This window comes from Gorilla gorilla, chromosome 1 (assembly GCF_029281585.2).
Source record: "Gorilla gorilla gorilla isolate KB3781 chromosome 1, NHGRI_mGorGor1-v2.1_pri, whole genome shotgun sequence".
In the NCBI taxonomy this organism is placed as follows: domain Eukaryota; kingdom Metazoa; phylum Chordata; class Mammalia; order Primates; family Hominidae; genus Gorilla; species Gorilla gorilla.
Genome location: NC_073224.2, coordinates 128647679 through 128789367, shown reverse-complemented (window position 1 = coordinate 128789367; position 141689 = coordinate 128647679). Strand labels below are relative to the sequence as shown.

The 141689-nt window shown below is 50.4% G+C and overlaps 3 protein-coding genes across 8 annotated transcripts; all 3 read left to right on the top strand.

Moving 5' to 3' along the window:
* Window positions 1-46441: 46441 nt before the first annotated feature.
* On the top strand, window positions 46442-81699 carry SLC6A17 (solute carrier family 6 member 17). Its single transcript, XM_019014470.4, has 11 exons — window positions 46442-46727; window positions 51572-51729; window positions 53470-53596; window positions 54276-54457; window positions 56121-56231; window positions 71478-71719; window positions 72012-72204; window positions 74087-74279; window positions 75094-75253; window positions 76941-77103; window positions 77580-81699. The coding sequence occupies exons 1-11, from the start codon at window positions 46442-46444 to the stop codon at window positions 77946-77948; spliced, it is 2184 nt and encodes a 727-aa protein (XP_018870015.3). The 3' UTR covers window positions 77949-81699.
* LOC134756837 (uncharacterized) lies at window positions 79348-80075 on the top strand. The gene has a single exon (XM_063696175.1). The coding sequence runs from the start codon at window positions 79348-79350 to the stop codon at window positions 80038-80040; it is 693 nt and encodes a 230-aa protein (XP_063552245.1). The 3' UTR covers window positions 80041-80075.
* A 9211-nt stretch (window positions 81700-90910) lies between the features above and the next one.
* On the top strand, window positions 90911-128345 carry KCNC4 (potassium voltage-gated channel subfamily C member 4). Of its 6 annotated transcripts, none has more exons than XM_004026300.5 (4): window positions 90911-91606; window positions 102357-103293; window positions 105647-105850; window positions 112570-128344. In XM_004026300.5, exons 1-4 carry the CDS (start codon window positions 90929-90931, stop codon window positions 112629-112631), a joined length of 1881 nt encoding a protein of 626 aa, XP_004026349.2. In that variant the 5' UTR covers window positions 90911-90928; the 3' UTR covers window positions 112632-128344. The 6 variants fall into 6 exon arrangements, with proteins under 6 accessions (XP_004026349.2, XP_004026350.2, XP_004026348.3 ...); XM_004026301.5 differs by having other exon boundaries at window positions 112508-128344; XM_004026299.5 differs by having other exon boundaries at window positions 111880-128344.
* Window positions 128346-141689: the final 13344 nt, after the last annotated feature.

Here is a 141689-nt window from a genome sequence, read left to right as displayed (position 1 = left end):
ACCACCATCACCACCAGCATCACCATCACCATCACCAGCACCACCATCACCATCACTGTCGCCACCAACACCATCGCCACCAACACCATCACCATTGCCATCACCACCACCACCATTACCATCAGCATCAGCAGCAGCAGCAGCAGCAACAGCAGCTCTTCTCCTTGTCCTCCTGTGTGTCCTCTTTCTTTTATTTTCCCAGACTCACACAGTGAGCAGGCATGTGCAGGGACTCAGAACCCACTACCTTTGAGTATGTGCCTGACCCCTCAACCCCTGCTCACTTACAGTACCAGTTCATAAGTACCCATAGCCAGCCCAGTGCTCCAGTACAATAAGAAATGGTCTTATTGATTGTATGCATGCACGTATTTGCTGATGTATACCCCTGAACAGAAGTGACACATACCCAGAGAAGGGGCACAGACACCTGCACACTCAGGGCCACACCTGCACTAGGGACATCTGACCAGGCAATCTTCCCACAGCCACAGCGGCCAGCAGGCTGGGTGCTGGGTTCCTGCACTTCCTCCCATGGCTCTGCCCCTGCCAGCCCAGCCCTCATTCTCCTGCAGTTCCTCCTGGCTCCTCCACAGGGGTGCTGTGTGGCCCCGCTGGGCTCCAGGGCTGTAAATCCCCTCTGGAAGGGACTGTAACCTGAGAAGCCAGAAGGAAGCCTGAGTCCCCCGGATGGCTCCTACCTACCCCTCTGCTCCCTCCGACAGCATTTCCCATCACTGTGATTTAAGGGCTCCCTGGCAGCCTTTAGCAGTTCCCACTGCCCTTGTAGAAGGGTGATAAATCTGAGGTAACTACTGTCGGTGGCTGGTCATAAACCCGTCACGGCCTGCTGCAGTGGGGCCAGGCCTGCCTGCTGCGGCCCGGCGGAGACTGCCTTGTCAGCCAGCCGCCCTTGGATGAGTCCCAGGGCACCCGTGCCTGGGACATTATTTATGAGCCTTAGACCCCAGGATCAAAGCTACTGTCCATCAGAGAGGACAGGGCAGAGGCCCTTGGAGCCGTCCTGCTGGTCCCTCCTCTCACCCAGACAACCTCAGGCTGCTGCTGCTACTTAACCTTGAACGGTAACACGTTAGACAAAGCCTCAGTACTCCTGGCTTCCCCTGAACCCCCTTCCCAACCATCTCCAAATGCACCCCACCTTCCGCACCCATCAGGACAGGGAGTCTGGGGGAGCTTTGGTGACAGAGTTGGGGCCAGGGCTTCAGCTGGAGAGGGGCCTTTCCTGACCCACTGCGGCCCCTCCCTGCAGCCCCTCCCTGCAGCCCCTCCCTGCAGCCCAGCCTGGCTAGAAGGAGGGAAGCATCGGGCCTCCAAGCCCCAGGATTTTGTCTAAGCAGCCCTGTGGCTGACCTCACTGGGCAGGGAAGTTTGAGGAGGAGGCACTCATCCTAAACAAAGAGAGGGGTGTTTCTCCAGACTCTAAGTCTCTGGGCCGCCTGATTTCCTGGGGCCGTTGTAGCTCCAGACCCTTCCTCATTTGAGCTGGGAAGATGGCAGTCCACAAGGAGACGGGGGCAAGGTGGTGACAGAGACAGTGTTAGACCTGGAATCTGAAGACTTAGGAGTCAGTCTTGAGATACTTCCTAACTGTGCAACTTTGGGTGGGTCACTTGGTCTCTCTAACCCTCAGGGGCCTCATCTGTACAGTGGGGATAATAGGGCCCTCCTTGAGGGGTAGTTAAGAGCACCCAGTGATGAGGTATGGGAAATTGTTTTGTAAACCCTACAGAGCTATGCAGAATTTAGCCTTATTTGTATCCCCCTCTTTCTCTACAGAAATCTCTACTGCGATCAACAGAATACCAGTTTATACATAGAATAATTTATTGCAGAGGTGGGTGGTTTACTGGGAGGGCCAAGGAACCAGACTTGGACACTTAGCCAGAGCACTGCAACCAAGAGGAATGCCTGACACACGGTGACCACCTTGCCTGCTGCTTGGCCCTGCGGTTCCAGGGGTGAGAGCCCAAAGCCCCCAGCACGGATTCTTAGGGGACCCCAGTGCCCCCACCAGCACCCTGAAGAGCCGTCTCTCACCTGACTTTCTTCCACCCAGAGGTCACATACAGCGTCTGACTGGGAGCAGCCAGATTGCAACGAACCCTAGCTGAAAGGGAGTCCTGGAAATGTAACTTCTAACTTTCCAACAAGCTGGAAAGGGGGTTGGGCTGTGGGAAATTTCGCCTGTGGAACAAATGACTCAGTTTCTTCATCAAATCAATTGCTATAGGGAGAAAAAGAGAGAGAGAGAGACAGAGAGACAGAGAGGGAGAGGATTCTATAGACTAAAAGAAATTGAACAGACATAACAACTAATTGCAATGTGTGGAGTTATCTTCATTCTGATTTGAACAACCTGTTTAAAAAAAAGCAAGACAGGGAAATCTGAACATCAATTTGATATTTGATGCTAGTAAATGTTAGTATGCATTTTTTAAATGTGTGATGATAGTATTGTCGTTATGGTTTTAAAAAGTCATCTTTTAGAAATGCACAGTGAAATATTTTTGGATGAAATGGTGCATAAGATTTGCTTCAGAATAATCTGGTGAAGTGGGACAGAGGCAGTTTCTGGAGCCATGGAGTGACCTTAGAAGCTGGGTACAAGGTGTATAGGGTTGTTCATACTACTCTATTTTTGTGTGTGTTTGAAATGTTTGATAACACAAGATTCTGACAAGCTTTACCTCAGTGCTGCTCAGTTTGCTGAAGCCTTGCCTCTGACAGCTGCCATGCTGCACAGCCTCAGGCCTGTCAGTAACTGTTTCATCACAGTGAGCCACCCACCACCAGCAGCCTGTCCTCTGATGCCGACCAGCTCCCTGTTGCCTCAAAATGCAACGTGTTCAGAAAACCAGTCCCAGATTCTCATTTCCTTGAGGGTTTCTTGCTTAGAATCTCTTCTGGTATGAGTTACTGTTCTAAATTGGGGACAACAGATTTCACTCTGGCTGATTTAAGCAGAAAGGAATTTATTAGAGGATATTACATAGAATCTTGGAGAGGCCCAAGACACTACATGGCCCAGAAGAGCACAGTCAGGAGAAATACCTGAGCATCTCACAGGACAGATCTGGTGGAAATACCGCTCTGCTGTCCACTCCTCAGGGGAGACATGCTAGAAACCCCTGCAGCTGGCCCAGGGGACTTAATCCCCTTGGCCTACCACTGCTTTCCTTTTTTTTTTTTTTTAACTCTATAGCTCCGCTCTCCATCCCCTCCCCAGGTTCATGTGGGGATTCTCTTGGTGGAACTGGGTCTCACATGAACCCTAGCTGCAAAGGAGTCTGGCAAATGTGGTTACACACTTTCCAGTCTCTTTAGTGCAGGAAACAAACTCTGTCTTTGTCTTTAAGATAGCTTTTTCCTTGGTTCTCCAGCCCCCAGCAGAGGGACCTGCCCTCGCCACTGGGCATTCTTTTGTTGTTGACTGCCAAAGTGGAGGTTATTAAACCCAGGCGTTGTCGAGGCAGATGTTCTGCTCAATGTCCTTAACATGTAATATCTTCACAGGTGTAGAGGATATGAAGAGCTCTCACATACTTTTTCTCTTTTAGTCCTCTCAATAAGCTTGAAAAGTTGTCATTATCATCCCCATTTTATATTAGAGGAGATTGAAACTCAGGTTAAGTGAGTTCCCAAGGTCATAGAGCTGGTACATAGCAGATCCAGTATCCGAATCCTTTACTACCATTCCCTACTCCCCACCCACATAGGTGGAACAATTTATTGCAACTTTAGTTTGTGGCTTGATCTCACTTTTATAACTAATCATCTCTTCCCCACCTCAGGGCTACAACCAGTCCTTTGTGCAGCCTTGCCTTATACCAGATTTTGGTGAGAGATGGCACAGAGTAGCAGTTAGGGCATAGGTCCTTGAGTTAGAATGCTGGGAGCCACTTGTGAGCTGGGCTGACATTGGGCATGTTACCCTAACCAAAGTAGCTAATCATAGTGGTGCTATGGTCTGGATATTTGACCCCACCAAATTTCAAACCTCACGTTGAAATTTGATCCCCAGTGTTGGAGGGGGGGCCTAATGGGAGGTGTTTGGGTCATTGGGATGGATCCTGCACGAATGGCTTGATGCCATCCTCATGGTAATGAGTGAGTTCTCGCTCTATTAGTTCCATGAGAGCTGGTTGTTTAAAAGAGCCTGGCACCTTCCTCATTTCTTTTGTGATTTTGCTGTCTTGCTGTGTGATCCCTGCACGCTCCAGGCAGGGATCCCAACATGAGTGGAAGTTGCTTGAGGCCCACACCAGATGTAAATGCCAGCACCATGCTTCTTGTACAGCTTGCAGAACCATGAGCCAAATAAACCCTATTTTTTTATAAATTACCCAGCCTCAGGCATTCCTTGTATAGCAACACAGACTGAGACAACTCATGATACCCTATCTTGTTATCATCCAGACTGACATAAGTAGCATCTATTACCTTAGTGACTTATAGACAGGATTAAATGAATGATCACAAATGAAGAGCTTAGAACATAGTAAAAGTACAGTAAATTTTACTGTTGCTACTGTTTGGGGTGGTAGAGCCAAAAGCATCAATTGTTAATCACTCAGAAGACTATTCTCACACATTGTTGGCTTTTGTTTTGTCAAATTCTAGGTTCATTGATGAGATTGTGTTGGATTATCTTGGAGAAGGGGGCAGTGGGAGGAAAGTTGGAAGGAAAGCAGACTAAAGAGATGTGTTGGGGGTGGGGGGTCCACGATAGATGAGACTGGAGCCATCCTTCCCTATGGGACCCCAGGGAGGTGACAGGGCCTTAGGACAATGGCTGCAGGGTACCCTGAGAAGGTGACTCTAAGCAGAGACCCTTCCCCAAATTGGCCTAGAAGCAGGGACCCATCACCCTTCCTGAATCATGAGAATTGGTCAATGAGCATACCTGTGTAGACAGAATGTGTGAAGACCAGCAGACTCTCCTCTAAATGTTCTGCAATGTGGGAGACCCCAGAGTCTTTGCTTGCCTCTGATGGTGCGTGGGCAAGGAAGCTTTAATATGGCAAATTGAATTTCCCTCTGGGCTGGTAGGATGGAGTTTTGGAGCAGATTACATTTAATCTGGACAAAGAAATGAGACATTTTAAACACCATATGTTGGAGAGCAAAATATCTTACTCATGATACCCTATCTTGTTATCATCCAGAACGAAGTCCCAGCAAAACCAAAATTTAGGTCTTGGAAACCTAGGTCTCTATTCCTCTGGCCTTTTCTGGAGTACAGCCAGAAACCAAAGCTCTTTTCTCTTCCCTCTCATTATCAGACTCACACCCCAGTGAGGACCTGAATGAGTCAGGTAAACACAGATTCAGATCCCAGCTCTGCCACTTAGCAGCTGTGTGTGAGGTTAAGTCACCAGTAAAATGAAATAATTAAATTCCCTTCAAAGATATGTCATGAGGATGGTGCAAGACAATGTAAGCTATGCCTGTAGGTTGACGTGCAGTGTGGCTACTATGCTCTTGTGCAGATTTAAGCCAGTGAAGTATGTGAAGGCTTCGCAGTGTGTTAGCTTGGCCAGGCAAAATTACATTATCCAGAATTCATTCTCCAGTGTGCTTCCAGATAGGGTGGGCCACAGGCAACAGTCTCTCATGAAAGTTGGAGGACAGAAGGAGGCAGGGCCATTTTGTCACATATACTCCCCTTCTTTCTCTTATTCAGTCAAACACTAATCTAGGTGCTGCTGTAAAGGGATTTTGCACATGTAATTACAGTCCCTAATCAGTTGACTTTAAATTAGGGAGATTATCCTGGGTGGGCCTGACTCAATCAGTTGGAAGCCCTTTAAGGCTTAGCCCTTCCCTGAGAGGGACTCATGCCTGTGGGATTCAGCCTGCCATGACTTTCCCTTCCTGACCATCTGTGTAGCCAGCTCCTCACTTGCATAAGCCAATTTCCTGCAACAAATCCATATACATCTCCTACTGGCTCTGCTTCTCTGTGGACCTCTGACAGATACAGGGTGCCTCTCCTGGGACACAGAGTGGTAGGAGGCATTGGGGAACAAGGAATCAGGTGTGCCTGGTGGAGGAACCCCTGTGGAAGCCCCTGCAGTGGTGCCAGAGAGATGCACAGGCTATGGCAGGGCAAGCCCTGCCTCTGCCCACATGTCTACAGTGTTTGTGGAGCCCTTGCTGTCTGTCTGCTGGCCTGGCACAAACACAGGGCCACATTATGGCATTTAAACACTGAGTGAGACAGGCATCATTATCTCTGCTTTTCAGATAAAGAATCAGAGACTCAGAACTGAGTGACTGGCCTGAAATCACTTGGCTAATAGGTGGTGGAAGTGAGTCCTGGCTTACCCAAGGGGCCCTCACAGCCACCCAGCAGCACTACTTGTCTTGTTAGCTGCTTTATAAGTGCTCTGCCCCTGAGTGTCAAGTGTCTCTCATGCATGGGCCAGGCCCGAGCTGGAGATGGAGCCTTAATAATGTCGGCCAGACCGTTTCCCTGCCCTCCTGGGGCATCTAGTCCAGGGATGCTTCTCTGGGGGATGTGTGGCTGCTTCAGGGCTAACACTGGACCTGCAGGAAGCTGCTGAGCTGGCCTTCCTAGCTGGTCCTGGTTGCCCTGAGCAATACTCAGGCTTACTCCCTTCAGGTGAAGCCTCTGCGAAGGTAGGTGCTCTGGGCCTGCAGGAAGAATGGAGCCTCCTGGCACCAGCAGGAAGTGGATGGCAGTCCCCCAGGGTCCCCTGGGCCTTGTTAGAGGCACTGATAATGACTCTGGAAAGTGCCCTCGTGAGGGAGCCTTGAGGAAGAGGTGTGCAGGACCCAAGGGATTACCTTCCACCTTTCCCTGCACGCTGCATCCAGCTAAGCCCTCTTGCCCATCCAGCCCTGAGGGGGCCCTCCACAGATGTGGGGAAACTGAGGCAGGTAGCTCTTCAGCATCGGCCAGAGTGATGTGTCTCAACACACATCACAGCAAAACTGACAGGAGAGTATTTCCTGATCTGGGTGGTAAATTGCTTAGTTTTAAAACATTAAAAGTCAGTTTATCTATTCTGGCTATCTGTATAGATCAAAGACGAGCTCCTGGCTTCTCCCTACTTACTATGATATGTGTAGACCAGCTTCTTCCTCACTGACTCAGTAAATGTTATTTGAGGGTCCATCATGTGCATGCACCACCCACCCAGGCAAGGCGCTTGACCAGCTGAGGTGCTCGCTGAGGGCAAAGTGAGCATGAACTGGCCAGTGGAAGAGGTGGTCATAAGCCCCTGCTAGGGCCACATGGCCAGTTGTAGAAACAAGGACTGTATTTCCTTATGAATATGTTTTTACATGCATTTCCAGTAAGCACTTTTGTTTTCTTTCCCTCCCTCATTTCCTACCGTTTAACATAAGATGCCTTGATAATAGTTAACTTTTTATCTCAGAACTTAAGTCACAGGATATTAAAAGGGGCAGTGTGAATCAATCAGGAGAAGAATGAATGTCAAACAGTTAAAAGTTCCTACTCTGATTCAGCTTACATTCTAGTCAGGAAAAGAAATAAAGAAACAAATAAATAAAATATATAAGTATCAGTGATAAATGATAAAAAATAAAACAGGGAAGAGGGACAAGGAGCATGCGTGTGCACATGTGCATGCATGTGTGTGTGTGTGCAAGTGCAGGTGTGTACATGTACGTGTGTGTGTGTGTAATTTTGAACAGGGTGGGTGGGGAGAGAAGACCTTTCTAGAGGTGACATTTGAGCAATGGGAGAGAGCAGGTGCCAAGGTCCTGGGGGAGTGGCATTAGAGGAGGCCTGCTGTGGCTAGAACAGGAAGAAGGAGGCAGAGCACAGCCTGGTATCAGTTGAGGGGTCATGGGGGCTGGATCACACAGGGCTCATGCTGAGGACTTTGGTTTTTACCCCAGGTGAAATGAGGAGCAGGACAAAACTTTGAGCTGAGGAGTGGCATGCTCTGACTGACTTAGGTTTTCATTCTAATGTCTTAGCTGCCCTGAAGCCTGACCCTGCACATGGCCATCTAGATAAGGAGGACTGTCCCCCTGGACAGTCACATGGTACTGGCTGCCTCCTGCTTCCCACCCAGACCTATTGTAGGAGTGTCAGAAGCCTGAGGTCCATGACTTTGTGGACAGGTGGCCAGAGAAGGGGAGCGTGGGGGTGCCTCTGCCTCCTAGCCCAGGGCTCCAGCCCTTTGTTGGCTTTGTAAGGTTTTTGAAATGCTGATGTGCAAATGAACCTTGTTTGATTTGATTCCATGAACATGAGCCAGGGCCTTCTTCTGGGGCAGGGCTGAGCTGAACTCTGAGGTTGCAGAGATGCCCAAGGTGCCTCTCTACAAATAGGAGCCTTGTAGAAGGAGACAGACCTGTCTGTGACACACTCACATGTAGTGTGAAGGGGCTCTTCACATCAGAGGAGGGAGCAACTGTGGTGCTGGGGGTGGGGAGTGAGTGGGGGATTTAGACAGTGGACCACACTGGAGCTGGAGTGTTAAAGGTTGACCAGAAGGAGGAAACACCACGAACAAGACCCAGACATGAACGTGTGTGGAAGAGTCTCAACCTCAAAATAGATGCGATGTCAATCAAATGTTCTTTATTTTCTAAAACAGCTTAAATTCTTTCTGTCTCTCCCTCTCTCTCTCTCTTTTTTTTTTTTTTTTTTTTTTTTTTTTTTTTTTTTGAGACAGAGTCTCACTCTGTCACCCAGGCTGGAGTGCAGTGGTCCAATCTCAGCTCACCACAACCTCCACCTCCCGGGTTCAAGCGATTCTCTTCCCTCAGCCTCCGGAGTAGCTGAGATTATAGGCAAGTGCCACCACACCTGGCTAATTTTTGTATTTTAGTAGAGACGGGGTTTCCATGTTGGCCAGGCTGGTCTGTAGCTCCTGGCCTCAAGTAATCCTCCCGCCTCGGCCTCCCAAAGTGCTGGGATTACAGGTGTGAGCCACCACGCCCAGCCTAAATTCTTTTGACTTTGTTGCTGCAGGGGAGTGAAAACTTAACCTTGGTAATTTTGGGTGGGGACATTTGCCTTTGCCATTGTCTGGTCCTGAAGGTCTGTTCCGGTTGTCTCGGAAAGCCCTAATCCGTGACTAGCCCTTGCAGCCTGTGGCTCCTCTGATCCTTTGACCCCAGTCCGAGGGGGATGCTGGGGCATCTGAGAGCAAGCCGGAGGGAAGTCTGGTCTCTGAGAACCACATGCTGCAGAGGATTCAGGGGCCCTCCGTGACATCCACCACCCGTGACTCTTTGGGCCTTTGGGGTATGGTTTGGGAAATCCTGTCCCCAGCACACTGTGTCCTAGCCAGATGCTCTGGGCAGGGGTGGGAGTGGGGAAGGGAGCACCGGACCAGCTGTGAGAAATTTCCCCACGTCCCCTCTTGGTGTCCCTTCCTTCTCTAGGTGCTGGCCACTCTCAGGAGTGTGTGCATGGTGGGAGCATATGGGGAAGGTGGCGGGGGGCGGTGTTTGCAGATGTTCTGGCCAAGGGAGCCTCTGAATGGGGCACTGGGGACCCCGAGACCTCTCAGCAGGCATTCTAGAGGCTCGTCGGCTGCCCTGCTGTTTGGATACTCTACAGAGCCGGGATTTATGTCCCTTCCCGGCTCCCACGCCTCTTGCTGGGGAGGGTGGCTCATTTTTCACGGGTGCCGCGTGACTTTCCAGACTGTATTTTCAGCCTCGGTTTGACGTCAGGCTCTCACGGTCCCAAAGGATGGGCTTTGTACATTTCCAGGCCGCAGACCGGAGCCTCCCATCCCTTTGGGCCTCTTGGGCGGTCCCTACGGCCACCTCCCGCAGCTCCCTGGGGGCGGGGGGCCGCTGGATGAGGGAGGAGGGGAAGTACTGGGGGGAAAGGGCGGTTGGCGGGAAGGAAGTCCAGGTGAGACAGGCCCGCGTTGGGACTATCGTGCGCGGTATGTCGGCCGGCAGATGGGGCTGGTCCGGGCGCAGGAGGCGGCAGAGCAGGAGCAGTAGGGGGAGCCAGGCTGGCTGAGCTGGGGGGTGAGCACGTTTGTCTCAGGCAGCTCATCGCCTGACACCCCCGGGAACGGGCTCTGCCCCAAGGCCTAAAATGAAGGAAGATGAGGAAATGGGGGTGGGGACGATGGAGAGGATGGAAGGGGCGGCGGGGGGGTGCGGTGGTCTGCGCGGTACAGCAGCGTCCCTGCGGGTTCCCCTCATTTAGTCCTCAAAACAACCTTGCCGCTGGTTGTGGTTGTCTCTTTTCACAGACGGAGAAAAATTGCTGCGGGGAGACTGCTCTTGGCCTCCCCTCAGCTTTTGTTCAGCATTGAAGGGGCAACATCTGTTCTCAGAGTTGGGCGCCCAGGTGTGCCTGAATTTCATCACAGCGGCCCAGAAGTGCTGACCATAGCTGTGTCTGGGTGTCTCCATCCTCATCCCGTCTGTGAACTAGGGCTCCACCTGGGTCAGGTACCCCAAATACTGTCAGGAGACTTCAGTTCCAGTTTCTGCCCTAACACTTTCTGTGTGACTCCAGGACAGTCATTTAACTCTCTGGGCCTCAACAGCCCCATTGCTTTGTGCTTGATTAGGTAAGCATGTCCTGGGCTGAGGAAATTTTCTCTGCAGCCTAGGCCCCATGCTGCTCCTCATCCCACACCTGCTCTCTGGTTAATGTCATCCTTGGCCCTTGGCAGTCCCCGAGCAGGACCGCTGGAGTGGTCCTTCAGCCCTCCGTTGCCCTTACCCAATCCAGGCAGCTGCCAGGTGCTGCTGAGTGTGCCCCTTAAATACCCTGCATTCAGGGTCCTGAATGCTGCCCTCAGCTCTGGCACTCACGGCAGCCATCTGACTGGCCTCTCGCTTCACCCCCCTGCCCCCGAACCACCACCCGCAGCTCATCCTCCGGCTTGAAAAAATCTCCTATTCACTCATGGAGTAAATTCATTACCTACCTCAGCAGGCAGTGGAGGGGATTAGGCGGGATGATGGACAGAAAGTACTGCACACCAGGCCTGGTGTTTGGTAGATGCCTTTCTTCAAGGCTAGTTTTTTTTTCTTACCAGTCCCTCTTTCTGCTATGAAAAGGATCAAGTGATCTGAAAATGTGAGTGTCAGCCAGGCGCAGTGGCTCCACGCCTTTAATCCCAGCACTTCGGGAGGCCAAGGCGGGTGGATCACCTGAGGTCAGGAGTTTGAGACCAGCCTGACCAGTATGGTGAAACCCCATCTCTACCAAAAATACAAAAATTAGCCAGGTGGGGTGGTGTGAGCCTGTAATCCCAACTACTCAGGAGGCTGAGACAGGAGAATTGCTTGAACCAGGGAGGCGGAGGTTGCAGTGAGCAGAGATGACGCCGCTGTACTCCAGCCTGGGCAACAGAGTGAGACTCCGTCTAAACAAAAAAAAAAAAAAAAGAAAGAAAGAGAAAAAAAGAAAATGTGAGTGTCACTGTGACACAGCCGGATTCCTGAGCCTCCCTTCTCACCTGTCTACCTGTCATGGTACCCCAATCCCCACCCCAGAGGCTGGGGCTTTAAAACAATCTATCACCCAGTTCCCATCACATGGCCTGGGGCCAGGCTCTCGTGGCCCCCTGGGTGGTAGTATGCCAAAGTGGTTAAGCACAGAGGCTTTGGACTCCAACCCCAGTTCTGCCACTAACTAGCTGTGTGACCTGGGCCAAGTTGCTTAATCTCTGTGTGCTTCAGCCTCTTTACCTGTAAAATGGGGGTGATATTAGATACTACACTTCATAGGCTTGTTATGAGAATTACATTAATTTACATATGTAAAGCAGTTAGAACAGTGCCTGGCAAAAAAAAAAAAAAAAAAAAAAGCAACCCACAAAGAAGCATTCAACAAATATTAGTTAGCTTTTGTAATTATTGCCTAGAGTATAATAATAACCTCCCAAATGGTGTCTTCCTGCTTCCAGTTTTGTTCCCTCCAATACATTCTCCACTCACTGCCCAGAGAACTTTCTCTGTTGGTCCCATGCAGGATTCCCAGATAAAAGACAGGATGGTCAGTTCCATTCAAATTTAACTGGATGTCTGGTATTCTTATTTGCTAAATTTGGTAATTCTACACCCATGCTTAAAATTTTCCCCTGGTTCTCCATTACCTTTAAAATAAAATCTAAGCTTTGTAGCATAACATTCAAGCTCTCCATGCTTCAAGCCCCTGCCTTCACCATTTAATCTTGTCTCTTTATTTCTTATCACCCACAGCCCCCTCATCTTCTGCTCCAGCCACTTCCAGCTGCCTTCCTGGAATCCCAGAGACTGAATCAGAGCATTTTGGAGCTAGGCAGACCACCTGCCACATTTTCAGCTGAGGCAGTTGGGGCCCAGAGAAGTTAAGGGCCTGCCCAATGCCACACAGCCAGTGGGTAAGGCCTACAGTGCTCTTACCAGGACCTCAAACCTTCATTCTGAAACACCAAAAGCCGCCGTCAGACCAGAGAAGGACCCTCTGGAAATAAACATATTAGCTTTGAAATCCCTGGCCTCAGGAGGACCAGCCATGTGCTTCTCATTTGCAGAGTAGAGGGGAGGCTGGATCTGCTGGTCTGGAGCAGTTCCTAGGGACTGGCCTGGCAGGCTGGAATGCCCAAGAGGTTTTGAGGGGGCAGGAGAGATGACCTGGAAATGTTTTGGACACCTAGTGTATAGAAGAGTGCTTCTGGGACTTGAGGCTGCAAAAGCAAGGCCCTGTTTGCAGACCTGTACTTGGGGGTTCAGCCTCGAATGGAAACTTATTTCCTTGACTCCAGGCAGCTGAGAGTGAGGACACATTAGGCTGGGGATTCTGAAATGGGCAGAATAATCCTCGGGGGCAAACACTGAGTGGAAGTCATCTTGATGGGAGGGGATGCCTTTCCCACTGGGCACTTGGGCAGGTCTCACCATTCTGCAGTCACCCCCAGCAAAAAATATGAAGTGGAACAGCTTCCCTGCCAGATCCCTGGGAGGCTCTGGCTCCGTTACAGCGACTCGATGAAAATATCTCTGCTCAGTGCTGAGAACTTGGTCTTAGTAATTGACTTGTATAATGTCCAAAGACTATGCATGTAACTGGCCCAAAGTGATGCATCATCTTTCGCAAAAAGATTCATCATGGAATCTGCAGCAGCCTCCCATTTGTCTGGAGCAGAAATAGGAACAACTCCCCTTGCCAGGAGTCATCCTTTGTCTTCAAAGCAAATTCCTCCATGGTTGGAAGCTTCCTGGGCCCAGGCTGAGGCCTATGGCCAACTTCCTGGCCAAGGTCCCAGAGTCCCAGCATATCTATCTCAGGAATCTCAGCCACAGGCAGCAGCTCACAGAACGTGGAGCACTGGGTTTAGGAGTCCTGAGTTCTAGGACTGACTCTGCCATCAGCTGGCTTGTGACCTTGGACAAGTCACTGAATACCCCCGGGCTTTTCCTTCTCCATCTGTAAGATGGAATTTGTGATTTCTGCTTGAACTATCTCACAGGAGAAATGGATGAGGAATTACCCATCACCCACTGTGTAGAGGGGCCCCATAGTATCATGGTTTAGAGCATGGGCTTTGGGATCCGAAGGATCTAGGGTCAAATCCCAGCTCTGTTGTTTGGTTATGTCACATTGGACGAGTTTCTTAACCTGTTGAGAAAGTGGGGACACTAACAGTATCTACTTTGTAACGTTGTAAGGAATAAAATGAACAGATGCACAAGGAGCGCTTAGATTATGCACTCAGGTATTAGCTGGAGCTTTCATTGTGTACCCAGCTGCCTGGGAGCAAACAGGAAGCGTGAGTGCAAATGTTTGTTGTTATAAAACAGCTCCATCACTACATGTCATATCATTTAAACGAACCCTTCAGTAACTCAAGATGACGAAACTGAGATTGGAGAAGGTAACGACTCACACAAGGTCACCCACCCAGTCAGTGGCAAAGGCAAGCTTTCAACCCATTTCGAACTGACTCCAGGGCTTGTGTTTTTCCTGACACACACTGGCTTATAATGTAGTTGGAGTAGTTGGAGAGAGTCAAGATGTTCAAGTGAGTAACAGTAAGGATGCAGAGCAGCGATGTGCAGCATGTGTAAGCATGGGACTGTAGGGGCTTGGGCTTATTTTCCACTTTTGCCACCTTTTAGCTGTGTGATCATGGACAAGTCACTTACCCTCTCCAAGTCTCATATATGTCAGATTCTTGGTACAGTAAATGGTGTTCCATGAGATACTTCTCACTGTTGCTGTTAAAGGCAGGGTGTGCTATGTGCTGAAGGATGGTGCTGTGGCCACGCATAAGTGCTGGAAGAGTTGGCCTGTGGAACATCACTCTGGATTGGAGGTAATCAGGCAAGATAGGTGGGAATGACATTTAAATGGGACTTTGAAGGACAGAGAGGCTTTGGATGAGTGGAGCCAAGTGGGAGGACCTCCTGGGCAGAAGGGATGATGCACAGAAAGGAGCTAGGTATGAAGTCTCAGGAAAATTCGAGGTGAGGTGGAAGCTGGAAACCCACGAGGAAATGCTCCCATTCATCCGCCTACTGTAATAGAAGCGACTACCTTCAAAATCACTTTCTATGTGCCACTTTGTAATCATCGCGTCTACTGTTCACAGCCATTCATCAGGGCAGGTGACATTATCCCCTTTTGCAAGATAAGCAGTTGAGGCTCAGATAGACTAAAGAAGGTCCCCAAGGCCACGAAAGTAAGTGACACAGCCAGGACTGAGATTCAGGTCTGTCTCCAAGGTGTGCCCTGTCTGTACCGGCATACTAAATACCAACCCCTCCCGGGCCCACCCAGATGACTTTGTGCTTCCATTCAATGCCCCTTGTTATAAGCCAGGGGAGGGGTTTATAGAATTAGGTTGGGCATTGTCTCAGGACTCCAGCAGCTTGCAGTTCTGGTAAACACACACAGCATGGGTGCTCAGCTGGTTGAGAAGCACAGAGGAAGTGTGGCATTCACACGGGCTGGCACAGCCTCGCTTATCAGACTACGTGCTCCCACCCTTCCAGGTGGGAGGAGGCTGTGATGGTCAGTCTACTCTGCCGGCAAACAGATGTTGGGGTGGGGGCAGGTGAGGTGCTCTGCCCTCTGCTTCACCCCTGCCTTCTGCCCTTACCCCTAAGATCCACCAGGATGGCATAAGTGAAGAAGGAGAGAGGAAGAGCCTCAGGCTGGGACACTCTGGCTGCTACCAGGCTCCAGCATGGGGAATTTTAACCTCCGTGAAGCCTGCTGGACTGCTGTCTCAAGACCAGGTGGTGACAAAGCTCACAACGGCTGCTGACGGTCTTCCGGCCCTGTGATGATGTCTGCTTTGTTCTTGGTCTCTTTCAGGAATATTTCAATGCAAGTATTTTTTTGTCTTCTCTGAATCCATCTCTTCCTGGACCCTCACTGACAGCTGCTTGCGCCCACGTGATTGAACCATATGAATCAGCTATGCGGTTGGCAGCCGACCTATCTGAAGGCTTGGCCACCTCAGTCAAATATACTCTCCCCTACCCCGCCCACTTAATTCCTGCTCCACTATCTGATGCCCCTGAGAATGCTCCTTCTCATCTGCCTGCCAGGCCACCTCCTTCTCCTCACCTCCTCCTGGAAGCCTTCCCCAACTCCAGTGGCCTGTCCTATTTCTAGACCTGAGAACTCCCTAGAGCACAGCTTGTTGGGTAACAAGATTCTCTTCTACTTACTTATCCATACGTACGTAAGCATGGGAGGTCTGTGAAGGCAGGAAGCGTTCTTTTCCTGCCTCTTCATCTTATCCCCAACACCCAGCAAGGAAGGGTACAGGACTTGGTGATGTTTGACGGATTCAGCAGTGGAGGCAGATCTGAGACATTCTGATCAAAAAGAGATTTCCATAGATTACCAAGGATGACGTCTAGCTTTGCTCAATAATGCAAGACCTCTCACGATTTATTAGCCACTGTCTCCCATATTTATTGGCCAAGGGGCCAGGACTGAGCCTTGGCACAGATGAAATGATCTGTTTTTACCTCCTTTGGAGGACCTATGACTCCAGCTGTGTTGAATCACCTGGGTGCAAAGGTACCTAAAGTTCCACTCATCAGAGTCACACTTAAATCTGTGGCCCACCACAGACCCCAGCCCAGAGGCCCCAGTTAGATGGAGAGGAATCTAACAATGACAAATAGCCTGGTTCTTGCCCCAATTTTGCAACTGACTTGCTGTGTGACCTTGGAAGAATTAGTCCACCTTTCTGAGTCTTCTTGTTTTCATCTGTATAATCAAGGGTAGTGGCCTAGAGGATTGTTACGATGCTTTCCAGCTCTAAACCTTTGAGTCTCTGACTCAAAGGCAAGGCTTCTTGAATAAATATATTCCTCTCCTGACAGCCAGCCTGGGGAAATAGATAATTCTGTCAGAGCATCCTTGCACTAAACCTAGAGCTCTGCAGTCTCCCCCAAGGCTGGAAACTTTATCTTTATTCATTGTTCATCCTCGTTCTCCCTCTCCTTGGCCCTCCCTCCAGCCGTGTTTCGCTACCCCACCCCCAATCCAGGACACTGCAACCTGTCATGAATGAAGAGTGGCTGGTCACATGGCCCGGTCACCATGGCGACGGATCCCCGCAGACGAGGTAGGCATCAAAGTCACATGAGAACCCCGGAAAACTGGCTGAGGTATTTATAGAAGCAGTGGCTGGTGCCTTTATGGAAATGGGTCTATATTTGACTCTGGTACTGAAACCTCCATGCTGTCCCTGGGGCAAGGCAGGTTTTGCATCTGATTCTCTCTCCTCATGCCTGGTGGGGCAAACATTCCCCTCCCCTTCTTGTTGTCTCCTGGCAGAACCCCCCACCCCTACTCCCAGCTGATGCCGGTCCTGCCAGAGCTGACTTCCCTATTCTGTTTACATTGAACGATGCTTCCTTCCAGGCTGGTGTTTGGGGCCCCAGGATGCTGGGTGTGTTGGGAATTTGGGACCCCTTCTTCACCCTTTTCCCCATGTACAAACTGGAGGAATGTCCTTGCTGCTCTCTAAATATTAGAGGGATACTGCTTTCCTCAAAGACTTTGCCACTTGTTTCTTCCTTAAGAGTTTGGAGGTTGCTGGTAAAGGGAGGGAGGATATTTCTGAGTCCAAGCCACAGAAAGGTTCAGCCACCTCTGCCCTTCATGGGTATGATAGTCGTGTTCCAGAAAAGTGAGCCAGCAGGAACTGTTGTTTTTGAGCACTCACTTTATAAGTTATTTCATGTAATTCGCACCACATCCTATAACATACTGCTTTTATCCCCATTTTACAGATGAGGAAGAGGATGCTCAGAGTCGGTGTGAGAACCTGGATCATCCAATTCTAAAGTCCATGCTCTTCCCACGGTGCCCTGCCATGGAGTGTGGCAGATAGTGTGCTCAAAAGGAGGAGGCAGGAGGGTAGGCTGGTGCTGAGGACAGAGCCGAAGAAAGGGCAGTCTAGAGGAGCAGGGAGAAATGCATTTTGTTATTTTAATGAACAGGTAACACATGCACATAGTCAAGAAAAAGAAATCAAACAAAATTAAAATAAGTCCAATACTAAGTTTCCCTTCTCAGGGTCGTCTAGTGTCCGGTCCGCCTCTGCAGAGGAAGTCACTGTGGCTGGTTTCAGATATTCTCCTTCTAGAGATCTCATGTGCATATAGGAGCAGACATGGATGTACTGAATATATATGGTACAGACATATGGCATGAAATTCAAAAGGTGGATGATGAAAAGTAAATCTTTCTCCCATGCCTGCCCCCACTCGCGCAGTTCTTCACCCTAGAGGCAAGCGCTATTATGTTTCTTATGTATTGTTCCAGAAGTATTCAATGCCTCTGTAAGTACATGTATCACATACAAATGGCCATACCCGCTCTACACTATTCTGCCTTTTTTTTTTTTTTCCACTTAACAATGTGTCTTGGAGATGTTTCCAGATCAGAACCTATAGGGCAGACCTGTTCACTTTAATGGTTGCAAAGACTTTCATTGCTGGAGGTATCATAAATTATTTAAATGGTTTCTTGTTGATAGACATCTAATTGTTTCCTTTTTTTTATTACAAACACTGCTACAAGGGGTATCTTTAAACAAATGTCTTTAAACAAACACATGTGCAAAATGAGTATGTGACTTCATAATCTTGATAGATATGGCCAAATTGTCAATGGGTATGTGCCTTTATAATTTTAATAAATATGGCCTAATTATCTTCCACAGAGATTGTATAATTTAACTCTTCTCTCATTAGGAACATGTGTGTTATTAACTTTTTGTCATTTGTTTTAGTTATTTGCCAATATAATAGGTAAAATGGAATCTCATTATTTTTCAATTTGCATTTCTCTGATTATGAATGAAATTGAACATCTTTTTACATGTGCAACGGCCTTTATATTTCATTTTCTATGAGATTTCTATTCATATCCTTTTCTATCTCTTTCTTACTGATTTTCAGGAGGTTTTTGCTCATTAAAGAAACCTGTCCCCCTTCTTTAACAATCACTCAATGAATATTTCTGAACACCTACTATGTGTCAGGACTGTTCTAGGCGCTGGTGATACGGCTTTCATCTAGTTTGCTTTCATCTTCAAACAAATGAACAGGAAAGTGAGTGGAATGCCAGATGGTGATACGTGATTTCAAGAGCAATAAAGCAGGATGAGGCAAAGGGAAAACCAGTGATGATGTCATATTTAGAGAGGTCTCACCACCCATTTCACCCAACATGATAACAATTTTTGCTGTTTTCTTTTTCCATAGTATTTTTATGATTTTTAAAAGAATAATTGGACTTTGCAAAAAACAAACTTTTTTGACACAATTGTACATATTTATGAGGTACATAGTGATGTTGTAATACATATAATGTATAGTGATCAGATCAGAGTAATTAGCATATCCATGATCTCAAACACTTATTATTTCTTTGTATTGGGAACATTCAATATCTTTCTTCTAGCTATTTGAAATCATATAATATATTATTGTTAACTGTAGCTGTAACTGTAGTGCTATAGACACTAGAGCTTATTTCTCCTATCTAGCTCCTATCCCTCCCTTCTCTCTACCCTTCCCAGCCTCTGGTATCCCCTTTTGCAAAGAACAAACTTCTGACTTTGGTAATCCTTTCTATTGTATGTTTGCTTTCCTATTTGAATAATTTCTACATTCCCTCCTTCTATTTCCTTTGGGTCTATTTTGTAGTTCTTTCCCTGCATTTTTGAGATGGTTGCTTGGTTCATTGATTTCAACATTTCTTCTTTTCTATCTATTTAAAGCTATAAATATCCCTCTATATACTGCTTTTGATGCATCCCTGTGGCTTAATTTTTTTCTTTTATCAATATTGATACATCTACAATTTATTTGGGTATGAAGAGTAAGGTAAGGAGTCAAACTTAGTTTTTTCAAATGACCAAATCAATATCATTGATTAAAAATCCATCTTTCTTCTGCTCATTTAAAATATAACCTTTATCATGTTCTAAATGACTGTGTCTGAGTTTACTTCTGGACTGTGTGTTCTGCCTCATGTATTTCTCATAACTAAGTCCACACTAATTTATTTTTATTTACTTATTTATTTATTTCTGAGACGGGGTCTCACTCTGTCACCCAGGTTGGAGTGCAGTGGTGCCATCTCTGAGTCCACACTAATTTAAACTTGTAGCTTTGTAATGTGTTTCACCCTCTGGTAGGCTAATTCCTCACCTGACACCCACTAATTCTCCCTTTCCTAATTCCACTGCTTTTTCTTTGTTTCTTTTTCTATATGAGTGTTAGTTTAACTAGCTTGTTTAGTTAAAAAGAAGAAAAGCTTTTGTTATTTTCACTGGGGTCATTTTAGAATTATGGATTAATTCAGAGAGAATTAACATGTTTCTTCTGTTTTGTCTCCCACTCTGAGGACATATAATTTCTTTTCATATGTTCACACCTTCTTTTGGATCTCTGAGTAGCATTCGGAAGCTTTCTTCACATAGACTTTCTAGAAACCTTTTAAAGTTTATTCCTAAGTATTTTTCTTTTTTGTTGTTGTTGCTATTGTAACTGAACCATTTTTTATATCTTCTTACTACTGGCTGTTGTATATCTGAAGGTGTAGATATTTAATAGGTTAATTTTGTATCCAACCATGTTACTGAATTATCTTGTATAAGTTTTTTAGTTGTAAATTATTTTTTATTTTTATTTTTATTTTTTGAGACGGAGCCTTACTCTAGCCCAGGCTGGAGTGCAGTGGCGTGATCTTGGCTCACTGCAGCTCTACCTCTCGGGTTCAAGCGATTCTCATGCCTCAGCCTCCCGAGTAGCTGGGATTACAGACCGCACCACCACACCTGGCTAATTTTTGTATTTTTAGTAGAAACGGGGATTCACCATGTTGGCCAGATTGATCTTGAACTCCTGACCTCAGGTGATACGCCCACCTTGGCCTCCCAAAGTGCTGGGATTATAGGTGTTAGCCATCGCGCCCAGCCAGTTGTAAATTATTTTTTAAATGAGGCTTTCAGCCTTTAAGGGAAGAATGCACATTATATTTAAAACCTCCAGGGTAAATGGCTATTTAAGGATTCGATGAGCTAATAAATGTAAGTTGCTTAGAGTAGTGCCTGGCACATCTTCTGAGCTATCGCTAATAGCAACAGTGATAATATTGCCTTGACTTTACAGAGTTTCATCTCATTTAATCTTTACAATGACCCCCATGAGGTTAGAGGACAGATTTTACTTCCATTTTCCAAATAAAGATTCTGAAGGTCACATTCTTTTGACATAGTGATATGTCAAAAGTCACCTGTTAGGCCAGACATGGAGTGGCTTACGCCTGTAATCCCAGCACTTTAGGAGGCCAAGGTAGACGGATTGCTTGATTCCAGGTGTTTGAGACCAGCCTGGGCAACATAGCAAAACCCCATCTCTACAAAAAACACAAAAAAATCAGCTGGATGTGGTGGTGTGCACCTGTGGTTCCAGCTTCTTGGGAGGCTGAGGTGGGAGGATTGTTTGAATGTGGGAAGTAGAGGTTGCAGTGAGCTGAGATTGCGCCCCTGCACTGCCTGGACGCAGAGTGAGACTCTGTCTCAAGAAAAAAAAAAAAAAAGTCATCTGTCAAGGTAGTGCTTGGGTCAGAACTTGAGTTTTTCTGACTATATACATCACATTGTCTCGAGGAAAAGAAAGAGAGGGGAATCTTTTTGTAAAGTGAAGGGTCCTTTAGAATCACTCGTTCCAAAGGTGTGCTTTGATTTTCACTCTGGATGTTCACACATAGGTATGTTTAGCTGGGGGCACGCCTGCCCTGCTCGATAAGGATTCTATAGAGTCAGATTCTCCAGGGGCAATATGCTGTGCCTCTGAGCTCCAACAAGCCAAAGAGGCACGGCTGCCTTTGGAGTTTGGGCAAGGGGGTCTGACCTCCACTTGCGTGTGCCTCTTGGTCCTGTGAAGAGTTGTCCAGATGTCCCCTTCATCATGGGGCATGGTGGTTCTGAGGCTCCTCTGAGTCATGATGGAGGAAGGTGAGGTGGTGGGCATGGGAAAGGATTTGGAGGCACTTCCTCTTGGCCTCCAGGGCCTCTGACCCCTCTCTGCCCCTCTCTCTCCTCACATTCTGCCCCATTTCTCCTCCACCTCCCCCAACCCTGCTCACCACTGGGGTTTGTTAGTGTCAGGAATCCTCCTCAGGCCCTGCAGGGAGGCTTCCATTTTACAGTCTCAATGAAGAACTTTCTAGAAGTTCCTGTGAGGTGGAACCTGGGAATAGAAATTGAGGTCTCCTCTGAGGGAGTAGGGATGCTTCAGAAGGGTTCTGAAGTTTCTACTTCCCATTTAAGCCTAGATAGAAAGTCATCCCCACAATGTCACTATCATGCTCTAAAGCTTTCAATGGCTCCTTATTATCCTCTGACGTAAGTAGAGGCTTTCCACCATGACATGTCAGGCCTCCACATTAGAGAATCAAGATCACCTTCCAGCTTTAGTTTCCACTAGTTCCCTAAGCCCACAGCTTCTAAATGGCACACCTGGATCCAGACCCAGGTCTGTGAGATCGGGGACATGCTGATCTTCATGAGCTAATCCCTGCTTGTTCTCTGTTTCTTTACAGTGGTTTCCTAGCTCCGATAGGAAGCTAGATGGACTTGTTTAATCATTTTTGTCTGAAAAATGTAATTCTATTAATGCATCTCAAATTTAAGTTTACTGTCTTAGTGGCTGTTTTACATTGTTGCCTCATTTTTCTTTAGCTTGGAATAAACTAAAACTCTAGGTAGTTTTCATATAAACTCTGATGGAATTGAGAGATGTATATGGAGAGAAAGAGAGCGTATCAATTTTATTTCTTTCTTCAAAGCAACATAACAAAGTCCCTTTGTCACTGCTTTAGGAAACATCAGGAAACATCTCTTATATCTGAATGAAGTTTGTCACTGTCTCCTTTCCTCTGGGGCTGCTTTGGGGCTCTTACTAGGCCCTGGTCCCTACAGAGGAAAGTTGTTTAGCTCCTTGACATCTTCCAAGTTGTCCTTGGCTGACTGTAAAACCTTTCCTCTGGATTCTGCCAGGGGCTGGCTGAACTTAGCACAGTACCTGACGGACAGTAGATTTCCCCCAAATATGACTTGCTGGACTTGAAACCCAGACCACTGCCTGCAGACAGGAGCAGGTGGGCATGGAGATGTGGGAAGGGCTGCCACATCCAAGCTTGGCACCAGGTGGGCCAGGGGAGAAGGGGCAGCTGCCCACTCTCTCCTGAGTCTGCCCGAGGAAGTCCCTGTCCCCTTTCAGATTTTCACTGCTCCCCGCTCAACACATGGCTCATGTTGGGACAGGTGACCTTCTGGACAGCCTGGCTTGCAATGCAGAGCTCCCTCTGTGGGATCAAAGTTCTGTTCCATCCACACAGGATCCCTGGATGAAGAGCTGTGACCTGAAGCATCCCTCCCCGCCACCCCCCGCCTTCCAAGCTCCTGATCCCGCCCCTCACTATGTTGTCATCTTCATCTTCATCATCATCATCACAGCAGCAGCAGTTAACATATATTGAGTCCTCGCAGTGTGCCAGGCTGCTGTTATAAACGTGTTGCTTGGAAAAATCTCATTTATTACTCAACACCCTGTGAGGGAGGGAACTGTTATTATCTGCATTCCACAGGTGAGGATATGCAGGCCCTGAGACATCCCAAGCTGGTAATAATGGGGTGAGACGATGAACCTTGGCACCTCCACTCCTGGGCCGAGTTTTTAACCACACCCTCAGTGTGCTGTCTTACTATGCTGCCCCCTTGTCCCTGCCTCTGAGAGCTGAAGCTTCATGTCTCCTCATTTTCCAACCCAGGATGGCAAATGTGCTTCATTTCTTCTGCTGACTCCAACTGATTGGTGATGTAATGAGGCCAAGTAGGGTCTCAATGGGAAATCAAACCAAAATGTATTAGGGATGGTGGCCATGGGCAAGGAAAGGGAATGAAGGAAACTGAAGTGTCATGGATGTGGGTTAGCCCTGTAGAAGCATGGAGCTCATGTTCCAGGTCCCAGTTTCTACTTCCCCCAGGGAATGACACTGGCATTTGCCTCTTCCTTCAGGTGGAATGCCACCTACCCACACGGATCAGCTTTCTTCTCAGAGGCCACAAGAGGATAACCATATCTCAAGGCACCACACAGCCGAGCATTCATTCTACAGATACATTTATACAGTAACGATGGTGGCTGGGGACTTTCTTATCAGCTGTGTTTGAGATTTTGAATGCTAATTTGGTGAGGTTTACTCATCCTCTTTGCTGATCTAACACAATCTAGGAGGATGGGGTTCCTATGATGGCTATGGGAAGAGGCCCCACTTACTGCTTACTGGGTGAGGGAAATCTCAAAGGTGTGGAGGAGCAGGTGGATAAGTGGTCCCCGGTCATCTTGCTACTTCCACACTTATTCAATGATTACATGGCTGTTCTGGTTATTTATTGCTGCATAACAAATTGTCCTACAGTGTAGTGGCTTAAAACAACAGTCATTTTTTCTCCCTTGTGGTTTCTGTGGGTCAGGCGTTTGGGAAGGACTGAGGGGCAGTGGTTCTGCTTCATGCAGTGTCAGCTGTGAGGCTTGGCTGGAGGCTGGAGGAGCTGCTTCCAAGATAACTCACTCACATGGCTGGCAGGTTGGGGATGGTTGTAGGTCAGGAGCTCAGCCAGGGCTGTGGGCTGAGGGCCTCAGTTTCTCTCCCATGGGCCTCTCCATAGGCTGCTTGGGCTTCCTCACAGAATGGTAGGTAGATTCCAAGAGCAAGCATACCAAGACAGAGATAATGGAAGCTACTGTGTTCTTATGGTCTGTGTCCAGAAATAAACATGATATTAATTATCTTGTTTACATAGTCTCAGAGCATAGATTTAAAGGGAGGGAATATAGACTTCACTTCTTGAAGACAGCATTGTCAAAGAATTTTGAGGCCATGTTTTAAAACATACACAGTGAGGAAACTCTAATAATTGTGCCACCAAGAACAAAGGAGAGGGCGTATCTCAGCAGCTGTATGTTTAAGACACTCAGAAACACAAACACGACTTAGGTGAATTGCAATTTGGGTTGTTTCCATGTCCTGGGAAAAGGCCAATATGTCCTCCTACATCTTCCTACTTAACATATTTGGGAATAGTATCTTTGAGGCTATGTAGAAGGAGATGAACATTAGGAACATCACTTCAATGCCTTTCTTTTCAGGAAAGCAGGCTTGAGTGGATGGGGGATAGCTGGGAAGGAAAGGTTAGCCAGTACACGTGTCTCCTCTTTCAAGGAGGACTAGTGCTGGGATGAGTGGATTAGGTCATCGTGTTGGATCCACCATGTTTGACAGGGCTGCCCAGTGTGTAAGCTTTGACTGAGCACCTACTGTATGTAAGTCACTGTGCTGGGGCTGTATGGCATGAAGCTGTGAAGAAGAAAAGATCCCTCCCCTGTAAGGAATCACACTCTAATTTGAGAGGAAGGCATAGACACGTGAAGGCAGACTTATGTTATAAAGCCCTAAAGGTCGGAATTGAGAACAAGGACTTTAGACCCAGGACGCATCTCACTGTATGACTTGGACAGATTATTTAACCACACTAAGCCTTGATTTTCCCTTTAGTGAAATGGGAATTTGAATAATACTGACCTTATAATATTACACTGTATAAGTTTATGTATTTCCATATGCCATAGGAAAGGAAGAATTTGTTTTCTAGATGCTCAGAGGAGAGTTGGCCACTGACAGCTGGAGTGTTCAGGAAGATTTCATGGTGGAGGCCTTTCTTCCCATTTCCATCTCAGCCCCTTCCTGTGGCTTCAGGCCCACCTCCCCATGAGTGCTATCATCGAGGACACCTCTCGGCCTTCATCTTTTTAACTTTGCTGCAGATTTCAACACTGTGAACTACCTTTCCTTCTTACAATTCTCTTTCTTTTGTGATACATGTCATCTTCTCAGCTCTTGACTCTTCTCTGTCTTCTTTCCTGCCCCTCCTGCTCCTCAGAAATAAGCATGTCCTGCCAAGCCTCTATCCTCATGACCATCTTCTGTGTGCTTCCTCCAGAGAGTCTCGCCTTCCCCCAAACCCTTTATGGTTATGACTTCCAAGTGTGTGTCTCCTGCCCTCTTTCCTGGACTTTCTACTCATATTTCTAACCACACCTTAGGTATTCTTTCATCAACTATTTCTTTTCACATTGTTTTTCTTTTTATTTAAACAAGGTTGAACTTACAAATCAAAGCAATATGGGAGTGATTTTAGACTAGCAATATTATTTTTAGTTATTCAGATTTCATCAACTATTTATGGACAGTCTACTGTGTGTTAAAGTTGGGCATGGCCTCTGTCCTGTGGAGCTTCCACATCAACCAAGGAGACTGTCCCTAAGCAACCAGTCATGCCCTCAGTACTTAATTACAATTGTGACAAGGGCTAAAAAGGAGGAGAAAAGTCCAGCTGGGAGGTTGACCCAGTTCTTCTCCATGGTCAGGAGAGGGTCCAGTTCATGGTGAACTCTGTTGGACGAGTGGGCAGGCAGTGAGGGAAGAGAACAAGGGGGACTGAGCAGATCCCTGTCAGAGAGGGCTTATGGGCTAAAGTCTGAGTCAGGAAGGAGTGGGGGGGTAGGAAGAGCTGAAAGAAGGGTGGTGTATTAGTGGGCTACAGGGAAGGCCATGGGGGGAAGGGTGTGAGATGAGGCTGGAGACAGGGAAGGTCCCTGAAAGACATGCTAAAGATGTGGGTGCAACTCTGCAAGCTTAAAAAGGTTGTGATTATATTTGTACTTCTAAAAGATCACTCTTGCTGCTATGTGGAGAGAAGGGAGTAAGACTGGAGTTAGTGTCAAGAGGGGACTGTGAGTCCAGGTGAGTGATTATTATAGTTTGGAATAGGCAGTTGGGGGCGGGAGGTGGTGGCAGCAGAATTAAAGAGAAATGACCAGATCCCAGAGGTATGTAGCAAGTAAGATCTCCAGGATTTACTGATAGATTTTATGAAAGGGGAAGTCTCAAGGGTGATTATTGGGGTTTTGGCTGGCTCAACTATTCACAGAGCCAGGGAGCACAGGAGGAGAAGCAAGAAGCCAACTGCTGAATGTTCTGCAGGGTAGATCTTTGAATGTTGAGTTCATTTCTTCAACATGTGTAGCTCTGTGGAGCCAAGTGGAAAGGTGGAGTTGGAGGGTGAATATGTGGAGCTCAGAAGACTGTCTGGAATGGAGACAGACATGCAGAAGTCATCAGTATAGGAGATGGTCTAGGAAGGGTACGGAGTGAGAAGAGGGTTTGGCTGGGAGACGTCCAACACTTAAAGATCAGCAACGGAAACTGAGGGGTGAGCAGAAGGCTAGGAGGAAAACCTGGGAGTGCAGAGTTCCAGAAGGGGAGGGAAGAGAGTGTCAGAAGGAAGGAGAGGGCACCCACAATAAGCATTACAGAAAGGTCAGTAAGATGAGGACTGGAAGATGTCCTGTGGATTTAGTGACACAGAAGTCACTGGTGACCTTAGTGAGACCCTTCTTGGCAGCATGATGGGGCAGAAGTGTGTTAAGGAGTGTGTAGGGGTGAGGAAATGGAGGCAGAAAATGAAGAAGAAATGAGGGATGAGAGCCTAGTGACATTTTTTTTTTGAGATGGACTCTAGTGACATTTTAAAGGAAGATATTTGCATATGCTCACGAGCTGCTAACAAGCATCCAGAGAAAGGGAAAGTTAATGACACAGACAGGAGAGACTGGATTAACTAATGGGTAGCTGAGGTTCTCAAGAAGGTGTGGGGCCATGGGACCCAGGGGACAGGTGGGGGCTGGTCTACAGAGGAGAGACTCTCCCTACCATATCCAGGGAAGAGGGAGAAGAGGGTATGTGCAGATGGAAACGGTTTAATTCTCGTTGGAAAACCGAGAGGGCTTCCAAATGAAGTAAGGCAGTTCCTGAGACAGCAGGGAAGTATGACGTGGGGGGAAAGTAGGATGAGTGTTTGGGGAGAGTTCTGGTTGGAATGGCCTTGATCAGAGTGGGGAAGTAAGTTGACCAGAGAATTACAGGGAAGTCCTTAGGAAGTGTGAGGAGCCCACTTGAAGTTGGTGGCCATGAAGGCAGACAGAGACTGGTCTGTGGTGTGTTTCTGTCTAGAGAACTTGGCACAAAGAAACCAGGTATTAAGTTCATTCAAGGTTGGGGTTTCACTGGGTAGATGTGATAAAAGGCAGTGAGGCAAGGGCATCTTCTAGTTGTCACCTTGATATCCCACAGACATGTCATTTTCAATATGTCCCAAATCCATTATCTCTTTACCTTCTTCCCCAAATCTGCTCCTCTTTCTAAATTCCCCATCTTGGTTAATAACAATACAATCATCTAGTAATACCCCTAATAATAGTTATTTATTAAGAACATGTTATCAGATATGATAACAGATATTTTACTATTTTTTTTTTTAGAGAAGAGCACTTGCTATGTTGCCCACGCTGGGCTTAAGCAATCCTCCCAACTTGGCCTCCCAAAGTGCTGGGATTGCAGCTGTGAGCCACCGTGCCTGGCCAATAACAGATATTTTAGAACAATCATCTCATGATCATCATAACAACCTTATGGGGTATGTACCATTCATTTTACAGACACGGAAACAGAAGTTCAGAGAGGTTATGTCACTAGCTCAAGGTCTCTAGTAAATGGCAGTTAGGATGAAAACTTAGATCTATGAGGCTCCAAAGTCCTTCCCCTTTCCATGACCACACCACCTGTAAGTTCTCTTGCCTTAATACTGCCTATCTCTGATAGGTTCCTTCCTCCCACCTCCCACACCACGTCAGTTGTCACATTCTATTTGTTCATCTCTGTCCTGTCTCTTGCTACTTCCTGCCATGCCACTCCACCCCATCTGCTTCCCTGGTTGCTTCCACCAGAATGTAAACCCTATAAGGGCAGAGATTATTATCTGTCTCATTTTTTGCTGTCTCCTTATGGCCTGGAACAGTGTAAAGTAACCATTAGGCTCACTAAATAGTTGTTGAAAGAATTTTTCTATCAGGAGATAATTCTCTATGGGTTTATTGTGTTCCCACAAGTCTTGTGGGCAGAGGCACTGATGGCTTTTTTGTTCCCATTATCTTTTGGAGGATGGTTGCATAGCAAACAGCCTCCAACGATAGCGTCTCCCTCTAGCGGAGAGCAGTTCTGTTTGCTGTCCAGTATAATAAAGATATGTCTAAGGCAAATGTCGGGCAAGTTTGCTTGCAGCGCATTATAAAAGATTGGGGTTTCCTAAACTTGGAGTTTCTCAGTGTGTGTGGTCCAGTCTCATGTCCCTCCCATAGGACTTCAGAGTTAAGGGAAGGTGATCTGAATGTGAAGCTCTTGCAGCCTGCTGTGCCATGAGTAATTAAAGTCCTTTGTGTCTGGCCCAGAGCTTCCTGTCTTCTGCTGGCATCCATGAAACTGGCAGGGTAACTTAGATTGTAAGTGTAAAATCTCAGACCCTTCAGAGTTCTTGACAATGGCCCTTACCACCTTTCACTAAGACAACTGAGACAACCTCCATCTCCCATTCCTCCCAAACACCTCCCTTGGATGCCAAAGGCCCCCTTAGTGTTCCCTGGAGGAGAGATAATTCATCCAGACTCTCATAACAGCCCCCCAAGGCCCTGGCAGGATGGCTCCTGCCTCCCTGTCTAACTTCACCTCTCATCATCCCCACCCCTGCTCCAGCTCAGGCAACCACCACCCCACCCCACACATACGTTTCTACTCTCTTGCATCTATGCCCTTGCCATGCTGTCCACTCCACAGGGGTCATCCTTCTCCCCTTCTGACTGTCCATCCTTTAGGCCAGGATCTTCCAAGAGGCCTACTCAGAGACCAGTCAGAATTTCCCTGTAACTGTCTCCCCACTTTACTCATCTTGTACGGTTCTCCAATCCTTTCGCTTTGTACTGTAAAGACCTGGGTCAACCCACACTGCCTGTCCAGGAGGTTCCATTCCCTCACGTCTGTGATCCTTTCAGCCTCTGCAGCCCCTGGCATACAGTAGGTGCTCAACAGATGAGTGATGTCCTGAAGAGTTGACCTGCACAGGGAACGGCCTTGCAGAATGGTAGGATGGAAGGACGGAGGAGTGGAAGGACATCTCGAGGAAAGGGAACAGAAGCACGGCGGTGGAAATGTCTAGGGCAGGGGAAATAACCACATGAATTGAGATTGAGTTCATTAAAGAAGGCCAAAAGAGGTGAGTCTGAAAAGAAGAAAGTGAGGCCCAGGGTCCAGGAGGGCTTTAACCATTGGGGCCCCATTCCTCTCCGAGGGCAGAAGCCCTGGCGAGGGCTCCAGGGTCTGCATCCCCTGACCAGGGGCCTCAAGAAGCTAAGCCCCCTTGCAACTCCCTCTCCCGCCCCACGCCCACCCTCTCCGCCTACGTCGGCCATCAGAGCCTCGCTCGCTGCCCGAGAGCCTCGCATTGACGCTGGCCCGCGCGTGAGTCAAGCCTGCGTCACGGCGCCCCGCCGCCAGGGTGGCCTTTCGGAAAGCGAGGGAACAGTGCGCGCAGCGCTCCGCCCAGCTCCGTTCCGCTCCGCAGAGCCGGCGCTGCCAGGGCGCAGGGAGGGCGGCACTCGGCCCCAGTCTTCGCAATCCCGCGCGCTCTCTTCGCTGTGGGACCTGGGTCCCCGCGCCGCTCCCCTGAGCCCCGAGCGCGCGGCGGGCGGGAGCCAGGTTGGGACTGGTGGTGAGGCGGGGAGTGAGGAGCGAGCGGAGTAGCGTGCGCCGGCGCGCAGCTCCGGGTCGCCCCAGTCCCAGCCGGGGGCCTGTGGCCCGGGGGAGGAGCTGTGCGTCCGCGACCCGTCGGGGACCGCAGCTGCTCGGCTGGAGTGCACGGGCCGAGTCTGCGCGACTACCCACGCGTGACAGGTGAGTCGCTGGCCGCGCCCCGCCTGGCTTTACCGGGCCGGCCACTGCAACTTTCCCTGTTCTGGCCCCGCCCCAGCCAGGGAGGGCTGAGGACCAAGGTGTGAGGCGGCGCTGCCCCCGCATCCGCCCGACCCTGCGCTGGTCCCGGGCTCCTCTCGCCGCTCCAGCCGCCGTTGCCTGGCGACGGAGACCCGGGGCCCGCTCTCCTTCGCGCATCGGGGTGCCCAGCGGCGTACGCACGGGTTGGACACCGGGCTTCAGCTTCTGGTGCTCAGAAGGGCCCAAGAACTCCGGAGGAAATTGGGCTGAGCTGCGGAGGCAAGCGCCCGCGGAGAACCGGAGGGGGCCTGTCCGGCCCATCCGCGGCTTGAAACTGCGCGCCCAGGGCGCAGTTCCACTGGGAGCCTCCTACGCAGCTGGAGACCCCAGCCCCAGCCGCTCGGCCTCAGGCCTGTGACCTTGACAGTAACATTGGCAAGCGAAGCAGAACTCTCACGCCCGAGATGAATATTTAATTCTCAGTCCTGGGGCTGGTCCTCGCTGGATTCGGAGCTAGCAGAGAGCCCTTCCTCCCTCGTGGGAAGCGCATCTGGGGAACGGAATGGCTGAGACAGGGGACGTACGCGTGGTGCCCATCTGGAAGGGGCGCCGTCCTGGCCGGGCGAGAGGCCTCTGCTACATTTATGCCTGTGTGCGCCGTGCTCTGAAGCGATGCTGGATGCTCGCAGTACTATGGGTGGGCCGCTCCCCTAGGGGCGCGGCTGCCTTGGAAAGAAGCGTGATGTTTCCTTTTAAAGCCCAGACAGCCCTGTCAGAAATCAAATTCAGAAATCCCAAGGCCATTCACCTTACAGGACCTAGACCCTGTCAAGTTGGCTTTAGAAAATATTTTTTGATCCCATTCCTCTTTCCTTTTTTTTTTTTTTTTTAAGAAATACTTTAATAGGCCTTTTGGATTACGAGATTTCTAACCAGAGCTACCTTTGGGCAATTCAGCTGTGAACTTGAGGCAGATGGGGGTGGGTTGGGGAGACAGGGAAGTGGTAATGAGGAGGAAGATTCTTTTCCGGGCATTGTCCTTGTTAACAGGAACTTCAGGAACAAAGACAATCCTGTAATGGCTCCAAAAAAATTCAGCCAAAACTTTAGTTAGCGCCTAACTGTTAAGGCCTTGCTGGACACGCTCACTGATGTCTGGAGAACAAGGTCAGAGTGTGTTGAGGTTAACAGTGGGGAGTTCTTGTGTCTCGTTCTGTGCTTACATTATCCCATGGCTCTGTGAGGCGGACCCATCACCTGGGCAGGAAGAGCTTTGAGGTCACACCTCATTGTCCTTGGCCATGGCTCATCCACGAGGACCGTCAGAGGCTTTAGCTCCGCTGCCGGATTTTTCTCCAATGGAACATCTGTGGCTAAGTAGGTGGTTGAGTTTCAGCGAATCCCTGCAGCTCAGCCTGGAGGGTGACTCAGTGCAGGAGGCAAATGGTGCCCACCAGCTCTGATTGGAGTGAGTTTGTTTGGCCTGAGTCACACACAGAGTCGTGTGTCAGCTGTTTGTGAGTTGATTGGAGTTCTTTAGCAGGACTCGTGAGCAGGAATGGCCTGAGCCCAAGTGTTTTGGGCAGAGGTGGGCAAGTCCACTGAAGGAGCTAAGCAGAGCTCTGGCTGCTGAGCAAGGGTCCTGGAGCTCTGACTCCTTGGGAAGGTGAGCAGGGCCAGGCTGGGCTGGGCAGGGAGATGGGGAGAGGTGAAGGGGAGGGTAAGGAAAGGCTCTGTGATTGTGGTCAGAACTGGGCCCAGTGTTCTGCCATGTGCCAGTGGGGTGACCTTGGGCAAGTCACTTCACCTCGGGAGTCTCAGAGTTTCCTCAGTTGTAAAACAGGGATGCCTATGATATTATTTCTGCAGGCTTATTTTGAGCCAGGTGCTAGACACAGCAGGTGCTCATTAGATGTTAGTTCCCCATCCCTTCCCTTATGGGCCTTAACCAGAGGCAATTCTTTCTCTCATTGCTTCTGCTCCATCATGAAAGGGGTTGTGGGGACACATGAAGGTTTGGTGCTTCCCATGTGATTAAGAAGGACCTGTAACTCAGCTTCACATAGACCTGTTTCCAACCCTCAAGTCTCCCCGTGAGACCCTAAATTGGGAAGCCTGCTTAAGAGCAGGATTAGTGTTGGGGTAGGGGTGGGGTTCAGCTGTGCTGGGTCTGCTGGCTGCCCTTGGCCACCTGCAACAGCTCTGGGGTGACTCCAGCACCACAGACCTTGACTCCTTGGGGTTGTTTCTGACTGTAGCCTGGTCCCAAGCTGCAGCACGTGCTGGGTGGACTTCAGGGGTCATTTCTCTTTGTTCAGGTCTTACCATCCTCCTCCCCACCCATTCTATCCATAATAGAATTGAAAGTTACAAGAGAACTGTTCAGGAGAGCTGAGACTGGCCTCTCCTGGAAAGGAAAGTGAGGTGTGTGATTCCTGTTTTCCTGAAGGACCCTGGGCCCCTAGTTTTCTCCGTCTATAAAATGTCCAGATTTGGTGCTGAGCTAAGATGTGTGTGCCTTAAGAGTGAAGGAAATAAGGGGATTCCCAGTGCAGCAAGAAAGAAGCCATGCTGGCTCCGGGGACTCCAATCTGCTACTGGAAATGTGTGTGTGTGTGTGTGTGTGTGTGTGTGTGTGTGTGTGTGTGCGCATTGCATTCACCATTCATTCTGTAGCCAATGCCCTCCCCATTGGATCCAGGAGCAAATTCCAAGGATGGCAGAAACAGAGATGAGAAGATTCCAGAGAAACAGGTTCCTTCTGCCTGTGTACCCTCCCTTCCTTTATACTCCTTTTCTGTCCAGGTTTGCTGCAGCAGGACAATTCATCATTAATCCCTTTAAAGCTGCTAAGATAAGCAGCAGAATAGTTTAAAGGGAAGATGGATTTAAGCTTTTTTGCTAGAGCTAGCTCTGAGTTATCACTTGCTCCCAGGCTGAGCTACAAGAAGTCCTCACAGCCAAACATCTGGAGTACCAGGATGGGGGAAAAAAAAAAACCTGTCACCTCAGCCCCTGTGTTTCCCTCCCCTGAATGATGTTGCTGGCTACCAGAGGTCAGAAGCACAGTGCCATAGGTAGATCTGATTGCTAGAGCAGTATCCCAAACTCAAGTGGGGCAGTGATCTGTGAGGAAATGCCTACTTTGCATGCTTTTAGGAGGGGTGAGTGCTGTTCTGGATTCCAGTGGCTCACACTGTGCTTGGCACAAATTGATAATATCCAGTTGCTTATTGAGGCTTCTGTGCTGTGCTAAGTGCTTTATTCCCAGACCATCTCATTTAATCTTCACCACAATCCCAGGAGACAGATATTGCTATCTCCAGTTTACAGATTGTAAAATTTAAGGTTCAGAGAGGTTAAATAATTTGTTCAAGGTCACACAGGTAGTGAGTGGCAACTAGAGAATTGGAACTCTGTCAGTCCAAATTTCATGTTCCTAACCTCTATGTGATACTTTTCCGCAATACATTCTTAATAAATGCTGACAACCTAGGCATTTACCCAAACGAGATTGTCTAGAGCTGTGGGTCCAGTTTTTTTAAGTTAGTGCCCCGGGAAAAGGGGAAATGGGCCTGTACTAATTGGAAATTGGTGGAAAACAAACATAACCAAACGTCCAAGGTTTGGGGAACATGGTATTTGGCTCCAGGTGGGTTGAAATACAGAAAAAGATCCCAGGCTCCATCTTGGTGCTTTCTTGTCCTTTCCCTGCCCTTCTCTTCCTGACCTCTACTGCCCTTGACCTCATTCCCTTAAAATCTGTCCAAGCTAGGGGTTCGTGTGTAGAGCAGTGAGAGGAGTCAGAGCCGGTGGATGTTGCCCTGAGAATTTCTGCATATGCAGAATCAAGGACAGCCACTTGCTGATGGGAGCTTGGTGGGTCAGATTTCTCTGCTGAAGAGTGTATGCCAGGGATTTGTAGCAGTTTCTGGTGAGGCCCCAGACCCCAGAGAAAGCTACTAACACTTCAAGGTTATTTACAGCAGCTGCTGGCAGGGCTGCTTGGGGAGATTCCACTTGCTTCTTCCTGGTCTTTTCCCACGGAGAGCCCACTTTCTCCTCACTCCAAAACTCTGCCACACGTGTCTGTGGCCGTTCTGGGAAACATGGCACCTGATTCCTCCAGCTTCTCTGTCTCTTCTCTTTCTCTGAAAAATCACCATCCCCAGAACAGGCCCATGCTGTCCTAGCCTGCCCATCATCTCCAAACCACCTGAGATCTCAGTGGGGAAGTTCCTGAAGGTGGATAACTGAATGTAAGTATTAATGCTCCTCACTGGCAGTGGACGAAAAGAACTTCCCAGAAACCCTTGCTTCATAGGCAGCCATTTTGTGGAGATAAGTCCTTTGATAATTCTCTTTCTCTTCCTTCTCCTCCTCCCATGAGTGATTCTTAAAACATTGCTCATTTATGGGCAAATCCAGGTTTTTTTTTAAATACATAGTTAGACATTCAATATGTACAGAAAATTCACATGTAAGAACATAAGCTCAGATGCAATATGAATTACTGTATACACTTATTCTCATGTTCAGAACCAGGTGTGTTTTGTTAGAGAATAATTCTGGGTCAGGTGAGTTCTAGGCTGCCTGAGTCCCCAACTAGGGAGTTGAGGCACAAAGCCCTGTCCAGTCTATATCCCCTTGTGGAGTGGGAGTGAGGCACATATAGAGCAGAGGAGTGAGTACCCCAGCTCACAGGCCCTGGGGTCACCTCATTAGCTGCAGTTGTCCCACTGAGCTGCCACTCTGCCTTCCCGAGCCTACCTAGCAGTTTATTTGAAGATAACAAGTTGCCTGTCACTGTACGCCATCATTTCTAATTAGTGGTTTAATTAGAATTTCTGCAGGATTCTGCATACCACCAATTTACCACCTTCTATTTTGCTTGCAAGTGGAATTCACTGGTCCACACCCCAAAATTCTGCCAGTTACATTTTTCTTTAATTATAAGACTGCTGGGTTCCTGAGGCTTTAAATCCCACACCAGCTCTAAATGGAGCAGAAGCAATGTTTGCTAAAACTACCTTGCAAGAGGAATGAATAGTCACTCGATAGGGTGGTTCCAGAATGTACTGCCAAGTGAGTATTCATTGAGGACATGGGTCTCCCTTCCTTTGCCCAGGTCTAAAGGAAGGAGAGCAGATGTTCTGTACTGCGCAACCTGGGGCTGGCTCGCAGAATAGCCCGGTGGGTGCTGTCCATGGTCCTGCCACACCACTGGGGCCATCTGCCTGCTAGTAATTTGGGACTCCACATAACAGCTGAAAGGAATCTCCTTGACCAGTTCCCCAAATTGCTTTATATTGTGAGTTTTGGAAGAGAACTTGGTCAAGTGAGGAAGATCCTGCTCTCTGGGAGAAATGGTGGTAGATGGGCTCAGTCCACTGTTGACTTCCTGAATGTATCATTTTGCAAGGCTGCATGGTGCACTGCAGAACTTCCCAACCAGTGCCACAGATGGGTAGCATGTGGCCCAGAAATAATGATGCCCTCATCCCTTGGAGTAGCCTGGGATGGCCTAGCATGGTGGTGCCTCCTCCGTGTACCCCAGTGTGCCATGCTAGTGTTATTTTCTGTGTCATGACATGCAAAAGATTGGAACATACCAGTATGTCAAAAAGAATATAGCTACAGTTTGGTAGAAGACAGTCTGAATCCCCGCTCTTCCATTTTATGGCTGGGTAATCTTGTACATGATAGAGGCTTCTTTGTCTTGAAGATAAGAATTGTATTTTATCGTAAGTTGTTGAGAGGATAAATAACACATGTAAGCACAGTGGGTCACCTGTGGCTTGTCCCAATAGGATGCTTTTCTGCCCAGCCCTCTACAAAGCTGCACTGGAGGCTGATGAGAAAAGAGACACAAACCCTTCTCATTTTCAGGAAAGAGACATCATGTTGGGACTGTAATTAAGGGTTTCTGATCACTATTCCTTCAAGAGCTCTTCAGCAGTCCGTTTGGTAACTCAGGTAATTGAACACCCTTGGTTCCCTCTGTCTCTTTCTAAGACAACAGAAAATAGTGGTTTTAAGAAAATCCAGGTCAGATTATTTTGGCAGATGCTGTGAGGACTCATCTGTCCCCATGGTGGTCCCCCCATGAATGAGCAAAGAAGGGAATGAGGCTTTCACTAGTTGTTCCTGGACTTTTATTTGCACATCTGGTTTTTAAAATTTTTCTTTTTCCAAATTGGTATACTCTCACAGGTCCTTTATCTGTCTGAGACCTGGTGTGCCCTTCAGCACCTCACGTCATTTCCCTTTCTCTTCAGATCTCAAGTCTCATCCAACAGCCTGATCCATATCACCATCATCGCTTACCTACCCTCCCTGTTTCTTCACTTGTCCTACCAGCAGCCATTGATCCCTATAAAAATAGGTCAGGCCGGGTGTGGTGGCTGACACCTGTAATCCCAGCACTTTGGGAGGCCGAGGGAGGTAAATCACGAGGTCAGGAGATCCAGACCATCCTTGCCAACATGGTGAAACCCCGTCTCTACTAAAAATACAAAAATTAGCCGGGTGTGCTGGCATGCGCCTGTACTCCCAGCTACTCAGGAGGCTGAGGCAGGAGAATCACTTGAACCCGGGAGGTGGAGGTTGCAGTGAGCCGAGATTGCGCCACTGCACTCCAGCCTGGGCGACAAAGCAAGACTCCATCTCAAAAAAATAAATAAATAAAAATAAAATAAAATAAAATAAAAATAAAAATAGTCAGGTCACATTACTCCTCTGCTTGAAAACCTCCAACAGCTTCCCATTAGCCTTGAAAGAAAACCCCAACTCCTTTCCATGCTCCTTGCGTCCTGCCTGTTCTGGACACTCACTGTCTTCCTAGCCCAGCACCTCCCACTCTTCCATTGTTCAGGGTGCTCTAGGCACGTGGCCATCTGTCTGTTCCTTGTACTCACCAGGCATGCAGGTCCTGCCTCAGGACATTTGCACTTTCTGTTCCCTCTGCTCTGAATGCTTTCCCAGGACATCCACATGGCCCACTCTCTCACTCCATTCAAGTCTTTATGTCACCTTATCGGAGCATACTTCCTTACCCCCATCTCTGTTGTAGCATCCCTGCTGTGCTCCACCCCCTCATACTGTATATTGTATATGTTTATTTGATATATATACTATCAGATATAGTGTATGTTTATATGTACACTATAAATTATATATTTATCTGATTTCTATTTGTCCCTCTGCACTAGAATATAAATCCAATGGAGCAGGGACATTATTTGCTCTGTTCTCTGTTGTACTAGAACAGGGCCTAGAACATAATGTTCAGCAAATATTTGTTGAAAGAAGTAAAGGAAAAGAAGGAGGGAAAGAGATTTAAAAATATTTTAAATCCCATATTTTAAAATCCCATATTTCAGCAGTACCTCTAGTTCATAGGAGTCGCTGGGCTCTATTCTCCTTCCAGGCCAAAAGGGGAGTAGAAGTCGGAGAACTGAGCCCCAGTATCCCCTGTCAGCCCACTGTGTCCTTGGGCTTGCACGTGCATGTCCCACCCAGCTCCAGGGCGTTGTGGGATGTGGGTGAGTACGCCTTGATTCCTGGCTAAGCCCATTTCCCACATGTTCTCACATGAAGGTGGTAGCTGGCACTGGTTGATGGCATGCCCCTGAGGGCCTGGCCTGAGTTGAGCATAACTCTTTTGTTACCTCATTTTATACTCATGACAACCCTATGAGGTGTAGCATCCTTCATCCCTATCTTTTCAGGTCTACAAGGTAAAACCAAGAGGGGTTATGTACTTTCCCAAAGACCAACATCTCATAAATGGCAGAGCAGGACTTTAGGTTTTACTGGCTCTAAAACCTATGATAGCATTGAGGTTAAGAGTCAGGCTCCAGGGTCAGTCTGTCAGTGCAGATCCAGGGGCTTTGGATGACTTGCCTTATTTCATCAATTCCAAAATGCGTATTTTTGCACATTGCCACATCTTAAAATCAGGACATGACATGCAATCAATAGCTGTTTCAAAATGGCTGTGGGTCTATGGCAGCCCACCCTAGTTGGGTGGGAAACTTTGATGGACCCTTTCTGGTAAGTTCAAGAAAGTGCCAGCATCAAAGGACCCTAGATTCAATGAAATATAGGTAATTATCCCTCTCAGCTTCCATGTCTTCATTTGTAAAATGGGAGTAACAGTGGTATCTACCTGATATAATTACTGGCGGGATTAAAGGAGCTAATATCTGTTTGGTGCTCAGCATGGTGGTTGCCACAGAGATGGGACTCAAGAATTATGGCCTATGTGCTGTGTTATTGTTATTATTACTACACCCCACTCTGCCTTCAGAAGTTCCCCCAGTGGATCCCTCAGCACCTGAATTCTAGTAAAGAGAGAATGCATGGGTTGGGGGGGTGCTTTCTGGGGCTGCCCTTGTTTACATGCACACAGAGCATGCGTTCTCCCACGTGAGATGGTAAAATGGAACCACAAGATCTGTTTGCACTGGCCACACCCACATTTTTCAGTTCCAGTTCCTCCCCCTCTGGACCATCTGCCCCCTTTCCTGCTTCCCTTCCTTCTTGACTAAGAAAACAAGATATTGACTCAAGAGAACAGACTCGGCAAATGCAACAGGAAAGTAAGAAAGGGCTGCAGAAGGTGCCACTGGCTCCTCAGCTGGATTTCTTGTTTGGAATGGTCCCACAAGTCCCAAGCTATGCTGTGTGTCAGGACTGTGCCCACCGAAAGATGATTTCCCTGAGGTGAGGATGGATTCTGTCTACAAAGTAGGGAAGGTACAGCACAAATACTGGCTCTTTTGAAAGTGGCCAAAAGTCACAAAGGGATGGCCAGGCTTCTTAGTGTATCCTGGCTTTCAGACTGTCACTTGGGGCATCCTTGGGGCATGATATGGTCTTGGCATCAGAAAATGGAAAAAACTAGAAGCTGGAAAAACACATCGGACTCCAGAAACTTTGGGGTGTTCAAAAATGGATCAATTCATTTATGCACTTATTCAATTCCATCATATCATATTTATCATGCTCATATTATGATAAGATACCAGGATTTGGCCTTGCAGAAGCAAAGATGGTGTCAATTGAGGTATGAAATGGAAGACCAAAACACAAACTCGACAAATCTGTGAAATGGAATAAACAGAAATCACCACTCTGTTCATTTGATTTTTCAATAAGCTTTTCTTTCTCTTTCTCCTTCCATCCATGTGGTAACCAGATGCAGCTGGTAGGTAAGCAGGCAAGTACTGCTCCTCATTTTACAGATGAATAAGAAACAAACTGGCTTCCAAGTCTTGGGGCTCTCCCCATGTGTGCTGCAGGGCTGCACTGGATTAGAGTCCCCCTGGCTGGGACATGCAGACTTCCGGTAGGTTCAAATGTCTCTCTAGTCACTGCTGTTAGTGTTTTACCCCGCCTCTTTGTTTCAAATGTGAGGCAGTAGTAAGATTTCAACATGACAAGCAGGTTGTTCTCAGAGGGTTGGAAGGCAGGGACCCTAGAACACCTGTAAATACCATGTTCTGCCCACAGAAATGTGTAGGATAATCTGTGTGTGTGAAGCACTGGTTGGGTAGGAAGCAGTGAAGGGTGGGCACAAAGCTGAATGCACCTTCGCTCCTGCCTCAAGGAGCTTGCTGTTCAGAAAAGGGATCAGGCGTAATGACAACTAGTTGTACCAGACAGCCAAATAGTAAAATAGTGTAAAAGGGTGTTACAAGGAGTGTGCTGAGAAGGGCAGAGCGTTAATGCTCACTCACAGACTCACAGGAGTTGTCATAGAGGCGAGGCAGGGGACCTAGAAGGCTTCAGCTGTCAGGGGATGGGAAGTGGTTAGTCTAGAGTGAGTGGTGAGTGGGCTGGGAGGAAGTGGAAGCCGAGGCCTGGGAGACAGAGGGGGCCCAAATGCCCGGGAAAGGGCCTTGGGCTCCCTTCAGTAGGCAGTGGGAGTGGGGCAGCGTGGCATTTCTAGAAGATGCCACTGAAGGCAATGTGTAGGATGCCAGCGGGGAAAGTGAGCTGGGAGCCTGCTGTAGGCATCTAGCCAGAGAGCAGGCTTGAACTAGAGCAGAGGGGTGGGAAGAGGACAGAGCTGAGCACACCTATAGGACTTGCAACACCTGGTGGGGGTGGAGGAAAGAGAGGTCAAGAAGGGTGTGGGGTCCCTGCCTGTGTCCTGGGCCAGCAGCATCCAGGGGCAGCAGCCTCCAAGTCAAGGCCAGGCCCTGTCAGGAGCAGTTTGCCCCAGGTGACTGTCAGAGGTTTTAATAAAACAATTAAAAATAATTTGTGTCTCTGATAACAGTCCGGCCTGTTTTGGGCTCAGTAAAAGCTCAGGGGCTCTGAGGTAATTAGGAGAACAGTTTGGGCCACAACTGCCTGTCATGAAGAAATCAGGAAGCTGCCAAGCATCCTCTGACATGGTTCCTACTCACCACCAATTATACCTGAGTTAGATGTTGGCTTTGAGGTCCTGAGTGGGGACCACTTCCACTGATTTCCTCTTCTTGGGGGCTCTTCAGGGTGCCTGCTGGAACACCCTGAAGAGGTGCTTTTTAAGGATGTGCTTGGCCACAGCCACTCTTTCCAGAGCCACAAGACCCAAGGGTAGCAGGATCAGGAGCACAGGGAGGGGCGGGGCGGGGCAGGGTAGGCACTGTGGTGTCTGTGGTTGTTGTAATTAGGTGACTGCCTGCTTCCCCAAAGATGGTGGCTCCTCCACTCACCTCCCCTGGGGAGTCTAACTTGGAAAATAAATGATTCTCTTTGTCCCTTGAGTTACCTGAACCTTCCCCAGCAAGAAACACCCCAGGCGCAGGAGGTGGGTGCTCAGGGAGCTGCCTTCATCATTACAAAAGGGCCCCTCTTCCCTTCTCCTCCTCCCCGGCTGCTGTGGGGTGGAGGGGCTCCAGGCTTTGTCCTGGTGCCAGGGTGAGAGCAGCCATCCCCCACCACCTTGAGCTAATTGCCGGATGCTGTGCTTGAAAAATTTTCGTGGAGCCCTCACCCCTCTGGCAGGAGATATTTTTACCTGTCTGCCTCCCAGTCACACTATTTTTTCTCCTTTCAAGAAGATTCGCAGTTCACTTGCTCCGACCTGCTTCTCTCACAGGAGCTATTCTGAGCTGCAAGCCACCTCTGTTGCTAAGTGACAAGCTGGCACCAAGGGCCTTCTCGGCACTCGTGCCCCTCTGCGCTGTGCTTTCAGGGATGGAGGCACTCCTTTCAGAGAGTACCTTGCAGCTTCATCATCTGACGTGTTGCTCGTGAAAGCCACTTCACAACCCACCCCAGCTACTACGGGGGGGATAATTAGAATACGGCTGGGCTGGCTGTCACCACATCTCTACCGTGCTCCAGTGGGCTCTCAGCTGATGGAGGGTGGCAGGGCAGACAGAACTTACCTTTCGCATCCATTGTTACAGGTGCCTGGGGCAGGTGGCTTCTTGCTCACACCCACAAGCAGGAGGGACTCTCAATAGATACATGCTAGAGCTGAAGGGGGTCTTGAGGCCATCCATGCCAACCCATTTTACACACAGGAAAACTGAGATCCGGAGAAGTTAGGGCAATAGTACCAGTTTGCACAGTAGGTTGGTCAGGCCCAGCACCTAGCTGGCCTGCTGATGCCTGGATTGTGGCTGGTTCCATGAGATACATGGGTATGGGAAGAGAGGAATCGCCCCTCTCAGGGTCCTTCTCTGATCCTGATGCTTCTCCCAGACAAGGCTTTGGGGTCATTGGCTGGGTACACGTTGGATTCCCAGACCCTGCCTGCTCTAAAAGCTCACCTTTCACCAGCGCATGGCTTCAGGGAACTGGGGGTGGAGCAGGGAGGGTTATTCCAAGTCACTATTTCCACTGGGGTATGAATTGAATGAGAGCTGAAGAAGAGGTACCATTCATGAGCACTTCTTGGGTGCCGGCATGGTTCTAAGACCAGTACAATGTATCCTCCTCACAGTATGGTGAGGTGGGCACCGCTGGCACCCTCCCTTGACACATGAGGAAACTGAAGCTCAGAGAGGCTAGAAAAGTTGCCCAGGCCAGGTGGCTGGCAAGCAGTGAGCTGGGGTTGGAACCCAGGCCATCTTACTCCTGAGCAGGATCACCAACCCATGTTGGTAAAAAAAAAAAAAAATGGTTTTAAGTGGTCTCAAGCTATTCCAAACATGAGGTACATTTTAATAACAATAACGCTAAACTTTTAATACAGGCCGTGTTTTTATTAATAATAATATTGCTGGTCTTTTGGATCCAAGCTGGTAGCTGTGGGACCTTTGCCTGGCTTCCTTTGACACTGGGGTGTGGTGCATGGTAGGACTTTCTAGGGGGTGCCCTAGGTGGACACCAGTTCTGGAGAAGAAAGTGGGCATTGCTGAGTTGGTGCAGGGTGCTTCTCTCCACCCACCTCCACTCCCCTGGTCAGCTCTCCTTGGCCTTTCTTGAGAAGAAATGGGATTGATGGGACCAAATATCAATATGGGACTTACATATTTTTTTAAATATATAAAGGTAAACAACGCAAGGCTTCCAGGCAGTGGCTGCTACCATTTGGGTCCTTTCTGTGTGCCAAGCTGTATGCCAGGCACTCTGTGTGCGGCCGCTCATTGGACCCTCACAGCAGCCCTCCCTGGGAGATGGGAGCCATCATTAAATGCAACCTTTTCACCCATGAGGAGACAGACGCTCACATAATTAAAGTGCCTTGTCCAAGAGCACACAGCTAGTGTGTGGCCAAGGCCCCAGGGCTGCCCACCTCCCTCAGAGCACCTGCCCCAGTCCTCACACACAGCACAGCCGTGCTCCTCCCTCCCCAGCACACCTCTCCCTGTCTCCGCTTCTCATTCTGCCCCGGGGCTCTGGCCACCTTGCTCTTCCTGGAATTCCCAGGGCTGCTTCCTTTTTGGGAGCTTTGTGTCTGCTGTTCGCTCTGCCAATGCTCTTTCCTGTCATTCACGCCTCTGCTCAAATGTCACTTCCTCAGAGATGCCCTTCCTGACTGCCCCCCAACCCCTGCATCCAGCATAAAAGAGCCACCTGCCAGCTTGCTCCACCCCTCCGGTGTGACTCCCCTGGAGTCACATGGAGATACATGGAGTCACCCCATGTATCACCCGTGGCCATTATATTATCCATCGATTTCTTTAGTATCCAGCCCTTCCACATGAAATGCAAACTCCACAAGAGGAGACACTTCGCCTGTTTTGTTTGCTACTGTATCCCTCACACCTAGAACAGAGGCTGGCGTATAGGAGGCACTCAGGAAATGTATGTCAGGTGAGTGAGTGAGTCAATGAATTAAGTGAGAACTCTCAACTCCAGGCCTGTCTGGCTTCACAGCTCATGCCTCCCACTCCCACACCCAATGATCTTCTCCCTGTGTCCCCCACCTCTACTGAGTCTGACTCTGTCCCAGACAAGGCTCTGTTCAGGGTGTTAGGAGAACCTGAGTAGCTTTGGGCAATTCAGTTCCTCTCTCTGGGCCTCAGTTTGCTCAGAGATAAAATGGGAATGTTGAGTCGGACAATTGCTAGGGTCCCTCAAGCTTTAATTTCTGAGTCTGACCCTGTTGTCACCTGGGCATATTCACTGGACACAGAGGGTTCCAGTCATGACTGCAGCCCAGCCCAGTGCCTCAGCCTGGAGGTTTGTACAAGCCCTTTGCATCCTGCAGACCTAATGGCACAGGAGTCCTTGGGCCCCCATCCCTCAGTGCGGGATGCGCATGGCGTCAGTGACATCTTGGGAAGAAGGAGGAAGCTCGTATTAGCTGATGCCCTGTGGTTGCTGGATGCTGCTGTAGGTATCCTCCTTCTGCTTTACCAGAATGTCCTTGAGTCCTCTTCTTTTAAAATGATGCTTTTTTCCTCCCAACCCTTTCTCATCTTGGTGACCGAAGCTGCCACTCACTAGGCTATTTATGGAGAAACATGTGCTCCAATTGGTCAGCAGCAAGATAAATTCTGCAGACTTGCAGGAAACTCCCTTGGTTTTCTCTAGTTGTGGCTTGATGATCAGTAAATCATACCTAATGCACTGCTTTGATCAAACCCTGCTGCAGGCAGAGTGGCTGGAGACAGGCTCTGAGCCAAGGAACTCTAGTGATTGCAGGCTCCAGAGGGACCCCCACCCTTCTTCCCAGATCTCATCTTTAGTAACAGCTCTGTATGTAAGCTGTAGGGGACGGGGAGATGCCTTGACAGGCAGCCATTTCTCTGTTTGCATGCCCTGCAGACAGGGACCTGCTGAGTGAGGAGAGGAGCTCGCCCTGGCAGCCCAGGCAAGGACACAGGCCTCTCCATTGCGTAACTCCTAGGGCCACACTTCACTTGTGTAGCACAGGCAACATGGCAGCCCTGGGGGGAGGCCCAGGGCTGAAAGTTCCACAGATGCACAAGTGCCACCCGTGGGGCACCTTTTAGGATGCAATGGGGTGTTCAACTGACCCACTGGGAAGTGAGTCCCAGCAGAGAGCTTCTTATAGGGAATTCTGTGGTCCTCTAACCAGGCTGGCCCTGTCATAGTTACCCCAAAGCCTAACCCTGTCTATGCTTGAGGTGTGAGGGGGCAGTCACTAAAGACTCACTGTTCCCTTGGAAGAGGAGGGCAGCAGGTGTCACCTGCTAACGTGGTCAAAGACCTGACCTACGGAGGGCTAGGCAACCCCATAAACCTCCAAGTTTCATTACATGTGTAACAGGGCCTGGCTGGCAGGTCTCCTTGATGGTCAGGCCTTGGCTGGGGTCAGCCAGGAGGTCTGGGTCAAGGCTGGCAGGAAGGACGGGCCTGGCCCTTGTACTGCACAGCAACCTTGCCTGTGCCATTCAGGTGGCACGTACCTACGAGGAGAACAAACAGGGAGCCCAGCTTCCAGAGACAGCTCTTTCCCTTAATAAAGTAATTACAGAGCTGGGTAAGTTACATCCCTAGAAAGATGCAGGGCAACCGCAGGCTGGGGTGTGTGTGTTTAATTTTAAATCCTCCAACCTTCCCTTAATGAGGGGGTGCCTTGAAATATAACGGAATGGTGGAATTCTTCAAAGGCTTCACTTTCTTGGTGCTTTATTTCTTTAAGGGAAAGCATGAAAGACAAATGAGGACTGGCAGGAGCAGGGGAGGGTTTTGCCTCCCCCGCCCATGTTGTGCAGACATTATCTGCTGTAAAACTGTTGCTGAAGGATGGAGAACCAGCTCTTGGCTGCAGAAGTCCTCAGATAATGTCAGTGCTGAGCAATGACCCAAGATTCGTTGGCACTGAGCAAACAGCTCTTGGCTTCTGGTGCCAGAATCTTTAGCTGAGCCTGGTCAACCAGTCCAGCTAGGGGAATGGAGATGCCATAGGCACTGGTGTGCAGGGGCCCCCTGGTGATGGCTCAAGAGCCTTTTTTTTTTTTTTTAAATCACCTGGGGATCCTGTAAAAAGGCAGAGATTGATTCAGGAGGTCTGGTGCAAGCCTAAGATGCCCCTTTCTAACCAGTTCCTGGTGTAATCCCTGCATTTTGAATGAAAAGGCCCTAAGGAAGGAAGGCGCTGGCTTCCGTGGCTTCCGCCAGGTGGTTTTGGCTAAGCAGAACACCTGGAAGGGGAAGGCTGTATGGGCCTCCAAAGGGGCTTGAGCACTCTAAGCTCTGCAGTATGGAAGAGAGAAATGTCTTCACGGATAACGCTCTACTTGGGTTTGGAGTATGGCTTTGCCTATTTTGCCCCTTTAGGTTTACTTTTCAAATAATGCTCGGGTCAAGCCTCTGGAGAAACTGAGTCTGTAGGCCTTGAGCTCCTCACTGGGCAGCCCCTGATGGGGAGGGAGGGCAAGCTGAATATATGAGGCCCTTGACCTGCCTCAGAGTGTGATGGGGAGTTAATTTGGGTTGTGTCCACGTTGGGCTCCTCACCTTCCTGCTGTGGTCAGATAATCCTTTACTGCTCACCTGGTTTCCTAGGTCCCTGGATGAGAAGGAGCTGACAGCAGCTGAATTCCATCTTCTCTGTGTGCTGGGGAGCAGGGCTACACGGCCCAGGTGGCATCAATGCCGAAGAACAGCAAAGTGACCCAGCGTGAGCACAGCAGTGAGCATGTCACTGAGTCCGTGGCTGACCTGCTGGCCCTCGAGGAGCCTGTGGACTATAAGCAGAGTGTACTGAATGTGGCTGGTGAGGCAGGCGGCAAGCAGAAGGCGGTGGAGGAGGAGCTGGACGCAGAGGATCGGCCGGCCTGGAACAGTAAGCTGCAGTACATCCTGGCCCAGATTGGCTTCTCTGTGGGCCTCGGCAACATCTGGAGGTTCCCCTACCTGTGCCAGAAAAATGGAGGAGGTAAGAGACAGCTCTGCCTGCATCAGGGGTCCCCTGCAAATAGGCCAGGCTGAGGGGTAAAAAAGAACACCCCTTTGCTGAGGCAGAACTGGAGCCCTTGTAGGTTGGAGCTCAGGATTCCAGAGTAAGACAGCCCAGGAATAGCTATAATGATGGTTAGTAGCTACCAAGAGACTACAGGACATGATAAGAAAGTGGGCTCTGGCCCCAGACTGCCTGGGTTCAGATTCCAGCCCTGCCAATCAACTTTGGGACCTACTACAAATTGCTTAACCTCTCTGTGCCTCATCTGTAAAATGAGAATAATAGTAGCTCCTGCCTCATAGGATAGTTGGGAAGATTAAATGAGCTTTACATGCAGAATGGGCAACACGCTACCTGACACGGTAAGGAGCACCTGTTGGCCATTATTACTAAATGCTTATGAGGTACTAGGCACTGTTCTAAGGGCTTAATGGATATTAGGGCTAAGTGCCTGAAACTGCTGATATTTGAGCATCTTAGAACAACCAAAGCACCAATTTTATGTGATGCAACCATCGAATCCTCCCAACAGCCTTATATGAAGGAGTTGTTATCATCCTTATTTTACAGACTACAATACTGAGGCACAAATTGGTTAGATAACTTGTTCAAGGTTGTGGGTGATCAAGGTTACAGCTAGTGATAAAGTCAGGATTCACACCTGGACAGGCTTGCCCAGAGCCTGGGCACTTAGCCTCCACACCTACTGCCTCCGGGTAGGAGGAGCCTTCACACTGACCCCTAGGCTTGAATCCCTCTTGAGGACGTTGCCCCTGGTATCAAACCACTACCACCACTTCCAGCCCCCAGGAATTGTCCAAAGGCAGCTTTCCCTGAAACCAGAGATCAACTAACTAAAAATAAAGAAAACCCCAATAGGCTGGAAACAAAGAGATTTGCAAGCCCAGACCTCTGGTCCTGGGAAAGTCAACTAGCAAGAGCTCTTGAGCTCCTGAGTCCCTGTGCATGGCATGGCATGCTCCAGCCTGTTGGGTGGTGCCAGCTGGGCAGGCATTTTACCCCAGTCCTTCCTTCCTTGCTTGTGGAACTCTTGCCATGTAACCTTTTCCAAAGACGCAATCCCCTCTCCAGGATGCATCTTTCCCTAGTTTAGAAGGCCACATTTGGCTGGGAGGCTTCTCCTTTCCAGTTTCTTTTGAAGGGCAGGGAGTGAGAATGCCCACCTGAACTCTTGTGATTGAATTAGGCCAAAGGCTTCCATCTTTCCCCCATAGCATGTTATATAAGCTGCATGGTCTCCTTGCTTGAAAGATCTTTTTCACTTTTTAATAAGTAACTGTCAATCAGAGCTTGTGGCCTGCATGGCATGGTAACTGAGTTGATGTAAGACTAGCCCAAAGCAAAGATGTACAAGTATATGGTTTCTTTATGCCCTGTGAGATGTTGAGAAGAGCTCCAAGGCAACCAAAATGACTTCAAAGGACATGTGGCATTGGAGGACTTAGCTGGGAACTTCTAACCTTGTTCTTTCTAGCTTAGATGATCAGTTCTGCCTGGGCACTTGGTGATGAATTACAGAATCCCTTTCTATGCCACACACAAGCACTCACACCCAGGGCAGTGTTCTTGCCACAGTCTGATTGTTCACAATGACACCGATCACCATGGCACCAGACATAAAGAACTACCCTAGAGGAAAAGCATTGTCAACTCTCAGAATTCTGAGCTTTCCATTCCACATTCCTGCCTTCCTTTTTCTATCTTCTCTGATTCCTGCAATCCCTTTTTATCTCTACCTTTAACTGCCCGGTATTTTTACAGGTTTTTCTTTGTTTGTTTTTTGAGACAGACCCTATATCAAGTTGTCTTAAATATTTTTTAGGAGGAGGCAAATTATCACAGGAAGGAGACAGCTGTTTGGTCTGAGAGTTGAGTCTGTGCTTTTGAGCCGTAGTCGATGTAATCAAACTTTGCATAGTTCTGGACAGAAACTCTGGAACACTCTCCTTAGCTCCACGAAATGTTGACATCTTCCTAGTTTGCTTTTTCTTCTGTTTATTTTTATGAGGAAAAGGCAAATGTTCAACCAGTGCTTACTATGGGTAAGCCACTCATTCAATCTTTGCAACAGCCCTGTGTGATAGGTGTTGGGTCAAAGCTTATGAAATGGCCATTTTTGTAAGTCAAAAATGGTCAAATATCAGCAATTTTATACGTAACGTTTTCATCCTCTTTACCCAGATGAGAAAACCAGCAGCAGAGAGAGATCAAATAATTTTCCCAAAGTCACACAGCTAGTAAGTCATTAAAACCAGGAGGTCTGACTTCAGGACCTGGCTCTTACCGCCAAGATGGTCTTTTAAACCCCAGGAATAACCTCGGGGTTTGCCAGAAGTAAGGCTTAGAATACTGACCGAGGCATAGATGATTAGAGATCCAGAAGGCCTCAGAGATCCTGGATCCTGGCCCTGTCCTGATAAATCTCCTAACATCCTGAACAGTGCTCCCCACTATTCGGATGAACAACTTTAGGCTCCTGAAAGCTGTTAAAACATAAAAGGAAATCCAGTTGTGTCCCCAAGTTGTATTTTCTAAGGCGGAAGAGGATGCTGTTGCATTTTCAAGTGATTGCAACAAAGGTTGATAAGAAAAAATACCTCTTATTAACCACAAATTCTGCCTATCTTGACCGCGGCCCCCTGAGCACTCTGGTTAGTTTAGGCCTTGGTGTGGTAGAGAGACCTGCAGTCACTTCAGGGCCTGGCGGCCTGCCTGAGGTGGACAGAGCCTGGATGTTGAGGGGCCAGTACCTTGTCTTTGCACTCCCACCCCTGTCACTCTTTGGCGGCAGTTACCTGGAGGCTTTCCCTGGTTCTTTGGGGAGAAAAAAGAGGCATCCATAGAAGGTGCCAACCCACTTTGCAGACACCCTGAAACTCACATCCCTGCACATCTTGCCCCACCCGGAACACTGGGGCGAAATACAAAACCAGTGAGGCTGGCTGGGCGCAGTGGTTCACGCCTGTAATCCCAGCACTTTGGGAGGCTGAGGTGGGCGGATCACGAGGTCAGGAGATCGAGACCATCCTGGCTAACATGGTGAAACCCCGTCTCTACTAAAAATACAAAAAATTAGCCGGGTGTGGTGGCGGGCGCCTGTAGACCCAGCTACTTGAGAGGCTGAGGCAGGAGAATGGTGTGAACCCGGGAGGCGGAGCTTGCGGTGAGCCGAGATAGCGCCGCTGCCCTCCAGCCTGGGCAACAGAGCGAGACTCCCTCTCAAAATAAAAACGAAAAACCTGTGAGGCTGTCTCCCTTTGCCTTCCTGCAGCAGATCACTTAGCTTCTTTTCCATTTCCCCACACCCAAAACCAAGAGACGGAGTTAAAGACAGACCCAGGGGTCTAAGCATGTGGCCCTTTGGGCCCTCTCTCCTTTGAGCACCATGATGGGGCTGCTTGTTAGTGACGAGTTGAATGTATGTGTGCATGTGTGAATCTAGTGAGTTAGATGCTGTCGTATAAAGCTCGGTGGGTTGCCTCCCTGGTGGGCTTTCCTGACTAGCTCCATTGGACCCTGGCCCCTTCCTCAGCATGTATGTGCATGGTTGGCCTGTGTGACTAGTCTGTGGGGTGTGTGTGTGTGTGTGTGTGTGTGTGTGTGTGTATACACATGCATGCTCATATTGCTCACGTGACTCTGCCTGCCTCCCCAGCAGATCGTGAACTGTTCTAGGATGGTGTCTGTGCCTTCTGTTACTCCACTGTCCCCCCGCTGCCTGTGCAAGGCTCAGAGTGGACCTGCAGTAAATAGCTGATTGTTGCCAAATGCCAGAATTTGTGCCTAGGAGATGGCTGATTGCCAGTGTTCATTGGCAGATGGGGCACACGTTGGTGAACATGTGGGATGTTATGTTATGGGGGCAGAGCAGTGTAGCTGGGGGCTTCTGGAGGCTCTCTACTGGCAAGGCTTAGTCAGAGGGTGCTGGGTGACCATCAGGGCTGTGGTGACTGGGGCTGGCCTGACAGTGTTTGACAGACAGGCAGGGCCTTGCTAACAGGACTAGGTTGTTGGCACAGCTCTCAGCGGGGTGCACTCATCTGTGTCCAGACATGGTTTTAATTCTCCTGCTAAATGCCCTGTCACTTGGAATTGAGATTGTTTCTGCAGTGAGGCCCAGGACAGTGAGATTAATTTATCATCTGGAATCTTTAGTGAGACCCATTCTATCCTTTATGATCCTCCTGGCTATGCTTTCCTGAACTGCTAATTTCTCTCCCGTTCCTCTCAATTAGCTGTAGATTAATGGCAAAGCTGGTCAGACCCCCTCTCCCTGGAGAGCTTCCAAGCTCTGCTTCCCTGGAGCTGCCCAGTCTGCTGTGTCAGCGTCTGGTTCAGACTCTGGGAAGGCTGCACCCGGTGTCTGTGCATCTGGGGGTGAGTAAGCCCCCATGCCATCTGGGGCTGCTTCTCTGTGGTCAGGAGGGGGTGTGAACAGGTGTCCACGGAGCGCCTCATGAGGTGAGTGTGTCTGTTGCGTGTGGTTTGACATGTGGATTCTGGAGAGGCAGTGCAATGTCTGTCTGTTTCTGAACCTAGCCTTGTGAGTTGACATACATACACTTCCTCCCTTAGTGTTTCGGGTCATCGGAGTCAAGGGGGAGAAGGAGGGTCTGGGTGGGCTGCTGTGTGGTAGGCCGCACGTATGGCCACATCATTCATGGAGGAGCACCGGGACTGGTGACAATTTGCGGATAACCAGAGATGTGGCTGAGACTGGAGGACATGGCTGCGGCCCCTTCCCTCACTCTGCTGCTGTGCTCCAGAGCCCCTCTGCCATCCCTCTGCTCTCCCCACAGGTGCTTACCTGGTGCCCTACCTGGTGCTGCTGATCATCATCGGGATCCCCCTCTTCTTCCTGGAGCTGGCTGTGGGTCAGAGGATCCGCCGCGGCAGCATCGGTGTGTGGCACTATATATGTCCCCGCCTGGGGGGCATCGGCTTCTCCAGCTGCATAGTGAGTCAAGGGCTGGGGCAGGCACTGAGTGGGAGGCAGGGGGCTGCTCCTGGGCATTGGAGACAAGGTCACCGAGTTTCCAGGCCAGAGTCCTACGTCAGGACAAGGGCAGGGAGGGGGATCCCCAACATGGGAATTACTCACAGCTGGGGTTCCAGGACCCCAGTCACCGTGTTTCCTAAACTGAGAGTCGACCACGTTGCCTGAAACAGCATGGAAGATTTGCCATTGGTGCTAAGGAGGAAAAGCTGGGTCATATTCACATGGGGCCACCTGGGACAGCTCAGCCAGAGTTCTCTGGGAACATATGGACTAGCCCAGATGCCCTTCTCTGCTTACCAGTCCCTCAGCTCCCCATGAGGGAGGTCCCTCCTCTTTCCTTGGTCAAAGAATATTTTAAGCAGGCAAGCAGGGAGCTCAGGAAAAGGCAGGCCTGGGGCTCAGGGTCTCCTTGCCATTTTGCTGTGCCAAAGGGCAGAGTTGGAGAACTTACACAGGAAACTTAAGGTCAACCCAAGGTGGGTGAGGCTTTGGAACAGTGAGAGACAGGGAGATGCCAGTGGCCCTGGATGGAGAATTTTGTGAGGTCTCCAGGCTCATCCACAAGGCTACAGATGAGAACCTGCTCAGAGCTCTACGTGAGCAGCATCCCTTAAGGGCAAAGCCTACAGGGGCCCATGCTCACTGCTCACACCTGGGATAAAGACTGGAATGAACTTCTGGAAGGGACTAAGGATTCCGCCAGGCCTGGCAGTAGGGCCAGCCCAAACTTGCCTCAGGCAGAGACTGGGAGAGGGCCTATTGCAGCCCCCTGCTCTCACGTCAGCCATCAGCTTTGCACTGGCCAATGCCGTGTATTCTGCTGGGGCTGGCTGTGTGCTGATACACAGGAGTGTGTGTATGGTCTCCCACTTGGACTGAAAGCACCCAAGTAAAAGAAGTGGGTGTCTCACTCTGTCTATGCTCCCAGAAAGTTCTGCTGTATGAGCAGCTGCTCCTGCACACATGTGCTCAGGTGAGACTGATGAAGCAAGTGGCCCTCAGCTCTCACACTGACGCCAGTCTCACTGATGCAGGAGACAGCCAGGCCTCTGGAAGGGACCACCCTGTGTCCAGAGTGGATGCAGCAGCTCCCTGCCCATAGAAACATTGCTTTCAAAGAAGCCCCTTGGACCCTCAGGCAGAGTCCATGCACTCCTATTTTAAATAAAATTCTACCAATGTTAGTTATTGTGTTTCCAAGAAATGACAAGTGCCATCTTTCTAGAGGCAGGCTGCTAACATGCCTGAGAGAGTAGAATCCACAAGAAACACCCACAAAGTCTCTAAAAGCACAGCAGTCTGGGTCTGTTTACTATAGGGGCCAAAGCTGTGCATGCCTTCACGGTCCTGGAGGGCATCTCTGTCATTACAATCCCCAGTCATCAGGAAATGAGGAGGAGAAAGTACTTCAAGTATCTTAGAAGAATTTCAAACTGGAAAGGATTAACATTTTAAGAGTTTGTTGCTTAAAAGAGAGAACTTTAACATCTGAAAAATTCCTTTGTGGATTTCCTGAATACCAGATGAATGGAGCGTGAGGGGAGCTCCTCCACGGCCCGCACCCCATCCCTCCTTGCCTCTCTTGAGGCTGTGCTGCTGTGTTTATGGCACTGCCGACGTGCTGGGCCTCCGGTGGAGCGTGGGGGCAGGGTGGAGTTGCCTGCAGCCTCAGTGACCCTGCAGTGGGCTTGTCCCCAGGTCTGTCTCTTTGTGGGGCTGTATTATAACGTGATCATCGGGTGGAGCATCTTCTATTTCTTCAAGTCCTTCCAGTACCCGCTGCCCTGGAGTGAATGTCCTGTCGTCAGGAATGGGAGCGTGGCAGGCAAGTATGGGGCCCAGCTGGGGATGCCAGCCAGCCCTGTCCCAGGAAGGGGTCTCACAGGCTTAGCGCACACATTTGGAATTTCAGACTTGTTGTGTCACCTTGGATAAGTCACTTAACATCTCTGATCCTCATTTCCCCTTCCCCAGTGGGAATGGTCTCTTTTCCAGCCTATTTCTGACAGGATTGAATAAGACAGTGAGTGTAGGTAAAACTCTGGAAAGTGTGACTTTAATTGTTATTACTCACCCTGTTATTCCACTTCACAGATGAGGAGACTGAGGCCCAGAAGTGACTTTCCCATGTTCACACCACTCATCTAACCAATGATCTGGGATGAGAATCCAGGTCTCTAGCTCCCAGCTCAGGACCTTCCCCAAGGAACTTTAGGCCAATTCAGCCTCACGTTTCCTCCCTTCCATAGAGCGACATGGGCAGCAGGAGGCATGGGTGGGAATCAGCCAGGCTGGTGTGTCCTGAAGCCTCCCAGACCCCAGTGGGAGCCTAGGATTCCTCAGGGTCTGCCAGATCCCGGCTAACCCAAGATGAGCACAGACCCTCCCAGCTGCCCACCCTCAGCAGCTCCCTCACCCACTGCTGCCCTGAGTGGGGGTCCAGCAGAGGAAGTGAGCCCATAGGCCCCGCCACTGAGGCCCTGTGACCTTTGCTGCTATTTCAGTGGTGGAGGCAGAGTGTGAAAAGAGCTCAGCCACTACCTACTTCTGGTACCGAGAGGCCTTGGACATCTCTGACTCCATCTCGGAGAGTGGGGGCCTCAACTGGAAGATGACCCTGTGCCTCCTCGTGGCCTGGAGCATCGTGGGGATGGCTGTCGTTAAAGGCATCCAGTCCTCGGGGAAGGTGAGTGCCGAGGGGGGCACCCAGGACCCAAATGGGGAACAGCAGAAAGGCACAGAGGGCACAGGGCTAAGAATTCCAGGCTGCCCTTTGCAGGGTCTTCTGGGTGGATAACACAGGCCCCCAGAGGAGGGTGTGGAAGTATCATTCCTATAGTATTGCTCACCATGGACAGCCTACCCGGAATGGAATAGCTGGAAAATCATTGCCCTGGACCCCAGCCGCTTCCATGCTCAGATAACTCAGTCCTGCTCTAATGCAAACATTAGAGAGGAGGAAAACTAGAAGTATTGACCCAGGGACGTCTGTCTAGATTCTAGACCCTCAGGTTCCCAGGAGCAAAAGCCCTAGAAGAGCCTGCTTTGAGCAGTTCTTGGTGAAAACCAGCAGCTTGCCATGCCTACAGCTAAAGGGCCCTTTGAGCAGGTAGGCTCTATGAGTGAAGGGGGCCTTGGAGGCCTCAGGGGGCAGCTCCATAGCAGTCTCTGAGGGGTAGGCCAGCCAAGCCCCACACCTCTTCCCAGCATTTCAGATCCCCTTTAAATAAGGGCCCTTTCTTACTTGTCACATATCAGTATTCATGGGCTGCCAGGGATGAGAAGGATTGGATTAGAGATCCTGTATCCCAGACTACTCATTTTACTGATGAAGAAAGTGAGGCCCAGAGAGGGGAAAGCACCTCAGCTAACATCACGCAGCCAGTCAGTCTCAGAGCTGCAACTAGAACCCTGGCTGTCTGAGGCTTCAGGTTCTTTTCCAGATTTGATGAGCAAGGAAGCTAAGCTCTAGAAAGGTAGAGTGACCCCAGCCTCTTCCCTTTCCAGAGGCTGAAATAGTAGCTGATGCTTCGTGGCACTTCTCAGGTACTGCCACCTGTATGAACGCATTTGGTCCACAACAACGTTATGAGTTAGGGATGATTACACCCATTTTAGAGAAGAGGAGACGGAGGCTCATGGAGGTTAAATGAAATGCCTGAGGCCACATGTTGGTAAGTGGTAGAGCCAGGGTTAGAACTCAGGCAGCCTAACACCAGACTTGCATTCTCTTAGCCTTTACACCACCCTGCCCAAACAGCCCTCTTCCTTTATTTCAGTGCAGCAAACATTTTGTGAGCATCTCTTGTGTGAGGCCATGTACCACGCACGCAGGGATATAGACATGTGCGAGAAATGCTGTGGTAGAGAAGAGCACACGATTCATCCTCACAAGGGGCTAGGGACTTCTTCAGATGTCTTCTGTTTGGGAGCCGTGTCTATAACCTCCTGAAGGTCTTCCATCAAAGGAGCTCTAAGGACAGGGGAGATCCTTAGGGGGCCCACTGGGGGAATGAGACATGGGAGAATGAGGAGGGGACAGCAAAGGACTCCCTTACCCCCTTGGCAGCCCTCTGGGGTGAGGAGGCTGTTAGCTCAGCCCCAGAAGCTCTGGAAGGGAGAAAACCAACCCCAGGCACAGCCATGCAGACTCCAGCTTGTCCTGTTCCTGCTTCTGCCTTGGCTCCGTGCCAGATGTGTGGCAGTTTTGGCCCTCTGCCCAGGGGTTCCAGGGCTCTGCTTTCTGCTGCCATCAGGGGTGGCTCATGTGCCCCAAATGTGAGCAGGGATGGGGGGTGCCAGCTGCAGGAAGGGCTCTGCCTGATGGGGGTTCCCTGTCCTCTCTGCAGGTGATGTATTTCAGCTCCCTCTTCCCCTACGTGGTGCTGGCCTGCTTCCTGGTCCGGGGGCTGTTGCTGCGAGGGGCAGTTGATGGCATCCTACACATGTTCACTCCCAAGGTAAGGGTTTGGGGCTCCCACATGCCAGGGAACAGCAACAGGTCTACTGGGCCTGGTCAGCTTCCTGCAATTTCATGGAATTTAATGCACTCCGAACACCTGCTATGTGTTGGGTATTGTACCAGGCCCTGGAGAGATGCACAGGGAAGGGGGCATGGGCCCTGCCCTCCAGGTTCCAAGGAGAGGCATGTCACATCAATTTGGGTGAAATTAGAAAAAGCTTCAGAGAGGAGGTAACATCTGAAAGAGCCTTAGGGAGCAGGTAGGATTGCAGTGAGCTGCCATAGGACATTATAATCAAAGGGAACTGCATGAGCAAGGGTGTGGGAAAACACTGGGCGTGCTTGAGGCAACAGTGGGAAGTCAGGTTTAGCTAGGGTATGAGAGCAGGGAGCTTCATTCATTCATTCATTCATGGGGGCTTTCATTGTGTGGCAGCAGGAACCAAGAAGATGCCTAAGAGAAGAAAGCTCCTGGGAATCTCCCCTTGTACCCAAATCAGAGGAAAGAAGTTACTATTTTATTAAAGATAATAGACTACATGAGTGGTGACTTTAACCTTACCAAAGCCATTCACACTTCCTTTTAATTCTCTCAATAGCCTGGGGAGCAAGATGAGCAGGATCACTGTTCACATTTCACAAAGGGTGCAGCAGAGGCACGGGCATCCTGAAGATGTATACCCAGGTTCCCTAAAGACGGTCTGTCTCCACCCATGGCCTTGCCTCTCTATGACCCTTCAGACCACTGGGCACAACTGGCATGCCTCAGTCCATGGAGGACTAAAAGATTTTCAAATGCAGATTGGCACTCCCTCTAAGTTGCTCCAAGCCCTGTACATCAGAAACCCCAGCTGGTCAGGCTGAGAGTCCATCTCTAAATGCCAGCTGATCAGTAGCAACCAGCAGGGACCTGGTGAGACTATAGCCCATGGGCACAGGGTCAGAGCTCCGTCAGGCCAGCTTGAAGGCCTCAGTGTTCATTGGTGCCACCTTGCACATGCGTGTACACACACACACCCCTTTACACAAACAGTTCGTGCAGGATGACACAGGAAGAAGAACCCAGATCTGATAGGGTTGGAAATCCCTGTAGGCTCCTGATGTCTCAGGGGTAGTGCTGGCTAGGGCACACGCCACTCCGTAGTCACCAGACAGTGCCTAAATGGTCCCTCAGTGTTCTTGGATATAACATCAGAGGTTTACACGTGACCAACTTCAAAGGTCCACTTTATGAAGCACTTAATGAATCTCCTGAGGCATGAATGTGAATCCTGAGCCATGTGGCTGGCCGTAGGGTTGTTGTAAACACATGATATCTGACAAAGAAAAAATAAAAACCTGGTTTCTTTGGGAGAAAATAGCCATGAAAAGAAAGCCAACTGTTTTTAGCAAATTACAACTGTATCTCTAGAACCATGATCAGTCTAAAATGTTCACTTCAGTTTTCCAATTCTACTTTACTAAACTTTAGGAGGAAATTATATGCTCTGGTGTTGTTCCTAAGTGTGGACTTTCACAGAGGTCTGCAGATGGGCTCCTCAATGGTGTTAAGGGCCCCCTGTATGTAACTCTAGGAGCAAGAGGAACAGATTCACAGGAGCAGCTGCTGGTCCCAACACACACAATACTGCTCCCCGCTGGATTCAGACACACTTTAAATTATCTCTTTAATTGTGAAATATCTCAGGCATATAAACACATATCTAATAATAGAATAAAAATTCTTAGGAAATAAAATATTACAGATGCCATTAAAGTGCCAGCGTAGCCCTCCCTGATCCCATTCCCTTCCCTTCCCAAAGATAGCAACTGTCTTATTCCATTCCTGCTGCTACAACAAAAATTCCTTAGACTGGATAATTTATAAACAATTGAAATTTATTGCTCACAGTTCTGGAGGCTGGGAAGTCCAAGATCAAGGCACCCAGCTTCAGTATCTAGTGAGGACTCTCTGCTCCAAAGATGGTGCTTTCTCACTGCATCCTCACATGGCAGAAGTTCAAGGGAGCTCACTTGAGCCTCTTTTTATAGGGGCGCTAATCCCGTCAGGGCTCCACCGTCATGACCTAATCACCTCCCAAAGACCCCCACCTCTTAATCTGTCACATTGAGTATTAGGTTCTGTCATGGGAATTTTGAAGGGATACTAACATCCAGATTATAGCAACCACTATCCTGAATTTGGGATTTGTCTTGATCATACATTCTTTGAAATTTGTTATACATATATGTGTATCCATAAACAATGTTTAGCATTTCTGCATACCTTTAACCTTTACATAAATGACATCATATTATATGTATTCTGCAACTTGCTTTTATTTTTGCTTAACATGATTTTCTAAGATTTACCAATTTTGGTGTATAGCTCTAGTGCATCAGTTTTCATGGATGCATAGTATTTCGCTGTAGGACTAAACTGAAATGTATTTATTCATTCTCTGGTAAATGATCATTTAAGTTGTTTCCAGTTTTCACCATTGCTAATAATGTTACAATAAACACTACGCAGGTCTTCATGCATACATGTTTCTCTAGGGTATCTATGTTTAGGAATGGAATTGCTGTCTCAAAGGGTATGCGTGTCTTCAGTCTTATTCAATGTTGACTAAATTGCACTCCCAAATGGTTGTATCTGCTAACACTCCCACAAGTTGTACATGAAAATCCCAGTTGTTCCACATTTGTCAGTCTTCAATTTTTGCCAATTAGGTGGATGCAAAATGGTTTATGTACACTTTGAGCAGTAGGGGGTGCTTCTTTCCTTCCTTCTTCCTTTCCCTTCCCCTTCCCCTCCCCTCCCCTCCCCTCCCCTTCCTTTCTTTTTTGAGGCGGAGTTTCACTCTCGTTGCCCAGTCTGAAGTGCAATGGCACGATCTCAGCTCACCACAACGTCCACCTCCCGGGTTCAAGCTATTCTTCTACCTCAGCCTCCCGAGTAGCTGGGATGACAGGCATGCGCCACCACACCTGAGTAATTTTGTATTTTTAGTAGAGACAGGGTTTCTCCATGTTGGTCAGGCTGGTCTCGAACTCCCGACCTCAGATGATCCGCCCGCCTTGGCCTCCCAAAGTGTTGGGATTACAGGCGTGAGCCACTGCGCCTGGCCTTGGGGTGCTTCTTTCTAAAACAGTTTCCTGGATGTTCAGGAAACCATGTGAATCCACTTTGGCATTTGCAGAGGCCAGGGTCTTCATGAGACTTTAAAAAATCAAATCCAGGAGCCAGGCACGGTGGCGTGTGCCTGTAATTTCAGCTACTTGGGAGGCTGAGGTGGGAGGATCCCTTGAGTCTAAGAGTTAGATACCAGCCTGAGTAACAATAGTGAAACCCCATCTCCAAAAAATAATTAATTAATTAAAAATCAACATAAAAATAAAGTGACTCTCCCGAAGCTACACAGCTGGCAAGAAGCAGAGGCAAACCTGAACTCATGTCCACAGACTCTACATCCCATGCTCTCCAGCTGATAAACTGGCTTCATGAAAATTGGTGGCTGAAGGCCAGGTGGCAAGAGTGGAGGGTTAAATAGAAACGTCCCCTACCTTACAATTTCATCTAAAATCATTCCTTCTTATATTCCTGGGAATGGCTAAAAACAAACCCACATTTTGGGGGATGGGCAGGAGAGGTTTTGCAGGAACAAAAACCCCAGCACACTACTGCTAATCTGCCTTTCCCCATCTCACACCCCATGGTTGAGCTGAGCTGGCTGAGAAGGAAGCTCTGGGGGGCTCCATCCAAGCCCCCTCAGGGAGTCAGGCAAGTGAGGCCAATGGTGATGGCTGGGGTGAGGTTCCTATTTACAAATCCCTCCAAGTCATTTGCAGAAAGGGTAGGCCAACTCTCAGAAACAATTGCCTGACAGTCTATATGTGGCAAACTACTGTTGCAGAGCTGTGACTGTTTTCAGCACAGGATTGGGGAGATATGAGGGGTCCTAGGAGCCATTTCAAGTTCTTGCCCTACAATGATGCTGTGAAGTACCAGGTCACTGCCCTAGCTGCCCGTGCTGTGCACTGCTCCATTCATATAGACTATAATATAAATGACATCCCCAGGGGTCATGCTGTTTGGTACCTCTGGCAGAGTCCAAGAATTTTTGGCCAGGGCATCTCAGAGCCCATGTGGGAGAAGCATAGGCTCTCCATAGATTGTGCTAAATGACCTGGAAGGCCTTCCCTTCCATAGAGCCTTCCAACATCAGAAATAATTCAGGCTATCGGACCTGGACTTTGCAGTCCATGTGTTCAAGCAGACAGTTACTGGGTATGATGAATGCAATGTGGCCAAGCTGCCATGATGACCCACTAGCGTCGTTGGTAGGACAGTAACTTGTGTTGACGGCTAACGAACTTCTTGAATTCCTCGGGCAGCTTTTCTGCTGATTACTTTCTTTCCATGTAGGTAAAAACCCAGGTCAGCATGGGCTATCTGCAATTAATCATGTGATTTGCTCGATATAAAGTGGTAGATTATGGTCGGATTTTTAACCACCAAAATGTTCAGAGAATGTTTATCCTCTGAACAATGTAAAATTACAACTGTTCATATCCTTCAGCCCAGCAATTTAACTTCTACATATTTGTCCTTCAGATGTACTCATACATAAGCAAAATGATCAGTGTACAATGTTGTTCATTACAGCATTTGTTTTAGTGGAAAAAGATTGAAAACAACCCAAATAACCATCATTCACTTATTCATTCAACAAAGGTTTGTTGAACACCTGTTACATGCACTGTTCCGAGTCACGGGATCCAGCAGTGAACAAAGCAGACAGACTTCCTGGTCCTCATGGAGCTTACGTTCTGGTGGAGGGAGACAGATGTTGTCAGATAATATAAGATAAAGAATTGTCATTAACTGTTGATGCCAAGGGGAAAAATAAAGCAGAGAAAGGAGGTTTAGGGCATTCGGGGAGAAGAGTTGCAATTACGGACAGTACCGTCAAGGAACGCCTTGCTGAGAAGTGACGTATGAATGAAGACCTGAAGGAGGCCAGGGAGCAGGCTATGTGGATATTTAGAAGTAATGCATTCCATCCTGAACAGAGGGAACAATGAGTGAAAAGGACTTGAGACTGGCTGTGGCTGGCATATTCAAAGAGGCCAGTGTGGCTCGAACAGGAGGGGGAAGAGGTAGGACGTATGGTCGGTAGTAATGTACAGCCGGATCATGAGGGTCCTGTGGTTAAGGTAAGAAGTTTGACATTTACTCTGGTGAAAAGGGAGCCATTGAGAGTTCTCAGCAGAGGAGTAGCATGATCTGACTTCTTAGGATGATCATTCTAAGCCTCTTAAGTGGCTTCTGTAGAAAATCTGAGGGAATAAGGACAGGACAGGGAGACCTGCCAGGAGGTCCTCCAGGTGAGAGATGACTGGGGTTTGAGCCCAGGTGATGGCAATGGGAGTGATGAGAGTTGGTTCGATGGAAGATACATTTCAGAAGCAGAGTCAAAAGGATTTGCTGTTGGATTGGTTGTGAGGTGTAAGAGGAAGAGAGGAGTCAAGGATGACTGTGGCCCTTTACATGAGCAGTTGGAAGGATGGAATTGACATTCATGGAGATGGGGAAGACAGTGGAGGGAACAGATTCGGTGGGGAACATCAAGAGTACTCTTTTGGACATGGCAGGCTTAAAATATCTAATAGATCTCCACATGGAGATGCTGAGGAGGCAGTTGGATGTATGGATCTAGAGGTCAGGTGTGGAGGTCTACATTTGAGAGTGTGGGATAACAGAGAGAATTTAAAGCCACAGACTGGTTCACAGTCACCTAGAGAATGAACAAAGACAGAGAAGAGAGCTGAGCACTGGGGCCCTGGTGTTTAGAGGCTGAGGGCGGGATAGCTGTGGGTGGGTGGTAGTGGGGAGGTCGAAGAATAGGAGCAGAGAGAGAGAGACAGTCAGGCCGACAGACAAACAGACATTGTAGACGCAGAGTGAAGAAAATGTTTTAAGAAAGAGGGAACAATCAGCCATGTCCAAAGCTGCTGAGAGGTCAGGTGATGAGGTCTAAGAATTGACCGAGGCACTTGGCAACAGAGGGGTCACTGGTGACCTCAACAAGAGCTACTTGGGTGGAGTGCTGAGGACAAATCTAATAATAATGGGTTGAAGGGAAAATGGGAGTGAGGAATTGGAGACAAGTAATAGATACCAGTTATTCTCAGGAGTTTTGCTATAGAGGAGCAGAGAAATGAGAAATGGGATGGTAACTGGAGAGGGTCATGGGGTCAAGGGTGTTATTTCACAATTTATATGATAAAAATAATCCATCGTACACCACTGGTGGGAATGTGAAATGGTATAATGGCTTTGGAAAACAGCCTGGCAGTTCCTCAAAAGGTTAAACAGAGTTAGCATATGACCCATTCCACTCCTAGGCACATATCCAAGAGAACTGAAAGCATGTTCACACAAAAACTTATACACAAATGTTCATAGCAGCATTGTGCATTATAGCCAAAAAGTAGAAACAACACAATGTCCATCAACTGATGAATACATTTTTAAAATGTGGTATATGCATACAGTGGGATATTATCCAGCCATAAAAAAGAATAAGGCAGTGATACACATTGCAACATGCAACTCCTGAAAACTTTAAGCAAAATGAAAGAAGCCAAACACAAAAGACCACACACGATATAAGTCCAATGATATGAAATGTCCAGAATAGGTGAATCCATAGAGAAAGAAGGTGGATTAGTGGTTAGTACTGGGCTTGTGGGGAGGTTGGGGGAGACATGGGGAATGACTCTATGTGTTTAGGTTTTCTTTTTGGGGTGATGAAGAGGTTTTAAAATTGAGTGTGGTAATAGTTACACAACAGTGTGATACGCTAAAAACGATTGAATTGTGCACTTAAAAATTTCAAAAAAGAGGAGGTAGTTTGTGTTATAGGAGAGGAGAAATAAGCAGGAGGGAGAGACCACAGTGCTCAGCTGGAAGAGTTGGTCTCAGCTAGGACCACACACAGTCCCCATAGTAGCAGGAGGGAAAGGCTGGGCCATGGCGCATGGACGCTGGCAGGTGAGATGCTGTGGGAAGGAGCTCTCTCCTGATTGTGTCATTTTTCGCAGTGAAGTAGGAGACAAGGTGATTGTCTGAGAGCAGGAAGGGAGGAGGAGGACTTGGAGTAGGGCTAAGGAGGAGTGAGTGTGAAGTAACTGTGTAAGAGATGGGAGAAATGTGTGGGCAGTGGCAGCATGAAGGGCCCCCTGGAGGCTAGGGGTCAGGAGTGTGCAGTGGACTCTCCAGCATGGAGATCGCCAACACTTCCGCAACTCCAAGATAGACAGTTTTTCACATTTGAACATCTCTGAAAGCACGCTGTTTCCAACGATCAGTGAGGCAATTATACAAGCCTGTTTTTTCTGTTTTTGTTTGTTTGTTTTGACGGAGTCTCGCTCTGTTGCCCAGGCCAGAGTGCAGTGGCACGATCTCGGCTCACTGCAACCTCCGCCTCCCGGGTTCAAACGATTCTCCTGCCTCAGCCTCCCAAGTAGCTGGGACTACAGGCATGTCCCACAATGCCCGGCTAATTTTTTGTATTTTTAGTAGGGGTTTCACCATGTTAGCTAGGATGGTCTCGATCTCCTGACCTTGTGATCCGCCCACCTCGGCCTCCCAAAGTGCTGGGATTATAGATGTGAGCCACTGCGCACGGCCCAGAAGCCCGTGTTTTACAATGGATGGTGCTTACTCTGTAGCAGGCACTTTTGTGTGCACTTTGCATATATTAACCCATTTAAACCTCCTAACAACCCTGGAGAGGTCGGTACTCTCATTATCACCACTGTGCAGATGGGAAAACTGAAGCACAGAAAGGGTGGATAACTGTAGGGAGGAGGTTATGAGTGGGCAAGAGCAGAAGGGGCAGTGTGCCAGGAGCTCTGGGACTCTGTGGGTTCCCAACTTAGCACGTTGAGGAAGTGCTGAGGCTGGGAGCAAGGGCAGTGGCCCCAGGAGTGTGGAGAGTTCCGTGACCACTCTGGTGTGGACAGTAGGGAAAAAGAGGAACACACCCACACATATTCACGTGTGTGTATGTATTTGTGTATGTAATGTGTGTGTGTGTGTATACTGCTGGTATATGCATAAAATATCACAGCGGGGTACACAGGAAACTGACATCATGGGTACATCTGGAGAAGAAGAACCAGGTGTTACAGGATACAGGGATGAGGAAAAGGAGACTGAGGGATCAGGGGTGTGCATCAACTCCTAGAGAAGAGAAGTGGGTTCTCTGCAAGTTCTGAAGGCCCAGGGGTGGAGGTTAGGGGTGGAGGTTAGGGGTGGAGCTTCTTGACTCCCACAGTTAGAGAGAGGGCTTCTCAGCAGGATGATGAAGGTGGCCCAGCCTCATTACCAGAGCGTGGGCTCTGGAGCCAGACGATCTGGTTCAGACTCTACCTCATCACTCAGCAGTTGTTGGGCAAGTTCCTTTGCCCTCAGGGTCTCAGTTTCCGCAATGGCAAGATGGGGTGGACAGTGGCACCTCCCCAATGGGGTTGTCGGGAAAGTGCTTAGGACTGCTCCTGGCAAGTGGAGAGCATGTGGTAAATGTTAGCTATTATTATCCTCGTCCCTTGTGAAGGTGACACTGTTCTTGGGCAGCGGGAGCCCAGTGCTCCAGTGCCATCTGGTGCTTCGTGGCCCCGGCTGGCTCCACACCAGCAGGTGCACAGCAGTGCTGAGAAGCAAGGTGTGTGCTCCTGTCACGCATGCGCTCAGGCTAGGGCTCAGCAGCTGCTTGTGGGCTAAAAAGCATCATCATGCCCACGAGTCAAACACCTTGATACACTTTGTTTCCCTGAGTGAGGAAGTAGTTCAGCCATCATGCTGAAGAATTGGCAGGAAGCTGTTCCTCTGTTTTAGAGCAGACACCCCGAGGAGGGGGCGAGCCTTCTTTTCTGAGGGAAAAGCCCATTGCCCATCCTCCTCTTGCAGTCACATCCTGATGCCTGGAAGGGGCGTGGGGTTTTCTGAGTCTGGCCGGGGGTTCATCCTCTGTTGTTGCTTGTTAGAATCATGCACCATCACCCCAGGAATCCTGGAAAGAGCCCCTTTAAATGCAAGGAACAATAAGCATTCTGTACTGAAGGTGCCAGGCTCAATTTACCCCCAGATTAGCACTGGGCATCTGTGGTCATCTCCATCAGCAAGAGTACCCCTCTGAGCTGCAGGCTGGAAGGGAGGGTGCCCAGGGACCACCTGCACCAGGCACTTTTCTCCTCAAAGTTCAAGTTCACCCTCAGATGCTTTCCTGGGCCCTATCAACGTCAGATTTGGTTCCATCAATTTGCTGGGTGATACGTATGTGGGTGATAGGTATTCATTACACTATCTTCTCTACCTTTGTACATTTTATGATAAATATTCCGTAATTTTTTTAGTGGAAAAAGAGCAATCTTAACAAACAAATTTTTGTTCTCTCCAAAGTTGTTGAATATTCCATCCTCCAAGAAATCTCCAAGCTATATAGGGCCAGCTCTGATCTGCAGTTTGGGATTGTGGTATCCTCCCAGGAGTGGCTGCCTCCATTTATGAAGTTTGACCCTGAAGTGTGACTAGGCTGAGGAATTTATTCACATCTTTATTTATCCTAAACCTTTTAGGTTTAGGCTGTGATGGAAATCTTAATGATGGTATGAATTTGGGTCTCACAGGTAGTCTGGACCTTTTTGTAAAAATGATTGACATAGATAAAAAAGGAAATAATTACCAAAAAAAAAAAAAAAAAAAGGAAAGAAAGAGAAGAGGAAAGGATAATAAAATGAAGCCAGTATTACAATAGCCATGTTTTAGAAAGTAGAAGTTTGAAGTCCTAAGATCATCCTCTTATTCTAGAAGACAGCATCTTAGCCCAAAAGGCTGGTACAACTTTGTAGCCCCTTGTCTGGTCCCTCCTGCTCAGCTCACAACTCATAGAAAAAGGTCAGCTTTTGTCTAGTCTCTCTCTCTCTTGCTCCCGACTCTTTCCTTCTCTCACACGTGCCAGCACTGTTCATACAAACAGGAGAGGAGATGGGCTCCGCCCCTAAGCACAAAGTGTTGAAAGGAAGACGAGACACATAAACTTGTGACGTGGGTATTGACAAGAGCTGTGAGAGCTCAAGGACCAGAGGCAATTAGGAAAAACTTTAAAGAAGAAATGATATTCATGGTGGGTTTTGAGAAATTTGTAGGAGTTTACAGAAAGTGAGTAGGAGGAAGGGAATTTCAGGAAAAAATTACAGCCTAGGCAAAGGCCAGAGGTGTGCTTTTGAAGAGGAGTAAGCTACCTGCATGTAGAATGTTCAGAACATAAAGGAATGGAAAAAGATTTTCTAGAAGACAGTGGGGAACCATCAGATATTTTTCAGCATGCAAGCGACGTGACCAGAGCTGTGTTCATCTTGTTAAAAAAACAAAAACAAAAACAAAAACAAAACCACTTCAGCTAGATTAAATGTAAAAGTTTAATTGAGCAACGAACAATTCGCGAATTGGGCAGCCTTCCAAGCCAGAGTAGGTTCAGAGACTCCAGTGCAGTCATGTGATGGAAGAAGATTTATGGACAGAAAAAGGAAAGTGACTTATGGAAGACGGAAGTGAGGTGCAGAAACAGCTGGATTGGTCACAGCTTGGCGTTTGCCTTATTTGAAGTTGGTTCGAGCAGTTGGCCACATTTGATTGGCCAAAACTCAGTTTGGCACAAGGGTAGGCTACAGTCTGTTTACACCTCCACTTCTTACAGTTCATGATGTACAGAGAAACCTTTAGGCCAAACTTAAAATATGTAAGGAGGCAGCTTTAGGCTAAACTTGATTTAATAATCTCAACATACCTTCTTTTAGAAAATTTCATAATTCTTCCTAGTTAGAACTCACCAAACTGCTCAGAGCCCTCCCATGAGGTGCTGGTTTCTAGCCTAGGAGAAGCGCCCAGGCTCCAGCAGACTGTGGTAGGGCTGTTGTGATTGACATTTGCGAATACCAGAGGAGGCCAGCCAGCATGCCTTCCAGGCGTAAGTCACCCTTATGCCCATTTCTGGAGCATTCTTGAAAAATTATTTTTCAAAAACTCACCCAAGAGATGGGAATTAACACAAGTCCTTTCCCAGTGGAACTATGATTGTTTTCTTCTCCTTTTCTATTCTCCAAATTTCTACTAGGCACAGTACAGGCCCCCATTTCCTTATCCACAATACCAAAATCCAAATAGCCATGAAAAACAAAAATTGGTTTGGTTTGGTTTTGATCCTCCAGAACTCACTTGGAAGCAAAATGACCTGCGCAGATGTGAGGCTATTTATAGTCTTTATTGATTCACTTGGTGTGAATATTCATATTTTGCTGCAGAAATACTAACGTGTTTGATTACAGGGTGCTGCCCCAGACCCCGCTGGGGGGGATATGTAATTAAGTAGCATATGCATCACATTACCTTTCTAAAATTAAATTAGAAACAAAAGCTTGTATTCCAAATCCAGTTAGCCCCCAGGGCTTTTAGATAAGGAACCGTGGGCCTGTATTACTTTTGTAAAGAAGGTAACATTTCATCTTACTTTAAAAACCAGACATCCGCCTATGCAAGGGGGTGGGCCCCCAGCAGTACAGGACAGCCCTGCCCTGTTTCTCTGGTCACCTGGCTCTCCCATGCTCCGCTGTGGCTATTTTAAACCCTTCCAATCCTTCACACCCTCTGACCTTCCTTCCGGCATACTCATCCCCAGCAGATGATTTTGCCTCCTGCTTTACAGGGAAAACAGAAGCTGCCAAGAAACTCCCTCAGACGACAGAGACAGAAACCGACCATAAAACCTGCCTGCAGCTGCCCCATCCTGTCCTCCCTCCCTCCTCTCTCAAATGAGCAGCCCAAGGGTGGTCCTATGGAGGACAGCTTCCCACCTCATCCCAATCCCTACCCTCCAGCTTTTCAAGACACTCCATTGAAAACAAAAACAAAAAAGAAATCAAGACAACATATAAAAATGCAACCCTTTGTTGATTTCATAGCCTTCTCCTGATACTGCCCTTCTCCTCCTGATCCGAGGCTTGCTTCTCCGAGGACCTGCTTACCCACATTGCCTCCATTTCCTCCCCTCTGCCTCTCTCTTTTCTTCACTTCCCCTGGCTTCTTGCCAGGAAGCAACTCCGAGGAAGCCTCTGAAGCCCGCTGCAGCCTCCTGCGTGGACTCCCTCAGGGTCTTTCACTGGCAGCACTGACCCTTCCTCCTCCAGGCTCTGGGTTTTCTTCTTGCTTCTGCTGCTTCTCCTTCTCTGACTCCCTTTCAGGAGACTCTCCCTCTTCCCTGCATTCAGTGTTGGAGACAGGAGCAGGCTTTTGCTTCTTATCCCTCTGTAACTACAGCCACAGCCTCAGCTCCTGCCAGCACACCTGCTACTCAGAAAGTCTATCTCCAGCTTGTCTCTCTCTGACTCCAGGCTCATCTGTCCAGCGGACCACTTGGCATTTCATTTTAGATGTCTTAAAGACACATTCAGCTCAACCTTTGTAGAGCTAATGTCCTGATCCTCCCTGCCCAACACCATCGACCTGTTCCTCTCCCGCTGTCCCCATCTCCACCTGCTCAGGTATGCAGGCCAGAGACATGGCCCTCACCTCAGCCTCTCCCTCTCCAGCATCTCCCATCTCCAGTCCATCCCGAAGGTCTCCTTGGTTTGTCCTGCGAAGATCTCTCCATTGGCACCACCCAGCCCCTTAGCAAAGACACTGTCCCCTCCAGCCTGGACCCCAGAAGCCGCTTCCTCGAAGGTCTGCTGCATCCACTTATTTCTTTTGGAATGCACATGATTGTGTCCCCACTTCTTTAAACCCCTCGGTGGCTTCTTGGGTTAGGTGCTTTCTTAGGGTGAAGACAGGATCTGTACAGGCCTTTGATCTAACTTCTCTCCTCTCCCAGCCCTACCTGTGCCACCCCCACCTCGCCCTCACTGCTTCAGCCACCCTGGCACCTTCCATTCCCTTTTACACACCATCCTCTGTCCTATCTCAGGACCTCTGTCCATGCTTCTTCCAGAATGCTCTTCCCTCCCCTTGTGGCCTCGCTTTCATCGGCTTTCAAATGTCAGCTTGAGGACCCCTTCCTCTGGGAAGCCTTGCCTGGCCTCCCAACTTGTTCAGATCCCCTTCTTATGGGCTCTCCAAGCACTGGGTGCCCAGCCTTCACAGTCCTTGTCACATTTGCAATTTAGCATTTGTTTGTGGGATCATTTGACCAATGTGTCTCTCTCCAGCTGGAATGTAAACTCGGAGAGCCTGATTGCTTCTATTCCCCATGGCCTCTGCATCGCCTAGCACCAGGCCTGGCCCACAGCAGGTGCTCAGAGATTGATGGATGAGTGGCTACATGTCATTGCCACAGGGAGGCCTTGACACCTTATATCTAATAAGTACACAGGGGTGGGCTGGGGAGAGGGTCTCCTCATAGATGCCAAGGGGCCCTTAGATCCTTAAGGCCTGGGTTCTGGGCTTTCTTGGTGGACTAAAGATGGTTTTACTTATTTTGTGCTGGATGGGGGACCTTAATCTCCCCTGGAGTACACATGCTGTCTGACCAGGCAGTCCTCCTGGGTCTCCATTTGTGCCCAGGCCCTGAAGCTCAAAGGCTCGACTACCATCCCCCACCTCTTTCCCCTCAGCATGGGGGTGCCGCCCTCAGCCTCACTGCTCTGCCAGCCCTCTGAGCTTGCCAACATCTCAGCTGTTGGAGTGCTGCCAGGAGTTGAGACATGCCTAGGAAGCTGCTGAGATGATGGCAGGTGGGCCCTGTGTCCTGGATGTTATTTAGGGCTGTGATATTAAAGACAGCTAAAGTCCAGACGGACCCTAAAGTCCAACACCTCACTGTTCAGGTGAGGACTTACCCACAGGTACTCAGAAGGGGCAGCCGGGCCAGGACCCACACAGGGCTTGTCACCACAGGGACGTGAACTCTCTTAATTGGCTCCTTGCCTCCTTAGTCTGTCTGGAGTGAGGTCACTTAGGTTCACCTCAGCAGCAAAGGTCTCAGGGGAAAATACTTTAAAGAGTATAGGTGATAGAAAAACTGAGTCAGGAGTTGGTGCTGGGGCCGGGGACAGGGGCCTGGCCCAGAGTATCTATATTTTAGTTATCACTCTGCCCTGACTAACCAGCTCCATTACCTTGAGCAAGTCATTTCATCTTTGGGGTCTCAGTTTACCCTTTAAAAACGTGAATAGTAATCCTTGCTTCCTGCACCCCCGCAAAACACAAAACACCCTGTCCTGACGAGGTCAGCCTCATTCTGTTGGGATTGAGTGCCACTATGTACAGGCATTACTTGTTGCTATACATTTGATCCTCACGTTCACCCCGAGACTCTATTACTATTCCCTTTTTTTCAGATGAGTAATCTGAAGCTCATAACACAGTCAGTGCCACTTACTGAAAGCTTCATAGCCATTTAAAGATGGGAGTCAGGATTTGGATCTGGATCTGTCTGAGACTCTAAAGCTCTGTGCTGGGTCCAAGGCTTGGTCCCTGCCTCAAGGAACAAACAATAAAAGGAAAATAGGTTGGAAAGGGGCTTTGGAAATTGCTCCATGCCATCCAAATGCTGTTGCAGTTCAGGCTCCTGTCAGGTGTGAGGGCAGATGGAAGCTTAGGCGGAGGCCCTTTCTCCAGGAATTGTCTAGGTTCTGTGCTTCAGGTTGGGTGGTGGTGGGGAAAAGCAGGTGGTTTGGGTTTTTTTTCCTTTCATGAGGTAGAGGAGTTTGAGGTGGAGAAGGCGTCAGGGAGATTCTGGTATTCTCAGTTTTCTTGTGCTGCTGTGCAAGCTGTTCACTGCAGGACTCCAGGAGGCACCTGTCACACTGTAGTCCAAGTGAATGGCACCCTCTAGAGCTGTGTACTACATGACCATATGTGATGGCCTTGACGATGTTCCTTAGTATGATGGCTGCATGGGAAGCCATGGTAGCAGTTAAATTACTATGTAAGCACTCAGCATTTATGTTGTCTTACCAAGTCCTCACAGTCATCCTCTGAAGTTGATACTCTTGTGATCTGCGTATTGGGGAAACTGAGGCTCAGAGGAGTAGGGAAATTGCCCAAGTTCACACAGCTTCTTACCACTATGGGCTGCTGCCTCTGAACTCTGTTGAGGCTGAGAAAGGGGGTGTGCATGTGAGAAAGGGGATGTGCACATGAATAAAACCATCCTCTCTGTGTCTCTTTTCTTCCTCCTGCCTTGGTCTTCTGCCATAGCTGGACAAGATGCTGGACCCCCAGGTGTGGCGGGAGGCAGCTACCCAGGTCTTCTTTGCCTTGGGCCTGGGCTTTGGTGGTGTCATTGCCTTCTCCAGCTACAATAAGCAGGACAACAACTGCCACTTCGATGCCGCCCTGGTGTCCTTCATCAACTTCTTCACGTCAGTGTTGGCCACCCTCGTGGTGTTTGCTGTGCTGGGCTTCAAGGCCAACATCATGAATGAGAAGTGTGTGGTCGAGTAGGTGGCATCTCTCCTCCTGTCCCTCCTTCTCCCTGTCTACCTTACCTGGGAGTGGGCAGGGGTGGGGGCGCAGGTGTGCATGGGGAGAGAGGTCCCCTCCACTCAGGCTGAGGAATGGAGATCAGAGGAGCACTCTCTGTCCCCAGCTCCGGGCCACAGGGACAAGCTCAGAGATGCCTCTGTCAGTGACCCATGAGGGTCCCACCTGGATGCCTGGGAGGAGCCTCCAGGATCTCACCCATTGCCCACCCCTGCCTTCTTACCTGGTCCTCTCGGTTTTGTGCTGCAGGAATGCTGAGAAAATCCTAGGGTACCTTAACACCAACGTCCTGAGCCGGGACCTCATCCCACCCCACGTCAACTTCTCCCACCTGACCACAAAGGACTACATGGAGATGTACAATGTCATCATGACCGTGAAGGAGGACCAGTTCTCAGCTCTGGGCCTTGACCCCTGCCTTCTGGAGGACGAGCTGGACAAGGTGCGGGGACAGGCTGCCCTTCCCAGGACAGGCAGGAACCCAGAGAGCAGCTGTGGCCGGCGGGAGCTTGGGCTCAGGCCTCAGGATGCTGACAGGTAGTCATTAGTTTACTTGGTAAGCAAGGATCTGCTGTGTGTCCAGAGGGAGTGAAAGGGAAGAAAGGTATTGGCCAAAGTCCCTGCCCAGAGGTAGGCTTGAGCCTAGACAAGAAATAGGGCAGACACACACCTCTCAGAAGTCACAGTAAGTGTATGGGACAATGTTTCCATTTACTGAGTGGGCTTCTCGTGCATCAGTCACTGCCACAGGTAATGTACTCAGAACAGTGCCTTGACATGGTGTGCATCAAAGAAGTGTTGAAGTTAAGTGTTTGCCCGTTGCTGTCTATCTCTTTTGACGCTCAAGACAGCTCTATGAGTTGAGTATTCATATTGTTCCCTACCTTACAGATGAGTAGCCTATGAGATGGGCAGCTTGATCAAGGTCTCACAACTAGTAAGTGAGAGAGGCAGTTAGTTGGGTCCAAATCCAGTTAGTTGGGTCCAGAGCCCATGCTCAGAATCACCTCTTGATGCTTCTGCCCCTCCCCAGACTGTCCCCATTCCAATCTCACTGCCATGATGACACTTAGACTTTAGGGTGGTGCTGGGGGTGCTGACTCCTCCTCAGTGCTCAGGCCCAAGTTAGGACACCTTGCTTCTATTTATACTTACATAGCTGGACACTTTCAAAATGACTGTTCTGTTAGAAGGGGTAACAGGAAAGGGACATACCCACAGCATCTTGGGAACCAGGCTGGAGCCAAGGCTCACATGGGGCGGAGCCAGCTCCCATCAGCCTGGGTCAACCCTGTCCTTCATGGGACTGGGGAAGGGGGTGCTTTCCCTGGGCTCTATGTTAAAAGTCAGCTCCATTGGATGGTACCATCCTAATGCTGAGGGAGCTGCATCCTGCACCCCAACCCTTTCCCTGCGGATCAAGAGCAAAAGAGCCCAATCTCGGGCCCACTGCCCTGGTTTCTTCCCCAGGTAACTGGCAGCATAAAGGACCTCCCCTTTTCACACTCTCTGAAACCCTGCTCAGTTCTCATGGGCATGGCCTGGTTCTCTGAATAAAACTAGGTTTATAGCAGTGTTTTCATACAATACAACTCCGATAGCATTCAAATGACAAGATTATACACTCACTTAGTGGGGAAGAAATGTTCCCTTACAATCACTGAACATTACAGGGCAACGTGTAAGTGACAGGGGGCAGTGTGTGGTCACCTGACCCACGAGCATGGCCCAAGCATTAAAGCAGTGATTCTCTACCTTGGCTACCAATTAGAGTTCCTGGAGTATTTTTGTTTGTTTTAAAAAAAAAACTCTGACACCCAGCTTCACCCCAGACCAATCCAGTCATTGTCCCTGGGGTGAGACCCAGGTGTCGGTGTTTCTAAAGGCTCCGGTGTGCTTCCATTGAGAGCCGAGGCTGAGACCACTGCATGAAGATCTGCAGTTCAGAAGTTCTGAGCTGGGAGCGGCCACAGTGTGGCTGGAGCAATCAGGAAAGACATCTTAGAGGAGCAGGGTCCTGAGCTGGGTGTATTTCTAAACATGAGCATCTTCATTTGAATCACCTAAGCTCCTGGTACAACCTGTAGATTCCAGGTCCCACAGGTGAACTCCCAAGTTGGTGTTTTTGAGCTACCTCTAGGGGATTCCAATGCCTGCTAAAGTTCGAGACCCACTGGCCAAAATCAACAGGATTTAGGTGGAGGTGGGAACCCCTGTGAAAGAGGGAAGAGTTATTCCAAAAGTTCGAAGGGCAGAGGGAAGGAAGCAGTGGGCTCCCCGGGGAGGGGTGACCTCACAGGCCCTGCTTTCCACCCCACCTTCAGTCCGTGCAGGGCACAGGCCTGGCCTTCATCGCCTTCACTGAGGCCATGACGCACTTCCCCGCCTCCCCGTTCTGGTCCGTCATGTTCTTCTTGATGCTTATCAACCTGGGCCTGGGCAGCATGATCGGGACCATGGCAGGCATCACCACGCCCATCATCGACACCTTCAAGGTGCCCAAGGAGATGTTCACAGGTAACTCCTCCCTGCCCCCATGCCCAGGTTCTGCAGGCTGCCCTTGTGGACAGCGGTTCCGTTCTGGCTTCTGACTGGGTCCTTCATGACCCCACACCCAGAAGGCTCCACCCCACACTGGGACACAGCTGGAGCCTGGCTGTGCCACTCAGTGATTAGCACTCACAAGCCAGGAAGAGAAAGCTACTTGGAAATCTGGAGCAAACATGAGCCGGGAGGCCTGCATCTAGGCCCCTTTGTTAGTTCACTTGCCCCTCTCCCCAAGGGCCTGCTGAGTCGTCTTGGGAAGTGGGTGCTGAGTCGTCTTGGGCAGGGGCACTCACTGGCCTTGCGCCCTGTTCCATCTTTGTCACTCCAGTCCCGGGCTGTGTCCACAGTTCCCTTCGGGGTTTGCTGCGTTGATCTAGGGCCCATAGAGGGATACCTCTCATCTGCATCCCTAGAGCGGGGTATCTTTCTGTTCTCAAATGGGGAAACTGAGGTGGAGGAAAAGACTGGTAACAATCAGATGAATCATTTAAGTTAAATACAGCAATTAAGTAGAGCACCTGCCACAGGCCAGGCCCTGTGCTGGGGCAGAGGCATGGGATGAAAGTTAGACACAACGCCTTCCTCGGGTGCTCCCCGACTAGTAGAGCGGGGCTCAGAACCTGAGCATCTGGATCCCTCGTGCAGGACTGAGCCTGCTGGCAGGAGGGCTGCAGGCATGCTTGGGGGAGGGATGTGATGGGAGGGGCCTGGGTGCCCCCGAGACCCCCAGGGCACCGCCCACCCTGCACCTTTGCCCCCAAACCGGCCTCCCGGCTCTCTCTAGTGGGCTGCTGTGTCTTTGCATTCCTCGTGGGGCTGTTGTTCGTCCAGCGCTCCGGAAACTACTTTGTCACCATGTTCGATGACTACTCGGCCACCCTGCCACTCACTCTCATCGTCATCCTTGAGAACATCGCTGTGGCCTGGATTTATGGAACCAAGAAGTAAGAGGAACATGGGGGAAAGGTGGGATGGGAGGAGGGGTCTGTCCTATCATGACTCCCTGGAGAGGCAGATCATAGAGTCACAATGGCAAAGCTGAAAGTGCCCTTATGGATCATTTAGGGAAACTGAGGTGTAGTGCAAGGACATGGCTGCCTAAGGCCACTTGTCCAGGGAGAAACAGAGCCAGTCTGAGGACTGGGTGTTCTGGGTGCAGGTCCTGGCATCATCCTTAAATTACCACAGCACCTTTCCTGGGTACCAACTCTTCAGAATTCTGTTAAGTTTTTGTGAAGGGCTTAGTGGGTCTACAAGAGGCCCTTGCCCTCCGAGAACGTGTAGACTTCAGCAGCCTGGTTCACAATTGTAAGGGCCTAGATAGGGGTATGAGATGAGGTATGATTTTGGCCCCAAGTTTGGGGTCGTGCAGGGTAAGAGGATTCAGCTGTAAGAAAGGATTGGGTCTCACAGCCTAGGCCTAGGGCAGTTGTACACTTACTGTAAACTCTTGGCCTCATCCCTCATGTTAGGGCAAATACGTGTTCCCAGGAGTTCTAGAACTAGGTCTCTCTGACTCACTCAGCATCGACCATGACCACATTGTCCTTGTCATTGGCAAGACCCACCTCCACTAACCCACTTGGTCTGACCCTCCCTGATGCCTGGACCTGGTTTGGCAGTGGGGCTCTTTCACAGGGGCCGTCTGCTTTCTAGGAGAGCACGGGAGGGGACAGGGAGTGGGGGGAAGGACACTCCTCTGCTTCCACCTGCTGTGGGCCAGGGCTGTAAGACACTGCCACAAAGGACTCTGGCTGATTTTTGTGTCCTGGACTCCTTCGGCAGTCTGGTGATGTCCCTGTATGTTACTTTAAATGCATAAGATAAAATGTGTAGGGTTATATAAGAAACTTATTATATTGAAAAATAGCGAAATATCATTTAAAATTTGTGATATAGTAATGTATGAGCACTTTATTTTTAATGCATTGTTACAAGATCTAGCTATAGATCTAATAACAGTGGTAACTTTGAAGTAGTGATGAAAATCAGCGATGACTCAATATTTTCAATAACTGGGATGTAATATGAAAATATAACCTATTGGTGACAGTCACAGGTATTGTTAATACTACTGTGTTTGTTTGCATTCATAATATAATAGAAAGTAATGCAAGATTTCAGTTAGCGGTTATTGAGGTAAAGATGATTCTTTTGTATGCCATTCAAGCACAAGCCTGCCTGCCTTCCAGAATTCTGCTCACCCCTTGGTGAGAAACCCCTGAGTCAGGGCAGCTCTCTACCTTTGGACTCTAGAGAAGTGCACTTCTACAGCTTTTCCAGCAGGGGGAGCCTTCAGCCAGGCCAGTGTGAAAGGGCTAGGCCCCTCCCTGAACACACAAGCTGTCTATACATAAAACAGACGTGCACCTGCCCAGGGAGTGTCTGGTGGGCCCTATCATATCTCTGGATGGGGTATGATGTGACGGAATCAGAGGAGGTTAGAGGAGGACAGTAGAGCCTTCCCAGAGGCCAGCCAGACCACACACAATGAGCACTGAATGTGAAGAATAGAAGAGCCCAGGAGGGAGGGACTGGGAAACGAAGACTTTCTGGAGGAGATGCTGATGGGGGAAGAGGGAGGTGTGACTGAGGGATGCCAACTGCTGGACCCTCTGCTATGCCTGGCAGGTTCATGCAGGAGCTGACGGAGATGCTGGGCTTCCGCCCCTACCGCTTCTATTTCTACATGTGGAAGTTCGTGTCTCCACTATGCATGGCTGTGCTCACCACAGCCAGCATCATCCAGCTGGGGGTCACGCCCCCGGGCTACAGCGCCTGGATCAAGGAGGAGGTGAGGGGTGGGGCCCCAAACCCCAAGGACATTTGCATCTTCTCAGGCCTTTAATGCAACCACTGATAGGGATACACCTTTCTAGGGCAGCTGCTATGTGCCAGGCCTTGCCAGGTGCCTCACACCTAAACCGCAATCTTACAACAAGCCAAAGACAGAGGTGGCATCATCCCTGTAGCACAAATGGGGACACCGAGGCTCAGAAAGATTAGTGCACTTACCCAGTCTTTCTAACCCATATTCTCTCTCCATGCCTGTGGAGTGGAATTAGTCCATTTTATAGTAGGAGAAACCACCCTAGATCCTTTCACCAAGGTGACCAGGTAAACCCCCATCTTTGGCTGTGCCTGGCCAGGATGGTGGGAGGGGAGAGGAGTGGAAGGCCATGGGTGAGGGCAGGAGAGCAGTCTTGGAGGGCCTGGGAGGGGAGGGCTGTCACAGTGCCGGCAGCAGCCCTTAAGGCAGCCCACCCGCAGGCTGCCGAGCGCTACCTGTATTTCCCCAACTGGGCCATGGCACTCCTGATCACCCTCATCGTCGTGGCGACGCTGCCCATCCCTGTGGTGTTCGTCCTGCGGCACTTCCACCTGCTCTCTGATGGCTCCAACACCCTCTCCGTGTCCTACAAGAAGGGCCGCATGATGAAGGACATCTCCAACCTGGAGGAGAACGATGAGACCCGCTTCATCCTCAGCAAGGTGCCCAGTGAGGCACCTTCCCCCATGCCCACTCACCGTTCCTATCTGGGGCCCGGCAGCACATCACCCCTGGAGACCAGCAGTAACCCCAATGGACGCTATGGGAGCGGCTACCTCCTGGCCAGCACCCCTGAGTCGGAGCTGTGACCACTGCCCCAGCCCTGCCCGCCTCTCCCCCCACGCTCAACCTGCCCACTTGTCCAGGCCTGGCCTCTTTCTTGAGGTGGCCACCAGGCCCAGGCCAGGCCCTTTGCCCAAGAAGAGAGGGTCTGCCCTGCCTCACTCCCCTCTTCAGTCCCAGCAGACTCTGCTCCCTAGCCCTGAGCAGGAGGCTGGGAGCAGCTCTGTTTCCTAATTCAGGACCCCACTCATCTAGCCCTCCAAGAGCCTCCGCCAAATTGCAGCCAGGTAATTGGAACAACCCATCAGTCCTGCTTCCCAGTCCATGGGAGATCCCAAGTGGCCACTGCAGGAGTCACTCACCTCCCTCTCTCCCTGTAACTTGCCACCTGCAGTTCTTAGGGCTGTGGGGTCAGATGGTGGTGGTGAGAGGCCTTGGGGCTGGGGAAGGAGAGTGGACTTTGGCTCACTCTGCCATGAGAACAGGACACCATCCTGCCCAGCCCAGACGGGGTTGCTCCTGGTCCAAGAGGCTACCTGCTCGAAGGTGGAGGGTGGGAGCAGGTGTGCCAGGGCTCAGGGCTCAGACTTGGGAGGGCCTAGGCAGAAGCCCCAAGTTCTGTTTTCTGAGGTATGTGCTGCCCTTGGCTTCAGCATGAGCCTTGGTAGCAGAAGGTGAGGAACCTCCTCTGCCCTGGTCCCTGGGTGGAATCTTCCCATGTCCTTGGCCCTGCCTGGGGTGTGTGGTGTGTGCTCCTGCATCTTGTCTGGGAGTGCAGTGACCAGGACCAGAACCTTCCCCACCTCAATTGGGGCTTAGCCATCTCCCTGTCCCCAGCACCCCTCCCCAGCCCACAGTGGTGGCCTCTGCCTCTTTCCTGGAGACAGAAGGACAGTGCAAGGAGAGGTTTCCAGAGCACAAATTGTTGGTTCCTAGCACAAATTAGATGGTTTGGAGCACAATTGTGAAGCACACTCCCCTCCCTCCTCACCTGGGGTCCAATGTTCTGTCTAGTGGCAGCTTTTCCCCTGGAACAGGGGTCCCTGGAGTTCACGGGCTTATCCCCAGGAAGCCTCACTCCTGGGGAAAGACAGATAATTTCACTGCCCCTATAAGCCACCACTCACTCTCCTTATTACACAAGCACAGCCACCCAGTGTGCACAGCCGCCTAGTGTGCACATCACATGCAGACACCTTGGAAACCTTTCCCAAGCCTTCCTGGCCCACAGTGGCCAGTGCCATAGGCAGTGCTGTGGACAGTAGAGGCTGCCAAAGGCAAGGGCTGGTCTTCAGGATGGAGGCCAGCCTGTGCAGAAGGCTGCAGCTGACAACAGCGACCCCACCTGCCATTACCTTCAGGGCCTCCTCTGGAAGAGAACCCATTCTCAGAGTGCAGCCAGGGAGGAACCTGACCCAAGAGTAAATGTCTGCAGAGAGATGGATGGATGGATGGATGGATGTATGGATGGATGGATGGATGGATGGATGGGTTGGGGGGTGGGGGTGGATGGATAGATGGATGGATGGATGGATGGATGGACGGACGGATGGGGTGGGGGAAGGAAGGAAAGAAGGGAGAAAGGAGGGAATACTGGCTCCATCTTTGAGAGCTCTGGTGGGCAGGGCAGAAACAGGCCACAGTGCTCAACCCGGACACCCTCACGAAGGGTCGCAAGTCACTCTTGTGGCTCAGATTGCTCTTAGGACCTGGATGGACAGACCAGAATCAGGGTCCCCTCCTTCACCCCCAAGTTCCTTACTGTTCCCCCAAGCCTGGGAGCGGTCTATCCCCCAACCCTGCCATCTCCCTTACTCATCCCTCTTCCACACCTTCCCCTTTCTAGCCCCCTCTGCCCTACCTGTCTTTCCTGAGTGTTTGAGGGGAGAGAGAGACCCACATCTCCCCAAAGAGATGAGCTTTTGGGGCACAACATCCCACCGTAGGCCCCCTCACCCGACAACACCTCCTACCTGGCCCCTTGCCAAATCCCAAGCAGAATTAGCAACAGGAAAAGCAGAGCCCCAGGAGAGACACTCTACTATATATACTCTTCTATATATTCTGTTTCTATTGTATATTCACTCTGTACATGTGGGTGTAAATGCTGTTAAATGACAAACCCAATATTATACTGTGGCTGGTGGACTATTTTCATCCTCAGTGCTGTACAGATCTATTTTCATTGTATATTTGATATATTTTTAATTTTGTAGCGTGTGGCTGGGCCAGGCCCCAGCGGGAGGGGCTGAGCTGGGGCTGTGTGCTTGCTAGGTGTGGGCGCGCTAGTGCTCGTTGTAGCCTTTTGCTGTGTCTTCGCTGTGTGCTAGACGTAGGGCCTAGAGCTCAGGGTGTGTGTGTGCGTGCTGTGTGTATGGTGTGCACATACGTGAGTGTGGGTGTGTGTAGCGTGCTGATCTGTGACTCCCAGTGTTCACCACCTTCCTGAAGACCACGCTCCCTCCCCCTGCCTCCTCCTCCTCTTGGCTCTATCGGGAGCCTCAGGGCCGGCAGGGTGCCTCGGGAGCCCCCTGCTATGGGGAAAGGCATGTGTTTCTTGCTGGTGACTCATTGCCTTCACACCACTGGGTTTGCCAGAAACAGGGAAGGAGGGCGTTAAGGGAAAAAAAAAAAACCCTCAAATTTATTTACCAGTCAGCTTCTTGCTGTTCCCAGTAGAATGGCTAGCTCTTCTCCAGAGGAAAAGTACTAGGATTCTTAAGATGGCAAGACCCCAAGAGGGATCTCATAGCACTGCTGCATTTGCAGTTGACGCAGTCCTAACAGTGTTTGAAAAGGGCCGCCTGCCCCCTCCCCACTGTGCTTTTGATGCCTTTGGAGTCAAAGGCAGGTGGGGGTCACCTGATGAGCTAAGATCCAGCCCCAGAATCCTGAAGGAGCAGGAGGTAGCAGGAGAGGACCAGGTCCCCAAGTCCCTTCACAGGGTCCCCACCCCCACTGGCTTTGGTGCTGTCCACACAGTGCCCACCAGAAGGCAGAGGGAACTCCAGGGCAGGGATGTGCCTGAAAGAGTCAACAGTCCCCTGATCCCCTACCTGTGCCTGCCCTCCAGCCCCATCACCAGCTTCTTGCTCAGGGAGCCTTCCACCCTCCTCACTGAGGCAACATGAAGCCCAAGGCCCAGATGGGGGCTGAACAGGTAGGGCACATCAGTTAATGCCAGTGAGGTCGGCTTCTGCCCTCCAGCAATACATGTGTAGGGGTTGCTGCTTTCCCAGTGCCAGGAGAACCCCCGCTCCGAGTCAGCCTGTGTGGGTCATGAGGCTGGGGCCCAGGAGCCATGGTCCCAGGCACTGCACAGGCCTGCAGTATTACCAGGCAGAGGGGCTGCTTTTCTGCCCTTCCTCACCCCCACCCCCCACCCCACTCCCCCAGAGTACTCCCCACTGTGAAAAGAGCTGGAAACTAAACCGGTTAGAATGAACCTGGCTCCCTGAGCATCCCTGGATCCTTCAAATAGGCCCTGAGATGTGAGGTCTGCTGCTTCACTGGGGCCCAATGACTTTGGCTGGGGGAGGGGGCCTAGGGCCCCTTCTCATTGAAAGCTCTGCTTTGTACAGACCCAAGCATACACACGAGGCCGTCACTTTGGGTTCTGGCATAAGTTCAGAACAATTCAAGTCCATGTGTCCCATGGCTGGTCAGAGCCCTGGGTCAAAACCACTCAGCCCAGGGGAGGGGATGAGGCATTGTCACCCTAGACCCCTCTTCCTCTCCCCCACCATGGTGTGCAATAAAGTGTCTGTTCTTACCAAACCCTTCTTGCCTTTCTCACCTGCTCTTGCAATGAGGGAGAGGGAAGGGTGGCCAGGGATCCTGGGGGAAGCTTTGGGGCGAAAAGCTTGGACTGGGATGGGTGGACAGGACTGCTGAGGGGGGTTGTGGGTGCTGGCTGGCTGAGGAGCAGCGCGGGGAGTGTGCGCCGGTTCATATCTGTATTTTCCTAGGAATTGTCCTAGGTATTAACAATGCACACACTTGTAGAGGGCCCTATTGGGGTCCAGCGATTCCACATGTCTAATTTCCTGTCATCTTTGCAACGGTTTCCTAAGGGAGATCCTTTGCTGTCTACATTTTTCCAGGTGAAACTGCATCTGAAATGAGGATGGTATTTGGTGGTCTCTTACAGGACCCTGTAGGAGAAACTCCCGTCCCGCCCGACTACCAGGAAAAGCTATACTTGTCAGCCTGGCAAGGGCGGGGTGTGTGGAGGCCCACCTCAGGGAAGGACGGGTGGGAAGGTGCCAGTGTTCAGAGGTCTGACAGCAAGGACCAGGACTCTCTTGGGTGCTGGGGGGGTGGGGGGGGTGGGCTCCCCTGGAACAGGCATATTCTAAAGTTCTGCCCCTCTCTTCAAGATAGCTATCCCTTTTGCAAACTTCAGTAGAAGGTAAAGATGAACTAGGGGATCTGACATCACCTCTGTTCTAACATTCCAGCCCCAAGTATTCATTTATTAAACACCCACTGAATACTCAGCACTGTGAAGAACAGACTGTGCTGGTGGCTGGGAAGCTCTTCTTCCTGCCTCACCCTCTAGGAGCACCGACATTGAAAGAAACAAGAAGTCTGGCTCCTGGAGGAGGCCTCACCCCCACCCCACCCAGCTCCAGGCTGGAATGATGCTGCTTGCACTCAGATGCACACAGCCAAGGACCCTGAAGGAACCTGCCATTTTCTTCTCTTGCCATAGAAAGTGTTGTTCCAGGAATAGCCACCAGATGGCAGGAAAACCTTTCTCGCCAGATCATAGTCTGCTTGCCTTCCTCTCCTCTGTCATTTATTCCTTTGTGGGTTAGTTTATTTGTTGAACAAACATTTATTACGTACCCACCCTGGACAGGCTCCATGCCAGCTATAGATGAATAAAGATAAAATCATTCCCTGCTGTCCTGAGTTTGGCAGAGGGAGGGGACCGGCCCTATGACTCCACATCTCCCCATGTATCTTTCAAACCGGGAAATGGCCTGGTGCTGAAAAAGTCACTCCTTGTCAAGTATTCAGTCTTTTGGTTGAAGGTAATGTTTTTGGTTGAGCTGCAAGCCCTCCTGCCAGGAGGGGCACACAGATCCACCAAGATGCAGCATAACAAGGGCTTTGGTTCCAAGGAGCTCTAGAGTCATACTTCTCAAGTTCAAGTTCAAATGCCACCCAGCTTCCTGCTTCCTGGGAGGCCTTGAGCAAGTCATTTAATCGCTCTGAGCTTAAATGTCCTAGTCTGTAAAACAGACATAATAAATATAGATTCAATGGGATAACACATGTTGGTCCAGTTATCTATTGCTGTGTTCTAAGTTACTCCAAATCTGAGCGGCTTAAAACAACCATTGTATCTCGCAGTTTTGTAAGGAATTCAGGCAGGACTCGTCTGAGCAACTCTTCTGGTGGCAACCAAGGTCACTCAGTGATATTCAACTAGCAGCGAACTAGTCTGGAGGGTCCAAGGCAGCTGCCCTCACATTCACTCAAATGCCGGGCACTCCAGTGAGAATGGCTGGAAGACTGAGTTCAGCTGGGCCTGCCGGCCAGAGTGAGCACCTACAACTGCCTCTCCAGCATGGCTACTCGGCCAGACTTCTGACTGAAGGGCTTAGGGTCCCCAGAGAGACCATTTCAAGAGACAGGAGGTGGAAGCTGCCAGGTTTTTAAGGCCTGGGGCTGGAAAATGGCACAGTACCTCTACCATCTTCTGTGGGTCACAGCATCTGCCCAAATAAAGGGGAGGGCACACAGAAGCCCCCCTTGTTGATGGGGAATGGGGAGAGTCTGGCTGCCCATGTAATGGGCTGATTCTAGAGTGTTAGGGATCTTTGTCATCAGTCACCAGCACCTGCGTGGAAGCTTTCTCCTGAGGGGATGTCAGCTTAGAGACACAGAACTGGGACACACAGCAGGTCATTTCTGGTGGGGAGGTGAGTGGTTAAGTTTGGGCCCTGGGTGGAGGGAGCAGTCAGAGGAGGATGAGAAGGGCATGCAGGAGGACAGGTGAGGCCACTGCTTCTGCCTCAGGTTTGCCCCAGGGCAGGTGGCATGAGTGGTTTGAATCATGGGTCTGTTGCCAACCATACCACCTTGAAGAAGCCACTTTAACCCTGGAATCTCCATTTTCTGATCTGTAAAAGGAGGACGACAATAAAATCTCTTCTTTAGAGATGGTATGAGGGAAAAACGAACTTCATCAGTAACATCTACTGGAATACAGTATCGACTTCTTTCCATATGGGGATACAATAGGTGCTCATTAAATATTTCCTTCCTTCCTTCTTGCAATCCTGGGCAAGGCCATGGGGCCTACTTCATTCTGGGGGCCCCATCACCCATGCAATGAGCCATCTCCTAAAGCTATTCACAAAGGACAGTTTCAGCCTAAAATCCAGAGAAGCCAAGGAAGGAAGGCAGAAAAGGAACTCTCTCCAGGAAAGGGAGTACCAGAGTGTGGGCTGATCCTGTACTTTATCATGTTCACCCCAGCAGTCACCACCAGACAGCTCCAGTCACAGGGACTTGGGCCAAGGCTAAAGTATTCCACAGACCACAAGGCTATTGTGGGGTTTTGTTTTTGTTTTCTTTGTTGTTGGTTGGCCCCAAATTCTTTTTAATACTTCTCCCATCAAAAGTGGAGTCTATGCTCCTCCTCTTGAATCTGGGTGAGCAAATGCTTCCTGTGACCAACAGGGTATAGTAGAAGTGATGCTACGTGACTTCCAAGGCTAGATTAGGAAAGGCCGTGCCACTTCCACCTGGTGTTCTAGGGATACTCATTCTAGAGGCAGCCAGCTGCCATGTAAGACAGCCAACCACCCTGAGACTGCCATGCTAGGGAGGCGATATGTTTGCAGATGCTTAGGTTGACAGCTTCAGCTGAGCTTCCAGCCAACAGCCAGTGTCAACTGCCAGCCACATGAACACAGCATACTGAACGTTTAGCCCAGCTGAGCTTCAGATGTTTGCAGCCTGCTGACATCTGATTGTAGCTGCATAAGAGACCCTAAGCAAGAACTGTTCAATTGAGCCCTTCCTAATTTCCTGACCCATAAAGTAATAAACAAAATAAAATGGCTGTTGGGTTTATATCACTACATACTACGGGTAATTTGTTTCATAACAATAGTAACCAGAATATGAACCTTAGTGATTATCTGGTCAAACCTCCTTGTACAACAATGGGGGAAACTGAGGCCCAAAGAGGAAAAGACCAGACTTCCCACAACCAAGCAAGGGGAAGATTGGGGCCAATGCCTGGGTTTCTTGACTCCCAATCTAGTGCACTCTCTGCCACACAGCAAGAAACTGACAGGGAGGACTCCTCCCCCGCCACCCCCCACCTCATTAATTCCATGCATCAAGCAAGCATGAATCAGGTATTTTGAGTGCCTGGGATTGTGCTGAGCACTGGGAATATACAAAGGACCAGGCAAGAGTCCCTGGCTCGCAGAGGCAGTCACAATCTGACTTGGGCATCTCCCCTCCTGGCACACTCACTGGTGCCAGGCACGCTGCTGCATTCTTTAATTACATCATCTTAGGTAGGAAGAAACCTGTGAGATGGGAGAAGACTATGCCTGTCATTCAACCACAAACCCTTACAAAGATTGATCCATGCCAGGCACAGTCCTGGCTGCAGAGCATAAAGACTCAGTGGGGATCTGCTCTCTGTCCCTGGGTCTGAGCTGCCTGGGTTCTGGGTCCCTCCATTCTGCCCAGGGCTGACCCAAGCAGGGAAGAATCCCTGGACTTCAGGAGCACCCAAAAGGAACCTGAGTTTGGCCTGTCTCTCCAGACACCTGCTTCCCCTTTCCCCAGGATATTGCTGGAGGGGACTGGGCCCATCAGGACTAATTAACTACTCTAATGGAATGAGCCAGTTTTTCCTGGAACTTAGCCCAGGTGGGAGCAATCTGTACTTTTCTAGATGGAGAAATGCTAAGTGTCAAGAGGTCTTGCCAGCCGGACCCTGAGCTAGCGCGCGTGTGGCAGGCGCGGCGGCGGGGGTGTGCTGTCTGGATGCAGGCTGAGTTCCCAGCCCAGGAGCCTTAAACAAGAAGGCCTCTAGGGTCCACTCAGCTGGTGGCCCCCATATCGTTCTCTGTCCTTGGCCCAACCCCAGCCCTAGCTCCGTCTCTCAGAGTTCGCTGCTGCTGCTTAGGCCTGACATCCCTAAGTGGGGGGAAGGTGTCCATGAGCTAACACTCAGAGAGAGCTTCTTCTCTTTAAGAGCTGGGCCCTCAAAGGCCGCCTTTGAGCCCCAGATACAACTTCACTGGGATTACCACAGCAACCCAACCCTGCTTTCAGTCCTGAGGCAGAGCCATTCTACTGATCTTCACAAGACCTGAATTACTAGGGCTAGGTTCTCCCCAGAGCCCCTCCCCCACCAACCCCCCTCCCCCTCAAGAAGGCTCTCACATTTGATTTGGAGCCTGCAAGTCTCTGCAGGCTGCTTGGGGTTGGGGGAGGCAGGATGAAGTGGGCTGAGACGCAGACAGGAGGCTGCCAGCCTGCTCTTGCCTTCCCTTCTCTTGTTCCCCCACGAGCGGGGAGGCCCTATCACCCTCTAATGAGTCTGATAAAGCAATTCAATTTTCCAGGCTGGGAGAGAATGAGGCATGCTGGGAAAGGATGCTGGCTCCTTGGCCTGGACCTGAAGGATGGTCAGTCGCTGGCAGGAGCTAGAATACCAAAAAGGGAAAGTGTGAGCACCAATGGATAGGACCTCGCCTTGGCCTGGAGCCCCTCACCACAAACAGGTTTCAAAGAAGGAAGATGGAGAGGAGATTGGATGGCTCCAGTCATCCTAAAGAGGCTGAGCCCATACAAAGCTCCCAGTGGGGAAAGGGGAAGGGTAAACAGCTTTGATTTCAGGCTTTCAGCTTCCTACGGACAGGGTCAGCATCGGCACTCAGAGGGTGAGGACCTTATTATGTGGGTGGAGGGGGGGCCTGGAAAGGGTTGCAGGTGCTTGACAGCCTCCATCGGTGCCCCTTTAGAATCTCCCATGGCCCTCTCTTCCTATTCTTTCACCACACCCTCACCCCTGATGAGGGAAACCCACTGTGGCTGACACCTTCTGTGAACTGGCTTTCAGACAGGTGCTCTTCCCTGACAGCCTGAAGAAACCAGGGCACTCAGGAGAGGACAGAAAAGGTGAAACTGAGGGAAAGAAGCTTGGGGAACTAGGAATTTCCAATAGTGGCTGCTTTGTGGTCTTGCTTAAGCCTGTCAGGTATCAAGGTCTTGGAGGAATGAAGAAGGGAGGGAGTAGGCAGAGTCCCAATGGCAGAGTTAGGCTAGAAGATGTACCTGAGGTCCTGGAATCAACAGGAAGCCCAGAATCAGCTGCCACCCCATCTGCCCACATCACAGCCCCCAGAGCTCAGGGCGAGGTCTGGAGCCAGGATGTTCTAGCACCACCAGAGGGCAGCACCCTCACATCCATGGTAGGCTGTGTCACAGTAGCCTGGGCAGGGGCTCTCCTATCCTTCCCCAGCTCTGTGTTTTGAGGGAACACCAAGACCTCACACAAAGAAATGATGGGGACAAGTCCCATAGTGCTAACTGCAGCATATCGACTCCCTCAGAGAGGTACACGTAACAGGTGAGCCCAGAGTTCTAGAATAAACCTTCAGCAAGGGTGAGGCATTCTCTGGAGGCCTCAGGACTGAGGCTGAGCTCCCCTCTCCCGAGCTGGTCAGTGCACAGAGCTGGGAGCCCTGGTCCCATGCACCTTTACCCAGCTGCCTCTCTCAGGCTGGGCCCTCTGTTTTTGTCAGCTCTTCCTAGGTTCCCATGCCCGCGTCCCAACTTTCTGATCTTCCTCCCTTCCCTCTTGGCCTCCTTTTTCCCTGGCAGCTTTCTCCCTTTACCCATCTCCCCAGGTGCTCATCACTATCCACAAGCACTGCAGAGTGGAAGCACCAGTTGGGCAGATTTACTAGGATGAGTGGCTGTTTTATTCACTGATGTATTTCCAGTGCCCGGAACTGCTTCTGGCATATCGTAGGTATTCAATAAGTATTCATTGAGTTAATAAGTCAATCAGGGGTGGGATACTATGGGTTTTGTCCCCTTGCCTACTACACTCCCTTTCTTACAATTACTGAGCTCAGTCATCCTGATGAACGGAAAGCAGGGGAGAGACCCCAAGGGACTTTGCCAGGACATGGACCAGATAGGACTTGAAAGTTATTCATTACATTAATATTCTGTGGTTCTTTCTTCCTCACTCCAGTTTCTGGCCTGTCCCGGGTCTTCTCTTCCCAGTCACACTTGGGATATTTCTTTTCACTCCAGCAAACTCAAAGACAGCTAAACTCTGAAATACAAACATCAGTTTCGAGGAGCAGACACTGGGCACAAAGGGGGTGCCAGTAAATGTGTGTTTCTGATTAACTCACCTCCCCTGCGTATCAGTACAGATCATCAAAGATCATTGTCATTTTGGTTTTCTGGCCTCATTAATAATGAGACTTTTGCTTGTAAAAATCCCTTGCATTGGCACTGAGCTTTTAACCTTTCCTGAGACACACATAGGCCCTTGTCTTGTTTTTCTCAGTTGAGCTAGGTACTGCCTGATCTGGAACTGGGAAGGTGCACAGGTGTCCAGGGCAGGTGTGTTATTCACCTTTCATTTCTGCCTCAAGATCTCTTTACATCATCCAGACAGGCATGGAGGCTGCCTGAAGCTGTAAAAAAGAAAAAAAAAAACCCAATGGGGATTAATATGAAGATGTAAAATAGGTTCTGGACTTAACAAAAACAAATGAATCTGGAAATTGCTCTTGGGATAGGGCCAGTAAAGTCCTGTTGGTGCCTATGTTTTGGGTATGGCAGCTTCTCAATCACTTAGCAAACAGGTTCTCAGAGGCAGGCACTGTGGGAGCTATCAAGGTGAAAAAGCACAATGCCGCCTGCAGCAGCTCAGGGTTAGGGAGGGGAGAGGAGACATATACACAGGCAAAGTCAAATTGTAATGGGTAGAATAAGAGTAGAAACAGGAGGGGGTCATGAGGCAGGACACAGGCATTTCCTATGTGGACCCCAGAGCAATGACGAGCAAAGGCTTTAACTAATGACTTTTCAGGGCCACCCACCCACTCCACATCCATAAAACACTTCGCGATGAACACAGCCAGAGCTACGGTTTCCTTCCATCCGGTACAAGAAGCGCTTCTCTGCCCAAGGCCACCCCGTCCCCCATTCCATCGCGGGGGCTTTGGTGGCTGGGACAGAGGCGGAGAGCATCAAGACCATGGGTGTCTTGGGCTACGTTGGGCCTCCGAGGCGCAGGATGCGGGGCGGGGTGGTCAGAAGGCCCCAACACGGTCCCTGGGAAAAGAGAGGGCAGCCTGATCCTCGCGACAGCGTCTCTACCCTCTTTCTTCCTTGGCCTTCCGTCAGCCGCAGTGAAACGGCAACAGTGCGACCAGCTTGGCAGGGAGAGGGGGCGAGGGACGAAGCAAGAAGAGCCGGGCGGAGGTTAGAGGTCAGGGGTCGAGAGCGCTTCGGTGTCAGCGGGCTGCGGTGGGAGGAGCTGCGGGCCCGGGGGAGGCGCGGAGCAAGGCTGAGGGGGGCGGGAGGGGCTGCCGGCGGAGGCGCGCAGGGGCGGCGCGCTGGGCTGGGCACTGGCGGCGAGGAGGTGACGCGCTTGGTTGGGGCTCGGCTCCTGGGAGGAAGACTGCGCTCGGTCGCCAGGGCCTGCAGTGAGCCGGGTCGGCCCCGCGCCGCGCCGCGCCGCGCCGCGCCCACCCCGCCCCGCGAAGGGCGCGCCTGGGCGAGGCGGGGCCCGGAGGAAAAGGCGCCACTGGGGCGTGGCGGCCGCTGCCAGCGCCGGAGGGAGACCATGAGCCCCTAGGGCCCCAGCCCACCGGCGCCGAGGCGCCCCCTCCCCTATGCCACCTCGCGCCCGCCCCCTGCCGCGCGCGAGCCAAGGCCGGCGCCCCGCCCGGAGATGGGCAGACGCGTAGATGGCGTGGCTCCCAGCGCCGCCAGATCGCAGGAACCAGGCGCCGGGGCGTTGCGCTGAGGCTCCCTCTCCGCGCGGCCCGGGAAGCCTGCAGGTGTCCTTGGCCGCTCGGCCGCCGCCCCCGGTACACCTTCGCCAGTGCCCAGAGCCCGGCTCCCCAGAGCGGCCCCGCCCCCCAGGCTCGGCGCCGCGCAGGACGCCCCGTCTGAGGCACCCCCGCCCCAGCGCGGCCCCCGCAGCGCTGCGCCCGGTCCGGCGCAGCTCCCAGCCGCGGACGCAGGACCCGAGGCTCGCTCCTGCGGGCGCGCTTGTTTTCCAGCTGCCGCCTCGCCCTGCGCAGCCCCCGCCCGCCCGGCCGCCGCGCTCTGTTCTGCCCCGCCTGCCTTCCTCGCCCGGCGCTGGATTTATGAATGGGGGGAAGAGGCCACATGCCGCCGCCGCCGCCTCGTGTTGACCGCAAGCAGCCCGGGCCCACGGAGCTCCGGCTGCCGTGAGAGTGTCGGCCTGGCCCCGGCAGCCGCTCGGAGGACTTGTTGCTGCTGCGCTGCCGCCGCTGCGGGGAAGCCGGCTGTTCCGGGGCTTGGTGCGGTCTTGGAGCCGGAGGGTGGCCCGTGTGAGCGCGAGCGCCCCGGACCTTCGCCGTGCGCGTGGACTGTGCGCTTCCTCGTCTTTGGTCGGGGTGAAGGCGGGGGCGTGTCCCCGGCCCAGAGCGTTTGTGTGTCCCGTCCTAGCGGGGGACCGCGTGTGTGCTTGCTTCTACTTCCCCGGGTCCTCCCTCTCTCCGCCTCCTTCTCTCCGGAGCTTCCTGCCCTAACCCCAACCACCTGTGTACCGGAGAAATCCAACTCCTCCCGCTCCGCGTCCTAGGGGCATAGGCAGGGGCAGGGCCAAGCCGCAGAGGGGGCCGCCACCGCCTCCTGCCTCCTCTTCGTCTCCTCCCCCTCCCCCGTCTGACGCTGCCTCCTCGGGAAGGGTGTTTGGAGGGCAGCGGCCGCCCCAAGCCGGAGCCCCGCAGCGCTTCTTATGATCAGCTCGGTGTGTGTCTCCTCCTACCGCGGGCGCAAGTCGGGGAACAAGCCTCCGTCCAAAACATGTCTGAAGGAGGAGATGGCCAAGGGCGAGGCGTCGGAGAAGATCATCATCAACGTGGGCGGCACGCGACATGAGACCTACCGCAGCACCCTGCGCACCCTACCGGGAACCCGCCTCGCCTGGCTGGCCGACCCCGACGGCGGGGGCCGGCCCGAGACCGATGGCGGCGGTGTGGGCAGCAGCGGCAGCAGCGGCGGCGGGGGCTGCGAGTTCTTCTTCGACAGGCACCCGGGCGTCTTCGCCTACGTGCTCAACTACTACCGCACCGGCAAGCTGCACTGCCCCGCCGACGTGTGCGGGCCGCTCTTCGAAGAGGAGCTCACCTTCTGGGGCATCGACGAGACCGACGTGGAACCCTGCTGCTGGATGACCTACCGGCAGCACCGCGACGCCGAGGAGGCCCTCGACATCTTCGAGAGCCCGGACGGAGGCGGCAGCGGCGCGGGGCCCAGCGACGAGGCCGGCGACGATGAGCGGGAGCTGGCCCTGCAGCGACTGGGCCCCCACGAGGGAGGCGCGGGCCATGGCGCCGGGTCTGGGGGCTGCCGCGGCTGGCAGCCCCGCATGTGGGCGCTCTTCGAGGATCCCTACTCCTCCCGGGCCGCTAGGGTGAGTGGCAGGAGCCCGTGTCTCCCCATCTTGGGTCAGCAAGGGGTCCGTGGTGGGTGGTGGGTAGGGGCCGGGAGGAGCAGGGACCGAGCCTGACTTACCTTACCACCGCAGATTGTTCCCGCCTTCCTGTCAACCCCCCTCCGTGGCTCGCAGGGGAATTACACACTCCCACCCTCTCCCCTGCACGCTCCATCAGGAGATTGCACACACTTGACTTACTACTTGGACCCAGTCCCAGCTGCCTGCTTTGCCGCATCCCCTCCAGTGAGTGGGGTGCCCAGCTCAGCTCCTCCACCCCCTTCTTTGGTCTGCACAGGCTGCCCTATCTTCAGCTGCCCTCCACTCCACACAGGACTACGGTCCTGGAAGAGCTGGAATTTGGCCTTCTGATGGGGGCAGGCAGGGTTGAGAGGAAGGAAACTAGGGTGGGTTTTGTTAGATGCTTCCATGCCGTGCCACCTCATTTACATCCTCCCAGCAGCTCAGTGTGCTCACAACTATGCACTTCAGAGAGGAGGATATAGGCTTCAGCATCTTAAGCTCAGAAGAGGCAAAGCTGAGACCACAATCCGGCCTCCTTTCCAGGTTTAGGAAAGGCATTCTTTCTGCCAGGGAGGATACCATGCCCCTGAGGCTTCCTGCACACCTGGGATGTCCTGGCCTCAGCTGGGGTGAGACGAGAATTAAACACGAAGGGCCTAGTGTTCTAGACTCTGCAGGCTCCCACGGCCAGTGGCCAGCCACAGGCTTCCTGGTGATGATACCAGATTTTTGTTGCCGCTTCTTTTCTTTCTGCTGCAGCACAAACTGTCTTTCCAGAAAGCCCTGGTTCAGGTTACTGCTTGATATGGGTGTATGAGGGAAGGGGGAAGCACAGGTTGATTTAGGCAAGACCTACCACCTCCTCCCCAAGTAAATCCAGTTTCCCTAACCCCTTTAGGTGAAAGGGGAGAACGGGGGAGGTGCTTCCCCCATTATGCTTGGACAGCTAAAAAAAAAAAAAAAAAAAAAAAAATCCCTGAAGGGTGGCTTTAGATTCTTTAAAGAAAGAAAACTCTGGGGGCTGGTGTCGGATCTCATGGTCAGCAGCCTAAAGCCTGGCTGGGGTCTGTCTGGGAGACAGGAAAGAGCAATGTAACTTGTTGGGTCTGGGGACTGCTGCTTGCTGTGGAACCTGCTTGGTTCCTCCAGCATCCCAAATTGTCATGTTAATGAGTCTCAGAGCACTCTCCCTTTCCCAGCACCCCTGTGCTGGACTCCTTCCTAGTCATAGAAGAAGGCAGGGTAGGGAATTGGGGAACAGGCCTGCAGGGAAAAGCCAGGCTGGCATAAATGCCAGGCCAGGGCAGATGCATCTTCTGCCTGGAAGAGAAGGGAGGAGCAGAGGTCTCAGGGGCCATGGCATACCGGGCTGGGGCTGCAGGCAGCCACGAGAAGGCAGGGATCTTTCTCAGGACTGACAACAAAGCTAGAGGCAACTGTCTGGGTTTCTTTCCTTGTAGCCCTGAGACTGGCTAAGAAGGTGAGGGCATAGTGATGCCCCTGGCCTGGGTCTGCTGTGAGTTCTACAGGCTTCTCATGTAGGTCACTAACCTTGCTAGTGTTAGCACTTGGCTGTCTGCATTAGGGGAGAGAGGGCAGGCACACATCATTTAGACTCTTTCAAAGTTGGGGGTCGGGGAGGAGAGATAGAGATGGGGAAAGGGGACAAACCAGGGAAGCAGGGATGAGATGAGGTGGTTAGGGGAGCTAGGCCCTATTTCTGAGCATTCTGGGACTTCTGGGGGCTTTTCACCTGCTCTTCTTCCCCTCTGGAATTCCAGGTGGCACCCCACATATCATTGAGTTTATTTTCTTCCTAACTCACTGCTGAATGGCCAAGCCAGGGGGCCTCTTTGAGTAAGCTCAGAGCCTGGCCTGCCCCTGGAAGTCTTCCAGGAACCCAGGGTGCTTTGCCCCTTTGACATGGAATCACATCAGCCCAGGCATTCCAGTGGAGGTCTTGAAGTTTATGATGGAGCAAGGTTAATTCTTCCATTTAAACATTGAGAAAACCAGGATTCAGAGACATTAAGTTTCTTGCCAAAGACATTTAACTAATAGCAGAGCCAGGAAACCACCCCTAGTTTCCAGCCTTCTGGTTGTTCATCCTGATGTGAATATCTGGATGGAGCTCTGGCCAACACATGCACTAAAAGAGGACTTGCCTCCTGCTCAGGAGCCCAGGCAAAGGCAACCCTCACCTGCTCCCGGGACACACAAGTGGGAATACATAATTTTTACAAATTAATGAATAACTGCTCATTATTGAGCACCCCAGACAGATACATTGCTGTATATACTTGACATTAATCTCTAATCCTCCCAATAAACTTAAAACCCGGTGATTATCCCCGTTTAATAGATTGAGGCTGTGAGAAGGTAAACAACTTGCCTGAGATCACACAGCCAGATAGTGGCCAGGCTTTGAATCAAAGCCAGAGTCCCTGACTCCCAAGCCCTTGCTCTTGTGATTACAACACCTTCTTTCCACTGAACTAGGCTGTTTTTGAGGCAGAGAGCTTGTTTCTTACTGTAGCCTGAGAAATGTCCTTCTGAGGTTCTGTACCTCCTGTGGATGGCATCAGAAAACCCAGGGGCAGATGGAGACGTCAGAAGGAAGACTTACTGTATTACCCCTCCAGGCCTGAGGGTACTATGCCATGCGGGGAGTTCTGGGGCTGCACTTTCCCCCCTCCATTTGCCCCTGGCTTGTCACACTGTCCCATCCTTCCCAGCCCTGTTCTCCCGGGTATATGTGCTACCTTCCCTCGCTCACAGCTACCTCCTCCCTGGAAGGGCCCGCAGCACTGTGGGGTGGTGGGCGAAGAGGGAGAGAGGAGCAGTGCTCTGCCCTGAGGCGTCCTTTCGCACACAGCAACCTGGTCATTTGAGTAGTGCATTATGACAGGAGCAAAACGATACAAATGGAAAGTGAACTGAGCTGATTATGAGAGCCTGTTGCCTAGCTACAGGCCTGGCCCAAGGAGCTGTTCCGCTCAGGCAGGCTCCTGGACTGGGATGCTCACCCCTGCTCCACTGTGCTGGGCCCATGGGCAGCTGCTGCTGTGGTTCCGTTTCTGTGGCCTGAGCTGGGAACAGGCACGAGGGGCAGGGCAGAGTGAAGGCTCACCATGGAGACTTCACAGCCTCAGGGGGCCCAGTGGAGGTTTGGCAGCATCCGAAACTTTAGAAACCTGCACCTTCTTTTCTGAGAGCAGACAAGAGGCCTGGAGAATGGGGCCAGGATGCCCTTCCCCTACCCTAGTCTCCAAGATCTCCAGGGCAGGGCTGGCTTTAGCTCAGCTATCAGCCTTATTAAGGATTACAGTTCCTCTCCTTTGGCTAAATCAGCACATTTTTCCTGTGATGTTTCCCTTTTGAGTAGAGGAGGGGACCCACAGGAACTCCCTGCTCCAGGAAGGCAGCTCCAGCAGGGTCCTCCCCTTTGTTAAGTGTCAGTTACTATGTGGGAGGCTTGGCCTGTGCTTTCTGCTACTACTCATCTGGCCTAGGTGAGGCAGGTATTGTTAACATCTGTGTATCAGTATACAGATAAGGAAACAGGCCTGGTGGGGCTCTCTCAAGGTCGCACCACTTGTGGTAGAACTAGGATCCAAACCTAGGTCTCATCAATCTAAGTCTGTGCTCCTCCTATGGCCTCTGGCTCCTGCCCAGAGAGGATCTCTGGTTTCCAGAGGGTGGCCCCTCACTGGAGAGCTTCTTCCTCCACTCTGCTCTTATCTGTTCCTTTACTTCTCACTCCCTAGAATTGGTCAAGTCTAACCTCTCTTCTCACTGTGGGATTTCCATAGGAAAAATGAAGGGAGGCATGGTTGGGAGAAAAGACTAAGGGAAGCTCCCTGGCCCAGGCAGAGCATGAAACCAAGGCCTTCTAGGAAAGGAGCAGAGCTGCATTCCTGCCTGCCCGCTTCTGAAGTTCCCTGGCTTCTCTGGTCTGGGCATTGCCTGGGGGACAGGTCAGTGATCACGACAGGCTTTAAAGTGAGGGCCAGGACTCACTGATGCTGTGCCCTCTGAGCTAGGGTGAGCCAGGAACCTGAGCCCAGGAGGGCAGTACCCTGGCTTTCTGAGCTCCCCAGGAGGGCAGTGCCAAGCCTGCCCGGGGCAGCCCCTCCACCTCCTTCCTGAGGAGCAGGCAGGGGCCGGGCTGAAGGCTGCAGGACTCCCTGCAGACCCTGCCCGCAGGGCAGCCTCCCCGTTTCCTCTTGGGTTTGTTTTCTTCTCTTGTTCTGAACAGATCAACATTTGTCTCTGAACATCTTGTCTCTGAATGCTGAGGTGTTTCTGGTTGTCACATTAGGGGTGGGGTGTGGAGTAGGGGAAGGGGAGAAAATAAACGAGCTATTTTGGAGACTTGGGGGAAGAGCAGGCAGGCAGGAGCAGAGCCAGGCAGCTTGGCCTTGAGGGTAGGAGACCCTGGGCCCTTCACCCCCACCCATGGGCAGTGTCAGCCTGGGATGCTGGGCACCAGAGCTCTGTGCAACCCTCATTCCCTGTGCGTAACTGACTTGTCATGACCTCTGGCCCTGCTCCCTGCTGGAATTTTCTTCAGGCTAAGGGGTGGTCACCTGGCCCCTAGCAAGGGTCCTTATCAGGAAGTGGACCTGGCTCACTCTGGAGGGCAGCAGAGGTCCTAGGGCCCCAGTACCTAGAGGTATTACTGGGCATATACCCTTGTCACTTTGTCCCGGTCAGTGGAGCTGATGACCTCTTCTTCTGACAGGCTCATCAGGACCAGGAGAGAGAGCAGGGGGTCACCTTGGCCCCAGTCATTCAGAAAACACTTACTGCATACTTACCATACACATGTGGGGTTCTAGAAATCCAAAGATGAGTCAGAGGGGGCCCCTGCTCCTGATGAAAGCCAAGTCGGGTAGAGTAAGTGGCAGTCAAGGGAAATTAGGTAACTAGAAATGGCAACAGTAATACAAGACGGATCATGAGAGGTGCCACAGGAGTCATAAAAAAATAAAGTTCAATAGGAAGTGAGAGGAGGAATCAATAAATCCCACCTCTACGTGGGATGAGGTGTAGGAGGTGTTCAGAGAGGCTTCCACAAGGAAATAGAAGTTGAATTGGGTGGGCCTTGTAGGATACTGACTTAGTGCCTTAAATAATTTTTTCAAAGAGGCATAGTATAAATACATACATAAATAAATAAAATTTCCATGTGGGTAGAGCTAAACCATATACAGCGTTAGGGAAAGGGGGAATTTTCTGGTCAGGTGACCAGCTCAAGCAGAGCTCGGACAGCGTGGGGCCTGGGTGGGCAATAACCAGGAATTCCGTTTGACTGAATAGTGGGTTCTTGGATAGTGATCCGGGCTAGACTGAATTCCATCTGGGGTAGGGACTCATCCATTCTGGGCAACCCAGAGGCCCTGAGAGGCCCCAAGTGCTGGCTCATCGGAGGGTAAGCATAGGTAGAGGTGGGTTCTGGACACTGGGACCAGAAGGTCCTGGCTCAGCATGGGGTGGGGGCAGGGCCAGGTCCTGTTCCTAGGGGCACCCATGGAGGGGAGAGGAGGGGATGTTTCTCTACTGGGACCTAGGCCTTAGTGCGGGCCCTCAGCCAGGAGCCAGGGATAGCTCAGAGATGCTTTGTTTGGCAGACCCTCTCATTTCCTGCCTCTTACCCCCAGGACTGCCCCACTGTCTTCCAGCACTGCCTGGGCACAAGGATCTTGCTTCCCTGGAAGGCTCAGTCCCTCAGTCCCTCACCCCATCCCCACAGATCTTACTCTGCCAGTGTCTTTGGCTGTGTTCTCAATTCTCCCTTCTCCTACACTTCATCCTTAATATAGGTTTTTGGGCCTGAGTCTCCTTATGTTTATCTGTCCATCTGTCTCCCTGGCCCTTCTTCCTGGGCTCTCCTCCCCTGCCCCCGCTGATTGTATGCAGTTCCCAATGATTGGTGTCTGTCACCTCTCCCCTCGACCCAGCCTGTGCCAGATTCCTGGAATGCTCTAGGCTTTGTGCTGAGTTTTACAAGTATCATTTCTTTGCATCCTCAAAACAACTGTACCAGGTAGATACTACCCTCATCCCCTCAAACACAGCAAGCAGATTGTAGCCTCAGGACCTTTGCACTACTCATCCCTTCTGCCTCGAACTCTCTGGTTCTTCGTATGACTCACTCCTTCACTCTTCAGGGCTGCTCAGGTGTCACCTTGTCATTAAGGCCTTACCTGACCTCTCTATTGGAAACAACTCCCCTGTCCTCCCACCCGTTATCTCCTTTTTCTCTTTATTTTTTTTCATAACCCTTAGAGCACCTGACATACTGTGTATTTTGCTTGTTTATTTGTTAAAGTCTGCCTCCACTAGAATGTAAGGTCCCAGGGGCAAGGGTGGTTGTCTGGTATTTTCCCAAACACGGTGTCTTGTACTTGGTAGGCACTCCCTTTTCCATTTTATAGATGAAGACCTTAAGGCTTGGAGAGGTTAAGGAACTCATGCAGATCTCATATGCAGTCAGTAGCAGAGCCCAACTTGAACCCAGAAGTGTGTGGCTTTACATTTCTAGGGACAGTCCAATGGTGGGGTTGGTGGAGGAGGCTGGTAATAGGGCTGAACAACTGGGCCTTTGGAGATGGGTGAGTTTTCAACAGGACACAGGAGCCCAGGGGGCGCAGGGAGTTGGGAGGAGAGGCGCTCTCCTGCTTAGAGGATGGGAGCCTGCTGTCCAGGGTGCTGAGACCCTCCTGCATCCTCCCAGCAGGAGAGGAGCTGCCCCTGGTGGAGCCAGTTCACCGGCAGTTTTCTACTTGGGAAGTTTTGCCTTCCAGCAGAATCCATGCCCTTTGTGGTGGAAAGAACTAGCAGCTTCAGCCATGAAAATCAGGACAAGCACTCCTCCCTGGGCCTCAGTTTCTTCATCTGTAAAACAGCAGAAATGGAGTGGAACTGGATAACTTTCTCAGTCTCCTTTTTTCACTTCTAAAAAGCAAAGATTCTGTGATATTTTGGCTCCAGATTCGGCTCACCTTCAAAAGCTGCACGCAGAGCACCCTAACCCTCCTCAACTCTTATCTCCATTTTATGGAGCACCTATTGGGTGCCAGGCATTTACCATGTAGAAGCTCATTTAATCCTACCGTAACACTGTGAAGGGGGTACTAGTACTGTCCCCATTTTATAGAGAGGAAACAGGTGCAGAAGTTACCATTCATTTACCTGGTTGAGTGGCAGGGCCGGGATGAGGAATCCCGGAAGTCTAAACCCAGGCCCAAGGCTTCTAGTGTAGGGTTCCTTAGCTGTTCTCTGCCCTTAGTCTGTCAGCACAGGGGCCCATGAGAGGGAGGCTCGGATCTCCACTGCCAGCTCTGTAGGATGGCAGGATGGTCCAGTGGGGAATGAATAGAAGGCTCAAGGCTGAGGCTTTGGCCTCTAAGCAGGGTGGTGTTGCTGCAACCACCTCTTCTTCCCTTGGCCCCCTTTAGTGCTAGGAAGCCCTAGTCAAGGGAGCTGTGTATCCCTGCCCACAGAGGGGAAGGCCTGGTGAAAAGCACCATTTGCAAGCAGGGTCAACCACTTATGAAATAATTCAGTTTGGGGAGCAACATAGGGCAGAAAGGAATAATTTGGGCCCTGAAGGGGAACCTGTAACCTCAGGACCCACCTGGAGCAAGGTGCCACAGCTCAGTCCGCATCTCTGTCTCCTTGGGGAGTCAGGGCTTCTTGGGGCCTGCTGAGTGCCTGCTGCCCCAGCCCTGGAGAGGCCACAGTGGAGATTGAGGCCCCACCAAGGTTTCAACAAAGGAGGAGGGGATTATACCTACCTGCTCGGTCAGAGGGGCCAATTGGAAAGAGCTTTGAGCTGAGAGTCAGGAGACTTGGCCTCAGTCTGATCCTGAGCAAATCATCTGCCCTCTCTTGTGCCTCTATTTCACTTAAAAAATGGGCACACATGACCACTCTTTAGCTCCCCTCCTCTTCTCGGGGTGGAGGTGAGGGGTAGCAGTTAATAGTAGATGGAACAGTTCTGTGTTTTGAAAAAAAGCAAAGGTGAATGAATGGACAGACAGGAATCCAGGGGGTTGTTCCCTAATCCAGGATGTGGCTGGTGCCCGCGGGGCCTGAAGGACTCTCTTGCCTGCTGCAGAATGAGCCCATGGTGGTGGCAGTTGAGGAGGGTAGCAAGGCAGGCTCCCTGGCCCTGCTATGAGAGGATGGCCAGGGCCATGCCACCCTCCCTCCCTCCCTCCCTCTGCTCACCCTCTTGGCAGCTCTTCCTGAACTTGTTTTTCCAAGTCACTAATTAACTTCACGCTCAGTCTCCCAGGTGGGCCTACTCTCCTGGCTAACTTTTCCTCAGAGAGCCAGCTTCTGCTTCCCATGGTTCCTGGCAGAATTGGGATATGCTGTCCCTGCCCCTTACCTCAACCACTCTGTTTTTCAGGAGAGAGGGTGGTGCCAGGACTGGATTCCTGGCATGGCCACGGCCACGGACAGGCACTTTTGCCAGCCCACCTAGGAATGGCCATGGAGAGCCCACAGGCTGGAGCCATTTACTTAATGCCCATATCAGCCTGTATTGACTTGGCAGCCCCTTTCTCAGAGGAGGAAGAATGAGGCTAGAAAAGGAACTTAAATTTACCTTCACTGGGGAGAAGCAAGCAGGAAAAACTCCAGCAGTGTTGTAAAATTGGGAAAGTGTGTCTGTGTAATTGTTATCACACATGCATTTCATCTCCATTCACCCCCTGGACCTAGCCTTCTCCTTCCATGCTGTTTCTGATCAACCCATCCAAGTTAAAGTGCGAATGAGGTACAGTGAGGTGTGTGATGGGGGACCTGTCCTAAGCCTGAGGCACACTTTCCCACGGGTGAAATAGCAGTCATCAGGGAGCTAACTGGGAAAAGGATCAGTGATTCAGAGATGGCTTTCCCAGGCCTGTGAATTGACCCTGCCTGGGAGGTGGTGAAAACATTGTGGTATGACGAAAAGGTACAGCCTTTGAAGTTAAACAGTTCTGAGTTCAAATCTGGTTTTCATCCCTTCCAGGCTGTGTGACCTTAAGCAAGTATGTAACGTCTCTGATGTTCAGTTCATCCTGCATAAAATGGGATGATGAGGCGTGCCTCACAGGGTCATGGGGAGGATTGAAGGCGATTGAAGCATATACAGAGTGCTTAACAGTACCAGGCACAGAAGAGACAGCTGATAACTGTTCATTCCCAGATTTTCCCCCTCAAACTTGCTCCTGCTCCAGAAGCCCTGGAGGTGCTGCTGCTTGCTTCATTTTCCCAGGTCCCTTTGTATTCTTCATTGGTGTTTTGCAGTACTAAGAACAAGGTATGCCCTCCCCATCCCAGTGCAGACTCCCAGGGAGGAAAACCTCTCTGAGTCCTCACTGGACAAGGGACGGGCACATGCCAGTGCCTGTCCACACAGCCAGGTGGAAGTCAGGGTAGGTCAGGCAGGCATGGGGATTACCAAATGGTACCATGAGGCCACAGACCTCCCTTACCCACCTATTTAGGCTCAGCCGTCTGGTCAAGGAGGAAGCCCAGTCCAGCCATCATGCAGGACAGGCGGCAGCAGGAGGCATGAGACTGGACCCCATCAGTGGGCATCCTGACAGTGGTGGATGGCACAGCATGAATAACACATGAAGCCTCCATAATTGGTGTTATTACACATGCATTTCATCTCCATTCATAATGATTGGACACTTAAACCCAGCCGCCGTTCCTCTGCCGAGTGCTGCTGTCATCCTTCTAGCCGAGATCCCAGCAGCTGTCGAGATCAGCCCCTGCCACTCTGATGCTGATGGGTGTGGTTCCTTTTTCTTTGGAGCTCAGAGTTCCAGGAAATGTCAGTCTGTGGGAAGGAGTGAGACTGGTTCTTCTGACCAGACCACCCTCTCAACTGCCATGGTGCATGTTGTCTGCCTTTAGGGGCTTCCTCACCATCTAGGCAGTCAGCGGGGACATCCTAAGGTGAGAGGCAGGAGAAGAGACTATGGATAATAGGCTCAGCCAGCAGAAAGTGGTCCAGCGTCATTCCTTGCAGCAACCTGCCTCGGAGCATTGCTTCATACAGTGGACTTCAAACTAGTGTGCATTAGGATTACTTAGAAGGTTTGTTAAAACATTGCTGGATCTTACCCTTGGCATTTCTCACTCAGTAGCTTTAGGTCAAGTTTGAAATTTGCGTTTCTAACCAAAGGACCAGAGACCTAATGCTTCTGGTCCAGGACCATACTTTGAGGACCGTTGCCTTAAAGCCCAGTTACTGCAACTGTGGTGCATGGACAGAGCCTCACCTGAGTGCTTATTACAAATGCAGAATCACAGGACCTGCCCCAAGCCTCTGGATCAGGAATGCATTGTAACAAGATTCCCATTGCAGCTTGAGAAGCCTTAAAATGCAAATGGGTCAAAGGTGGGCAGAGCTATCAAAGGCAGGTCTAGCAGCTGTAGATCCCTGACCAGTGTTTCCAGCCAAGAGCAGCTTCTATCTTTTGTGACAAAGATTGGGAAACATTGCCCGAGAGCCCCCAAGCATATGGATAAAGACCCTCTGAGGAGGGACTTCCAGCCCTGACTCCATACGTTAATCCCACCTCTCACTCTGGAATGCCCTTCCTGGTAACCTTCATGCAGAAGTCCACGTCCCCAGCTGGGCCCATCCATCCCTGTCTGACAGCTGCCCCCTGCTCTCCTCCCCTGCCCATAGGTAGTGGCCTTTGCCTCTCTCTTCTTCATCCTGGTCTCCATCACCACTTTCTGCCTGGAGACCCATGAGGCCTTTAATATCGACCGCAACGTGACAGAGATCCTTCGCGTAGGGAACATCACCAGCGTGCACTTCCGGCGGGAGGTAGAGACAGAGCCCATCCTGACCTACATCGAGGGCGTATGTGTGCTGTGGTTCACACTGGAGTTCCTGGTGCGCATCGTGTGCTGCCCCGACACGCTGGACTTCGTCAAGAACCTGCTCAACATCATCGACTTTGTGGCCATCCTGCCCTTCTACCTGGAGGTGGGGCTGAGCGGCCTGTCATCCAAGGCGGCCCGCGACGTGCTGGGCTTCCTGCGCGTGGTGCGCTTTGTGCGCATCCTGCGTATCTTCAAGCTCACACGCCACTTCGTGGGGCTACGCGTGCTGGGCCACACCCTGAGGGCCAGCACCAATGAGTTCCTGCTGCTTATCATCTTCCTGGCCCTGGGTGTGCTCATCTTTGCCACCATGATCTACTATGCTGAGCGCATTGGGGCCAGGCCCTCCGACCCTCGGGGTAATGACCACACCGACTTCAAGAACATCCCCATTGGCTTCTGGTGGGCTGTGGTCACCATGACGACACTGGGCTACGGAGACATGTACCCCAAGACGTGGTCAGGCATGCTGGTAGGGGCACTGTGTGCGCTGGCTGGCGTGCTCACCATCGCCATGCCGGTGCCTGTCATCGTCAACAACTTCGGCATGTACTACTCCCTGGCCATGGCCAAGCAGAAGCTGCCCAAGAAACGGAAGAAGCACGTGCCACGGCCGGCCCAGCTGGAGTCACCCATGTACTGCAAGTCTGAGGAGACCTCCCCCCGGGACAGCACCTACAGTGATACCAGCCACACTGCCCGGGAAGAGGGTATGATCGAGAGGAAACGGGCAGGTGAGATTAGGGGTTGGGAAGGAAAATCCCTTTTCCCCCAGTGGCCTAGGGAGTTTCCAAATGGACCTCAGACTTTGGGATTTGGCATGTGTTTTGTGTGGGGCTTCCCTAAGCATAAGATGTGCCTTTATGAGGGCAAAGGGTTGAGGCCGAATTTCTCTATCCTCTGGCTGGGTCTCCGATAGCTTCCCAAACATCAGATCTTTGGAGTGAGTATTCCACCCAGGGTAGGGTGTGATGGGCAGTACATGGGGCTGTATATTAGATGCCCTGGTTTTAAATCCAATCTTGGCCACTGTGCTGTGTGCCCTGAGGCCAGTCACTCACCCTCTCTAGGCACCTGTAAAATGGGAATAATATCATATCCTACCCTCAAGACTTTGAGAGACCCAAATGAAATGACAGATATGAAAGTACTTTGGTTGGGAGGCCGAGGCGGGTGGATCACGAGGTCAGGAGATCGAGACCATCCTGGCTAACACGGTGAAACCCCGTCTCTACTAAAAATACTAAAAATTAGCCGGGCATGGTGGCGGGTGCCTGTAGTCCCAGCTACTCGGGAGGCTGAGGCAGGAGAATGGCGTGAACCCAGGAGGCGGAGCTTGCAGTGAGCCGAGATCGCGCCACTGCACTCCAGCCTGGGCGACAGAGCGAGACTCCGCCTCAAAAAAAAAAAAAAAAAAAAAAAGGAAGTACTTTGGGAAGTTAGAACCACATTACAAATGTCAGGTACTGTCAATATTAGCCAGTGAGCAGGGCAGCTGTTCTTCCAAGGTACATCAACACATGAATCACTTCTTTGCAAACGTTCGAGTCTGGTATCTTGGCCTAATAAATGTGATAACGTAATAGCAGTGGGAGGCTGCCTTCTGTTCAGCACAAGCTAGATTGAGTCCTGGGCTCAGGGTTTGACATGGGATGGAAAGGAACTGAGGAAGGAGTGGCCCAGACAGTGCTGGGAAGGGGAGGAACATGGAAGAAACTGATATCTGTGCCCTGGAAGGGGAGAGCCTGGGCATCTGAATCCTGTCCCTCAAGGATGGGAAAGGCCATCCCAAGAAAGCTCATCTCCGCCCCTGAATCAGGAGTTGGGAAATGGAAAACAGCTTAATCCCCAGCAATGTGAACTTAGGTTGGAGAGAGGGAAAGGCATCCTGACTGTTATGTGTAGGCTGGGCTCCTGGGAAAGGTATGGAATTCCTGGTATGGGGAGCTGGACTGGAGCCAGGAGACTAAGGCTAAGCTCTGGGGCAAAGTGGGACTGACCCTGCAGGAGAGGCGCCTAGCTTGGGACACTCACCTATGGCCTTTGGCATGTGCCTATCATACATGCCCGGGTCCACTCATTCCCTGGGGTCATGTCAGGGGCCTGGGTCTTCCAAAGGCCTTGATAGAATAGCATCCATCAGGCTTCCCATTTCTCCCCCACCAAAGTGGCACTGCTTCCTAATTTGTGAATATTAATTTCCCGGGGAATTTCAGCTGCACTCTGAGGCCCATTCAGGGTATAAAGAGAATCCCAGTATTAAAACGTAGAAGTCCTTAGGTCAGCTCCTCAAGGTACACTTAACTGTGGCACTATCAGCCTTGCCCTTAGCTTGACCCTGACAGCAGCCACAGTAAGGGCATGCCTGGCCAATGGCAGGGCCACTGTCTTCAGATAGAGTAGCACCCCCTTCTCCAGATCCAAGGGCCCAGCTTCACCTGTGCTACTGCCTGACAGAGGCAAGGGGTGGGGACTAAGCCCACAGCACTTGAGAGCTGTGTCGGAGCTTTTCTCATGGTATCCTCCCCAGACAAAGGTCAGCCCTAATTGCAGAGGGCTCTAGGTCTTTTGAGCACAGGACTCTGGCCTAGATGCCTAGTGAACAAGAATTACTGTCATCCAGGGAGAAAGCATGGACGCCACTTTATAGGTTTAACCCTTGCCGTGCCACCCCTTACCCCTAGCAAGCCAGGTATTCTCTACGGGAAAGCAGACTCATCCAAGAGTCAGCCTGAGCCAGACCCAAGGAGGAAGTAGAGTCTGCGGACTGCTTTGGGCTGATCTCCTGGGGCAGCCGTCAGCAGGCAGATTTGGGGAGTCACTGCTGTAGGGCATCTGCACTGTGGCTTCATCCCTGAGGAGAGACCCTAAGCTGAGGCTGGGAGGGAAGTCAGTCTTCACACCAAGTGTAGCATCCCTGCCTTTTGCCCTCTGCTCCCCGGCTCTGGCAATGCTGCCTCCCAGGTAGATGCTAGGCCCCTCCCGAGGTTGAGGAAGTAACACTCTGGGTCTGGGAGACCCCAGATGACCCATGAGCAAGGCTCAGGTGGCCCCTCATGCAGCCTCCTTTCTGTGTGCCCCCTTCAGACTCTAAGCAGAATGGCGATGCCAACGCAGTGCTGTCTGATGAGGAGGGAGCTGGCCTCACCCAACCCCTGGCCTCCTCCCCCACCCCCGAGGAGCGCCGGGCCCTGCGACGCTCCACCACTCGAGACAGAAACAAGAAGGCAGCTGCCTGCTTCCTGCTCAGCGCTGGGGACTATGCCTGCGCCGATGGTAGTGTCCGGAAAGGTATGGCTTCCCAAGCTGGACAGGTGGGGAGCCCCCACAGAGCTGAGTCTCCCGAGTCCCCCACCAAGAGCCTGAGGTCCCCCCCTCCCCTGAGACCGTGGCCGCCATCTCCTCTGCCTTGGATGCACCCCCACTTTTAGAATCTCCCAGTCCCTGGATTAGAAAGGTCTTCTCCATCTCAGAAGGGCACACGGCTCCCATCCAGGTGCCCATGGGAAAGAGCAGCGCTAGAGGGTTGAGGGTGCACAAGGCCAGGGTCCCTGCCCCGTGCTTCCATTGCATCTCTTTTTCTACCTCTGGTTCCCGCTGCTGCCTTCAGGCCCCATTCCACAGGGTCACTGCCAGCCTCTCCCTAGGCCTCCCTTAAACACAGCTAAGGCTTCCCAAGTAGGTCACCCCTCGAGGTGCCAACAACGTTCAAGAGTCAGGAAGCCCCACACAGGCCCTGCATCCTCCCATCCTGCGCCAGGGGTCCTGGAGCACAGGATGGGCAGACTTCCATCTGCAAGCACCTAGAGGGTGACTGTCCTCTTGAGGCAGTGCCAGAGATGACCAAGGGGTGGGATAGGTGGGCAGGAAGAGTGGGTCCCATCTGAGGAATGTTCTGAGTATTTGGAGAGAGAGGGAGCAGCCCATCCTCTGCTTGTCGGAAAAGGCTGAAATCCCATCCCCAGGCCCCAAGCCTGTGGCAAGGCAAGGGCAGAGGTTGGGCTGTGGAGCTAGGGATTCCTGGCCTCGGAAAGGGGGTAGGAATGATCAAGGATGGTGGAGGGCCCGTGGTGGCTGAGAACCAGGGGTCTTAGGACCAGGCCCTCCTACCCAGTTTTCGATCACTTATTCGTCTCTCTTGCCCTGTCCCTGTTACCTAACCTCACTCAATGTTCTACCTATTTCTAGAATAAACCCTGACTCCCTCCAAAACAGAGCTCTTCCCCAGGTTCTCTGCCACTTCTTAACCAGCTGGATTTCCCATCCCCCACTTCCCTCTGTCCCCAAACCCCAGACCCAAACTAGGTTGAGTGAGGAAGGGGCAGTGGCAGCTACAGGAATAGCCTGTGATGCCTCTGTCCCTCTGAAGATGTCCCAATGTCCCGTGGCCTGCCAGCCCATGCAGGCTCTGTGGGCACCTTCTAGTTTCTTTCCCAGACCTTTCAGTACCACTCTTCCCATGGAAGCCCCAGGCCACCCTGAGCCTAACCAGCCCCTGAAAGGTGTGTGTCCAGCTTTGTTGGGCATGTATTCTGTGGACTGGCAGAAATGGGAATAGTGATCTGGTGCCTAGAAGGAAGTGGTCCAGCAACCCCAGCAAAAGGCAGCAGATGGAGGGTGCTCAGACCTCTACCCTCGCCTATGTTCCTTTGTTCACCCCCGTGTCCTATCCTTGGGCCCTGGATTTGGCCTTCTCTCCCACCTACCATCCCAAACAGGCAGTGGCTTCCACTGTGTCCTTGTTCAGGCCCAAAGCCTTGCTCTGGCTGGACCATGCTAAGCAGACAGTCTAGAATGAGCGGTCCCTGTGTAGGACTCGAGCACACAGAGCTGAGTGCCACGCATACCTGCTTTCCTCCCTGGGCTGTGAGGGGCTCAGTGGAAATAGGTGTGGAAGAGGCCATGAGGGTACCAGTCAGGAGGGACCACGAGGTACTGGGAGTGGACTGCACCTGGGGAAGGAGTTTCACGGGCACATGCACGGGGCAGGGGAGCCAGCATCTCACCATCCAGTATCCCTGCGGTGCCTGTGGGGCCTGTCTGCTCTATTTTCAAGATGCCTCCACACTGCTTCTTGGCAACAGGCGTGTAGCTCAGCCAATTAGAGTGACCTTCGAGAGGGAACAGGTGGGTTGCTGGGAAACAGGCCCTGCTAAGCAAGCGTGGCAATTAACATCGCCAAACTCCCAATGCACACTCGGCAACTTTCTCCACGCCGTACCGTGCCGCACTTCTCCACACTCAGGTTATGCTTAAGACCAGGAGTGAGTGGGTCTGGGCCTCCTCCACACAGGCCCATGTATCAGAGTGTCAGTTCCCTGGGAGGATGGTGGCAGGTGCTAATTAGGGCTTCTTAGAGTCAAGAAGGCTGATGCTGGAGGCTGTGGGGTCTTTGTCTAGCTGGGCTATCAAGGAGCTGGTGGGGAGCTTACCTGGGGGCAGGACAGGACAAAAGTCAGCTGGGTGTGGGGCCCTGGAGTCTGTCCTCAGGAGCCCAGGAGACCTGAGGCCAGGGAGAGTCAAGGAGGGCCAGGCCCCTCCACACCAGCCCAGGGCCACCCGCCCTGCAGTGTCTCCTGGAGCGTGGACCCTGTGGAGCTGCGCCCACTGACCCATGTGCCTTTTCTTCACCAAGGCTGTGGAAAGTCCCGGAGTCTAAACAACATAGTTGGAGCAGCTGGAACCAGCCTGGGGCTGTCTCCACTGGCATTGCGTTACAGCTCGCCCTACCCTCTGAAAAAGTTCCTGCTCACCCCCTTCCACCCCCTCACCGGCCCACCCCCTGGTCACTCTGCCCCTTAGCTGCACCTTCCCCTCTGGGCACACGTGCACAAACAGGCACCCTTCCATGCCCTCAGTGCTCACTCCCCAGGGCCCACGCGGGCAGCAGGAGGGAGCAGGGGGGAGCAGTCAGGACAGAGGAGAACTTAGGCCCCCGAGCCTGTCCTCCATAGCTCCAAGCTTCCCAAAAGGTTCAGCTCTGGAACCGGAGAGCAAAGGGGAAAGCAATCCCAGAGCTTCTCCCCATATTGGCCTCTTCCTGGGCTGTAGGTGCACACCCCGGACCTGTCTTTCGGCCTTGCCTCCCTCTCGGGGTCCCACCAGGGCCAGTCTCAGCCACCAGGCGTTTATGTGTGCACAGAGCGCCTGGGGCCAGTCAGCCTTGTTGGGGAGCCACGCCTATGTTAATATTTTTAATCACTGTGAATGTATTTCCATTCCTCATAGCCTTTAACCAGTAGCCGAACAGCCTGTCTGTCTGTCTGTCTGTCCACCCCACACCCAGACCAGCAAGGAACAAGGCTGTTATGTCGGGCATCTCTGCTGGTGTAAAGGTGGTTTGACTCCTTGGAAGAGCAGTGCCTATGGGCAGTGCTGCCCTGGGAGAAGAGGCCTGATGTTTTCTATCCCTGGCTTGGGGCGCAGGTAGGGGTCCCTAGCGTTGTAGCCTCAGGCTTGGTGCAGGCCGTGGGCGGGCTGCCTAGGCGAGGGAGGCCCTTCCCTCAGGAAGCCTCTGCCCAGATTCAGTGGTGACTCCCACTGGCGGCACCTGGTGTCCCTTCTGCGCCCCGAGCTGCAGCATCGCTCTCCACGCTGCTTCCTCTGCTTCTGCGACAGTTTTTCTTCCCTCTCCCTCTCCCTCAAACTCCCAGCCCTGCCTCTGAGTCACCTGCCATTCCCACCCAGCCTCTGCGCTCTGTATTCCTGCCAGAACCAGAGACTCATCTAATTTCTATAATTAAGTGTATTCATTTACCTAACGAGCCCAGGAGCACAACAGGTTTGTGAGTCACTGGGTGAGCAGGGGTACACCTTGCGCAGAGGCAGCTGAGGGGAAGTGTGGGGACAGAAGCCATCTTGCCCCCACCTGCTCCTGCCACTCCCGGGAAGGGGGCCCTCCACAGCCTGAGGAACAAGGTTGCCTCAGCCAAGACGTTTCCTCTTTCACCTGATGGGAATTAGACCTGACAGCAGAGCCGTGCGCCTGGCAATTTTTAGAGTCAGATTATGCAATTTTGCGGAGAGAATGACTAAGTAAGGTCCAGGTCTGCTCCTTCCATGGTCGGCAAAGATAGGATGGCAGGGGCAGCGTCGGGGCTGGGCAGAGGCTGGGAAATCTGAGGCTCCCCAAAAGGCGGACTGGGCAGAGCAAATTATTGCATGGGGTTGGGGGTGTTGTGTAAAGCCTGTGCCCGGAGTGACCCCATCTCGGCACCTCCCTCAGTCTTGGGCAGACACAGAAATGTCCTTCTGGAAAGGTCTGTTCAGAGTGGGCACTGGGATACCCCCACCCTGCAGTGGTTTGTGGGGCCTGCCTCCCACTTGCTCTCAGAATGAAGTGACCTGACCCATAAGAAGTGAGAAGAGGGGATGTGGGGGCCTCCATGCAACTGCCCTTCAGGAGGGAGCAGGTCCTTGAAGTGACAGGGATGGGGAAGCCTGTGGAACAGGATGGAGACGCGAGGGCCCCTCCCCCAACAGCAAGAGGACTCCCTGGCATGGAGGACCTGAGCTCTTGACAGGGACACAACGAGCCGGGTGTGCAGATTCACAGGGATGCCACCACTGTTTTCTCCTCTGACTTGCCTTTCTGGTTCAGGGAACCGAGGCCGCTATTTCTGTGGCAGCCCTCAAGTTGTCAGGAGCCCAAGTTTCCACGGCACCCACCGCCTCCTTCCCTCTCTTCCCTCCCACAGGGCTGGGCCTGCTCATGGCACCCCTACGGTGGGCACAGATGTCCCTGGGCGACAAGATGCAGCATTGCCAGGCTGGAGCCCTAATGCCTCGGGGAGCTGGCTCCCACACATCCCTCCTGGCTCTCTGGCTTCATCTGGGAGAGATAGAACCCAGATAGCAGGAGGGCTGAGTAGACTGCCCTTACAACCTCTCAGCACCTCTGGGCCTGCCCAGGGCCCTGGGAAAGGGCAGGGTGAGCCCAGGCATTTGCAGAACCCCTGCATACCAGGCACTGCCACAGGAAGTGGCTGCCTGTACAGGCATCAGGCTCACCCAGGCCTTGAGCCTCCCTCTTTGAGAGAAGGCTCTCTCCCACCCACCATCTGAGAGTAGAGTTTGTTTTCCTTGGGCTAGACTTGGACCTGCACCTACTACTTTGCTGTCAGACGCCTTTCCCCTGCAGCTGGAGCTCAGCCCCTTCCCGCAGAACTGGGAGGCAGTCTGGGTAGGAGTTCACAACCTCGCCTTCCAGTCTGTAGCAGGGTTACTGGCAACCTAGAGACCAATTTTCAGGGCTTCTGAGAGGTAGAACCAGAGGGGAGGGCACTGCAACCTAGAAGCTGGCTGACAGGAGCCAGAGGGGAGGCCATGGACTGGCTGCAGGGTCCAGGCTGCCCTTTCACAGAGCTTCCTGGGAGAGGAGGGCCTGCTCTGCTCTGGCCAGTGTCACCCTCTGAAATCCCTGCCCCACCCCTGGTGGGTCAAATAGGTAAGAATCCAGGATGAGATTCCTAGGAAGACCCCTCCCCAACTCTCAGAGGTCCCTGAGGATGGAGAGTCCATGGAAGCCAGTGGAAAAGCAATCTAAGGCCATTATCTCAGTATGGGCTGCTCTGCTCCCTGGCTTCTGGGACACTTGACAGCCTTGCTGTGACTCCTTCTGTCTCATCCTAGACCCATCCTAGACCCCTCAGTAGCCCAGGCATTCTCACCGGTGCATCTTAGGGCCTAATTGCCTACTGGGAGCCCAGAGGCACTCCCCTGTCCCCTAATGAGTGGGGATCAGTGGCAGGTGTTGCTTAAGTTACGCAGACAGGAGTACAGGGCAAGACCACAGCTCTTGTCTGCGTGTCCTCAGAAATGGGGCTCTGAAGAACCCTGAATTCCTCTGATTTCAAGGATAGTACTCAGAGGCCCAGAACACTTGTAGGCAAAGGGGCAGTGTTTAAGGAGGTGGCTGGGGCATACAGTCTTAAGAAGATGGAAACAGCATCACCCCAAGATGAGGACACCCCTTCCCTAGAAAGGTGATGGAGGCACCCCGAAGCCCAGGATGGAAGCTGTGAGGTCTGGATGCCACATCTGCACTCCACCTTGACAGGAGGCCTAGCCCTAGACCTCAGACCTGAGAGCTGCAGGGGTTGTCCCAGCGGGTCTGGAACTCCCACCTCCACTGTTGACCCAGATCTGCAGCTGGGACAGCAGTACTCCTACTTGCCCTTCCTGTGCTCCCACTGGTAAGGTAGGGGAAGGAAAGGCCCAGGTGGTAGACATCCCAGGCTGAGGATGGGATCCCAAAAGGGCTCTCTGAGGGTTGGGTTTCTCAATAAGGTACTATTTCCTGACCTTCTCTCCTGAGACAGGCACATTCGTCCTCCGTGACCTTCCCCTTCAGCGTTCACCTGAGGCTGCATGCCCTCCAACTGCTGGGACTCTGTTCCTGCCACATTGAGGAAGGGGGCTGGGCACGACATGGCATCATACTCAGGAGCCTTCTTCACCAGCTCCTTGGGACAATGGAATATCCCAGGGTGGTGACAGCAGATGGAGCTACTTGGGGGAGAGCTCAAGTTGGTCAGGCAACAGCTGGGGTGATGGCCTGTGAGCCACAGGCCACATCAGGAACTTTCCCCACTGCCTCCATGCAAGGCTGCAGAGCTATGGTCCCTTTCTCCACTGCACTGGAGCTTTGAAGACCTAAGAGGCTAGTGGTTCCTGGAGCTAGTGGTTACCTGAACAGGTATGGCGATGAGCTACAACATCACCTGAGTCACCAGAGTTGGGTTGGCAGAGGGGTGAAGGGTTCACCCCATTCCCTGACCCATCCATGCTCTTCCTGGCCTTTTAGCCCTGGGTTCCTCATGCCTTCCAGCTCTGTTCCTGGCCTACTCCTTAGCCCACACCCTGTGGGTCAGCAGCTGGCTTCCTTCTAACATCTCATTCTTTGTTTCTCCCTTTCTTTTGCTGAACTCCCTGTCCCCCCAACCCCAGAAGGCAATGTTGAGCCGAAAGCGTGCGTCCCAGTGTCTCACACCTGTGCTCTTTAAACACAGAGACCTGCCAAGACGCCCTCTCGTCCAACTATGCCCAGGCTGAAGTCCTCACCCTCTCTTAAAGCGGCACCAACGTGAGAGAGACAGGCAGACAGACAGAAAGCCAGAGGCTTAGGGAAACTCTGGAACCCAGACAAGAATCTTTTCGCTGGGAAAGACTCAGATATCCTTGTTTGCACAGGACTGGTGGAAAATCTCCCATGCGACCCTCGGGGCCCAGAGCCATCTGGGTCTGATGTTCTGTTCCATTGTACATTGAAGAGATATATATGCACATATAGTATCTATATTCATACATACTATACTCTTGTGTGTAGTGCACGTGCTATTGGTGGTTTGTCTTCTTTGTTAGGCTGTGTCTCCCTAAGCCCTTGCCCCACCCAGAGTTTCCCATCCCCTTCACTGATTTCTGTTGTTTCTGCTGACTGTGTGGGTGGAATGTCCCAAGAAAAGTGCATCTGGGAATTGCCGGTGCAGCTGGGTAGTCCCAGGCTCCTGTCTTGGGGATGTTTCCCCTGTCAGCAAGTAACCTGGTGAAGTCTATTGAAGGCCAGACTGCCCTCTAGGGTCACTGCTTCACTAGCCCCACCCCACCCCAGATTGGGGTTCTACCTCCCACCCCACATCCTCGTTGTGGGGGGACTTCCAGGGGCTCCTCTGCAGCCTCCTCCACTACTTCCTCCACCCCATCTATGTCCTTGACTTAGGGGGGCATTTTGTCTTTTTTAAATTTGATTTTGTTCTGTCTCCTTTGTCTGTTTGTTGTCAAAGATGCTGCTGGGCAGACGGGCAGGGAAAGGATCTGTCTGCCCATCTGGCCCAGGGGGTCCGAGAAGGGAAGCCTTGGGCAAGAGGAGACCAGTTGCAATACTGTACTTCCTGGCCAGTGGCCAGAGGATGTGTGCAATAGCAGAGGCCAGGTGACCCCTTCAGCCTTGGCCTCTGCCCCTCCCTTGGCCCTCCCTCCCTGCTCCTCCCTGGTGTTGGTCAGTCCTTTTCTAAAGCTGTCCCCTCGTGTGTGTCTGGGGCATGCCCAGGCTGGGCCCTGTGCCCTGTCTGCATGCCTCCAACTGTCATGCTGTGCTCGAGCCCCAATAAAGACATCTGGAGCATCCTGCTGCTCCTGCTGTGTGAGCACCTGCCTCTGCCTCTCCTTTCTGGCTCTGTGTCTGTTGGGACCTCCTGGGGCTCTCACCCCTGACACCTGAGGAGTGCACACACTCAGCATAACCCCACTCCAGCAGGAATCATCAGTGTGGCCTGACCCCTGCATTTTACAGGGAGAGACTAGTGCTCAGAGAGGACAAGTCATCTGCCCAAAGCCACACAAAGAGGACTAACCCAGGACCCCGAGTCTCAAACAGTGTTCTAATATCCACTGCTGTCCCCAAGCCCCTGCCACAACATGGAAGAAAAGACTGTTCTTTGTTTAAGGAATTCCACTGCATTCCGTTTGTGCAGGGGGCCTCCCCTCCTCCCTGCAGTTGTACCAGTTCTAAATGGGCCAAGACCCTGGGGATGCCAAAGTTATTGGCTGGATGGCTGGTGAGCTGAGGCCAACTAGAGACTGGTGGCACAACTGGGGACCACTTAGGGATGGAGAGTGAACACATCCTGGGCCTGGATAGGACGGGGAGATGGTGAGTGATGGTCAGACGTGGCCCTTGGCTCTCACTGTTGTTATCCCTCTCACGTTCACATAGGGGCACACGCAGGGCCAGCTTCATGGGTGTGCAACCTGTGCAGCCACTCAGAAGGGCCCCATGCTGGGTTTAATGCTTGGTTGTCACCATCATGAAATTAATAATGGTTGAACAGGGGCCCTGCGTTTCCATCTTGCACCAGGCTCTGGCGGGTCTGGTTGCCTGCTTGCCTCTCCTTATTCTTGTCTTACTCCTCACTCTTACTCTGGGCATCTGTGTAGGACCATAGGGGCCTCAATTCAAAGTCTTGCTTTGCTGCTTGCTAGCTGGGTAACTTGGGGGTGACTCACCGAAACGGTTTCCCTGTTTGTTAGGGAATAATGATGGCCCCTATTTCAGAGACAGTGAAGAGCCTGGCCTGGTGTCATGTGTCTACCTGTGATATGACATATAGTAGCGGCACAGTGTCAGCTCCCTCCCTGCCCTGTTCCTGTCACTCTCAGACTTTTCTCCACAGACTTCTGAGATCTCCGTGTCCAGCTGCACCAAGAAAGGACAAGAACACACCCGGGAGCTGTCTTGGGCAGTGTAGAACAGCAGGGTGAGGACGGAATGGCCGAGGAGAGGGAAGAAGCCAGGGGAAGCCTGTTCCTGAAGTGTAAGGAAAGATCGGGCTTGGAGCCTGGGCCAGCCGAGGCAAGGGGGTGGCAGGCAGCCAGTGTCAATTAAAGATAAAATTTCTCCTCCGGTAGTGGAGGGCAAACAGCGGCTGTGGCCCCCCTAGACAGGAGAAAGCCATTTGCAGCCAGGCTGGCCTTGGAAAAGCTTGGCCAGGCGATAATGGGATGGGATGCGCTGCTGACTCCATAATGATATTACGCATCAGGGCCCACGGCCAAAGTGGCTGTTTTTTCTGTAGATCGATGTGGAACCATTTCATGGTCAGGGGCTGAGAACCCAGCCAGCAGCAGGGGTACCAGATGCCAGAGTGGTCCTGAGGGGACTGAAGGGGTGGCAACTGGGGTCCCCAGTGACCGTTTCAGGCTGCTGGAAGAGGAGGGGGCAGTGTGCAGGAGGGTGGAGGGGTGGACGAGAGAAGCAGCAGACTGCCCCTCCTCCCCACCTCACAGAAACAGCAGGCCATGCTGTCAAGGAAGAAAGGGCTCTGGCTTCCTCCTGTCCCCCAAAGCTGGAGTCGAGCCCAAGGTAGGGAGCTGGTTAAAAGAGCAGGACATTGTTTAAAAGAATAAGACAGACTTTTGAAATCAGGCAGACTTGGGTTTGAGTCCTGACTCCATCACTTCCTTGTTGTGTGACCCTGGGCAAGTTACTCAACCTCTCTGAACGTCTATTTCCTCATCTTTTAAATGTAGTATCTGCCTGAGGCAGTGTCTCTCTCATTGAGCCATGAGGAGAAATGAGTCGGCACCTGTAAAGCCTCGCGCACAGTGCCTAGCACATAACCATTGCTAGAGGGAGAGGGGAGTATTTTGGGGCAACTCACTCCAGTAACAGATGACCAGTTTGGTTTGATGACCTCACTTTTCAGTGAATCAGCCTCATTTCAGTGAAGTCCTTAGTCCTTATCTCCTTGTGAAGGAATAAGAGGGGATGATTATACCTAACAGCGAACAATTTATTGAGTGCTGGGCAGTACATTTCATGCTTATAAAGATGCATTCCAAGATTGATGTTATCATTACCTTTGTTTTACGAGGAGAAAACCAACACAACAATGTCAGGTCATTTCTCCAAAGTCACACAGCCATTAAGTAGCAAAGCTGGGATTCAAACTCAGTCCGGCTCTGTGAGTCCAATGCTTAGCCACTCTCTGAACTGAGTGGGGCTTGGGAGTCATAACCCCCAGTGTAGGAGTTTGTGCTTTTAGTGTTATTTCCTTAACTGCAATTGATTCTCATAGCAAAGGTATTGTTTTCCCCTTTCACAGATAAGAAACCAAGGCTTGGAGAAGTGAATCACTAAACTCACTCTCCCTTTTACGTGTATGTACCCCACCCCACACACACATAAAGTGAGGAGGAATGTCCTCTTGGGATTCATTCATTAATTAGCAGCAGGTAACACCCAGCTCAGTGACTGCTTGGTTCCTTCCCTCTGCGACCCCACTGGAATTTTATTCTCTGATGCACAGAAGTGGGTAAGTGGGGGTAGGACTGCTCTGGAACCCAAGTTACATGAGGAGTGGCTCAAGCTGGAGAAGTCTTGGAAACCTGATCCCAACTACCAGGTGTTTAAAGGGTACCTGTGGGGAAGTGGGTTTAGATTCTTCTCTGATTGCAGAGAGCAGATCCGGAAATAATAGGTGGAAATGTTAGGAGGTCAGATTGGGTTTAAATTTTAAAAAATCTTTTTTTAATGAAATTTTTGATTTGTAATTTTTGTGGGTACATAGTAGGTATATATAAGAACCTTATTTTCTGTTGTTTCCCTTGCTATTATAAATTTATTACTGCCAGGCATGGTGGCTCATGCCTGTAATCCTAACACTTTGGGAAGCTGAGGAGAGTGGATTGCTTGAGGCCAGAAGTTTGAGACCAGCCTGGATAACATAGTGAGACCCCATCTCTACACAAAAAAAAGAAAAAGAAAAAATTAGCCAGGTGTGATGGCATGTGCCTGTAGCCCCAGCTTCTCAGGAGGATTTCTTGAGCCCAGGAGGTTGAGGCTGCAGTGAGCTATGATCATACCACTGCACTCCAGCCTGGGGGACAGAACGAGACCCTGTCTCAAACAAACATTTATTTAATACAAGGTATTGGAAACCATCCCCATACCAAATCAACAGGGAATCCCCTGTCACCCTTCCTCAGTCCCACTTTCCTCCCCAGAGGTGACACGGTTAACATCTGGTGTGGGTCCTCCCAGGCTTTTTGAAAAAAAAAAACTTTGTAACAAAATTACCAAATCAAAATGGGTTTCCCTGCGGGGTAGTGAAGTTCCCTTCCCTGAAAATGTTTGGAGACACAGTGGATGATCATGTGCTGCACCGGGGTTCGTGGGAAGTATTTCTGCTCAGCGTGGGAGGTGGAATTAGAAGACTGTTTCCAATCCTAAGACTTTCTGACTCACGTGGCACACACAGCTAGTTAGTGGTGGAGGCAGGTCCAGAACACAGGTATTCAGATGAGGTTCAGATGAACTCCTTTCCTAGCAAGATTTTCCTTAAATTCTTCTCTGCCTCTTCCCAGCCCATCAGGGATATAGGGCAGGGCAGAGAGACATCTGTGTCTCCTCTAGTCTGGAGCAAGGGGAGTGTCCTGGGCCTGGGTTGTGATGCCATCCAGTGCCCACCCTCGTGGGGCTCCTGTGGCATTATTGCAGTGAGCACTTTCTTTCCGTTCCTGGCTCCAAGCCCTGTGTGTGCATACACTGGTACCCACACAAGAGGTAGCACGTGAGCTGGCTCAGTCACTTGGGGCTGTGGTAACCACATTCAAAATGCAGCATCATGCTAAAGAGCCGCTGGGGACTCTGGGGACAAGGCTGTCTCCGACCCAGCTTTAGGGGGTGAGGAGAGGGAGCCAAACGGCTACAGCTGCAAGTCAAAGAGGTCAGAGGCCTTCTGATGTTGGCGCTGGAAGCCTCTCCTTTCTTTCCCCACAGGTTATGGGGGCTTCTCCACTCCCCGCTCTTATTTGCCTGCTTCTCCAGGGATCCCTAGAAGAGCAGTGGTTAGCAAGCATATGCTATAGCCATCAAATACAAGTCTACAGAAATGTAGGCTTCCACTTGGGGCTGAGTTAGGGCCTCTGCTTCTGAAATGAGCAACCTCTGGTTGCTGGTGGGGGCTAGGGCTTGCTCCCTTTCTCTCCTCACATACTCTTTCCTGGGTGACCTCATCCCCTCCCATTGCCTTAAACATCTTCCAGGTACTGGTGTCATCCACTTGTGTAGTTCCAGTTCAGAAATCCCCTATCAGCTCCATTCATTCATTTGTTCATTCATTCAGCAAACATACGTGGCATCTCTGTCCCAGGTACTGCTCTACAAGCTGGGTGTACAATAGGGACCCAAACAGACACCCCCTTCCCCATGCACTCCCTGCTCACAGACACACCTGCGTGGCCGTGCCTGGGTGTCTTCACAGCTCCCTGATGCTGAGCTGTGATCCCACCCTTCTGCCTCCCTGGTCCCCCTCAGTGTGCTGCCACCATTCACCTTGAGGCCAAGACAGATGTTCTCAAAACCACCCTCTCATTCCCTAACTCACTCACTCATTTTTCGTGCATTAAATCTTTATTAAACACCTGTGAACTCTGTCCTCAGGGAAACAATGGTGAACAAGACCAACAGGATCCCTGCCCTCATGGGACTTACATTCTAATCAGGGAGAGAGGCCAGAAGACCAATAGATAAAAAATATCTCCCACCCGTATTCCAACCTATTACCAAGTTCTACATTTCTAGCTCTGCAGGAGCCTCCTCCCAGGTCTCCCTGGGTCCCATCTGCCCTTCTGCCACCAGTCTCCACCCAGCCACCAGAGAGCATCTTAAAATGGAAACTGGATCAGATCATGTCACCCCTGCTTAGAACCCTGTCAATGGCTGGGTTCCCACTTCGTGTACAATCCAGACTCCTTAGGAGGGCCTATGACGCCCTGCTGCTCCTCATGTCCTTCCTGCCTCCACAGACCTGTTCATGCCCCTGCTGTCAGCCCCTGAGACCAGCAGCTCACTTTCCTGTCAGTTTCCCACACATCCCCAGCTCTCTCACCTTCAGTGTTTTTCCACTTGCTTTTCCCTCACAGGGACCACTTCACCCCAGTCCAGCCCCACCCCACCTCCTTCTCTTGGCTGAGAAGGCCTGGCTGTAAATTTCACTTTCTTGGTGAGGCGTTTTCCCCTCACACATCCACGCCCCTCTGCCTCTGTCAGTTTCCATCACTGCAGCCAGTGCATTTTCTTCATGGTACTTACAGTCCTTTGTAACTATGAATTGTGTATTGCCTGCTTCCCTGTAAGTTGCTAGGGCCTATAGGGGCTCAGTAAATATTTTATGAACAAATGAATGAATGGGCTGGAGATAGGCCTGGCATGAGCAGCTGCTGAACTCCATCCTCTCTTATTCCTCGCAAGCCGTCTCCAGCTGGCTTTTGCACCTCATTTCTAGGGCATTCCTGGGAGTCCTTGGGGAATAACATGAATGCTCTTCTTTTTACATTATGCATTTCCTGCCTGAGAAACTGTCAGAATAATGAGGAAGCCTTAGAGAGAGAGTTCCCGTAGCCCTTCCTCTCTCTTCCTTTTAGAACCTACCATTTTCTACCTGGTACTTTTTGGTACTTGTCAAATTCCCCTTCCCACAGTGGCGAGTTGCTCAGAGGTGCTGGTTCATCCCAGCTCCCACTCGAGGGCCTAGCTTGGTGGTCCATGCAGAGTAGGTGCTCAGCGAAATGTTGAAGTGAATGAAGGATATGGTGAGAAAGGAAGCAATGAGTAAGAAGGAAGAGTGAGAAAGAAGGAAAGAGGAAGAGGAGGGAGGGGCAAAGGGGTTGATGAAGAGTGAAGAAGCAGAGGGAGGGAAGTGAGGTCAGGGAGTGGGAAACAGGGAAAGAGAACCCTGGCCCGGTGTCTACCTCAAGCCAGCACCCTACCCCACCCCTTCCAGTCTTCCTGGACTCGGAGCCTCCCGGGCCTGCCCCAGCCTTAGGTGGGACAGCAGGGTTCCTCCAGCCTGCCACTGACACCAAGGGCACCCTGAACTCAGCTCAGACCCCAGGCTGCCCGGAGCAGGAGAGACTGCTCCTGAAGAGACTTCTGCAGGGATCAGAGCCCAGGATTCCTTAACCTGAGGCCCAGCTCCATCCCTGAGATTCCTAGAGACTCCCCTCAGCTCCCCTCCCCTCAGCTCCTCATATTGAGCCCCTGATCCAAGGACGATTAACTCCAAATCCAGCATCAGTGATCAAATGTTCATAGCAAACGAAGGAAAACAAACACCAGCTTTCCTCCTTGCCTCAGCCCTGGGGCCCCAGAGGCTTGGCTCAGAGACAGGTGCCCTGCCTCCTCCCCACGCCCGGCACAGGCCTGCCAGCTGCCCCTCGAGAAGACCAGGGGCCAGCCTCAGAGGCCCGGAGGATCTGTTCCCAGAGTAGCTGTTGCCACCGTGACCCTCCCTGGGGTGGTGGCTCCTAAGCTGCCACGGGAGGCAGAGCTGTGCCACTACCACGGCCACCACCACCACCACCAGGGCTGCCACCACAGCAAAGCTGCTCCTGGGGCCTCCCTCCTAGTTAGGCTGCTGAGAGACCAGTCTGCGCTATCCTCTCACCATGCCAGGCATCCACAGTACCAGGGAACAGGAGTCACAATCAGCCCCCTTCCAACACCCCGGCAGCATCCCGCTGTGTGCCCCAGGACCCGCTCTTCCCCTGAGGGGATGACACTGCCCCCCTGGAAAATTGATTAGGGACCTCATTTCTGTCAGCACCCCACTAGAGATGGCAACCAGCTCTCAGGGCGCCTGGGGGCGGGATGTTGAGGGCAGCAGGGAGGTAAGAAGGCTCCAGTGATACCAGGCTCCCTCTGGGCCTCAGTGCTAGGTGGTGACAAGCTGGGTTTCCCTGGACAGGACTGGAGAGTTGCTCTCTAATACTCTCCATCTTTCTTCTTGGGTTCTTTCCCACCCCTGCCAGAGGCTCTTGCTAACTACTGTCCCCTTACATACTGGCACCTAAACATAAACACACATTTCCAGAGTCGTCCTGCTCTCTTCATTTTCTGACCTATGCACAAGAAAGTATCTTGTGTCAGTCATCAGCACTCTAGTATGAATTTAGGGTCCATGTATATTTTATTTCCCAGGAGATAGGACTGTCGACCTTCTCTCAACTTGTGGAGTGAGAGCCTTGTTCTCTGTGATAGGAAGTCCTAGCACCAGAGAGCTCCAAGCAGGATAGATAATTTTTTCGATTAGGAGAGGAAGAAATCCAAAACTTCCTGTGTGGGTCAAATTAGGGGCCGGAGCTCTACAAGGAATTCTGGCCTGACTCCAATTAACAAAGAAGGACGTGGAGCACAAAAGAGAAATCCAAAGTGATATGCAATGGAGGCTGCCTCTGTCTGGAAGATCTTCCTGCTCCTTGTGCTCCCCTCTTACATTCTACTATTGTGTCCTCAGCCTGGCAAACTCGTACTCATCCCTCAAGGTCCACTCAACTGTCACCTCTGAGAATCCTTCCTGGGCTCTCCCAGGTAGAATTCCTCTGTCCTTTATGCTCTCACAGAACCTTGAATATTCCTCCATTATAGCACTTACTGCAGTGATAACTTGTTGCTTGTTTACTCATTTATGGATGCTTTCCTTATTAATGTTTTTACCTCCAGCCCCTGCTCAGTGGTCAGGAGCTCAAAGGTGAACAAAGGAATGAGTGAATGAGTAAGGAGTGAATGAATTAGCTGCCCTCTGCTGACTTCTGCCCTTCACCCCTGTCATTCTAGTCCATGGTTGGGTTGTAAGATTTGTCCAGAATAATTATCTGGGATGCTGGACCTCTCACTCTGCCATCCCACCACCATGTGCCAGCCAAGTCTCCTCTCACCCACGCCACCCTCACCATCAGTACTCCCTTCCAAAGTTCCCCATTTCCCCTCAACTCTCCAGGCTTCAGCCATCTGGGCCTTTCTTTCCTGATGTTAGTAGCTGCAATTTACATCACAGTTAACTTGGAACAGCGGAGGGGGCTATATCCTGGGTCCTTTCTCCCTCCGTCTGCTTCCTTCTCAGTCTTCATTAGTGGTGTTCTGTGAGCCTCCCACCCACCCCAACTCTCCAAGTGCTAGTTAGGTGCTCAGGTTTGTGCTCTTGGACGAAACTCCTGCTACATAAGTGGACATAGAGAAAGAGGCTGGCAAGGGTTGTTTCCAGAGGCGTCTGAGCCAATCCCACGCTATTGCTGGGCTTGAGGTTCCACATCTGTGAATGGGAATTAAGCTTCCCCTGCCTTCATCCAAGGTGGGATGATAATTAAATGAGAGTGGATGGATGGGTCCTTTGGAACTCCTGAAGCACCACTGGAGGCAAGGGGTTATCATTCTTCTGGCTTTCTCTCTGTCGAGGACTTGGGTGTTCCTCCAGAGTCAGAGGGCAGGTGCCTCTGGAAGGTATAATAGCTAACGTGGATTGAGTGTTTACGACCAGCCCAAGCCCCCTACATGGCTTAATGGATCAGAGCAGCCCCAGGAGGTAAGGGCTCTTTTTATCACTCACATTTTACAGGTGAGGAAACCAGAGAGTAATTTGACGGAGATCTCACAGATAGATTTCACAGGCGATTTTGACCATGCTTCTACACTGGCTCTGTGGCCAGCCCCTTGGCACCAGCACCACCACTGCCATCGATTTCTGGTCCACGGCCAGATTGCTAATTCTAGCTCCACTGGCTTTGCCACTTGTGAGCTGCGTGACCTTGGGCAAATGACTTAATCTTTCTAAGCATGGTCTGTGAAATGGAGATAATGAAACATCTCCAGATTTTGCCCAGAGGAGTAAATGGAGGTGGAATATGTGAAGTGGCTCTAGCTCTAGACCCAGGCAGTAAACAGTGCTCAGTGTGTGTCCTTCCCTATTGACACTTACAGACCCTGCCTGGCAGGCCTGACTTGCACAACAGAAGCACTAGAAGTCCTTTTCCAGAAATTCCTTGCTAGGGCCTCTCACTGTGGACTGAGAGGATGGAGGCAGGTCCAACTCGAGGCAGGGTCTTGGGACACCAGTGCTCATGAGACAACTCACTGTCATGACCATTTCCGCCTTAGTGACCCAGAAGTGGTGACACTTGTGTGCTTGCTTCCCGAAGCAGTGAGAAGCCAGAGGGAGACCCATACAGCTGCTGGCTCCAAAGGCTGCTCCCTGCACGTGGGCACCTCAGCCCCACCTTCCATTCCCCTCTCTCCCTGCTTCCCGGACCTGCTGGGGCCAGGAGCTGCCCCAAGTCCTTTCCACACACACCTGTGAGCTCCTGGGAATGAGATTAAAGGAGGCAGGGAGGTGAGAGGAAGCACAGGGGAAGACTGAAAGCAGATCTCAGAAGCTGAGAAGAGGAAGATGAAGAGGAGGAGGAAGGGGAAGGGAGAGTGGCAGAGAGAGGAGCAGTAGCCCGCGGAGCAGGGAGAGAAAAAGCAGGCAGGGAAGGGGGAGGGGCAGAGGAGGGGAAGGAGGAGGGACTGCACCCGGCTGTGGGCAGAGGCTGCAGGGCCTAAAATGAACTGAACAGGCTGGAAATAGAACAGCTGGGCAAACCCCAAACGCTTTGTTTGGGTGTCTGCTGAGCAAGCACGTGAATGAGAAGAAAGGGGCAACAATGCAAGGCAGAAGTGGCTCATTTCACTCTGGAGGCAGGTCAGAACAAGAGGCATGTGTTCCAGTCCAGCACAGATTAGTCGGGGTTCTTTTTCCGGGATGTTTTCTTTACGTAATCATTATTTTTAACAGGCTGGCTTGGTGGCGGGATTAGCCTGGCGCCACCCCATCCTTGGCAGATGGAAGGTTTGGGTTACTTTGAGACCAAGACCACTCTGGGTTCTTATTCTAACTGTGGATGCCACTGGCTTCGGGAGAAGAGATCTTAATCCACTTTCTAAATGGAGGTTTAGGAATCTAAGCTGTGTAATGGAATACTATTTCCCTTATTAGAACAAACCCTAACTCGGGTGCGGTGGCACACGTCTGTAGTCCCAGCTACTCAGCAGGCTGAGATGGGAGGATGGCTTGAGCCCAGGAGTTTGAGGTTGCAGCGCACTATGATAGCACCTCTAAATTAGTCACGGCACTGCAGCCTGGGCAACATAGCGAGACTCTGTCTAAAAATAATAATAATAAAAAATAACAAAACCCAGTTCCAGGATGGATCAGGACTAGCCTGAGGGGCCCTGCCTGTCTCAGCTCACAGAACTGCACCATGCCTCACACACACCAGCATGCTTCGCCCTGGGAGGTGCCCAGGCCACCTGAGGTTCTGCCATGGGCTGGTTCTTTCCCTGATCACCAGCAGCGCCACCTCTGTGTTTTTCCCCTCCTCTCCCCACAACCCCCAACACACAATATGAAGAACCTTCAGTCCAGAAATTAGACATGGGACCAGCAGAGGCTATGAAGATAACTGGAGCCAAGTGGCCCCAAGAGCTGCCATTTAGCCCAATCCAAGGTGTCTGCACTGTGGGGCATTTGCTTCATCACTGACTTCTCTAGAATTCAGGTCAGCTCTACTTGGGCCTGAATGTGGACAGGAATTAGGGGGCCCGAACTCCAGCCTCGCTTCCACCATGGGCCGTGCAGTCTTTGGCAACTTGCTTAACTTGGCTGAGCTTCAGTTCCACGTTTGTAAAACTGGGGATAATACTGCCCACCTCAGCGGGTTCTCATAAAGCTCCAATGACATCCTGTGTCCCTCCTACTTAGCTCAATAACTTGACATTTTATAAGGTTTAATTTCCTTCCTTCCTCTCTCCCTTCTTTTCTGAATGAGCTCTAAGAACCTTTCCCAATTCACTAGAGAACCTTTGAGGAAAGCTAAATTGAGGAGAAAAGGAACACAGTGCAGCCCACAGCCTCCCCATGAGGGGCTGGGGCTGGAGGGGTAGGTCTGGCGGAGGAGGGAAGGGGAGACATGAGTGATCAGAAGGTCTCAACCTAAGTGCTGGCGGCTTCTGTGACAGACAGGCAACTGAACCTGTATATGGTATTTGGATCACAGCTGGAAATCAGGCTGGATTTTGGCTTTAATAAAATATTTGACATTTTGTGGAGCTCAGTTTTAAACATGGGGCTGAGAGCTGGCAGACCTAGGTCCATTCCTCAAGTTCTAACTCAGTTCACCCTGCTGCTCTGGGCTTCAGTATTCTCTGCTCTCCCTGTCATCAGATGGCATTCACATGAAGACCCAGCTGGTGATCAATTCGTGGCAAAAAGTGTCAGAAGCTAGAAGACTTATCTCCGGTCAGTGTTTTCAACGTGGTAGTTATCCTGCACGTGGTGATTGTACAACCCTAAGTGGAAATAGGACCCTAAAGTCCACTCTCTTCCAAGACTAGCCACTTAGAAACATACCAGCAACCATAAGGAAGCTGATTTAAGACCCCTTGGCCCTGCTCCCATAACGCACGCCCAACAGAGTTGGCTTGACTGTGGAACCATCCCAAAATCTCTCCTCCACACTGCCTCTTCTCTTCCTCTTCTCTTCTCTTGGCCTGAAGAAGCTTGCTCAGTGCACGTATCTTGTCTTCAGGTAGAACTAGAAGTTGAACAAGTCAGTTTCCTCTTTCTGACATTGAGAGGGTGGGTATCAAGGAGGATGTTTCAGAGAACGAAGAGGTTCTTGGCTCTTTGTACTATCTGTGCCTGTTCAGCTCTAGCTGCCCTTGTTTGACCTGCTTCTTGCAGGAGGTAGTGGCCAGCATCGTAGGGAATGCCCATGAAGTACTCTGGGCTTCTCCGATGTAAAGGGTGAGAAAAATCAAAGCCAGCTCTTATCTCCATCCAGATGGTGGGGATAAAAACAGTCCAAGCCCGTTTCTTGCCTCACTTGTCCAGTGGCTAAGCTAATGCCAAACTGGGATTTCTCTGACCTCATGTTAACCCGACCTCAAGGCTGCCAGAGTATCAGCTACTAAATCACCAATCTATAAAAGTCATCTTGCAGCCTTTTCCAGATCCCAGAAGGAGTCTTTACTCCATCCTGACCTCAGAAGCCACCTTGCATCCTCTGCCAATGCTTTCTTCTTCCTGTATTTAGGAATCACATCTATCACTTGGGGTCCAGAAAATATTTTTAGCTACCAACCATGAGTCAGACTTCATCCCCATTTACAACCGTGTGACTAGAGGGTAGGGAGTTGGAGAAGATTCCTCCAGCCACAGAACAGCTCCTCGAACAAGCTTTTGCAAAAGACAAGTCTCGTCATGCCCTTCCTTTTCCGAAAAGTCTTCTCTGACTCCCTGCTGGATAAAGGTTAGAAGCTTGAGTGTGGCTTCCCCAGAACCTTCACCGTCTGGTCCCAGCCTCTCTTTTGGGCCTCAGTCAGTCCCTGCCCTCCCTCCCACACACACTCGCACTCCAATCCCATGCACATAGAAGTGTTTGAATGTATGTACTTTCCTGCTTTGGGTCACACGCTTCCCTTTGCTTGGAGTGTCCCCTGGCTTTCCTCCACCTGTAAATCTGCTCATCCTTTGTGAAGTCTTTTCTTTCTTTTTCTTTTCTTTCTTTTTTTTTTTGGTACACATTTATTGGGTACAAGTGCAATTTTGTCACATGCCTAGTTGCAGAGTAGTTGTATCAGGGCTTTTAGGGTATCGGTCACTCAAATAACATACATTGTACCCATTAAGTAATTTCTCATTGTCCACCCCTCTCCCACCCTCTCTCCCTCTGAGTCTCCATTGTCCGTCATTCTACTCTCTACATCCATGTGTACACATTTTTAAGCTTCTACTTATGAGTGAGAACATATTTGTCTTTCTGTGTCTAACTTATTTCACCTCTTGTTCCAGCTATGTTGCTGTAAACGACATAATTTCATTCTTTTTATGGCTGAATAGTATTCCATGTGTATGTGTATCACATTTTCTTTATCTACTAATCATCTATTGGTGGGCAGGGCATTTAGGTTGATTCCATGTCTTTGCTATTGTGAATAATACTGCAGTAAACATACGAGTGCAGGTACTTTTTTTTTTTTTAGGCAAGATCTAGCTCTGTCACCGAGACTGGAGTGCAATGATACCATCACAGCTCACTGCAGCCTTGACCTCTCAGGCCCAAGTGATCCTCCTCTGAGTAGCTGGGACCACATGCCATCATGCCTGGCTAAGTTTTAATTTTTTGTAGAGATGGGGTCTTGCCATGTTACCCAGGCTGGTCTGGAACTTCTGGGCTTGGGCAGTCCTCCCGTCTCAGCCTCCCAAAGTGTAGGGATTATAGGTGGGAGCCACCAGGCCTGGCTTTCTTTTAGATATATTGATTTCTTTTGTGAAGTCTTTTCTTTTTTCTTTCTCTTTTTCTTTTTTTTTTTTTTTTTGAGACAGTCTTGCTTTGTCACCCAGGCTGGAGTGCAGTGGTGCAATCTCAGCTCACTGCAACCTCTGCCTTTTGGGTTCAAGTGATTCTTCTGCCTCAGCCTCTCAAGTAGCTGGGACTACAGGTGCGTGCCACCATGCCCGGCTAATTTTTGTATTTTTAGTAAAGACGAGTTTCACCATATTGGTCAGGCTGGTCTCAAACTCTGACCTTGTGATCCACCCACCTCTGCCTCCCAAAGTGCTGGGATTACAGGCGTAAGCCACCGCACCTGGCCTTGTGAAGTCTTTTCTAATCCACCCTGTCCCACCGGCAGAATGTTTCGCCCCTTAGCCAGTGATATGCCTTTACAAGAGCATATGTTGCACTAGATGTTTACTCGGCTGCTTTCCACAGGCCCTTTCAAAGGCCATAGATTAGACCCACCTTTCCTATAGCCCTAGCCAATTAGATCACAGAGACCTATGTAGATATGGTAGGAAAAATTATCCAGAATGTAGCTGTGACCTGGAGGATGCCTGCATGTTCCTTCAATATCATACTAAGGCTTTGTCTGTCATGAAGATTATTAATTCTCTAGAAGTGTGCTATCAACAGATGGCTATTGAACATTTGAAATGTGGCTAGTGCCTCATGTCAAAATGACAATATTTTGAATGTGTTAAATAAATTATTAAAATGAATTTCTCCTGTTTGTTTTTACTTTTTAATGTGGCTACTAGAAAAATTTAAATTAAACACCTGGTTCACATTATATATCCACTGGAAAGTGCTGCAGTAGAAGACAATAATTGTTTGACTTTGTCATTTGCTATTATTAATTAAGGGCTCAGAGCGTGAAGTTACATGTTATAGGGTTTTGTTTTTGTTTTTGTTTTTGTTTTTGTTTTTGTTTTTGTTTTGCCTGTTAGAGATTCAAGTGATTTGTATCCAGTAGGAAAAATAACCCCAGTTTTATTTCTCTGTAGGACATTAACTAGATTTGTATTTTTAAAAATTATTTTGGTGTGCCTTTTAAATCCCAGTTCCTCAAATGCTCTTTGAATCAACTTTATTATCATATTGTTTCCCTTGTCAGTTAATGAGTTCAATAAAATCTTTGATACATATTCATACTTTAACTGTATGAGACTTGTGTTTCTAACTTTTTGGAAATTATATTTTGACATATCTCTGTCTCCTGTTTGGCTTGATGGCAGAGACTCAATTATTAACATACCTAGTATTAAGTAGGGACTCAGTAAATGTTGAATGAATAAGAAGCACTTGTTTAGAATTGAGGCCGAAAGTTTAAACTGCCAGCCAAACTTTGTGGTGGGATCCCTATCAGCCGCATGTCTGGAGAGTGGCAGATGCAGGAAAGATTAGACATTTTCAGGATCCTGAACTATTTGGGTGGTTTCCCAGTTTGGGGGGCCTGTGATCCCAAGGGGATGCTGGCCAAAGCAAGTCCCTTCTGTCAGCTCAAGGGTGAGGTCCTCTCAGGCTCCCCGCCCTTCCCACCCACCTGGGGTGCTGCAGGAAGTATGGAGCCCAGATAGGACTCTTGTCCCTTCCTGCCCCATGGCCAACTACATCACTATGAAGATTCTGTCAGACAACCCTAACTGCTTCTCACCATCTGGACACAGAGGCACTTTTGTTGTTAGAGGTCAGTAGCAGAGCACGCCCCTTTTTTTCTGGGGGCTCTGGAAAAAATTCTTTCAGTCCTGCATCCTGGCAGACAATTGCAAGAATATGTCTCTTCCCCTTTACCCTCCTGCCCATCTCCACAATAAGGGATGGCAGGCTGGTAACTGAGGGTGAAAGTTGCTTGCAAATTCCTTGAGGAGAGAAGCTGTTGATTTGTATGCCTGGCACCTGGTTAGCACGTTGCCTGGCATACAGCAGACACTCAGTGAATGCTAATCCACCTCCCCTCCCTCGGCCCGACTTCAGCACCAGAGCCAGCTTCCTTCCAATGAGTCTGATATATAGACTCCTTGGCCTGGACAGAACACTGATTAATCAATCCCCCCTCTGGGAGTCTTGAGCAGGATCAGCTGATAATTAGGCCTCAAGCTCAGAGTTGGTGACCTTTTAGAAGTGTCACTGCTCTTGTCTGCTCTCCTTAAAAGAAAAGAGAAATTGGTAGAGGCTTTGCTTCTGGAGAATAAAAGCATTGCTTTAAAAAAATTGTTGCCAAATAGACATAACACAAATTTATTATTTTAACCATTTTTTTCAGTGACATTAAGTACATTCACATGTTGTGCAACCTATACAGCCATCCATCTCCAGAACTCTTTCTGTCTTCCCAAACTGAGACTCTGCACCCATTAAACAATGACTCCTCATTCTCTTCTCCCCCGGTCCCTAGCAACCAGCATTCTACTGTCTTTGTGAATTTGACTAAGTACCCCATATAAGTGGAATCCTACGTTTTCAAGTCCCACCTTGAAGCTGTTATCAGCGAACACTTTCCTTAATTAAAAATTAACACCTTAGCAAGAATTAGTCTCTGACAACAGGAATGGGTCATCACTCCTTTTCTCATGCCAGATGAAACACTCTCTTCCATATGGTTCCCAGACACAGCTCCCCTTTCCCGGGCTCCCCCACCTCCATCCTCCCACATGACCAGGCCTCGCACACTCATCTGGCTAATGCCTACTCAGCTCAACCCTCTTCTCCAGCCAGAAGTCCAGACAGACCCCTGGAAGGGGTCTCTCCTCCCTCCTCCATGTCCTCCAGGCTGCCATCTGGTAGGCCACCCTGTATCTTGCCCTACTGCCTTCTACACTCACTCCCTCTGGCCACAAGCTCCCTGAGGGCACAGTTCCCACCAGTCTCTTTGTATGGCTTGCACCTACCAAACCAGGCCTTTGAGTTGCTTAGAATAATTCATATTTCAAATTTGGCACCACTGCACAAGCCTGGGCCATTTTGTGGTTACAAACTCCCAGGAAAAAAGATGGAGTTATCCTCTTGGAGAAATATGCCTGTATGGTTGGTGTAAGGAAGGGCCAGGGGCACTGTCAGTGTGGATAGAGATTCCTGTCCTGAGGAAAAGCAAATTGCCAAGGGGATGAATTAGTTTTGAGACCTTCAGCACAGTTATTCCTTCCTTTATTCACTCAGTCATCCTACAAACATGCAGTGGCACTTGCTCTGAGTGAGGCACCCAGCAAGGCCCCCAAGGGAAAAGAGGAAAGGAAGACCCCCTCGGAGGTACTGTGTGCTCATACACAGCCAGTCTGCTAGGAGAGGCCCTGGGCTTCTCTAGGAGGAGGAGGAGAGGAGCAGCTGGGGTAGGGGAGGCTAGGCCAAGCCCATCAGGTGGAGAAGCAGGTGGCTGTTCCTGAGGCCTCAAGCCCATGGACTGCCTTGAAGCCCTGGCCTCACCTCCTGGAGGCTTAGCTATACTCCAGCCTTTGAGGTCAGTTCTGGGGGATGGGACTAGGGCCATGTAAGCAGGCAGAGAGGGGAGACAGGTCCTAGGCAAACAGGAACAGCCAGGTATCCCTTGTGGCAGTTGCTTCTACCCAGAGGGTGGCAGGGGAGTGCCTGCAGGGTAGAGTGGTGTACTGGCAGGAGTCCCTATAGGACCTCCATGTGAGGGGCCCTAACGTCACTGCATGCTAGTCCGGCTTGGCTTAGAGAGTCCACTTAGAGGACTTCAAGCTCCACAGGCCACGAACGTTGTTATGGTTTGGCTGTGTCCCCACTCAAATCTCATCTTGAATTGTAGCACCCATAATTCCCATGTGTTGTGGGAAGACCTGGTGGGAAGTAATTGAATCATGGGGGCAGGTCTTTCCCATGCTGTTCTCACAACAGTGAATACATCTCATGAGAAATGATGGTTTTATAAAGGGGAGTTCTCCTGCACACTCTCTCTTGCCTGCCGCCATGTAAGACATGCCTTTGCTCCTCCTTCACCTTTTGCCATGATTATGAGGCACCCCCAGCTATGTGGAACTGTGAGTCCATTAAACCTCTTTCTTTTGTAAATAACTCGGTCTCAGATATGTCTTCATTAGCAGCTTGGGAACAGACTAATACAAACATGAAGTCTATAGTAGAAAGTGACAGAATTTCAATCTGCTCAGAGGGTAAGCATTTGGGATTATTTACCCAAGAGAGAAGGAGGAACTTAAGTGACTTGGTTATCATGATTATTTTTAAGGTGTTAAGCTGACAACATTAACTTGAATGGTCCTCACAGCAACCCTATGAGAGGAGCAGGGCAGAAACAGCCATCCCATTATGCAGGCAAAGACAACAAGGCACAAAAGGTTAAGGTCCTTGCTGGCCACTCACTTCATCAGTAGAGGAGTTGGGGTTTGACCCCAGTGTTTCTGTCCTTGGTCCAGGGTCCTTGCTCAACCAGCCTGCCTCTCCTTACTTCATGGGTCTAATGGGGGCCCCACATTAGGGGGACTTTGAGAGCAAGCCCATGATGGTGAGCGCTCCAGCTGCTCCAGGCAGCCCTTCTGATGAGGGGCCAAAGGAGGGAGCAAGGGGTGGGGCAGGCTCTGAGTCACTCCAGGCCTGCACAGCCCACCAATCTCTCACCCCCACTCCTAATCAAGGTGCCCAGAACCCAGTAAGCCTGGAGCTTGAGTTCATTTATCTTATCAGGCATTGGCAGGGGCAGCTTGGGGAGCTCAGAGGCCTCCTGGCTAGGGGAGGATGTCCAGGTTCTGTGACTCTCAGTGTGCCCCTAAGAAAATAAATCCATTAAAATGATTTCTTTTTCCTTCCAACCAAGAAATGAGGTTCATAACCCATCCTTGGCTACCAGAGAACAGCCCTCTCCGAATTCCTTCCCTACCTTGGTTACAGCTGTTAAATTGGTCATTTGGGTTTCACAGGATGAAAGTCTGCCCTGCAAAACCTGTGGTTGGGCCTGGTTAACTCACTGGCTCAGGCCTGAGAGAAGGGTGGAGAGAGGCTTAGCTTCCCACTGGCTGTCTTGAGCACAGATGGAACTTGCCTGGATAGAGCACTGAGAAATGCTCTCCCTTGATCACCGGAGAGAGGTTGGATGGCTCAGCTGAAACCCTGCCCCTCTGCTCCAGAAACTTCCTGATGCCCTGCCTCCCGAGAATGGCTCTGGTACAATATCACATTCATTGAGCATCTACTCTGTGCCAAATATTTTACATATCTCATTCAATTCTAACACAGTCCTTCAAAAGAGATATTATCTCCACTCTAAAAATGAGAAATCTGAGCATCAGGGAAGTTAGGTTAACTTGTCTGGTCAGGCAGCTAGTGAGTTGCAGAACCATGGCTTGGATCTATTGTAATCTCACCACAGTCCCTTCAGGTATGTGTTGTTATCAACTTTTCATAGGATAGGAGAAGAAATTGGGACTCAGATAGGCTCATTATAGGCCAATTATGCTTGCCCAAGGCAAGCAACTCCCCAGCGTATGTTTGTGATCTTATCTCTCTGCTCTCCCAGGCAGGCTGATTCCCTCACCCCATATTTAGTGGGGCCTCCATGCTTTTGCTAGGTCTCCTCCACTCAACACTCTTCCCCAGCCCCATCTTCTCAGCCAACTCTCTGAAGCTGGAGCAGGTATATTTTCCCAGTCCAATGCACAATGGCTCCCTCCACAAAGCCTTCCCTAGCACTTGGGACCATGCTGACCCCATGCTGATCATCCCTTCCTCCCCTTTCCAATCTCCAACCACATTTACTGACCATGAGGGCACTTCATTGTTGTCTGTTTATGCATCTTCTTGTTTTGCACATGTGTGCCTTGTTTCTGCCCACTCTGGTCTTCCCTAAAGAATAACAACCAATCATGAGAGATGTCTCATTGCTTACAGCCCTGAGATGTCAACTCTAGATTCTATAAGTGTCTTCACAGTGGAGGCCACATTCATGCATCTGCCACAGCATCTAGCATAGTGTCAACCACAAACAGAGTGTTGAATAAATTCCACACATCTGTATGTTATTGTTCAAAGCATTTGAATGTCCCCTGTCTTGATGCATCCTCCTGAGAACAGTGTGAGGTGGTGTCCAGGCTCTGAGGGGCTAGTGCTGTAGCTAAGGTCAGTGGGAGACCCGGACCAGGACCCAGATTTTCTGATCCTGAGTCTAGGGCTCTTTCCTCTGCTCAGGCCACAGATAATCAACTGTTTCTTGGAACATGTTCCAATCAGCTTATTTTCTCCACTGTTCCTTCTTCCACAGAGCCATGAGAAGGGAGCCTTCCTTGTTGACAGTGTTATCAGACTGGCTCTGAGGGCAGCAGAAGTCAGAGGGCAGGGGTGGTGAAAGCATCTCAAGTGAAGCTCTTAATGAGTCCAGCCACCTGGCTAGGCTGAAGTCCTGTTCAAGAGAGGCCTTTCCCATTTCTCCTCAGGGGTTCTTGGGTCTATAGGGCCCCTGCCCTACTTCACGGCCGTGCAGAGAGCCACCAATAGAGGCAGGTGATCAGTTGCAGATCAAGCTCCAGGTACCCTCAGGATCCTTCCTCTAGCAGGAAGGGGAAGGAAAACGCTCAGAGGCCTGCTACTGCTTCTTCATGAGAAGGAAGAAATAGGCAGAAGTCGGGGGGTGGGGGGAGCGTTTCTGTTGTTGTTTTGCCTGCAGGGTTCCAGGAGGGAACCCCAAGCAGCTCTGCTGTGGATGTCCCCCATCAGACATATCTGGAGATGCTTTGTCAGAAAGGAGGATTCGGTTGCATGAAACCATTCCCATTCTCAGCTAGACAGCCTGTGGGATTTGGGTGCATCCAGGAGACCAGCCCCTTCTCTCTGCTCTAAGCCAACCAGCCAGCCACAGGATCTGACCCCTGAGGCTTGGGAGGATGGTCAGGGTCACTGTGGCATCTTCATGTGATTCAGTGCATCATTTGCACCTCATGTTCCTTCATAGCACCCACTGCACATCCAAGAACATCCCCAGAGAGTCATGGTCATTTTCCATTTCTCCATCTTGTGGCTTATCTGCCATGTGGAGGAGGCCAGGTTGGAGTTAAAGACTGGGGCTGAGTGTGTGACACCTGCTTTTTGAGAGCAGCCCTGGCATAGGCTGCTTGCTCTAAACTCTGTACAGCTTCCTGCCCTGGGAAATGCAGAATTAATTGAATGACATGTGCAGTGATTACGGGAACAAGGAGATGAGTTGGGGGGAGGACTGTCTGTAGATCCTGCCAAGGAGACTAGGAATAAATTCTAACCATCACCTTATACTGAGCTCCCTTAGCAGGTGTCAGTGTAGCAGTCACCTCGTCTATCCCAAATACAGCACCTTACAGCCTGAGCACATACTTTGCAGAGCCAGCCAGAGCCTCTGGGAGGCCCACAAGAAGGCTGCAGCAGTGCTGTAGAACAGCCCACAGCAGTTGTAGCAATGCCATTCCAGTCCATCCCATTCCATTCAATTCTGTATTAGCTCACCACCTACTATGTTCTGGAAAGGGTGCCAACATTATAAGTAAAATAATCTTCAAGTTGATGAAGCTCACTGCATAGCATAGGAGACATCCAAGTATATACAGATAGCATTTCTGGACTTGCAGAGATGATTCTCATTTAAGACATTTGGTAAACTCTGGTGAGAGCAGGGAACATACACTCTCTTTTATTCACCCCTGTAATCCCAGTGCCTGGCACAGAGCCTGGAGCAGAGTAGGTGCTTAATAGATGGTTGGCAAATGAGCAAATGCCTAGATCATCGGAGTTGGACAAACAAGTTCCCTAGAGCTCTGCAGGGAGTTAAGATTCAATGTGCTCTCTGCTGGCCGTCCCCCTGGAACCCCCTGGTTTCCTCTCAGGAGGTCCTCTTCACTTCACCATCTTCTCTCCAACTCACCCCCTCACACTTAGGCTCTGCAGTTTTGCATTCAACACCCTACTCCATGTCCCCAGGCACAAGTTGCCAAAGATAACTAATATTAGCAGGTTAGAGTCAGCACAGATATACTTTAAGATGCTTAGCGGGGCTGGAGAGCCCTAGACAGAGCCGGGTGTATTTTTAGCTCTTTGGGTATCTGGAAAGGTATTGAGATGCAGTCATTGTTACAGACACCCAGGCAAATCAGTATTCTGCTACTGGCCTCCCCATACCAGGCAGTTTCCATTCAGTGTCTCAAAAGCAAGGGTTGCCATGGAGACTGAGTGCCAGGACAACCGAACTTCCTCTCAGGAAACAACAGCACAGGTGGAGCTCTGGGCCAATGGGGATCAAGAAGCTTCTCAGATGGCCACAGCTTTCTCTCCTGAAGGCAAATGATGGCAGAGGTCCCTGGCACCCTCAGAAGGGGTCAGCCAGAAGATGGAGGACACTGTCTCTGGAACTTCATTCAGGGAGGGGTTGATTCTATTTCTCACTCACACTTGCTGTGGACTGCTTTAGTTCTCTTCCTGGCCCTTCCTTCCACAAAGGGATTTGGCCACCCAAGAAGCAGTCTAGAAGCTGCTCAGGGAGGAAGGTGGCAGGGCCATTTTGTAGTAGAGGCCAGTTCTGGCAAACACCTAGAACACAAGCTCTGCATGAGGCTGGGGGAGGCCAGGTCAGTCCTGCAGCCATTAGAATTACAGTAGCCCACTCTTCTGGGTGGCACTGTACAGGACCATCTTATCCTATTCTTGCTATCATCTGGGGAAGCAGCCAAGACAGGTGGCATGATATCCACTTTCCTCCTGCATTCGACAAACATTTCCTGTGTACCTGACATGTTAGACAAGCGAGATGAAAACCCAAGGCTCCAAGAGGCTATGAAACCCACCTACAGTTACAAAGCTATTAAGGGTGGAACCAGAAGAGCACCCAGATCTCTCCAGTCCCTAGATTCAGAGGGATATGACCCCAAAGAATCTGTTAGAGAATATTTAGTGTGACCCTCACACTTCACAGAAAATAAACTGAGGCCCCGAAAGAACACATAACTTGGTCACTCAGAACCTGTAGTGGAGCAAGGCCAAGATTCTTTTGCCCAGTCTTCTCATCACCCGTAGCTCTTCCCAGATATTCCAGCTTTTACTGGACATCACGCTGTGTCAGGCAGTGGATCAGCTAAGAATTACATTTAGTTGTGATTAATGAAGACCTGACCACAGTGACTTAAACAGGGGCTTACGTCTCACTCATAAAAGTCCAGAGGCGACGGAGGCCTTGCTCGCTCCTGGCCCGGTCACAGTGGTTGCAGTGGAAGAAAGACGAGTCTGCAGTGGACGGGAAGCGCCGTTACGCCCCAGTATTACAAGGACAAGCTGAAGGAGGACCTGGGCGTGTGTCTGTTGCAGTCCAACTGTGTGGTCCAGGAAGGAAAATCCCCTCTGCAGTGTTTGAAGAAAGGATACTGCAAAGCTTTGAAATACTCATTTTTTGAGTATAAAAGATCAGTGTTGGATACCAGGTCAAGAATCAGAGGAAGAAAGGGATATTGGTACATTATGTTGAAGCCGAGATGAAAACAACAAAGGATTTTCTCTGGTTATTAACACAAAGAAGCCAAAACAGGAAACATACTTTTTACTACATCTGTTTGGTTGGACCAGTTTTCCCCTCCATGGAACACTGAAGAAAATGAATGAGTTCTGTTTTTGAATATGTATAAAGTAAATGATTCTCTTGATCCAAGTTATTTTTAGAAGAAAAACCTAATTAAACAGTTATGGGTTGGGAGCATAATAAATGTGTTTTCAGAATTGTTCTAAAGCACAGAGAATGGAAAGATTGTTATTTGCAAACTTGACTCTTCAATCGAATTACACAATTTGTACAGGCCACTGATGTGACTGACACAGTTGATAACATGGAGCCTGTCCAGAAGACGTCAGTTGGGAAAGTTTAGGGTAAAACTTTTTCTTTAGTTCAGTCTTTCCTGTCTAGTTTTAAAATAAATTGTGTTTGATTCCCTCCCCCGCCGCAAAAAAAAAAAAAAAGTCCAGGGACCGGGTGCGGTGGCTCACGCCTGTAATCCCAGCAATTCGGGAGGCCAAGGCGGGCGGATCACGAGGTCAGGAGATCGAGACCATCCTGGCTAACACGGTGAAACCCCGTCTCTACTAAAAATACAAAAAAAAAAAAAAAAATTAGCCAGGCAAGGTGGCGGGCGCCTCTAGTCCCAGCTACTCGGGAGGCTGAGGCAGGAGAATGGCGTGAACCCAGAAGGCGGAGCTTGTAGTAAGCCGAGATCGCGCTACTGCACTCCAGCCTGGGCAACAGAGCAAGACTCCGTCTCAAAAAAAAAAAAAAAAAAAGTCCAGAGGCAGGTGTTCCAGGGCTGGTATGGCAGCTCTAACCAAGTCATCAGGGATGCAGCTTTCTTCTAGCTTTCTGCATCACTGTCTTTTGCACACAGCTTTAATCCTAAAATGTCCAAGACTACTGCTGGTGTTTTAGCCATCACATCCACATTTCAGGCAGGAAAAGTGAGAACAGAAAGGAGCAAAAGGACATGACATGCATGCCTGACCTGTCTGCCCCGTTAGGAGTCTTTCTGCAATCTCATCCAAGTTCTACTTATAATCCTTTCGCACTTGCCAGTAAGGGAGGTTAAGAAATGTTGTCTTTTACCTGGGCACATTGCTATGCTAAATGGATTTGAGCTTGTGGTAGGAATGAAGAATGATATTGGGAGCAACCAGAAATTTCTGCCATAGACACTTTCCTAGGCACTATATGGAGATACTATTTATATATCTAGAGTCTGTATCTAGATTTGTATTTCTCCTAAGATTTATGAAGGGTTTTTGTTTCCTGCTTCTTTTTTTTTGAGATGGAGTCTTGCTCTTTTGCCAGGCTGGAGTACAGTGGCGTGATCTTGGCTCACTGCAACCTCCGCCTCCTGGGTTCAAGCGATTCTCCTGCCTCCACCTCCTGAGTAGCTGGGACTACAGGCACACGCCACCATGCCCAGCTAATCTTTGTACTTTTAGTAGAGACAAGGTTTCACCACATTGGCCAGGATGGTCTCGATCTCTTGACCTCATGATCCGCCCGCCTCAGCCTCCCAAAGTGCTGGGATTACAGGGGTAAGCCACAGTGCCTGGCCGTTTCCTGCTTCTTAAAATTGTTCTGTACTTTCTAAATTTTCTTCAGCGTGTATGTGTTGATTTCACAATGAGAGAAAAAAACCCATCCATCCTCCTTCAAATCATTCACACAGATGACTATTAACCTTGCCCAGAGTCACCTAGGCTATGCTGCTTTTACGAGGATGGCACAAAAATTCTTAAAACAGGATTTGAGCAAAATATCAATTCTGTTCAGCTTGAATGAAATCTACCATATCACCCTTTGAGGAGGCATGGAGCAGAAGTGGTGAATCCTCCAAGGCACTGATGAGAATCACAGCTTCATGCACAGCCAGCTCCCCAGCCCTCAGCCTCCCCTCCTCCTGCTCCCATCTCCTCTTGTCTGGGAGTACCTCCCACACAAGGTCTTCTCCACGCTGAAATCCAATGCCCTCAGGGGCTTCTGGGCTGCATGCCCATCTGGACTCAGAGCTGAATAGCAGGGGTGGATGCTGTGGCTCTGCGGGTGAGGCTCAGCCTTTGCACAGCCTGTCACAGATGGCTTTGTTTATTTGTGAATCGGAGGTATCCTCCTCAAGCACCCAGAAGGTAGGTCAAGGACCTGGAGGAGTCTCCTTTTCCCCGCAGTGAACCAAAGGCTGGGCCCAGGCATCCTGACCCCTACTGTCCCCAAGGAAATTGTTCAGGAATAAATCGTAGGCCAGCTCAGCATGTGACTAGGGCACACGGGGAACCCACCGGAACACTTTCTCTCAGTGTGCTGCTTGTCTAAGGCATGATGAACAGGTGTTTGAGAGGGGACGGTGGACAAGCAAGGATCAGTCTTTTCCATATGGAATTGAAGCATGGGTGCTTAATTCATGAGAAGAGCCCAGACATTGATCCTTATTCCAGAATCTTTCCTCCCCTTCATCTTACTAAATGGACATCAATTTTACTTGGGGCTGTAATGTGTTCAGTTGATACCTGATCTCTCAGACTCTCTTGCAGATGTTCACAGTGCTGGACCTTGAAATGTAGGTTCAGGGCTCTGGGAAGGGTATGTGTGCCTGCAAAGAAAGGCCCAGGAGGCTGCATTTGGCCTCACCCTTCCCCTTCTTCCCGCCTGGAGGAGGAGATGCCTGGGAATGAAGCAGCTGTCTCACACTCCTGAAAAGGAAAGCTCCATGCTAAGATGGTGGGGCAGGAAGCTAGAAGGATCTGAGGTTCTTCTTGACTTTCTTGACAACATCTCTGGACTATCTACTTCCTGATTTCTTGTTACATGACACAAATAAAAGCCTCATTTGGGTAAGCCAGCATGGTTGGGTTTCTAGTACAGGGAGCCAAATACAATTTTAAGTGATGCCTAAACATTGTCAAAGAGGGTGCCTTTTTGTGTGATTGCAGACTCGCCAACCAATGTGCATTTCCTGTCCAGGTTCTGTCCTCAGGCTCACTTCCTCTTAGGTAAGACCTGGCCAGGCTGCATTGTCCCAGCAGAACGCCCAGCAGGCCTGGGCATGCATCTCAGATGAGGCTGAGCTCTTTGACTGTTCATCTGTATTTATCACTATGGGGGAAAGTGAAGAATAAAATACCATGGATTGTTTTTACTCCTCTCAAGAGACAATGTGGAATACAAGAAAATACATCTTGGCTGAGAAGTCCCTGAGAATTAAAAATTTGATCCTCCTGAACTAGGAACAGGGGGGCTTTTCCCTCTCTTTATCAAACCATTTAGGGCATAAGGGTGCTTCCCACTGATAGCCCCATGGATTGCAGATCTTGAAAATCCTTTGGGATCTGTAAGATGTTAGGACTTTGTAAAGAGGAATTGATGATCTTAGACTAGATAGTGTGAGAAAAAAAGGAAATGATGAATATATCATCTATCAGGTTTCAGGTTTTTCTCAATCAACCAACATCTTTTCAAATGCCTACCATGTGTCTATATAACTTTCACAAAATGAACAAATGTCTTTAAAAGATTCCTGCAAAGAAATTCGGGTTGGAGATAATATCAATAGTAAAAGCATAAAAAACAAAAAGAATATTTCTGGGGTGACCCTTTTCTTTCTTTATAAGTTCTTTGTTAGCCACTTTATAAGGCAAAAGCAATGAGAATCCAATCAGATCTGAAAAGAAGTTGACAGAAAAATGCAACATTTAAAAAACAATTCTCTCTTTGGGAGGTCGAGGTGGGTGGATCATGAGGTCAGGAGATCGAGACAATCCTGGCTAACACGGTGAAACCCCATCTGTACTAAAAATACAAAAAATTAGCCGGGCACGGAGACGTGCGCTTGTAGTCCCAGCTACTCGGGAGGCTGAGGGAGGAGAATGGTGTGAACCTGGGAGGCGGAGCTTGCAGTGAGCCGAGATCGCGCCAGTGCACTCCAGCCTGGGTGACACAGCGAGACTCCGTCTCAAAAAAATAAATAAATAAAAAGCAAAAACAATTCTCTGAAACATGGTTGCCATTTATTATTGTTAATGAAGGATATTGTCCTAAGAGTTTTTGTCTTGAGATATTAGCTAATGATAGCAGAAAATTTCCCAATTAGTAAGATATTTAAAAATTAAGCATGTAGACCATGAAGAAAAACTTTCTCAATTTTTTCATTGATGCTTAAAGTCATTACAATGCTTAATCCGGTATTTAACAACATTGCATTAAATCTAATGATAAACATATGCATGAATCCTTTAGTGTTCTTAGTAATTGCAAAACACAAAAAGCCATATGCCCTTAGGGAAACACTTGCTTTTTCTACCATGAAAAATGGCTGAAATAAGACATGAAAAACAATATGGCAATAAAAAATGCAATCTTTTGTCAGCAGGCATTGTTGACAGATGCATAAAAAACATTGCTGAAAAAATTTTAAATGAATATTAGGACAAAGTATGCCTGATGGGAAATCTGCTATATATTTGATTTAAAGTATAGAGATTTCTAACATCTCAGTTAATGGGGTTTGCTACATTTTGTTGAAATACGAGAATTATATGATAAAGCACTGTTTTTGAGCCACTAAAGGGAAGATGAGTGGGAAAAGAGTAAATGACTTCCCTAATAAAAACGCTTTACAGAAAAAGTATTGACTGGAATAAAAAGAGGGATCTGGTGTGGTTACAAAGATAGAACCACACTTAATATTCCTTTACTGGGCAGCAAAGAAGTTAAAGCCATATGTGCACAAAATGCTGTGTTGTCATTGATGATGTTAATTTTATAAAAAGAAGGTCTGTGAAATATAACAGAATTCTTATAACACTTTGAAATGGGATATGGAGTGACCAGGGAGGTCTTTTGATTCCCATAAAGGTTTACCAATTTTCTCATGGCAAGTACTTAAGGTTTATCAGAATTAAAAAGTTACTTGTTTTTCTTATACAAAACAACAAGCACTCCATTTTAAAGGTGATGCTTTATCATCTTTTAAAAATTGATGACATGCTAAGGAAA

Bases quoted from the DNA above. Each gene is read 5' to 3' on its own strand.
- SLC6A17 (XM_019014470.4), top strand. From the start codon at position 46,442: ATGCCGAAGAACAGCAAAGTGACCCAGCGTGAGCACAGCAGTGAGCAT. The intron at 54,458-56,120 runs GTGAGTGCCGAG...TCCTCTCTGCAG, and splicing joins GCATCCAGTCCTCGGGGAAG to GTGATGTATTTCAGCTCCCT. The intron at 74,280-75,093 runs GTAACTCCTCCC...GGCTCTCTCTAG, and splicing joins GCCCAAGGAGATGTTCACAG to TGGGCTGCTGTGTCTTTGCA.
- KCNC4 (XM_031001583.3), top strand. From the start codon at position 90,929: ATGATCAGCTCGGTGTGTGTCTCCTCCTACCGCGGGCGCAAGTCGGGG. The intron at 91,607-102,356 runs GTGAGTGGCAGG...CCCTGCCCATAG, and splicing joins ACTCCTCCCGGGCCGCTAGG to GTAGTGGCCTTTGCCTCTCT. The intron at 105,851-108,194 runs GTATGGCTTCCC...TTCTTCACCAAG, and splicing joins CGATGGTAGTGTCCGGAAAG to GCTGTGGAAAGTCCCGGAGT.
- LOC134756837 (XM_063696175.1), top strand. From the start codon at position 79,348: ATGTCTGCAGAGAGATGGATGGATGGATGGATGGATGTATGGATGGAT.